The sequence below is a fragment of the Hyperoodon ampullatus genome (genome assembly GCF_949752795.1).
Source record: "Hyperoodon ampullatus genome assembly, chromosome: 18".
Classification (NCBI taxonomy): Eukaryota; Metazoa; Chordata; class Mammalia; order Artiodactyla; family Ziphiidae; genus Hyperoodon; species Hyperoodon ampullatus.
In genome coordinates, this window is record NC_136931.1 from 39056488 (window position 1) to 39200666 (window position 144179).

Consider the following 144179-nt stretch of genomic DNA (forward strand, 5'->3'; position numbering starts at 1 on the left):
GGCGGGTTTGGTTATGGCCATTTAGCGGTTAGGAACTCAGAACTGCCTGGTCCTTGGTTGGGGGCTGAGCCGGAGCCCCATCCTGCCAGGCACTGCCCTCCACTCAGCAGCAGGGTGACCCCTTTCCCCGGTTTGGGAGGCAAGGAGGGAGCAGTGCCCACCTCACTGAGCTGTTATTAACGACAACATGGACAGTAATAATGACGGTAACAACGATAGATGATGTTTCTCACGTGCCAGCCAAGAGCCACGTACTGCTCTGAGCCCTCCACGAGGATTAACTCAGAATCTTTCAAACTACAGGTGTTGTTATTTTTTTTTAATTTTATTTATTTTATTTATTTATTTTTGGCTGCATTGGGTCTTCATTGCTGTGCATGGGCTTTCTCTAGTTGCGGCGAGTGGGGGCTACTCTTCGTTGCAGTGCGCGGGCTTCTCGTGGCAGTGGCTTCTCTTGTTGCAGAGCATGGGCTCTAGGCGTGCGGGCTTCAGTAGTTGTGGCTTGCAGGCGCTAGAGCGCAGGCTCACTAGTGGCGCATGGGCTTAGTTGCTCCGCGGCATGTGGGATCTTCCCGGACCAGGGCTCGAACCCGTGTCCCCTGCATTGGCAGGCAATTCGTAACCACTGTGCCACCACAGAAGCCCCTGAACTACAGGTTTTGATCCATTGCCTGGTCAAGTATCAGTGGGTTTTCCATGCCCTTGGCATAATTATTACTTGTGGAATATTTGCTCTAAAATGCATGTATACATTACACACTCGTGACCTGGATTGCCATCCCGGAAAGCATTTAAGTAAAATCACGTTCCGGACTTCCTTGGTGGTGCAGTGGTTGGGAGTCTGCCTGCCGATGCAGAGCCCTGGTCTGGGAAGATCCCACATGTCGCAGAGCAAATAGGCCCCTGAGCCACAACTACTGAGGCTGCGCATCTGGAGCTTGTGCTCCGCGACGAGAGGCCGTGACGGTGAGAGGCCCGCGCACCGCGATGAAGAGTGGCCCCCGCTCCCCGCAACTAGAGAAAGCAATTGCACAGAAACGAAGAACCAACACAGCAAAACAACAACAACAACAAAAAGTTAAAGGGCATTAAAAACAAACAAACAAACCAGATATATTGGGGGTAGGCGTTTTCCATCTCAGTTACAGAATGCGAAAACTGAGACTCAAAACAGGGAAAATGACTTGCCCAAGGTGGCAAAGAAGGAAGAAGAGCCAGGCTGTAAGTTCTGGTTCATTTGATGCCAGAGTCCTTTCCCCAACCACAGTGCCCGCACCGCTTCCAACTCAACTTCCTCCTCTGCTCCTCCTCCCTCCCCGTCTTTTCAGATGTACTGAGCTGCAACCTGGCCCTTCTGTGAAGCCTCCTGACACCACCGTTTGCCCTGCTCCCCTAGCCAGTCCCTCCGAAGGCAGCACACAGTTACAGACACAATCACGCCTTTAAGCCATCAATCCTCTGATGTGTCCCTCTTCCTCATCTCAGTTAACAGCATCTACTCAGTTGCTCAAACCCCAACCTGCCCTACCAACCTCCATCTGTCCTTTTCCTTACCAGCTCTCCCTGTGACGTGAGACCCATCAGCAAGTCTGAATTTACTTCTAACATGATCTCTAATCCTTGCGCTTCTGGCCTCTTCACTGCTCCTCCAGCCCAGGCCACCATCTCGGCTGAGAGCCTTCCAGCTACTCTCCAGGATTCCCGTCTTGCCGCCCACGGCCCCCACACAGCAGCTAGAGCTTTGCACAGCCTCCCCTGGTTCCCGTGGCAGAGTCTGTGCTTTGCCTCACCGGGGCCTGGAAGTGGGTCTCAGCCTCAGCAGCATCCTCAGTGTGGCTTCCCACCCCCGCGCCATCCACCTGCCAAAGTCTGCCACTCCGTCACTCCCTCGGACTTGGCCCCCTGCTGTACTTTCCTCATGTCACTTTGTGGTGGACACAAGGTCTGACTCCCCAGTGGCCATTTCTGCTTCCTCTTCTTTTCCTGGCAAATGGGATTCCAGTTTGGATCGGGTGACAACAAATTTGAGGGAGCACACGGGTTCTCCCCACTCCTGGAACTGGGGGGAACACAACTTATGCTTTTGTCCTGGAGACAAATCTTGAGGGTCCGGGATAACGGTGGCCACTTCCCTTTCCACTGCCACGATCAGTTTAGAAAGAGCACGAGCTACAGTTCTGGCCGAGGAGACGTGAGGGGCGTTCTGTGGGGCGCTGCTACAAGCTTTCCTCACTTTTAAAAAGGGGAACAAGGAAGGGAGGGAGCTGCTCTCTGCCCTGTACCCTCTGAAGGTTTGGGTGCTCGGCGTACAAGAGTGGATTCTTGCTGCTGCTGCTGCAGCCGACTTGCAGACGCTGGCCACTGCTGGCCGGCCTTGACTTCACCGTGGAGCCACTGGCACCACCACGTGTACTGAGAGCTTAAACCTACGCTGACTCCTCTGTTATTATGGCCAACAGCATATGCACTATAGATATCTAAACTCACCTTTTTGCTGCTTTATCACTGCTACCTTCCCGCTCCTAAAATGTAAGCTCTGTGAGGGGGAGGGGCCTGTCCCTCCATCACTAGGTCCCCATCACGTGGACTGGGCATTGTCTGGCACAGCTACAGCAGGTGCTTGATAAATGCTGGCTGCATTAATGTATGAGGCTCCTCCAGGGCAGGGACTCAGTCACTGTGGCTTCTGGGAGCGGCAGGGGCTCAAAAGCCTTCGCTGGATCAACAGGCAGGGAAGCCAGAAGACAGCTGCTTTAGAAACCAGTTTAATAATATATACAAGGAGAAATGTACAAAAACAACTTAACAAGAGAGATGCAACAGGCCTGGAGGTGCCCGTCCCAACTCGCTGCCCACGCAGAGGGCTGATGCCAGCCCCTAGCTCGCCCTTCTCCTCCTACAGTTGGAAGGGCTCCACGGGCCACCTTGCCCTGACGGTGGGATCCACGTGGTCCTGAAGCCGGTGCCACTTCATGTGGGCATTCCGACCCTTGATCTTGCCAAACACCCTGAGGAGGCACCAGAGGACACAGGGGTCAGAGCAGGGGGAGGCGGGTAGCCCTGAGGGGGGCACCCCAGAGCGCTGAGGGCAGGCGGTGTGGGAACGTCCAGGGAAGGGGCGGTACCTCTCACACTCCCGGCAGGGAAAGAGCCCTGGCCCTTGCTGCTCCCCGGCAGCTCAGGGGTCCACTTCGAGCTGCTGTTTGGGCTGGAGTTGGGGATGGACTCCCTCCTGTAACTCTCAGTAGTCCTTTGTAATTTGGGGGTTGGACGGTGGCTGCGTTTCCTCCGAGGGCTACGAGTGACCTGCAGAGGGGGCAGAGGTGATGAAAGGATGCTGACGGCCCCGCCGCCCTTCTAAGGGAGAAGCAGGTGTCCAGAGCGTCCAGACGTCGCGGGGTGCACCCCCCCACCGCCACCCAGCTTGGATGAGCACCGGGCATCCAGATCCGTGCTGAACTCCTGAAGCCCTACCCCGAGACCCTCTACCTTCGCTTCTGTCCTGTCTGCTTCACCCAGCTCTCTCTTGACCCTCTTTTCCGGCACTGGGGCTCGGCCGCAGTCAAACTCCATCATTTTCTTCTGCATGTAGTAGAACTCGACACACTGGGCTACTGTTTTTGTCTGGACCTAGTGGAGGAAGACAGAAACCGGCTAAGGACAGTGCCTCAGGAGTAGCAGTGAGGATGGCCTTGACGCCCTAAATCCCCTCCCCATGGTGCCAGCCGCCACTTTTTGAAAGCCCTCCTGAAACGTCTCTCCCCTACGGCTTGGTATGCTCCTCTGCTACTGGGGACAGAGAATCACAAAGTCCTCCTGGGGATGAAGGAGTTCAGAGAGAAGCCACCAGAGTCAACACCATCTAATCTCTGCACGCTCTGAGCAACAAGACTGGCCCAGGAAGGCTTCTCTCCAGGAAAACGCACACAAAGGTACACATGAGGACACTCACTGTGACATCATGTGGAGCCACATGTCTACTGATAGGGACTAATTAAAGCAGAGTGTCCTTACATGGTGGATACCTCACAACCTTATGCGACAGCTAGGCAGAGCCCTCCAAAAAACTGAAGAGGAAGGAATACTTCCCAACTCAGTCCATAAGTTCAACATTTCTCTGATACCAAAGCCAGACAAAGATATTACAAGGAAAGAAGGCTACACACCAATGTCCCTCATGAACATAGATGAAAATTTTGAAACAAAACTTTAACGAACAGAATCCAACAATATATATATGTATATATATATATATAAAGGACAATATACCATGACTAAGTGGAGCTCATCCCAGAAACGTGAGGTTGGTTTAACAATCTAAAATCAATGTACTTCATCATATTAAACTTAAAAAAGAAAAATCATATGAGCATCTTGATAGGTGCAGAAAAAGCATTTGATACAATCCAATGTCCATTCCTGATGGAAACTCTCAGCAAAATAGAAATACAAGGAACTTCTCTTCAACATGATAAATGATACCTACAAAATCCCTACAGCTAACGGTGGAGTGGTTTCCCCTCAAATATCATGAACAACACAAAGATTTCCACTCTCACCACTTCTACTCAATACTGTACTGGTGGTTCTAGAGTGCAAAAAGGCAAGAAAAAAAGTAAAGGCATCCAGGTTGGAAAGGAAGAAATAAAGTGTCTTTATTTACAGATGATATGACTGTCTATGTAGAAAATTCAGTGGCATCCACAAAAAAGTTACCAAAACTAGTAAGTTAGTTTGGCAACATTTCAGAAGACAAGATCAATATAAAAATCAATTTTATTTCTATACATACTAGCAACAAACCATTGGAAACTGAAATAAAAAAGAACTCTATAACATCATAAAAAATACAAGTACTGGGCTTCCCTGGTGGCGCAGTGGTTGAGAGTCCGCCTGCCGATGCAAGGGACACGAGTTCGTGCAACGGTCCTGGAGGGATCCCACGTGCCATGGAGCGGCGGGGCCCGTGAGCCATGGCCGCTGGGCCTGCGCGTCCAGAGCCTGTGCTCCGCGGCGGGAGAGGCCACAATTGTGAGAGGCCCGCGCACCGCAAAAAAAAAAAACAAAAACAAAAGAGAAAAAAACCAAGCGCTTAGGAATAAATCTGACAAAAAGTATGCAACAACTGTACACTAAAAACTTCAAAACATTGCTGAAAAATTAAAGATTGAAATAGATATACCCTGTTCACGAGTCAGAAGACTCAATATTGTTAAGGTAACAACTCTCCCCAGTTGACCTATAGAGTCAAAAACAGTACCAATCAAGTTCCTAGCAGGAATTTTTATTTTGAAATTGACAAGTTATTTCTAAAATTCATAGGGAATTAAAAATGATCTAGAATACAAAAAATAACTTTGAAAAAGAATAACAAAGGTGAAGGACTAACATTTTCTAATTTCAAGACTTAGAATAAAGCTACAGTAATAAAGACAGTATGGGAATAGCTTAATAAAAGACAAACAGATCAATGGAACAGAATACAGGGTCCAGAAGTAGATGCATATATATATGGCCAACTGATATTTAACAAAGGTACAAAAGCAACTGAGTGGAGAAAGTATGGTCTTTCCAACAAAAGGTATTGGAATAAATATCCATATGCAAAAATGAACTCACCTCGCACCCCATACAAAAATAAACTGAAAATGGATCATGAATCTAGAAATAAAACCTAAAACTATAAAACCTCCAGAAGAAAACATAGGGGAAAATCTTTGTGAATTTGGGATAGGCAAAGATTTCTTAGATACAACACGAGAAGCACAATCTATAAAAGAGAAACTAGTAAGTTATGCTTAAGCAAAATTTAAAACTTTTCTTCAAAAGACACTGTTAGGAGACTGACAAATGGCATATTGGGAGAAAATATTTCCAAAGCATATATCTGGATAAAGGACTGGTGTTCAGAACAAAATAAGAACTCCTACAGCTCAATAAAAACACAGACACTCCAATAAAAACAGAGGCAAAAGATATGAACAGACAGCTCACCAGAGAAGGTGCACATATAGCAAAAAAATACAAAGATGCTCAGCATCATTAGTCATTAGGAAAATGGAGTCAGATGCTACTGTACACTCAATAGAATGGCTAAAATTAAAGAGACTTAGCATACCAAGTGTCGACGAGGGTGTGGAGCAACTGGACCTTTCATAACCTGCTGGTGGGAATGGGAAGTGGTATAGACACTTTGGAAGACAGTTTGGCAATTTCTTAAAACGTTAAACATATATCTACTATAAGTTACCCTCATTCCCCTCCTAGGTATTTATAATCCCAACCCCGTGTCCGCAAAAAAACACAAAAAACCCACTACATGTCCGTACAAAGACTTGTATGTAAATGTGCAGAGCAGCTTTATCTGTAGTCATCAGTAACTGGAAACCACCAACAGGTGGATGATTAAATGAACAGTGGTCCGTCCACACAGTGGTATACTCCTCAACAGTAAAGGGATGAAGTATGGGTACACACGACAACATAGATGAATCTCAAAATCATTAGGTTGAGTGTAAGAAGCCAGACAAAGCAGATCACATGCTGTACGATTATTCCATTTATATAAACCTCTAGAAAATGCAAACTAATTTAGAGTGACAGAAAGTAGACAAGACTTGACTAGGGACCCGGGTGGAAGGAAGGAAGGGTTGCAAAGGGGCAGGAAGGAACTTTTGGGGGTGACAGATATTTTCATTATCTTGATCATGGTGGTGGTCTTACAAGTGTATAAGTATGTCAAAAACATTAAATCTTACACTTTGATTATGTGCAATTTTGCGTACATCAAGTTAAAAAAACAGCAAAATAATCAGCAGGATATTAAGTATATGATGTCATCCTTTTTTGAGAAAGTGCATATAGGTGTGTAAAATCCGTATGGGCAGTCAATACCTGTCAGGTTATCAATCAGAAGTAGGATTGTGGGGAGGGGCCTGGAGGGCTTTATTTTGAACATGGGATTCATTTCTGTACTGTTTGGGGTTGTTCAAAGCAATGGCATTTCAGTTGTCAACTGTTCACAGCATGAGCAGAGTATCGCCCTTGACAGGCCCTGCAGTTCTAGCGCCTCGGCCGTGTGAAGGAGCCTTGCCTATACCAGCCTGCCATGTTCGCCTTACCATCTTGTGTATCAAGTAGAAGTCCTTCTTGTAGGCACAGAACGCCTTCTTAAAGAGCCTCTTCTCCATGGAGGTCCAGATGTACGAACCTATTGGAGAAACAGCCAAGAGGAGGAAGGCTGTTTCTCCTTCTGGGACCACAGCCACGGCTGAAGTGCAGACTCCCCTCCTTTTTCAGGCCACCGAGTGCCAATTATATGCCAAGATTTCTGCTAAGCCCCTTACTTGCTTTATCTCACACAATCCTCACAAAAACCTTAGCAGGTAGGGGCTCTTACCATCCCCACTTGACAGGTGCAGCAACTTGAGGCTTCCTCTGGTTAAGAGACTTGCCAAGGGCAGGCGTGGGCCGCTGATTGCCTGACTCCAAGGCTGGAGTGCTCAACTGGGAAACCTGAGCCCACCCCAACCTGGCACCCCCTTCCTGGCCAGGAAGAGCCCACGAGGGAACCAGTGGAAAGGGGAAGGTTGGATCCAACTAGAGAACAGCACCCACTGAGTCCCCCAGAGAGGACGAGCCCTTCTGGGAGGGCAGGTGTAGGCCCCAAGAGAACTCCGGGAGGCGCGTGCAGAGCTTGCCATGGAAACTGACTGGCTCGCAGGGGCCTCAGCCAGGCCAAAACCACGCGGGCAGCCACGCTCGTTACCTCTGTAGTGATAGTTGGCGAGAGGGTGAGTCCGTGGCTTCTGGGGTCCTCTCAGTAAGAGGGTCTCCAGGGCAACCTGGAACGAGAGGAGTGGTGGGCAACTCTCTGAGGGAGGGAAGGTGAGGTAGAGGCCCGCCTTCATTCTTTCATTCATTCAGAAAATATGTGCAGCCCTCCCTAAAGCCACCCCTACCCCAGGGCGACTCAAAGTGTGGTCGGTCTGTGGACCGGCCACCAGCTGTGAACCACTTGGGACACATTGCCTACGGCACTAAGCAGACTGTTGAGTGCAGCTGACGTTACCTTTTTCATAGCAAGATTTACTTGATGACGAAACAGTGTGTGGACTTATTCTGGCACAAGCTCCTTATTTCTTCAGGGAGCAGCATTTGGAGTGGCACTGCCCCCGCCCTACCCCATGTTATGTTCCTCATAGGACTAATCATTATCTATCACTTTAAAAAAATGTATTTCATGTGTTCACTCTCCTAAAATGTAAGCCCTGCAAAGAGAGGGCATTTGTCTTGCTCAACAGCGTAACCCTGGTCAGGACTAGCTATGCAGTTTGCAGGACCCAGCGCAAAATGGAAACACGGGGCCCTGTGCTCAGAAACTATTAAGAATTTCAAGATGGTGGCAGCAGAGCATTAAACCAAGAATGGGCCCCTGAGCTGGCCCCAGCCTGATACCATGACATCACCAGGTGTCAGGAGGACCCAGTAAATGTGTGCTGATTACTCTGCTGAGCACCCACCACGTGCCAGCCACTGCCTCTCAGCTTGAGAAAAAGCACCATGTAGCCCTGACTCTAGGGTCTCCAACTCGGGTGACGTGACGTCCTCTCCCACTACACACAGTTGGACTTCTTCATTTGCTAAACTTCAGGATTGTGAGGAGGGTCCTTGGAGAAGGCAGAGGCATTTCTCTTGCATCAGAGGTTTTCATACACCATTTTTAATCAAAAAGTGAATGTTCACTAAGTAAACCAGATAATGCAGGCCCTGAGTTGGTTCTGCTAGGCACCGCCTCCCCAGTGCTGCTCTGAGATGAGGTAACGCTGGAGGAACCCTGGTGCTCTGCTGTCACCCCAGATAAATAACTGATTGAGCCCGTATGTTTGCATTTCTCCTACGTTCAAAAGGACACCACCAGTCCCAAAGCGACCAGGGAGAAGGGTGTGTGGCCAGCCTTTGGTTCTCGTGAGCTGTAAAGCCCCAAGTAGAAGGCACGTGTCTTGCGCCTAGAGCCCCTGGCCCTAAGAGAGCAGAGAGCTTCCCACAGCTCCTCTGAGCCCCCCCTCACCTGCACCTCACCTGGATGTTGCCCTGGGCTTCATGCAGACAGTGCAGAGCGAGCTCCAGGTTGGTGCCCCTGCTCGGCATCACGCTGGAGCAGGCCACGTTGAAGAGCTCGGTCACTGTTTCCAGCAGGCAGCCCGGCAGCGGGAAGGAGAGGAGACACAGAGAGTCAGCAAGTGCCAGAGAGGAAACCTCCCCAACAGCACAGATGGGGCGGGGGGCTCCTGTCACCATCTCCCTCACCTCTCTGTTACAAGCAGGCTGAGGGAAGGGAGTGACAAGGAGGACGGGCAGAAACCCTGCTCCTGGCACCTGCTCTGGATGGCCTGGCCAGCTACTGGGTGAGAGGAGAGGTGGGGCAAGGGACTGCAGCACAGCAAAGCAGTCCTGCACTGAAGGCCAGCTCTGCCCACCCCACACCCGCCTGGGGATCACTGTTTCTTGGTCAAGGTGAGAACTGGGAGGAGAAACCCCTTGGACATGGAGGAGGGCCCTCGGGAACCTGGCCCCAAAGTCTCAGCCACCTCTATCCTGCGTCTTCGGGTTGGTCATCACATCTCTCCATGGCTTCCAGACCAAAATAGCTACATGCTCGTCACTTCCAGACAGGGATCTGTCCTGGAGTTCTGGGATCTCAGCCTGAAACCGGCTTCCTATGTTGATGTGTCTGAAATGAGGCCACACACATGGACATAAAAGACATGTGTGTGACCAAGATGGGAAATACAAGAGAGATGTGCGGTGAGCCCTGCTCTGCAGGGCTGTGGAACCCACCTTTTGGCCATCTCTCAGACACAGGGAGTGCTCATCAGCCCAGTAGACACGCGCAGGTATTCCAGAGACCTCTTGAGGGATACTTCCTTCCTTCCTCCAATTGGCTTTATCGCCAGATTTCTGGCTTCAGGCGTTTGGGGTCTAGGACAGGGGAGGTATGTGCTGATACCTGGCATTCTTCTGTATCCAAGGTAACATCCAAGCTACAAAACAGTATCTCACTGCGCCATCACCAATTCTATCTAGAACCCCAGGGTGCTGGGCATTCTGTCCCCAGAGATCCAACTATGGTATGTCTGGACAGAAGGAATATTGGGGAAACACCTGGAAAAATCCACCACGTCTCTGCTAGACAGGTTCTGCGTCTAGACCTGACTTTCCCGTGATGCAGGCTCCCTTGGGAAAAACCGACACTGGAATGCAAGGAGGGTAAAAGCATCCCCACATTGCAAGGACCCTCAAGTTCTAAGTCTGTTCCAACTCACGGTTCAGTACTGATCTTGCTGTTGTCCTTCACCACATTGATGCCAAAAGAGCCGTCCATGTGATCTGGAAAACACCCAAAGAAGAGCCTCAAGAAGACTGGCTACAACTGACCCATGAGGCCCTTTTTGCCTGCCTTTCCAGAGTAGCTAAAAGCAGGCTCTTCAAGATTGCATGGTATACACACACTACTGTATATAAAATAGATAATCAACAAGGACCTACTGTATAGCACAGGGAACTATACTCAATGCTCTGTAATAACCTATATGGGAAAAGAATCTAAAAAAGAATAGATATGTGAATATGTATAACAAAATCACTTTGCTGTATACCTGAAACTAACACATTGTAAATCAACTCTAATCCAATATAAAATTGAAAATTAGAAAAAAAAGATTGCATGGTATGGAGTTTCCTCAAACATTAAAAGTAGAACTACCATATCATGCAGCAAACCCACTTCTGGGTATTCATCCAAAAGAACTGCAGTCAAGACCTCAAAAAGATATCTGAACTCCCACGTTCACTCCAGCACCATTCATAATAGCCAAGATGTGGAAACAACCTAAATGTCCACTGACAGATGAGCACATAAAGGAAATGTGACATAAACATACAATGAAATACCATTTAGCCTTAAAAGGAAATTCTGCAATATGCAACAACATGGATGACCATTGAGGACATTATACTAAGTGACATAAGCCAGTCACAGAAAGAGAAATACTGCATGACTCCACTTATATAACGTATCTAAAGTAGTTGAATTCATATTGATAGAATCAAAGAGTGGAATAGGGGTTACCAGGGGTTGGGGCAGTGGGAAATGGGAGGTTACTAATCAATGGGCATAAAGTTTCAATTAATCAAGCTCTAGAAATCTGCTGTATAACATTGTGCCTATAGTCAACAATAATGTATTGCACACTTAAATATTTGTTAAAAGGGCAGATCACAGATTAACTGTTCACATCACAATAAAATAAAATAAAAAGATTGCATGGAAGGGGGATAATACTTCTGAAAAAGTAGAGTAAGGAACTCGGCAAAACAACAAATTTACTTACAAAAATCATTAAAAAAAAAAAAAAAAAGAACAGTAAGCTAAAGTCTCTGCAAGTTGTCCTAAAGGCATACAGCATTTTAAGAAATACTCATTCAAGAAAATCTACTAAATCTTGGGAAGAACAGTGAGAGTCTGTGGCACTGGAGCCATGGCCCACTCCCTTACCCACCTAGCCCCCAGCTCTTTGTAACGGAAGCTCTACCCAGGTAGGTGCAGCCAAGGAGATGGGGGCTTCTTCTTCCCCTGGCTCCCATGCTTAAGGAATTAAAGTAAGATAAAATAAAAATTTCTCATCAAAGAGAAAATGCCATCAAGAGATGGAAATTATATTTTAAAAAGAAACAAATGTGGACTTCCCTGGCGGTCCAGTGGTTAAGACTCCACGCTTCCACTGCAGCGAGCACGGGTTTGATCCCTAGTCGAGGAAGTAAGATCCTGCATGCTGTGCGATGCAGCCAAAAAAAAGAAGAATCAAATGGAAATAATTCAGGGGTTAAAAAAGTACAATAACCAAAATAAGGCTCAACAGAAGATCTCAGCTGGCAGAAGAAGTGATCAGCAAACCTGAAGATAGAACAATGGAGACTATGAAATCTGATGAACAGAGAGAAAAAAATATAGGAAAGTGAAGAGAGCCTCAGAGAAATGTGAGATGTCATTAAATGCAACAATATATATGTAGTGGGAGTACCAGAAAGAGGGGAGAAAGGGACAGAATATTTAAAGTATTAATGGCTGAAAATTTCCCAACGTTGATGAAAAACAATATGTATATCCAGCAAACTCTACAAACTCCAAGAAAGATTAAACACAAAGAGCTCTACATCCAGACATAACATAGGCAAAATGTGGAAAGCAAAAATAAAGATAAGATCTTGAAAGCAAAAAGGGAAAAACAATTTGTTACATACAAGGGCACTACAGTAAAATTAACAGCTAACTTCTTAACAGAAACGATGTAGGTTACAAGGCAATGGGATAATATATTCAAATTACTGAAAGTAAAAAAGTGTTAACCAAGTATCTTATATTCAGCAAATTATCTTGCAAAAATGAAGGTAAAATAAAGACACTCCCAGATAAATAAAAACTGAGGATACCTGTTGCTGGCAGACCTGTCTTACAAGAAATATTGAAGGTGAAATATTATTCAGCCCGCAAAATGCAACAAAGTACTGATACATAGTGCAACGTGGATGAAACCTAAAAACATCATGCTAACTAAAAGAAGGCATTCATAAAGGACCACATATTGTATGATTCCACTCATAGGAAATATGCAGAATAGCGTAATCGATAGAGACAAAGTAGATTAGTCGTTACCCATGGCTGGGGATGGGGAGGATGGAAAGGAGGGACTGCTAATAAGTACAGGGCTTCTTTCGGGGATGATGAAAATTTCTGAAAACTGATGGTAGTGATGGTTGCACAGCTCTGTGAATATACTAAAAAACATTGAATTCTATACTTTAAAGGGATGAATTGTATGGTATGTGAATTATATATCCCTAATAAAAATAGATACTAAAGAAAGTCCTTCAGATTGAAAGCAAATGACATCAGATGGTAACTTGAATCCAAACAAAAAAAAAAAAAAAAAAAAGCGAAGCGCTATTAAATATGGGTAACTATAAAAATCAGTATGATTACATATTTCTTTTCTTTTCTTAATGGCCTTAAAAATACCTGCATAAAACAATATGTATTGTGGGCCTGTAACATACAGAAATATAATATATGTGACAGTAACTGCACAAGGAGCACAGCTGCATTGGAGTAAAGGAATATCACCTCAGTAACTCAAATCCACAAGAATAAATGAAGAGATCAGAAATGGTAAATAAGAAGGTTAATATAACAACCTCTATAAATCATGCTTGCTTTCCTTTATCCGCTCAGTGTTTTTACACGAAATAAAATTATATAAAGCAATAAACATGACCAGTAAGGTATTACTGGTTCTCTCACATATAATAGCAAAAGAGTTAGAAGGGTTAGAAGAGTTAGAAGAATTAGATTACAAATCAATAAAAGGCAGCAATTTGGAAAATTCACAAATATGTGAAAATTAAGCAACACACTGTTTAATAGTCAGTGTATTAAACAAGAAGTGGAATGATAAATTAGAAAATACTTTAGCTGAATGAATATAAAAACACAACATATTAAACTTACAAAATGTAGCTAAAGCAATGTTCAGAAGGAAATCTATAGCTGTAAAATGCCTGTATTAAAAAAGAAGAGGGCCTTCCCTGGTGGCGCAGTGGTTAAGTCCGCCTGCTAGTGCAGGGGACATGGGTTCGTGCCCCGGTCCGGGAAGATCCCACATGCCGCAGAGCAGCTGGGTCCATACCGCAAAAAAAAAAAAAGAAGAAGAAAAATCTCAAATCATTTATGGTCAACTGATTTTCCACAAAGGTACCAAGACAGGGCTTCCCTGGTGGCGCAGTGGTTGAGAGTCTGCCTGGCGATGCAGGGGACATGGGTTCGTGCCACGGCCTGGGAAGATCCCACATGCCATGGAGCGGCTGGGTCCGTGAGCCATGGCCACTGAGCCTGCGCGTCCGGAGCCTGTGCCCCGCAACGGGAGAGGCCACAACAGTGAGAGGCCCGTGGACCGCAAAAGAAAACAAAACAAAACAAAGTACCAAGACTATTCAATGAGAAAAGAACAGTATTTTCAAGTGCTGGAAGAACTGATACATACATGCAAAAGAATAAATTTGGACTCCTACCTCATACAGTATATAAAAGTTAACTAAAGATTGATCGCAGGCCTAAGAATAAGTTGGACTTCATCAAAATTAAAAATTGTGTACTGCAAACCATATCATAAATAAAATGAAAGGACAACCCACAAAATGGGAGAGAATTTGCAAATCATATATCTGATAAGGGGCTTGCATCCAGACTATATAAGGAACTGAGACAGCGCAATAATAAAAAGATAAGAATTCAATTTAAAAAATGGGCAAAGGATCTGAACAGACATTTCTCCCGAGAAGATATACAAATGGATAATAAGCACATGGAAAGATTCTCAACATCGTTAGCCATCAGGGAAATGTAAATCAAAACCACATGGGCTTTCCAGGTGGCACAGTGGTTGAGAGTCCGCCTGCCGATGCAGGGGACACGGGTTCGTGCCCCGGTCTGGGAAGATCCCACATGCCGCAGAGCGGCTGGGCCCGTGAGCCATGGCTGCTGAGCCTGCGCGTCCGGAGCCTGCGCTCCGCAACGGGGGAGGCCACAACAGTGAGAGGCCCGCGTAACGCAAAAAAAAAAAAAAAAACCACAATGAGGGGGCTTCCCTGGTGGTGCAGTGGTTGAGAGTCCGCCTGCCGATGCAGGGGACGCAGGTTCGTGCCCCGGTCCAGGAGGATCCCGCTTGTTGCGGTGCGGCTGGGCCCGAGAGCCATGGTCACTGAGCCTGCGCATCCGGAGCCTGTGCTCCACAACGGGCGAGGCCACAAACACTGAGAGGCCCACGTACCGCAAAACAAACAAACACCCCACAATGAGCTACCACTTTACACCCACTAGGATGGTTATAATGAAAAAGACAGATAAGAAGTGTTAGCAAGGATGTGGAGATACTGGAACTTTCATACAATGCTGGTGGAAATTTAAAATGACCCGGCCATTTTGGAAAACAGTCCGGCAGTTCCTTAAACGGTGAGACATGGTTACCCTTTGACCCAGCATTCCACTCTGAGCTGTATACCCAAGAGAAATGAGGACTTATGTCCAAAAACAACTTATACATAAATGTTCTTAACAGCACTATTTGCAATAGCCAAAGGACGAAAACAACCCAAATGCCCCTCAACTGATGAATGGATAAATAAAATGTTGTCTCTCCAGAGAATGGAATATCATTCATCCATAAAAAGAAATGAAGCACTGATGCATAGTACAACATGGATGAACCTTGACAACATTATTCTAAGTGAACAAACTACACACAGAATGTCACATATTGTATGATCCCAATTATATGAAATGTCCAGAATAGGGAGACCCATAGAAAAAGTAGGTTGGTAGACTGGTGGTTGCCCAGGGCAGAGGAGCTGGGGGCTACAGGGCCTGTGTGTAACCGCTCGTGGATATAATCATCTGGGGTGATGAAAATGCTCTAGAATTAGATTGTGGGATGGGTGTACAATCCTAAGAATACACTAAGAAATCACTGTACACTTTAAATGGGTGATTCATATGGCATGTGAATTATATCTCAATAAAGCTATTTAAACAATTACTCGAAAGGGCAGGCAGAATGGTGGTTAGGCTAAATTGAGTCTATTTTCTTTCTGGCTACAAAATTATAAGCACCTAGAAGGCTGCTGGTCCCAGATGGTCCTGGGATAGTTCTGAACAGCAACAGGACCACCAGACCACACCCAAGCTTAGGCCAGAGGGAATGGCTGGACCAAATTCTACAGGGGGCGGGGGTCTGGCCCCCCGCAGGCCTATCATGGGGTGATCAAGCTCACTCACCAAGCATGGCACTGATGTGCCTGTCGGGACGGGCCCGGGCAGATGTGGAACAGAGAGTGTTGAAATACAGCCCAGAGCCCTCCCGGATGGGGCTGAGCATCGGGGGTGGCGTGTAGGCAGGGCACTGGGACAGTCCCTTCAGGAGGGGGTCCACCAGGAACACGGGCGAGCACAGGCAGCTCTGGCGGCATCCTCCCGGGCCCGGCTCCCCAGACATGGAGGGCGGAGGAGGGATGAGCAGTGCCTTGGGCCGTCGGAGCTTCTTCCTCTTCCGCTTCCTGTGTTGGCTGCTCTCCTTGCTGTCTCTCTCTTCCCCGTCCTTCTCCTGTCCCCGGAGAAGAAGAGACTTCAGAAACACAAGGGTCACCTGAGGCCACCGGCCCCACAGCTCAGTCCTCAAGATGGCCTGAGAGTGGGAAAGGGTACTGACCAGCCAGACGCACACCCAGCATGGCCGTGCAAAGAGTCCTCAGCGCAGGAAGCCGGGCAGGGCCACCACGCCTGAGCCAGACTCCAGACCCTAAGCCGGGCGATATTTGAGGCTGGGGCCTTCTCAGGCACACATACCTCCCAAGGAGAGGCCCTCATTCAAACCATTTTGGAAATTCATGTCCATTGTTAAAGTGACTGGCACTTAAAGTGTGGGGGCCAGACGGATGCAACAGCATGACAAAAGGAAAACCTGTTGCCCTCAAAATCACAGCAGCTCCTGGGAGACAAGCAGTGGGCTCCATGCATCCCGTACCCGAGTCCAGCATGAACGTCTCCAGGTGGGGTCTTCCAGCACAGGCTGAAGAGACGACGGCTTGAGCTTGCTACACTCTCTCTTACCTCCACGCAATCTCCCCTCCTCTCTGCCCATCTTACCCCTCCTCATCCTCCAGCTCTCAGCTGCAACACCCCCTTCCTCAGGCAGGGTCTCTGGTGCCCTCGGGGCTCCTACAGCTCCCTCTCTCAGCCCGGCCCGTTCTGGGTGGTCAGTGTCCGGGGATGGGTCTATCTACTCCGCTGGGCTGGGAGCCCCAGGATACGGGGACAAGCCTGCTGTGGTCGCTGCAGTGTCCCCAGCCCTGCCCAGCACAGGGCCAGACACAAAGGAAGTTCACTGGAGGTTGAATGGATGAATGAACACGCAAATCAAGCTCTTCTGGAGTCAGGATTTGGGGGCTTTTCTCACAGCTCCCACTGGCAGCTGGAAAGCAGCTGGAAGGAAGTGCACCCACCTTGCTCCCCGGAGGATGGTTCGCTGGAGCCACAGGCACCGACACAGGGACCACCAAAGGGGATGCGGTCATGTTGTCCAAGGACTTCCTGGCTCTCGGGGAACTCTGCCTGTCCCCCTCCGGCCTCAGCACCTGTCTTGGTGGCTTGCAATACTCCATGCCACACAACTACACACAGAGAAGAGCCAGCCCTTTAAGAGACACAGTACGTAGGGAGCAAGGGGCCCCTCCAGAGCAGCACAGCCCTGACTCCCGGCCCCCAGCCAGGCTCCCCGCAGGAGGGCGGCTCCATCCTGAGATGAATGGCAGCTTCGAGCCCCTTCACCTGCGGCTCCTGCTTCCCTCGAGGTGACGGCCACTGGTCGCTGTGAAAACACATGTGGCTGCTCAGCCCTCTCTCGGTATAAAACATCTGGCTGCAATTCTTGCAGATGTAAGTGCTCCTTGGCTCTGCCCAGTCTGTGGGACCACCATTGTGCTGGTTCCTGTGGGGAAGAAAGGGAGAATGGGACTCCGTCCCCAAACACTGATCCTCTGACAGCTTTGGACGAACCCTAAAGAAATGGAGATGATGCCCCCGATTCTCTGTGGCCTGGTGCTCACCCCTTCAGGAGTGAAGCATTCAGAGCTCGCTCACCCAGGGCCAGCACATCAAAGCCACCAGAGGATTCCCGAGGGGCTTCGGAACTTACCAGCCACACGCCATGTTCTCCTCCTTCATCGGGTGGGGGAGCCGGTAGATATTTCCACCCTGAAGACGAAAATACATCTGAGCCAACATATCAGAAATGAGATGCAAGAGTGAAAACTATAAGACTTGGAAGAAAACACAGGTATAATTCTTGGTGACCCTGGAGTAAGCAGTGGTTTCTTGGATGACTCCAAAACCAAACAAAAGACAGACGTATTGGACTTCATCAAAACTTACAACTTCTGTGCTTCAAAGGACAGCATCAAGAAGTGAAAACACAGAATAAGAGAAAGAAGTGCAAATCATGTATCTGATAAGGGACTATGTAGATTTCTGTATCTGTGATACATAATGAACTCTCACAGCTCAAAAATAAAATCACAACCCAATTTAAAAATGGGCAAAGACTCTGAAGAGACACTTATCCAAAGAGGATATACAAATGGCCAATAAACACATTAAAAGATGCTCAGGATTATTAGCCATCGGGGAAATGCAAATTAAACCATAATAAAATTATCATTTCCCACCCACTAAGGTGGCTGTAATCAAAAGAACCAACTGGACAATAACAAGTGTTGGTGAGGATGCAGAGAAACCGCAGGCCTCATACACTCTGGGTAGGAATATAAAACAGCACAGCTTTTTGGAAAAGTCTGGCACTTCCTCCAATAGAATTACCCTAGAGCCCAGCAATTCCCCTCCTAGGTATTTTACAAGAGAAATGAAAACATATGTCTAAACAATAATCTGTACACAAATGTTCATAGCAGCGTTATCACAATGGCCAAGAAGTGAAAACAACCCAAATATCTATCAGTTGATGAATGGATAAATAAAATATGGTGTATCCATACAATGGACAAGTTACCAGCGATAAAAAGGACTGAAGTTCTGACCTGTGCTACAGCACAGAGGAGCTCTGAGAACATCATGGGAAGTGAAAGAAGCAAAAGACACAAAAGGCCACACAGCGTTATGATTCCAATCACATGAAGTGTTCAGAATAGGCAAATCCATGGAGACAGAAGGTAGATGCATGGTTGCCAGGGGCTGGGAGGGATGGAGAGATTGTGGGTGACAACCAAGGGTGTGGGGTTTCTTTCTGCGGTGATGAAAGTGTTTTGGCAAAGAGTGGCGATGGGTGCATGACTTTGTAAACAGACAAAAAACCACTGCACTTCAAGATGGCGAATTAGATGGCACGTGAATATTAAAGCTATTAAAAAAAATAAGACGTGGAGGTAGCTGTGGTGTGACAGGAAGGATGCTGGACCTCGGAGCATCATGAAGAGACGTGGCCGAGCTCTCTGCACCCAGGACGTCGTGGGCACGATGTGGGAGGACCCAAGCTGCTCCACAAGGGCGGACCGGCGCCAGGCCTGCAGCAGGGGCCAAGTCGGACTTGTGGACCTGTGATTCACAACCAGAATAGACACAGAATTTCACGTACAAATATCAAGGGCAAAGGAGCGCTGCCTTTACATGCTCTGAAGAAGAGAAGGAGGCAAATCCAAAAGGAAGCGAAAGGCAGAAAGAAAGCAAATAGAAAAAGTTTAGTGAAGAAACATGACGCAAAGTGTCTCTGACAACTCTAAAGCCCTGTTCTGTTTTGTGTGTGTGTGTTGCAGGGCGGAGGGTGATGGGAGGAACCATCACCCCTCTGGACCTTCATTCCCCCCTCTGTAAACAAACTGCATCTGACGATTTGCTGAGGTTAAATACAGTGCCTGGACAAGTCAGAAACACGGACACAGGTAAGGACGACACTCTGCCTCCCGCATGGTTAGGTCCCATGAGAGGGCCCTGGTACCTGGATCCTGTTGAATATCGTCAGCTTGGACTTGGAGTCCCAGGGGGCATCCGCTGGAGGCCTGGCTGACGACGAGAAGGAGGCCATGGCTACCTGGCTTGGAGAAGCCGCACAGCACATATCCATTTTTACCTTCTCCTTCTCGAAGTCTGAAAAGGGCTGGGCCCTGGAGTTGCCAGAGAAGAGCCTGTAGCCTCCGCCCCAGGAGCAGGCCGGGCCCTCTCCACCTTTTGTGGCCCCGGAAGCCGTGCCATTCTCAGCCTGGGCCTGCTTCCCTGGGAGGTGGGCTCTGGATGGCTCCTCCCCTCCTAACTGGGTCTGACACAGGCTCCCGGGGGAGATGTCCCCCAGGTCCAAGGTCCCTTTCGAGGATCTCAACTGCTTGGCCAGAGAGGAGATGTCTGGCTTCCCAGGAGGGTCCAGGGACGACGCTGTGAGGGCAGGTGGAGCAGCAGCCACTTTTGGTCTTCCCTTTGTGTCCTGCCTCACGCTGCTGGGGGAGGCCTCTGTGGGGAAAGAGGGTGTGGATTTTCTCCTGCGGGCTAGGGATCCCTCTGGCTCAGGGTTCACGGGGCCAGCATGGAGAGAGTCAACAGTGGGCGCCATAGGTGGGGGCTGCCGTGGCCACGGCCCCTGCAGTGACTTCAGGGCAACTTGCTTGCCGTCGGGTGTGGGAAGCTGGGAGGAGGCGGCAGCCACCTGGGTGTGGGAGAAGATCCGCTGGGACTTGGTGATCATCTGGAACACCTGCATCTGCTCGTGGCTCACCAGAGACTCCTGAAACCTCAGGAACAGCTGCCGGAAGAGCGGCGTGGCATCCGACGGGAGGCCGCTGGACTTTGGGCCGTTCTGGGGTCCAGGCTCACCAGGGTTCTGCCACGAGAAGGAGTCGCAGTCGAACTTGCTCTTCTTGGAAGCCCAGGAGTCCTCTTCCCCGCTGGTGCTGGCATATCTGGGGTCACCCGAGGCTTCCCCCGGTGCCTTCAGGAGCGTGGGAGGGAAGGGCGGCGTGCCCTCCACACCGGTGCCCCAGCTGGGTGAGGGCTCCCCCGCAGGGAAGTCGCTGCTGAGCCCGGGGCAGGCCCGGAGCCCTCCTGGGACGGCACTTCAGAGGGCTTGTGGATGACAAACATACTGTTTCCTTTGCTCTTAGGGCAGCCCGACAGGTTTCGGAGCCACTGGAAACTGTGGTCTGATGGCTGGGAACTGGCGGGGACCGTCTGGCAATGGAACAGAGGCAGGCAGGCGGGCAGGGGAGCGCCCTCGGGCCAGCCCTCCAGGGATGATGGGGGCTGGAGCAGCGGCAGCTCCGGCTCGGCTGGGTCGGGGCCGCTGTTCTCCGCTGCCCCTGAGCGGATGGCTGTGAACACGTCCATGGCAGGCTCCTTCCGTGGGGGCCGGGGCTCCTCGGGAACCTCAGTGCCCAGGGCTCCTGGGGCCGCCGGGGTGCTGGCTGGGCCCCAGAAGGAGGACCCTGACGAGGGCAGGGAGGAACAGGCCGTGATCCTCCCTTCGCCGCTGTCTGAAGGCCCTCCCGGGGCTGGCCTGGGAGAAGGGATCTTCTGGCAGACGATGCTGTTCCCGATACAGCACAGGAGATCTCGGTTGGGCAAGAGGGAGCTGGGGAATGGGGCTTCCGGGGGCACTAGGGACCACAGGCTCGCGGGTGCGGGCTGGTTGGCAAACTCGTGCGCGTGGGGTGAGTTCCCGCAGGGCTCCTCCTCCGGGGGGGCCTCCTTGAGGATGCACAGGCCGTGCTGGACCTCATAGTGCCGACGCATGGAGCGGTAGTCGCAGTACCTCTTGCTGCAGCCCTGCTCAAGGCACACAAAGGGCTTGGTCTTCTGGTTGGTGAGCATGTGCCCGGTCCTGGCATCACATGAGGAGAAAGTTAGTGGGTGTCTCGGGGTGGGTCACCCACTGCAGGAACCCAGGCGTGTCCCCAGGGGGCAGCAGTATCGCAACTCAGAAACTGTGCTCAGACCCTATGAGGAAAGACCCCTGCTACGGCCAAAGACGTCTGGAAGGGGGAGCTCTTGCCCTCACCCCTAAGCAAACCCCTAATCTGAGATTTAAAAAATCAGTGGGAGCCAAGTCAGAGTTCCCCAAAGTGGGTTCCTAAGGAACACCAGTCTCCAGAGTTGCTCCCTGAGGACTTGGGCTCAGCTGGCAAATAAGTTTGGAAAAAACACTCTTTACTTCTTGGAGGTTCCTAGTAGCAAACTGAAAAGCCACAGAGCAGATAAAGAGAGATCTGTTGAACTTTCCATGTCTCTCAAACTTATTTGCCCACAAAACCATTTTTTTAAATAGACCCGTTTAGCATCCCTGAGAACCAGAGAACCAGAGTTCTGAGAACGCACTTGAGGAAATGCTAACTTGGGGATGATCCTTCTTTGAACAAAGGAGTCTTTGCCTTCCCACAGGAGTCCTCTAGACAGCTACCTGGGAGCCCGACAGCAACAACAACAAAAAGCCAAATTTGCCTATAATTTCTGCAAATATAAACGAATGCAAGTATGTATTATATTTACATCATACTTATACCTGCATTAATATGTTATAAATATAAACAAATGGGTAAATCACCCTCTGGGTTCCCAACAATCCTACTCCGGATGGTTCTAATCAATGGAACCCAGTAAATAATGAAACCCTTTCCCAAACGTGGACCCTTGGCCTCCATCTGAGGGAAGCAGCAGAGAGGGCATCCGGAGACCCACTTTCTAGCCCTAACTGTTACCAGCTTGTGACAGGAGTAAATCATTTCCCATCCTTAATGGCGAGAGGGGAGAGGATACAATGAAAGCGGGATCCATCGAAGCCTCAGTAAAGGCTGGGCGAGCTGTAAACATGCAAGGGATCGTCCTCTCCCACTTACGAGTCTCTCAGTTTGAAAGTCTGTCTCTCCTCCCTCGGCAGCAAGAAAACTTATCATTTCTAAGACATGAAGAACAAACGGAATTCTGCTCCTCTTACACTGAGCTTGCTTTTTAAAGTCAAGTTTTGAAAAAAAATCGAGTTAATAAAAGGGAATTTAAACAGGAAAAAAGAGAGTGAACACTCCATTGCCATGTTCTAGAAACAGGCATTTCAGAACCCCTCACGCCCTGGTGTTATCCCAACATATATTCCTCATGGAGTGCATATCTGTTCTGCTCAGACACCTACCAGGGACTCTGAAACTTTCTCTACACAGTTAGCCCAACTCCCTCCATGACAAAATTGCCTCTGGAGTGTGTTTTTAAAGCACATGGGTCCTGTCTGAAAATCGCAGCGGCGCTCTCCTCACTGGAGTGAATCTGGAGGCTGGGGAGGGCGGGCTGTCCGGGGCAGTGTAGGCCCTGCCCCCCCCAAACACTGGCCGTGGTAGGAGCACAGGTCGCACACACCTGGGACACCCGACGGTGGGGGGCGGTGCAGGTGGATGGTACGGGAGGCAAAAGAACCGGGAACACGCCCAGCCCCCAGCAGCCCCCTGAACAGACATCCCGACCAGACTCCTCTCCTGGCTGTGGGTTACGTAGTGCTTGCTGAGAGAACTGGCAATGCTGAACACCTTCCCGCAGAGGCTGCAGTCCAGGAGTGGGTTCTGAGGGGACCTGTGCGGCCGCTTTCCTTTCCTTGTGCTCCCAGACGTGGCCCTGCCCCCTTCGTTAGCCTCTTTGGGCACCTTGACCACGCCTAGCCCCAGGTCTAGACAGAGGGAGAAAGCACAGGTTATGACATCCGGGGACATCGGAGCCCGGGCGGAAGTACTCTACCACCCTCGGACCAACTTCAGCAGCTGAGTCCAACTCAGGGAGTTGGCCGAGAACCCCAACTTCAGCAGCTTCACTCGCAGAGAAGACCAGGCTTAGCACCAGGTGAGGGGGAGAAGGGACCCTGGTCAAGCCACACCTCCAGGGCAGCACCCAATCTTGAAGCCACACTTGGGGGGTAAGGGAGGGGACAGCAACAGTCTGAGTGCTTCCAGGACAGAGTGACTGGACAGGCAGGACTTCATGACGGTAACATCAACAGCACACTTGCAAGTGCAATCCAGAAATGCACAAGGCAAAATCTTAGAAAAGTTTAGGTCCTTTCTCCCAGCCAATTCCACTCTGGTTTTTTAATTAAGGAAATTAAGGCAGATCTGTACAAATTAACGGAGACCTTGCAGTGAACTGCAAGCGAGTTAACTGCAGCATTGTTTTTCCTGGTGAAATGTGAGAAACCACCTAATAACTGACACGAGGGCAGGTGGGTGACTGCATTCTGGTCTCAATGGTCTATGGCGCAGGTATTTAAGATACAACTGTAGGAAAATATCCATTGACGTGAAAGGATGTTCATGCTGTACCACTAAGTGCTGTGCCACTAACAAGAGGATTGTTGAAAAACGGAATGATCTAGTCTTTAAAAGGGAAAAATAAATTTGAATAGAAACAAACAGAATGGGATTGATTGGTAGCATCATGGATCAACTTAATTTTCCTTTTCCTATATATCTGAATTTTCCATGTTTCTCTACTCCTTGGGTAAATGAGTAGTTTTTTTTTATAATTTCATTTTTCATTTTTTTTCTTTGAACCATGAGTTATTTTAGAAGAGTGTTCTTTAGTTTCCAAATACTTGAAGACTTTTTTCTCTTATTTCTTTTACTTATTTATTTATTTGTGGCTGCATTGGGTCTTCATTGCTGCGCGAGCTTTCTCTAGTTGTGGCGAGTGGGGGCTACTCTTTGTTGCGGTGTGTGGGCTTCTCATTGCAGTGGCTTCTCTTATTCCGGAGCATGGGCTCTAGGCTCACGGGCTTCAGTAGTTGTGGCACGCGGGCTCAGTACTTGTGGCTTGCAGGCTCTAGAGCGCAGGCTCAGTAGTTGGGGCGCATGAGCTTAGTTGCTCCACGGCATGTGGGAGCTTCCTGGACCAGGGCTCGAACCTGTGTCCACTTCACTGGCAGGTGGATTCTTAATCACTGCGCCACCAGGGAAGTCTGCAATAAAGTATTCTTAAACTAACATATGTACTTTTGTGTGTGTGTGTGTGTGGTACGCGGGCCTCTCACTGTTGTGGCCTCTCCCGTTGCGAAGCACAGGCTCCGGACGCACAGGCTCAGCGGCCATGGCTCACGGGCCCAGCCGCTCTGCGGCATGTGGGATCTTGCCGGACCAGGGCACGAACCCGTGTCCCCTGCATCAGCATGCAGACTCTCAACTACTTCGCCAACAGGGAAGCCCCACTTTTTTTTTTTTTAACAGAAAATGCTACTCCACACTGAATAGACTATAGTATAGTGTAAACATAACTTATGGGCACTGGGAAAGAAACAAACAAAACTCCTATGATTGGCCTTATTGTGGTGGTCTGGAACCGGAACTGCAGTACCTCTGATGTATGCTGATACTTGAGCGACGGGAGTCAAAACTGAGAGCAGAGGTTCTCTAACTCTGGTTTCATTAAGAAATAGCTGGTGAGACTGTGTTAAAAATTCAGGTTCAAACACACCTAGTGCCCAGATCTTAGTTTTTAATACTGTTCTCCAATAAAAGTAACCAGGGCTCCTTGGATAAACGGTTGGTTCTAGGACTGGGCAGGAAATTATACAGGATGTGCTTAGAGTATCTGGTAGTTCCAGAACAGAAGTCTCTCAGCCTCCATCTCGTTGTCTCTCTCCCTCATAGACACACACACACACATGGGGTATGTCAAAGAGACACAGGAGCCAACTGAATGAGCTCCCAATAGTCAAAGCTGGAACAATCTGAGCAACAAAGTAGCACTGGATAATAACCCAGTCTATAAAATCTCCGTGAGCCCACGCTGACGTAAATGAATGACTGAACAAATAAATAAATGGCCGTGCATGATTCCAAATAATTTGTGTGGCTATTCTGCCCTCAAGAAGTTGAAGCATGACTCTTCACACCTTACGCATGAACTGTGCACAGTGACTTCCTTCCACAGATGACAGTATTGGGGGCGGGGACTAAGTTTACAGCGTAGAAACATGACAAACATTGTCAGCCAGGTGGTGGAGGTTAACGTCAACAGTGACAAGTCACACTGATACTGTGCACCCTGAATACCATGTGAGGACAGTGGCACTTCACTTCTGTGTTCTTCCTCCCCCTCGGATCATAAGAAACATAAGACAAACCCCAGCTGAGGCACATTCTCCAAAATACCTGACCACGACTTCTCATAACTGTCATCAAAAACAAGGAAAGTCTGGGAAACTGTCACAGCCATGAGGAGCCTAAGGAGATGTGACAACTAAATGTAATGTGGTGTCCTGGGAGGATCCTGGCACAGAAGAGGGACATGAGGTAAAAACTAATGAAATCTGAATGAAGCATGGACTTTAGTTAATAATAACATAGCAATATTGGTTCATTAATGGTAACAAAAGTACCATACTCATGTAAGATAAGAATAGGGGAAACTGAGTGTGGGGTATATGGAAATTCTCTATACCATCTTCCCAATTTTTATGCATATCTAAAAACTATTCTTCTAAGAAAGTTTCTTTAAAAAATTTAAGTTCCAGGGCCCTACCTCCAATGATTCAGATTAGGAAAGTCTGTGGTGGGGTACAGGAATTTGCATTTTTCACAGGACCCCTAGATGATTACGATGCAGATAATTTGGGGTTGAGAAAACACTGTTTTCTGGGGGTGGAGTTTGGCTGGGGGGAGGTAATTCATAAGAAACCTTTGCCCAGGGCTTCCCTGGTGGCGCAGTGGTTGAGAGTCTGCCTGCCGATGCAGGGGACACGGGTTCGTGCCCCGGTCTGGGAAGATCCCACATGCCGCGGAGCAACTGGGCCCGTGAGCCAAAATTACTGAGCCTGCGCGTCTGGAGCCTGTGCTCCGCAACAGGAGAGGCCGCGATAGTGAGAGGCCCGCGCACCGCGATGAAGAGTGGCCCCCGCTCTCCACAACTAGAGAAAGCCCTCGCACAGAAACGAAGACCCAACACAGCCAAAAATAAATAAATAGATAAAGCAAACTGTCAACAAGTAAAAATAAACACTATAAAAAAAAAAGAAACCTTTGCCCAACTCTCTTCTTACATTCAGAAATTCTTCTGGACCACCCACTTGTGCTTGCCACTGTATTCTGACAGCAGATAAGATGGGGGTGAGTTTGGATAACCACAAACAGTTTGGGTTCCCTGCCCCTCTAAACAGCACTATTGTAAAAGCTTCCAATAGTTTAAAGCTGTTAAGTTTCAGCTTAATTTCTTACACAGCAATAGATAACTAATATACCACCCGACCATGAAGCCAGAGACTTTCATTTCCAGTGTCATCAGGCTTCACTTGTTATGGAGGGTGGTACCCACACGGTGACAGCAACAGCATGAGTGCTCAGGTCATACGGGGCACCTGCCAATATCCGATTTACATTTTTCTCATCAAGGCTTCCCTGGTGGCGCAGTGGTTGAGAATCTGCCTGCCAATGCAGGGGACATGGGTGCGAGCCCTGGTCTTGGAAGATCCCACATGCCACGGAGAAACTACGCCCATGAGCCACAACTACTGACCCTGCGTGTCTGGAGCTTGTGCTCGGCAATGAGAGGCCGTGATGGTGAGAGGCCCGCGCACCGCGATGAAGAGTGGCCCCCGCTCGCCGCAACTAGAGAAAGCCCTCGCACAGAAACGAAGACCCAACACAGCAAAAAAAAAAAAAAAAAAGTGCCTCAGGAGTAGCAGTGAGGATGGCCTTGACGCCCTAAATCCCCACGGCCCCCACACAGCAGCTAGAGCTTTGCACAGCCTCCCCTGGTTCCCGTGGCAGAGTCTGTGCTTTGCCACACCGTGGCCTGGAAGTGGGTCTCAGCCTCAGCAGCCTCCTCAGTGTGACTTCCCACCCCCGTGCCATCCACCTGCCAGCGTCTGCCACTCCCTGTCACTCCCTCGCACTTGGCCCCCTGCTGTACTTTCCTCATGTCACTTTGTGGTGGACACAAGGTCTGACTCCCCAGTGGCCATTTCTGCTTCCTCTTCTTTTCCTGGCAAATGGGATTCCAGTTTGGATCGGGTGACAACAAATTTGAGGGAGCACACTGGTTCTCCCCACTCCTGGAACTGGGGGGAACACAACTTATGCTTTTGTCCTGGACACAAATCTTGAGGGTCTGGGATAACGGTGGCCACTTCCCTTTCCACTGCCACGGATCAGTTTAGAAAGAGCACGGGCTACAGTTCTGGCCGAGGAGACGTGAGGGGTGTTCTGTTGGGCGCTGCTACAAGCTTTCCTCACTTTTAAAAAGGGGAACAAGGAAGGGAGGGAGCTGCTCTCTGCCCTGCACCCTCCGAAGGTTTGGGTGCTCGGCGTACAAGAGGGGATTCTTGCTGCTGCTGCTGCAGCCGACTTGCAGACGCTGGCCACTGCTGGCAGGCCTTGACTTCACCGTGGAGCCACTGGCACCACCACGTGTCCTGAGAGCTTAAACCTATGCTGACTCCTCTGTTATTACGGCCAACAGCATATGCACTATAGATATCTAAACTCACCTTTTTGCTGCTTTATCACTGCTACCTTCCCGCTCCTAAAATGTAAGCTCTGTGAGGGGAGGGGCCTGTCCCTCCATCACTATGTCCCCATCACGTGGACTGGGCATTGTCTGGCACAGCTACAGCAGGTGCTTGATAAATGCTGGCTGCATTCATGTATGAGGCTCCTCCAGGGCAGGGACTCAGTCACTGTGGCTTCTGGGAGCGGCAGGGGCTCAAAAGCCTTCGCTGGATCAACAGGCAGGGAAGCCAGAAGACAGCTGCTTAACAACACACTTTATTAAGACAAACAACTCAAAACGTACAAAAACAACCTAACAAAGGAGACGCAACAGGGCTGGAGGTGCCCATCCCAACTAGCTGCCCACGCAGAGGGCCGATGCCAGCCCCTAGCTCGCCCTCCTCCTCCTACAGTTGGAAGGGCTCCACGGGCCACCTTGCCCTGACGGTGGGATCCACGTGGTCCTGAAGGCGGTGCCACTTCATGTGGGCATTCCGACCCTTGATGTTGCCAAACACCCTGAGGAGGCACCAGAGGACACAGGGGTCAGAGCAGGGGGAGGCGGGTAGCCCTGAGGGGGGCACCCCAGAGGGCTGAGGGCAGGCGGTGTGGGAGAATCCAGGGAAAGGGCGGTACCTCTCACACTCCCGGCAGGGAAAGAAGCCCTGGCCCTTCCTGCTCCCCGGCAGCTCAGGGTTCCGCTTCGAGCCGGTGTTTGGGCTGGAGTTGGGGATGGACTCCCTCCTATAACTCTCAGTAGTCCTCTGTAATTCGGGGGTTGGACGGTGGCTGGGTTTCCTCCGAGGGCTACGAGTGACCTGCACAGGGGGCAGAGGTGATGAAAGGATGCTGACGGCCCCGCCGCCCTTCTAAGGGAGAAGCAGGTGTCCAGAGCGTCCAGACGTCGCGGGGTGCACCCCCCCACCGCCACCCAGCTTGGATGAGCACCGGGCATCCAGATCCGTGCTGAACTCCTGAAGCCCTACCCCGAGACCCTCTACCTTCGCTTCTGTCCTGTCTGCTTCACCCAGCTCTCTCTTGACCCTCTTTTCCGGCACTGGGGCTCGGCCGCAGTCAAAATCGATCATTAGTTTTTGCGTGTAGTAGTACTCGACACACTGGGCTACTGTTTTTGTCTGGACCTAGTGGAGGAAGACAGAAGCCGGCTAAGGACAGTGCCTCAGGAGTAGCAGTGAGTATGGCCTTGACGCCCTAAATCCCCTCCCTATGGGGCCAGCCGCCACTTTTTGAAAGCCCTCCTGAAACGTCTCTCCCCTACGGCTTGGTATGCTCCTCTGCTACGGGGGACAGAGAATCAGAAAGTCCTCCTGGGGATGAAGGAGTTCAGAGAGAAGCCACCAGAGTCAACACCATCTAAGCTCTGCACGCTCTGAGCAACAAGGCTGGCCCAGGAAGGCTTCTCTCCAGGAAAACGCACACAAAGGTACACACGAGGACGCTCACTGTGACATCATGTGGAGCCACATGTCTAACGACAGGGACTAATTAAAGCAGAGTGTCCTTACGTGGTGGATACCTCATAGCCTTATGCGACAGCTAGGCAGAGCCCTCCAAAAAACTGAAGAGGAAGGAATACTTCCCAACTCAGTCCGTAAGTTCAACATTTCTCTGATACCAAAGCCACACAAAGATATTACAAGGAAAGAAGGCTACAGACCAATGTCCCTCATGAACATAGATGAAAATTTTGAAACAAAACTTTAACGAACAGAATCCAACAATATATATATGTATATATATATATATATATATATATATATATATAAAGGACAATATACCATGACTAAGTGGAGCTCATCCCAGAAACGTGAGGTTGGTTTAACAATCTAAAATCAATGTAATTCATCATATTAAACTTAAAAAAGAGAAATCATATGAGCATCTTGATAGGTGCAGAAAAAGCATTTGATACAATCCAATGTCCATTCCTGATGTAAACTCTCAGCACAATAGGCATAGAAGGAACTTCTCTTCAACCTGATAAATGATACCTACAAAATCCCTACAGCTAACGGTGGAGTGGTTTCCCCTCAAATATCATGAACAACACAAGGATTTCCACTCTCACCACTTCTACTCAATACTGTACTGGTGGTTCTACAGTGCAAAAAGGCAAGAAAAAAAGTAAAGGCATCCAGGTTGGAAAGGAAGAAATAAAAGTGTCTTTATTTACAGATGATAGGCCGGTCTATGTAGAAAATTCAGTGGAATCCACAAAAAAGTTACCAAAACTAGTAAGTCAGTTTGGCAACATTTCAGAAGACAAGATCAATATAAAAATCAATATTATTTCTATACATACTAGCAACAAACCATTGGAAACTGAAATAAAAAAGAACTCTATAACATCATAAAAAACACAAGTACTGGGCTTCCCTGGTGGCGCAGTGGTTCAGAGTCCACCTGCCGATGCAAGGGACACGAGTTCGTGCAACGGTCCTGAAGGGATCCCACGTGCCATGGAGCGGCGGGGCACGTGAGCCATGGCCGCTCGGCCTGCGCGTCCGGAGCCTGTGCTCCGCGGCGGGAGAGGCCACAATGGTGAGAGGCCCGCGCACCGCAAAAAAAAAAAACCCAACAAAAACAGAAAAAAACCAAGCGCTTAGGAATAAATCTGACAAAAAGTATGCAACAACTGTACACTAAAAACTTCAAAACATTGCTGAAAAATTAAAGATTGAAATAGAGAGATATACCCTGTTCACGAGTCAGAAGACTCAATATTGTGAAGGTAACAACTCTCCACAGTTGACCTATAGAGTCAAAAACAGTACCAATCAAGTTCCTAGCAGGAATTTTTATTTTGAAATTGACAAGTTATTTCTAAAATTCATAGGGAAATAAAAAGGATCTAGAATACAAAAAATAACTTTGAAAAAGAATAACAAAGTTGAAGGACTAATATTTTCTGATTTCAAGACTTAGAATAAAGCTACAGTAATAAAGACAGTATGGGAATAGCTTAATAAAAGACAAACAGATCAATGGAACAGAATACAGGGTCCAGAAGTAGATGCATATATATATGGCCAACTGATATTTAACAAAGGTACAAAAGCAACTGAGTGGAGAAAGTATGGTCTTTCCAACAAAAGGTATAGGAACAGTAAATATCCATATGCAAAAAATGAACTCACCTTGCACCCCATACAAAAATAAACTTACAATGGATCATAAATCTAGAAATAAAACCTAAAACTAGAAAACCTCCAGAAGAAAACATAGGGGAAAATCTTTGTGACTTTGGGTTACGCAAAGATTTCTTAGATAGAACACGAGAAGCACAGTCTATAAAAGAGAAACTAGTAAGTTAGGCTTAAGCAAAATTGAAAACTTTATTTCAAAAGACACTGTTAGGAGACTGACAAATTGCATATTGGGAGAAAATATTTCCAAAGCACATATCTGGATAAAGGACTGGTGTTCAGAACAAAATAAGAATTCCTACAGCTCAATAAAAACACAGACACTCCAATAAAAACAGAGGCAAAAGATATGAACAGACAGCTCCCCAGAGAAGGTGCACATATAGAAAAAAAACACAAAGATGCTCAGCATCATTAGTCATTAGGAAAATGGAGTCAGATGCTACAGTACACTCATTAGAATGGCTAACATTAAAGAGACTTAGCATACCAAGTGTCGACGAGGGTGTGGAGCAACTGGACCTTTCATAACCTGCTGGTGGGAATGGGAAGTGGTATAGCCACTTTGGAAAACAGTTTGGCAGTTTCTTAAAACGTTAAACATACATCTACTATAAGTTATCCTCATTCCCCTCCTAGGTATTTATAATCCCACCCCCATCTCTGCAAAAAAAAAAAAGAACCCAGTACATGTCCATACAAAGACTTGTACGTGAATGTTCAGAGCAGCTTTATCTGTAGTCATCAGTAACTGGAAACCGCCAACAGGTGGATGATTAAATGAACGGTGGTCCTTCCACACAGTGGTATACTCCTCAACAATAAAGGGATGAAGTATGGGTACACACGACAACATAGATGAATCTCAAAATCATTAGGTTGAGTGTAAGAAGCCAGACAAAGCAGATCACATGCTGTACGATTATTCCATTTATATAAACCTCTAGAAAATGCAAACTAATTTAGAGTGACAGAAAGTAGACAAGACTTGACTAGGGACCTGGGTGGCAGGAAGGAAGGGTTGCAAAGGGGCAGGAGGGAACTTTTGGGGGTGACAGATATTTTCATTATCTTGATCATGGTGGTGGTCTTACAAGTGTATAAATATGTCAAAAACATTAAATCTTACACTTTGATTATGTGCAATTTTGCGTACATCAAGTTTAAAAAAGAGCAAAATAATCAGCAGGATATTAAGTATATGATGTCATCCTTCTTTGGGAAAGTGCATATAGGTGTGTAAAATCCGTATGGGCAGTAAATACCTGGCAGGTTATCAATCAGAAGTAGGATTGTGGGGAGGGGCCTGGAGGGCTTTATTTTGAACATGGGATTCATTTCTGTACTGTTTGGGGTTGTTCAAAGCAATGGCATTTCAGTTGTCAACTGTTCACAGCATGAGCAGAGTATCGCCCCTGACAGGCCCTGCAGTTCTAGCGCCTCGGCCGTGTGAAGGAGCCTTGTCTACACCAGCCTGCCATGTTCGCCTTACCATCCTGTGTATCAAGTAGAAGTCCTTCTTGTAGGCACAGAACGCCTTCTTAAAGAGCCTCTTCTCCATGGAGGTCCAGATGTCCGAACCTATTGGAGAAACAGCCAAGAGGAGGAAGGCTGTTTCTCCTTCTGGGACCACAGCCACGGCTGAAGTGCAGACTCCCCTCTTTTTCAGGCCATCGAGCGCCCATTATATGCCAAGATTTCTGCTAAGCCCCTTACTTGCTTTATCTCACACAATCCTCACAAAAACCTTAGCAGGTAGGGGCTCTTACCATCCCCACTTGACAGGTGCAGCAACTTGAGGCTTCCTCTGGTTAAGAGACTTACCAAGGGCAGCCGTGGGCCCTTGCTTGCCTGACTCCAAGGCTGGAGTGCTCAACTGGGAAACCTGAGCCCACCCCAACCTGGCACCCCCCTTCTGGCCTGGAAGAGCCCACGAGGGAAACAGTGGAAAGGGGAAGGTTGGATCCAACTAGAGAACAGCACCCACTGAGTCCCCCAGAGAGGCCGGGCCCTTCTGGGAGGGCAGGTGTAGGCCCCAAGAGAACTCCGGGAGGCACGTGCAGAGCTTGCCATGGAAACTGACTGGCTCACAGGGGCCTCAGCCAGGCCAAAACCACGTGGGCAGCCACGCTCGTTACCTGTGTACTGATAGTTGGCGAGAGGGTGAGTCCGTGGCTTCTGGGGTCCTCTCAGTAAGAGGGTCTCCAGGGCAACCTGGAACGAGAGGAGTGGTGGGCAACTCTCTGAGGGAGGGAAGATGAGGTGGAGACCCGCCTTCATTCTTTCATTCATTCAGAAAATATGTGCAGCCCTCCCTAAAGCCACCCCTACCCCAGGGCGACTCAAAGTGTGGTCGGTCTGTGGACTGGCCACCAGCTGTCAACCACTTGGGACACATTGCCTACAGCACTAAGCGGACTGTTGAGTGCAGCTGACGTTACCTTTTTCATAGCAAGATTTACTTGATGACGAAACAGTGTGTGGACTTATTCTGGCACAAGCTCCTTATTTCTTCAGGGAGCAGCATTTGGAGTGGCACTGCCCCCGCCCTACCCCATTTTATGGTCCTCATAGAAGTAATCATTATCTATCACTTTAAAAAAATGTATTTCATGTGTTCACTCTCCTAAAATGTAAGCCCTGCAAAGAGAGGGCATTTGTCTTGCTCAACAGCGTAACCCCGGTCAGGACTAGCTATGCAGTTTGCAGGACCCAGCGCAAAATGGAAACACGGGGCCCTGTGCTCAGAAACTATTAAGAATTTCAAGATGGTGGCAGCAGAGCATTAAACCAAGAATGGGCCCCTGAGCTGGCCCCAGCCTGATACCATGACATCACCAGGTATCAGGAGGACCCAGTAAATGTGTGCTGATTACTCTGCTGAGCACCCACCACGTGCCAGCCACTGCCTCTCAGCTTGAGAGAAAGCACCATGTAGCCCTGACTCTAGGGTCTCCAACTCGGGTGACGTGACTTCCTCTCCCACTACACACAGTTGGACTTCTTCATTTGCTAAACTTCAGGATTGTGAGGAGGGTCCTTGGAGGAGGCAGAGGCATTTCTATTGCATCAGAGGTTTTCATACACCATTTTTAATCAAAAAGTCACTGTTCAGTAAATAAACCAGATTAATGCAGGCCCTGAGTTGGTTCTGCTAGTCACCGCCTCCCCAGTGCCGCGCTGAGATGAGGTAACGCTGGAGGAACCCTGGTGCTCTGCTGTCACCCCAGATAAATAACTGATTGAGCCCGTATGTGTGCATTTCCCCTACGTTCAAAAGGACACCACCAGTCCCAAAGCGACCAGGGAGAAGGGTGGGTGGCCAGCCTTTGGTTCTCGTGAGCTGCAAAGCCCCAAGTAGAAGGTACGTGTCTTGCGCCTAGAGCCCCTGGCCCTAAGAGAGCAGGGAGCTTCCCACAGCTCCTCTGAGCAACCCCTCGCCTGCACCGCACCTGGATGTTGCCCTGGGCTTCATGCAGACAGTGCAGAGCGAGCTCCAGGTTGGTGCCCCCGCCCGGCATCACGCTGGAGCAGGCCACGTTGAAGAGCTCGGTCACTGTTTCCAGCAGGCAGCCCAGCAGGGGAAGGAGAGGAGACACAGAGGGTCAGCAAGTGCCAGAGAGGAAACCTCCCCAACAGCACAGATGGGGCGGGGGGCTCCTGTCACCATCTCCCTCACCTCTCTGTTACAAGCAGGCTGAGGGAAGGGAGGGAAAAGGAGGACGGGCAGAAACCCTGCTCCTGGCACCTGCTCTGGATGGCCTGGCCAGGTACTGGGTGAGAGGAGAGGTGGGGCAAGGGACTGCAGCACAGCAAAGCAGTCCTGCACTGAAGGCCAACTCTGCCCACCCCACCCCCGCCTGGGGATCACTGTTTCTTGGTCAAGGTGAGAACTGGGAGGAGAAACCCCTTGGACATGGAGGAGGGCCCTCGGGAACCTGGCCCCAAAGTCTCAGCCACCTCTATCCTGTGTCTTCGGGTTGGTCATCACATCTCCCCATGGCTTCCAGACCAGAGTAGCTACATGCTCGTCACTTCCAGCCAGTGATCTGTCCTGGAGCTCTGGGATCTCAGCCTGAAACTGGCTTCCTATGTTGATGTGTCTGAAATGAGGCCACACACATGGACATAAAAGACATATGTGTGTGACCAAGATGGGAAATACAAGAGAGATGTGCGGTGAGCCCTGCTCAGCAGGGCTGTGGAACCCACCTTTTGGCCATCTCTCAGACACAGGGAGTGCTCATCAGCCCAGTAGATACGCGCAGGTATTCCAGAGACCTCTTGAGGGATACTTCCTTCCTTCCTCCAATTGGCTTTATCGCCAGATTTCTGGCTTCAGGCGTTTGGGGTCTAGGACAGGGGAGGTATGTGCTGATACCTGGCATTCTTCTGTATCCAAGGTAACATCCAAGCTACAAAACAGTATCTCACTGCGCCATCACCAATTCTATCTAGAACCCCAGGGTGCTGGGCATTCTGTCCCCAGAGATCCAACTATGGTATGTCTGGACAGAAGGAATATTGGGGAAACACCTGGAAAAATCCACCACGTCTCTGCTAGACAGGTTCTGGGTCTAGACCTGACTTTCCCGTGATGCAGGCTCCCTTGGGAAAAACCGACACTGGAATGCAAGGAGGGTAAAAGCATCCCCACATTGCAAGGACCCTCAGGTTCTAAGTCTGTTCCAACTCACGGTTCAGTGCTGATCTTGCTGTTGTCCTTCACCACATTGATGCCAAAAGAGCCGTCCATGTGATCTGGAAAACACCCAAAGAAGAGCCTCAAGAAGACTGGCTACAACTGACCCATGAGGCCCTTTTTGCCTGCCTTTCCAGAGTAGCTAAAAGCAGGCTCTTCAAGATTGCATGGTATACACACACTACTGTATATAAAATAGATAATCAACAAGGACCTACTGTATAGCACAGGGAACTATACTCAATGCTCTGTAATAACCTATATGGGAAAAGAATCTAAAAAAGAATAGATATGTGAATATGTATAACAAAATCACTTTGCTGTATACCTGAAACTAACACATTGTAAATCAACTCTAATCCAATATAAAATTGAAAATTAGAAAAAAAAGATTGCATGGTATGGAGTTTCCTCAAACATTAAAAGTAGAACTACCATATCATGCAGCAAACCCACTTCTGGGTATTCATCCAAAAGAACTGCAGTCAAGACCTCAAAAAGATATCTGAACTCCCACGTTCACTCCAGCACCATTCATAATAGCCAAGATGTGGAAACAACCTAAATGTCCACTGACAGATGAGCACATAAAGGAAATGTGACATAAACATACAATGAAATACCATTTAGCCTTAAAAGGAAATTCTGCAATATGCAACAACATGGATGACCATTGAGGACATTATACTAAGTGACATAAGCCAGTCACAGAAAGAGAAATACTGCATGACTCCACTTATATAACGTATCTAAAGTAGTTGAATTCATATTGATAGAATCAAAGAGTGGAATAGGGGTTACCAGGGGTTGGGGCAGTGGGAAATGGGAGGTTACTAATCAATGGGCATAAAGTTTCAATTAATCAAGCTCTAGAAATCTGCTGTATAACATTGTGCCTATAGTCAACAATAATGTATTGCACACTTAAATATTTGTTAAAAGGGCAGATCACAGATTAACTGTTCACATCACAATAAAATAAAATAAAAAGATTGCATGGAAGGGGGATAATACTTCTGAAAAAGTAGAGTAAGGAACTCGGCAAAACAACAAATTTACTTACAAAAATCATTAAAAAAAAAAAAAAAAAAGAACAGTAAGCTAAAGTCTCTGCAAGTTGTCCTAAAGGCATACAGCATTTTAAGAAATACTCATTCAAGAAAATCTACTAAATCTTGGGAAGAACAGTGAGAGTCTGTGGCACTGGAGCCATGGCCCACTCCCTTACCCACCTAGCCCCCAGCTCTTTGTAACGGAAGCTCTACCCAGGTAGGTGCAGCCAAGGAGATGGGGGCTTCTTCTTCCCCTGGCTCCCATGCTTAAGGAATTAAAGTAAGATAAAATAAAAATTTCTCATCAAAGAGAAAATGCCATCAAGAGATGGAAATTATATTTTAAAAAGAAACAAATGTGGACTTCCCTGGCGGTCCAGTGGTTAAGACTCCACGCTTCCACTGCAGCGAGCACGGGTTTGATCCCTAGTCGAGGAAGTAAGATCCTGCATGCTGTGCGATGCAGCCAAAAAAAAGAAGAATCAAATGGAAATAATTCAGGGGTTAAAAAAGTACAATAACCAAAATAAGGCTCAACAGAAGATCTCAGCTGGCAGAAGAAGTGATCAGCAAACCTGAAGATAGAACAATGGAGACTATGAAATCTGAAGAACAGAGAGAAAAAAATATAGGAAAGTGAAGAGAGCCTCAGAGAAATGTGAGATGTCATTAAATGCAACAATATATATGTAGTGGGAGTACCAGAAAGAGGGGAGAAAGGGACAGAATATTTAAAGTATTAATGGCTGAAAATTTCCCAACGTTGATGAAAAACAATATGTATATCCAGCAAACTCTACAAACTCCAAGAAAGATTAAACACAAAGAGCTCTACATCCAGACATAACATAGGCAAAATGTGGAAAGCAAAAATAAAGATAAGATCTTGAAAGCAAAAAGGGAAAAACAATTTGTTACATACAAGGGCACTACAGTAAAATTAACAGCTAACTTCTTAACAGAAACGATGTAGGTTACAAGGCAATGGGATAATATATTCAAATTACTGAAAGTAAAAAAGTGTTAACCAAGTATCTTATATTCAGCAAATTATCTTGCAAAAATGAAGGTAAAATAAAGACACTCCCAGATAAATAAAAACTGAGGATACCTGTTGCTGGCAGACCTGTCTTACAAGAAATATTGAAGGTGAAATATTATTCAGCCCGCAAAATGCAACAAAGTACTGATACATAGTGCAACGTGGATGAAACCTAAAAACATCATGCTAACTAAAAGAAGGTATTCATAAAGGACCACATACTGTATGATTCCACTCATAGGAAATATGCAGAATAGCGTAATCGATAGAGACAAAGTAGATTAGTCGTTACCCATGGCTGGGGATGGGGAGGATGGAAAGGAGGGACTGCTAATAAGTACAGGGCTTCTTTTGGGGATGATGAAAATTTCTGAAAACTGATGGTAGTGATGGTTGCACAGCTCTGTGAATATACTAAAAAACATTGAATTCTATACTTTAAAGGGATGAATTGTATGGTATGTGAATTATATATCCCTAATAAAAATAGATACTAAAGAAAGTCCTTCAGATTGAAAGCAAATGACATCAGATGGTAACTTGAATCCAAACAAAAAAAAAAAAAAAAAAAAAAAGCGAAGCGCTATTAAATATGGGTAACTATAAAAATCAGTATGATTACATATTTCTTTTCTTTTCTTAATGGCCTTAAAAATACCTGCATAAAACAATATGTATTGTGGGCCTGTAACATACAGAAATATAATATATGTGACAGTAACTGCACAAGGAGCACAGCTGCATTGGAGTAAAGGAATATCACCTCAGACAGTAACTCAAATCCACAAGAATAAATGAAGAGATCAGAAATGGTAAATAAGAAGGTTAATATAACAACCTCTATAAATCATGCTTGCTTTCCTTTATCCGCTCAGTGTTTTTACACGAAATAAAATTATATAAAGCAATAAACATGACCAGTAAGGTATTACTGGTTCTCTCACATATAATAGCAAAAGAGTTAGAAGGGTTAGAAGAGTTAGAAGAATTAGATTACAAATCAATAAAAGGCAGCAATTTGGAAAATTCACAAATATGTGAAAATTAAGCAACACACTGTTTAATAGTCAGTGTATTAAACAAGAAGTGGAATGATAAATTAGAAAATACTTTAGCTGAATGAATATAAAAACACAACATATTAAACTTACAAAATGTAGCTAAAGCAATGTTCAGAAGGAAATCTATAGCTGTAAAATGCCTGTATTAAAAAAGAAGAGGGCCTTCCCTGGTGGCGCAGTGGTTAAGAGTCCGCCTGCTAGTGCAGGGGACATGGGTTCGTGCCCCGGTCCGGGAAGATCCCACATGCCGCAGAGCAGCTGGGTCCATACCGCAAAAAAAAAAAAAGAAGAAGAAAAATCTCAAATCATTTATGGTCAACTGATTTTCCACAAAGGTACCAAGACAGGGCTTCCCTGGTGGCGCAGTGGTTGAGAGTCTGCCTGGCGATGCAGGGGACATGGGTTCGTGCCACGGCCTGGGAAGATCCCACATGCCATGGAGCGGCTGGGTCCGTGAGCCATGGCCACTGAGCCTGCGCGTCCGGAGCCTGTGCCCCGCAACGGGAGAGGCCACAACAGTGAGAGGCCCGTGGACCGCAAAAGAAAACAAAACAAAACAAAGTACCAAGACTATTCAATGAGAAAAGAACAGTATTTTCAAGTGCTGGAAGAACTGATACATACATGCAAAAGAATAAATTTGGACTCCTACCTCATACAGTATATAAAAGTTAACTAAAGATTGATCGCAGGCCTAAGAATAAGTTGGACTTCATCAAAATTAAAAATTGTGTACTGCAAACCATATCATAAATAAAATGAAAGGACAACCCACAAAATGGGAGAGAATTTGCAAATCATATATCTGATAAGGGGCTTGCATCCAGACTATATAAGGAACTGAGACAGCGCAATAATAAAAAGATAAGAATTCAATTTAAAAAATGGGCAAAGGATCTGAACAGACATTTCTCCCGAGAAGATATACAAATGGATAATAAGCACATGGAAAGATTCTCAACATCGTTAGCCATCAGGGAAATGTAAATCAAAACCACATGGGCTTTCCAGGTGGCGCAGTGGTTGAGAGTCCGCCTGCCGATGCAGGGGACACGGGTTCGTGCCCCGGTCTGGGAAGATCCCACATGCCGCAGAGCGGCTGGGCCCGTGAGCCATGGCTGCTGAGCCTGCGCGTCCGGAGCCTGCGCTCCGCAACGGGGGAGGCCACAACAGTGAGAGGCCCGCGTAACGCAAAAAAAAAAAAAAAAAAAAAAAAAAAAACCACAATGAGGGGGCTTCCCTGGTGGTGCAGTGGTTGAGAGTCCGCCTGCCGATGCAGGGGACGCAGGTTCGTGCCCCGGTCCAGGAGGATCCCGCTTGTTGCGGTGCGGCTGGGCCCGAGAGCCATGGTCGCTGAGCCTGCGCATCCGGAGCCTGTGCTCCACAACGGGCGAGGCCACAAACACTGAGAGGCCCACGTACCGCAAAACAAACAAACAAACAAACACCCCACAATGAGCTACCACTTTACACCCACTAGGATGGTTATAATGAAAAAGACAGATAAGAAGTGTTAGCAAGGATGTGGAGATACTGGAACTTTCATACAATGCTGGTGGAAATTTAAAATGACCCGGCCATTTTGGAAAACAGTCCGGCAGTTCCTTAAACGGTGAGACATAGTTACCCTTTGACCCAGCATTCCACTCTGAGCTGTATACCCAAGAGAAATGAGGACTTATGTCCAAAAACAACTTATACATAAATGTTCTTAACAGCACTATTTGCAATAGCCAAAGGACGAAAACAACCCAAATGCCCCTCAACTGATGAATGGATAAATAAAATGTTGTCTCTCCAGAGAATGGAATATCATTCATCCATAAAAAGAAATGAAGCACTGATGCATAGTACAACATGGATGAACCTTGACAACATTATTCTAAGTGAACAAACTACACACAGAATGTCACATATTGTATGATCCCAATTATATGAAATGTCCAGAATAGGGAGACCCATAGAAAAAGTAGGTTGGTAGACTGGTGGTTGCCCAGGGCAGAGGAGCTGGGGGCTACAGGGCCTGTGTGTAACCGCTCGTGGATATAATCATCTGGGGTGATGAAAATGCTCTAGAATTAGATTGTGGGATGGGTGTACAATCCTAAGAATACACTAAGAAATCACTGTACACTTTAAATGGGTGATTCATATGGCATGTGAATTATATCTCAATAAAGCTATTTAAACAATTACTCGAAAGGGCAGGCAGAATGGTGGTTAGGCTAAATTGAGTCTATTTTCTTTCTGGCTACAAAATTATAAGCACCCAGAAGGCTGCTGGTCCCAGGTGGTCCTGGGATAGTTCTGAACAGCAACAGGACCACCAGACCACACCCAAGCTTAGGCCAGAGGGAATGGCTGGACCAAATTCTACAGGGGGCGGGGGTCTGGCCCCCCGCAGGCCTATCATGGGGTGATCAAGCTCACTCACCAAGCATGGCACTGATGTGCCTGTCGGGACGGGCCCGGGCAGATGTGGAACAGAGAGTGTTGAAATACAGCCCAGAGCCCTCCCGGATGGGGCTGAGCATCGGGGGTGGCGTGTAGGCAGGGCACTGGGACAGTCCCTTCAGGAGGAGGTCCACCAGGAACACGGGCGAGCACAGGCAGCTCTGGCGGCATCCTCCCGGGCCCGGCTCCCCAGACATGGAGGGCGGAGGAGGGATGAGCAGTGCCTTGGGCCGTCGGAGCTTCTTCCTCTTCCGCTTCCTGTGTTGGCTGCTCTCCTTGCTGTCTCTCTCTTCCCCGTCCTTCTCCTGTCCCCGGAGAAGAAGAGACTTCAGAAACACAAGGGTCACCTGAGGCCACCGGCCCCACAGCTCAGTCCTCAAGATGGCCTGAGAGTGGGAAAGGGTACTGACCAGCCAGACGCACACCCAGCATGGCCGTGCAAAGAGTCCTCAGCGCAGGAAGCCGGGCAGGGCCACCACGCCTGAGCCAGACTCCAGACCCTAAGCCGGGCGATATTTGAGGCTGGGGCCTTCTCAGGCACACATACCTCCCAAGGAGAGGCCCTCATTCAAACCATTTTGGAAATTCATGTCCATTGTTAAAGTGACTGGCACTTAAAGTGTGGGGGCCAGACGGATGCAACAGCATGACAAAAGGAAAACCTGTTGCCCTCAAAATCACAGCAGCTCCTGGGAGACAAGCAGTGGGCTCCATGCATCCCGTACCCGAGTCCAGCATGAACGTCTCCAGGTGGGGTCTTCCAGCACAGGCTGAAGAGACGACGGCTTGAGCTTGCTACACTCTCTCTTACCTCCACGCAATCTCCCCTCCTCTCTGCCCATCTTACCCCTCCTCATCCTCCAGCTCTCAGCTGCAACACCCCCTTCCTCAGGCAGGGTCTCTGGTGCCCTCGGGGCTCCTACAGCTCCCTCTCTCAGCCCGGCCCGTTCTGGGTGGTCAGCGTCCGGGGATGGGTCTATCTACTCCGCTGGGCTGGGAGCCCCAGGATACGGGGACAAGCCTGCTGTGGTCGCTGCAGTGTCCCCAGCCCTGCCCAGCACAGGGCCAGACACAAAGGAAGTTCACTGGAGGTTGAATGGATGAATGAACACGCAAATCAAGCTCTTCTGGAGTCAGGATTTGGGGGCTTTTCTCACAGCTCCCACTGGCAGCTGGAAAGCAGCTGGAAGGAAGTGCACCCACCTTGCTCCCCGGAGGATGGTTCGCTGGAGCCACAGGCACCGACACAGGGACCACCAAAGGGGATGCGGTCATGTTGTCCAAGGACTTCCTGGCTCTCGGGGAACTCTGCCTGTCCCCCTCCGGCCTCAGCACCTGTCTTGGTGGCTTGCAATACTCCATGCCACACAACTACACACAGAGAAGAGCCAGCCCTTTAAGAGACACAGTACGTAGGGAGCAAGGGGCCCCTCCAGAGCAGCACAGCCCTGACTCCCGGCCCCCAGCCAGGCTCCCCGCAGGAGGGCGGCTCCATCCTGAGATGAATGGCAGCTTCGAGCCCCTTCACCTGCGGCTCCTGCTTCCCTCGAGGCGACGGCCACTGGTCGCTGTGAAAACACATGTGGCTGCTCAGCCCTCTCTCGGTATAAAACATCTGGCTGCAATTCTTGCAGATGTAAGTGCTCCTTGGCTCTGCCCAGTCTGTGGGACCACCATTGTGCTGGTTCCTGTGGGGAAGAAAGGGAGAATGGGACTCCGTCCCCAAACACTGATCCTCTGACAGCTTTGGACGAACCCTAAAGAAATGGAGATGATGCCCCCGATTCTCTGTGGCCTGGTGCTCACCCCTTCAGGAGTGAAGCATTCAGAGCTCGCTCACCCAGGGCCAGCACATCAAAGCCACCAGAGGATTCCCGAGGGGCTTCGGAACTTACCAGCCACACGCCATGTTCTCCTCCTTCATCGGGTGGGGGAGCCGGTAGATATTTCCACCCTGAAGACGAAAATACATCTGAGCCAACATATCAGAAATGAGATGCAAGAGTGAAAACTATAAGACTTGGAAGAAAACACAGGTATAATTCTTGGTGACCCTGGAGTAAGCAGTGGTTTCTTGGATGACTCCAAAACCAAACAAAAGACAGACGTATTGGACTTCATCAAAACTTACAACTTCTGTGCTTCAAAGGACAGCATCAAGAAGTGAAAACACAGAATAAGAGAAAGAAGTGCAAATCATGTATCTGATAAGGGACTATGTAGATTTCTGTATCTGTGATACATAATGAACTCTCACAGCTCAAAAATAAAATCACAACCCAATTTAAAAATGGGCAAAGACTCTGAAGAGACACTTATCCAAAGAGGATATACAAATGGCCAATAAACACATTAAAAGATGCTCAGGATTATTAGCCATCGGGGAAATGCAAATTAAACCATAATAAAATTATCATTTCCCACCCACTAAGGTGGCTGTAATCAAAAGAACCAACTGGACAATAACAAGTGTTGGTGAGGATGCAGAGAAACCGCAGGCCTCATACACTCTGGGTAGGAATATAAAACAGCACAGCTTTTTGGAAAAGTCTGGCACTTCCTCCAATAGAATTACCCTAGAGCCCAGCAATTCCCCTCCTAGGTATTTTACAAGAGAAATGAAAACATATGTCTAAACAATAATCTGTACACAAATGTTCATAGCAGCGTTATCACAATGGCCAAGAAGTGAAAACAACCCAAATATCTATCAGTTGATGAATGGATAAATAAAATATGGTGTATCCATACAATGGACAAGTTACCAGCGATAAAAAGGACTGAAGTTCTGACCTGTGCTACAGCACAGAGGAGCTCTGAGAACATCATGGGAAGTGAAAGAAGCAAAAGACACAAAAGGCCACACAGCGTTATGATTCCAATCACATGAAGTGTTCAGAATAGGCAAATCCATGGAGACAGAAGGTAGATGCATGGTTGCCAGGGGCTGGGAGGGATGGAGAGATTGTGGGTGACAACCAAGGGTGTGGGGTTTCTTTCTGCGGTGATGAAAGTGTTTTGGCAAAGAGTGGCGATGGGTGCATGACTTTGTAAACAGACAAAAAACCACTGGACGGTGCACTTCAAGATGGCGAATTAGATGGCACGTGAATATTAAAGCTATTAAAAAAAATAAGACGTGGAGGTAGCTGTGGTGTGACAGGAAGGATGCTGGACCTCGGAGCATCACGAAGAGACGTGGCCGAGCTCTCTGCACCCAGGACGTCGTGGGCACGATGTGGGAGGACCCAAGCTGCTCCACAAGGGCGGACCGGCGCCAGGCCTGCAGCAGGGGCCAAGTCGGACTTGTGGACCTGTGATTCACAACCAGAATAGACACAGCATTTCACGTACAAATATCAAGGGCAAAGGAGCTCTGCCTTTACATGCTCTGAAGAAGAGAAGGAGGCAAATCCAAAAGGAAGCGAAAGGCAGAAAGAAAGCAAATAGAAAAAGTTTAGTGAAGAAACATGACGCAAAGTGTCTCTGACAACTCTAAAGCCCTGTTCTGTTTTGTGTGTGTGTGTTGCAGGGCGGAGGGTGATGGGAGGAACCATCACCCCTCTGGACCTTCAATCCCCCCTCTGTAAACAAACTGCATCTGACGATTTGCTGAGGTTATATACAGTGCCTGGACAAGTCAGAAACACGGACACAGGTAAGGACGACACTCTGCCTCCCGCATGGTTAGGTCCCGTGAGAGGGCCCTGGTACCTGGATCCTGTTGAATATCGTCAGCTTGGACTTGGAGTCCCAGGGGGCATCCGCTGGAGGCCTGGCTGACGACGAGAAGGAGGCCATGGCTACCTGGCTTGGAGAAGCCGCACAGCACATATCCATTTTTACCTTCTCCTTCTCGAAGTCTGAAAAGGGCTGGGCCCTGGAGTTGCCAGAGAAGAGCCTGTAGCCTCCGCCCCAGGAGCAGGCCGGGCCCTCTCCACCTTTTGTGGCCCCGGAAGCCGTGCCATTCTCAGCCTGGGCCTGCTTCCCTGGGAGGTGGGCTCTGGATGGCTCCTCCCCTCCTAACTGGGTCTGACACAGGCTCCCGGGGGAGATGTCCCCCAGGTCCAAGGTCCCTTTCGAGGATCTCAACTGCTTGGCCAGAGAGGAGATGTCTGGCTTCCCAGGAGGGTCCAGGGACGACGCTGTGAGGGCAGGTGGAGCAGCAGCCACTTTTGGTCTTCCCTTTGTGTCCTGCCTCACGCTGCTGGGGGAGGCCTCTGTGGGGAAAGAGGGTGTGGATTTTCTCCTGCGGGCTAGGGATCCCTCTGGCTCAGGGTTCACGGGGCCAGCATGGAGAGAGTCAACAGTGGGCGCCATAGGTGGGGGCTGCCGTGGCCACGGCCCCTGCAGTGACTTCAGGGCAACTTGCTTGCCGTCGGGTGTGGGAAGCTGGGAGGAGGCGGCAGCCACCTGGGTGTGGGAGAAGATCCGCTGGGACTTGGTGATCATCTGGAACACCTGCATCTGCTCGTGGCTCACCAGAGACTCCTGAAACCTCAGGAACAGCTGCCGGAAGAGCGGCGTGGCATCCGACGGGAGGCCGCTGGACTTTGGGCCGTTCTGGGGTCCAGGCTCACCAGGGTTCTGCCACGAGAAGGAGTCGCAGTCGAACTTGCTCTTCTTGGAAGCCCAGGAGTCCTCTTCCCCGCTGGTGCTGGCATATCTGGGGTCACCCGAGGCTTCCCCCGGTGCCTTCAGGAGCGTGGGAGGGAAGGGCGGCGTGCCCTCCACACCGGTGCCCCAGCTGGGTGAGGGCTCCCCCGCAGGGAAGTCGCTGCTGAGCCCGGGGCAGGCCCGGAGCCCTCCTGGGACGGCACTTCAGAGGGCTTGTGGATGACAAACATACTGTTTCCTTTGCTCTTAGGGCAGCCCGACAGGTTTCGGAGCCACTGGAAACTGTGGTCTGATGGCTGGGAACTGGCGGGGACCGTCTGGCAATGGAACAGAGGCAGGCAGGCGGGCAGGGGAGCGCCCTCGGGCCAGCCCTCCAGGGATGATGGGGGCTGGAGCAGCGGCAGCTCCGGCTCGGCTGGGTCGGGGCCGCTGTTCTCCGCTGCCCCTGAGCGGATGGCTGTGAACACGTCCATGGCAGGCTCCTTCCGTGGGGGCCGGGGCTCCTCGGGAACCTCAGTGCCCAGGGCTCCTGGGGCCGCCGGGGTGCTGGCTGGGCCCCAGAAGGAGGACCCTGACGAGGGCAGGGAGGAACAGGCCGTGATCCTCCCTTCGCCGCTGTCTGAAGGCCCTCCCGGGGCTGGCCTGGGAGAAGGGATCTTCTGGCAGACGATGCTGTTCCCGATACAGCACAGGAGATCTCGGTTGGGCAAGAGGGAGCTGGGGAATGGGGCTTCCGGGGGCACTAGGGACCACAGGCTCGCGGGTGCGGGCTGGTTGGCAAACTCGTGCGCGTGGGGTGAGTTCCCGCAGGGCTCCTCCTCCGGGGGGGCCTCCTTGAGGATGCACAGGCCGTGCTGGACCTCATAGTGCCGACGCATGGAGCGGTAGTCGCAGTACCTCTTGCTGCAGCCCTGCTCAAGGCACACAAAGGGCTTGGTCTTCTGGTTGGTGAGCATGTGCCCGGTCCTGGCATCACATGAGGAGAAAGTTAGTGGGTGTCTCGGGGTGGGTCACCCACTGCAGGAACCCAGGCGTGTCCCCAGGGGGCAGCAGTATCGCAACTCAGAAACTGTGCTCAGACCCTATGAGGAAAGACCCCTGCTACGGCCAAAGACGTCTGGAAGGGGGAGCTCTTGCCCTCACCCCTAAGCAAACCCCTAATCTGAGATTTAAAAAATCAGTGGGAGCCAAGTCAGAGTTCCCCAAAGTGGGTTCCTAAGGAACACCAGTCTCCAGAGTTGCTCCCTGAGGACTTGGGCTCAGCTGGCAAATAAGTTTGGAAAAAACACTCTTTACTTCTTGGAGGTTCCTAGTAGCAAACTGAAAAGCCACAGAGCAGATAAAGAGAGATCTGTTGAACTTTCCATGTCTCTCAAACTTATTTGCCCACAAAACCATTTTTTTAAATAGACCCGTTTAGCATCCCTGAGAACCAGAGAACCAGAGTTCTGAGAACGCACTTGAGGAAATGCTAACTTGGGGATGATCCTTCTTTGAACAAAGGAGTCTTTGCCTTCCCACAGGAGTCCTCTAGACAGCTACCTGGGAGCCCGACAGCAACAACAACAAAAAGCCAAATTTGCCTATAATTTCTGCAAATATAAACGAATGCAAGTATGTATTATATTTACATCATACTTATACCTGCATTAATATGTTATAAATATAAACAAATGGGTAAATCACCCTCTGGGTTCCCAACAATCCTACTCCGGATGGTTCTAATCAATGGAACCCAGTAAATAATGAAACCCTTTCCCAAACGTGGACCCTTGGCCTCCATCTGAGGGAAGCAGCAGAGAGGGCATCCGGAGACCCACTTTCTAGCCCTATTACCAGCTTGTGACAGGAGTAAATCATTTCCCATCCTTAATGGCGAGAGGGGAGAGGATACAATGAAAGCGGGATCCATCGAAGCCTCAGTAAAGGCTGGGCGAGCTGTAAACATGCAAGGGATCGTCCTCTCCCACTTACGAGTCTCTCAGTTTGAAAGTCTGTCTCTCCTCCCTCGGCAGCAAGAAAACTTATCATTTCTAAGACATGAAGAACAAACGGAATTCTGCTCCTCTTACACTGAGCTTGCTTTTTAAAGTCAAGTTTTGAAAAAAAATCGAGTTAATAAAAGGGAATTTAAACAGGAAAAAAGAGAGTGAACACTCCATTGCCATGTTCTAGAAACAGGCATTTCAGAACCCCTCACGCCCTGGTGTTATCCCAACATATATTCCTCATGGAGTGCATATCTGTTCTGCTCAGACACCTACCAGGGACTCTGAAACTTTCTCTACACAGTTAGCCCAACTCCCTCCATGACAAAATTGCCTCTGGAGTGTGTTTTTAAAGCACATGGGTCCTGTCTGAAAATCGCAGCGGCGCTCTCCTCACTGGAGTGAATCTGGAGGCTGGGGAGGGCGGGCTGTCCGGGGCAGTGTAGGCCCTGCCCCCCCCCAAACACTGGCCGTGGTAGGAGCACAGGTCGCACACACCTGGGACACCCGACGGTGGGGGGCGGTGCAGGTGGATGGTACGGGAGGCAAAAGAACCGGGAACACGCCCAGCCCCCAGCAGCCCCCTGAACAGACATCCCGACCAGACTCCTCTCCTGGCTGTGGGTTACGTAGTGCTTGCTGAGAGAACTGGCAATGCTGAACACCTTCCCGCAGAGGCTGCAGTCCAGGAGTGGGTTCTGAGGGGACCTGTGCGGCCGCTTTCCTTTCCTTGTGCTCCCAGACGTGGCCCTGCCTCCTTCGTTAGCCTCTTTGGGCACCTTGACCACGCCTAGCCCCAGGTCTAGACAGAGGGAGCAAGCATAGGTTATGACATCCGGGGACATCGGAGCCCGGGCGGAAGTACTCTACCACCCTCGGACCAACTTCAGCAGCTGAGTCCAACTCAGGGAGTTGGCCGAGAACCCCAACTTCAGCAGCTTCACTCGCAGAGAAGACCAGGCTTAGCACCAGGTGAGGGGGAGAAGGGACCCTGGTCAAGCCACACCTCCAGGGCAGCACCCAATCTTGAAGCCACACTTGGGGGGTAAGGGAGGGGACAGCAACAGTCTGAGTGCTTCCAGGACAGAGTGACTGGACAGGCAGGACTTCATGACGGTAACATCAACAGCACACTTGCAAGTGCAATCCAGAAATGCACAAGGCAAAATCTTAGAAAAGTTTAAGTCCTTTCTCCCAGCCAATTCCACTCTGGTTTTTTAATTAAGGAAATTAAGGCAGATCTGTACAAATTAACGGAGACCTTGCAGTGAACTGCAAGCGAGTTAACTGCAGCATTGTTTTTCCTGGTGAAATGTGAGAAACCACCTAATAACTGACACGAGGGCAGGTGGGTGACTGCATTCTGGTCTCAATGGTCTATGGCGCAGGCATTTAAGATACAACTGTAGGAAAATATCCATTGACGTGAAAGGATGTTCATGCTGTACCACTAAGTGCTGTGCCACTAACAAGAGGATTGTTGAAAAACGGAATGATCTAGTCTTTAAAAGGGAAAAATAAATTTGAATAGAAACAAACAGAATGGGATTGATTGGCAGCATCATGGATCAACTTAATTTTCCTTTTCCTATATATCTGAATTTTCCATGTTTCTCTACTCCTTGGGTAAATGAGTAGTTTTTTTTTATAATTTCATTTTTCATTTTTTTTCTTTGAACCATGAGTTATTTTAGAAGAGTGTTCTTTAGTTTCCAAATACTTGAAGACTTTTTTCTCTTATTTCTTTTACTTATTTATTTATTTGTGGCTGCATTGGGTCTTCATTGCTGCGCGAGCTTTCTCTAGTTGTGGCGAGTGGGGGCTACTCTTTGTTGCGGTGTGTGGGCTTCTCATTGCAGTGGCTTCTCTTATTCCGGAGCATGGGCTCTAGGCTCACGGGCTTCAGTAGTTGTGGCACGCGGGCTCAGTACTTGTGGCTTGCAGGCTCTAGAGCGCAGGCTCAGTAGTTGGGGCGCATGAGCTTAGTTGCTCCGCGGCATGTGGGAGCTTCCTGGACCAGGGCTCGAACCTGTGTCCACTTCACTGGCAGGTGGATTCTTAATCACTGCGCCACCAGGGAAGTCTGCAATAAAGTATTCTTAAACTAACATATGTACTTTTGTGTGTGTGTGTGTGTGGTACGCGGGCCTCTCACTGTTGTGGCCTCTCCCGTTGCGAAGCACAGGCTCTGGACGCACAGGCTCAGCGGCCATGGCTCACGGGCCCAGCCGCTCTGCGGCATGTGGGATCTTGCCGGACCGGGGCACGAACCCGTGTCCCCTGCATCAGCATGCAGACTCTCAACTACTTCGCCAACAGGGAAGCCCCACTTTTTTTTTTTTAACACAAAATGCTACTCCACACTGAATAGACTATAGTATAGTGTAAACATAACTTATGGGCACTGGGAAAGAAACAAACAAAACTCCTATGATTGGCCTTATTGTGGTGGTCTGGAACCGGACCTGCAGTACCTCTGATGTATGCTGATACTTGAGCGACGGGAGTCAAAACTGAGAGCAGAGGTTCTCTAACTCTGGTTTCATTAAGAAATAGCTGGTGAGACTGTGTTAAAAATTCAGGTTCAAACACACCTAGTGCCCAGATCTTAGTTTTTAATACTGTTCTCCAATAAAAGTAACCAGGGCTCCTTGGATAAACGGTTGGTTCTAGGACTGGGCAGGAAATTATACAGGATGTGCTTAGAGTATCTGGTAGTTCCAGAACAGAAGTCTCTCAGCCTCCATCTCGTTGTCTCTCTCCCTCATAGACACACACACACACATGGGGTATGTCAAAGAGACACAGGAGCCAACTGAATGAGCTCCCAATAGTCAAAGCTGGAACAATCTGAGCAACAAAGTAGCACTGGATAATAACCCAGTCTATAAAATCTCCGTGAGCCCACGCTGACGTAAATGAATGACTGAACAAATAAATAAATGGCCGTGCATGATTCCAAATAATTTGTGTGGCTATTCTGCCCTCAAGAAGTTGAAGCATGACTCTTCACACCTTACGCATGAACTGTGCACAGTGACTTCCTTCCACAGATGACAGTATTGGGGGCGGGGACTAAGTTTACAGCGTAGAAACATGACAAACATTGTCAGCCAGGTGGTGGAGGTTAACGTCAACAGTGACAAGTCACACTGATACTGTGCACCCTGAATACCATGTGAGGACAGTGGCACTTCACTTCTGTGTTCTTCCTCCCCCTCGGATCATAAGAAACATAAGACAAACCCCAGCTGAGGCACATTCTCCAAAATACCTGACCACGACTTCTCATAACTGTCATCAAAAACAAGGAAAGTCTGGGAAACTGTCACAGCCATGAGGAGCCTAAGGAGATGTGACAACTAAATGTAATGTGGTGTCCTGGGAGGATCCTGGCACAGAAGAGGGACATGAGGTAAAAACTAATGAAATCTGAATGAAGCATGGACTTTAGTTAATAATAACATAGCAATATTGGTTCATTAATGGTAACAAAAGTACCATACTCATGTAAGATAAGAATAGGGGAAACTGAGTGTGGGGTATATGGAAATTCTCTATACCATCTTCCCAATTTTTATGCATATCTAAAAACTATTCTTCTAAGAAAGTTTCTTTAAAAAATTTAAGTTCCAGGGCCCTACCTCCAATGATTCAGATTAGGAAAGTCTGTGGTGGGGTACAGGAATTTGCATTTTTCACAGGACCCCTAGATGATTACGATGCAGATAATTTGGGGTTGAGAAAACACTGTTTTCTGGGGGTGGAGTTTGGCTGGGGGGAGGTAATTCATAAGAAACCTTTGCCCAGGGCTTCCCTGGTGGCGCAGTGGTTGAGAGTCTGCCTGCCGATGCAGGGGACACGGGTTCGTGCCCCGGTCTGGGAAGATCCCACATGCCGCGGAGCAACTGGGCCCGTGAGCCAAAATTACTGAGCCTGCGCGTCTGGAGCCTGTGCTCCGCAACAGGAGAGGCCGCGATAGTGAGAGGCCCGCGCACCGCGATGAAGAGTGGCCCCCGCTCTCCACAACTAGAGAAAGCCCTCGCACAGAAACGAAGACCCAACACAGCCAAAAATAAATAAATAGATAAAGCAAACTGTCAACAAGTAAAAATAAACACTATAAAAAAAAAAGAAACCTTTGCCCAACTCTCTTCTTACATTCAGAAATTCTTCTGGACCACCCACTTGTGCTTGCCACTGTATTCTGACAGCAGATAAGATGGGGGTGAGTTTGGATAACCACAAACAGTTTGGGTTCCCTGCCCCTCTAAACAGCACTATTGTAAAAGCTTCTAATAGTTTAAAGCTGTTAAGTTTCAGCTTAATTTCTTACACAGCAATAGATAACTAATATACCACCCGACCATGAAGCCAGAGACTTTCATTTCCAGTGTCATCAGGCTTCACTTGTTATGGAGGGTGGTACCCACACGGTGACAGCAACAGCATGAGTGCTCAGGTCATACGGGGCACCTGCCAATATCCGATTTACATTTTTCTCATCAAGGCTTCCCTGGTGGCGCAGTGGTTGAGAATCTGCCTGCCAATGCAGGGGACATGGGTGCGAGCCCTGGTCTTGGAAGATCCCACATGCCACGGAGAAACTACGCCCATGAGCCACAACTACTGACCCTGCGTGTCTGGAGCTTGTGCTCGGCAATGAGAGGCCGTGATGGTGAGAGGCCCGCGCACCGCGATGAAGAGTGGCCCCCGCTCGCCGCAACTAGAGAAAGCCCTCGCACAGAAACGAAGACCCAACACAGCAAAAAAAAAAAAAAAAAAGTGCCTCAGGAGTAGCAGTGAGGATGGCCTTGACGCCCTAAATCCCCACGGCCCCCACACAGCAGCTAGAGCTTTGCACAGCCTCCCCTGGTTCCCGTGGCAGAGTCTGTGCTTTGCCACACCGTGGCCTGGAAGTGGGTCTCAGCCTCAGCAGCCTCCTCAGTGTGACTTCCCACCCCCGTGCCATCCACCTGCCAGCGTCTGCCACTCCCTGTCACTCCCTCGCACTTGGCCCCCTGCTGTACTTTCCTCATGTCACTTTGTGGTGGACACAAGGTCTGACTCCCCAGTGGCCATTTCTGCTTCCTCTTCTTTTCCTGGCAAATGGGATTCCAGTTTGGATCGGGTGACAACAAATTTGAGGGAGCACACTGGTTCTCCCCACTCCTGGAACTGGGGGGAACACAACTTATGCTTTTGTCCTGGACACAAATCTTGAGGGTCTGGGATAACGGTGGCCACTTCCCTTTCCACTGCCACGGATCAGTTTAGAAAGAGCACGGGCTACAGTTCTGGCCGAGGAGACGTGAGGGGTGTTCTGTTGGGCGCTGCTACAAGCTTTCCTCACTTTTAAAAAGGGGAACAAGGAAGGGAGGGAGCTGCTCTCTGCCCTGCACCCTCCGAAGGTTTGGGTGCTCGGCGTACAAGAGGGGATTCTTGCTGCTGCTGCTGCAGCCGACTTGCAGACGCTGGCCACTGCTGGCAGGCCTTGACTTCACCGTGGAGCCACTGGCACCACCACGTGTCCTGAGAGCTTAAACCTATGCTGACTCCTCTGTTATTACGGCCAACAGCATATGCACTATAGATATCTAAACTCACCTTTTTGCTGCTTTATCACTGCTACCTTCCCGCTCCTAAAATGTAAGCTCTGTGAGGGGAGGGGCCTGTCCCTCCATCACTATGTCCCCATCACGTGGACTGGGCATTGTCTGGCACAGCTACAGCAGGTGCTTGATAAATGCTGGCTGCATTCATGTATGAGGCTCCTCCAGGGCAGGGACTCAGTCACTGTGGCTTCTGGGAGCGGCAGGGGCTCAAAAGCCTTCGCTGGATCAACAGGCAGGGAAGCCAGAAGACAGCTGCTTAACAACACACTTTATTAAGACAAACAACTCAAAACGTACAAAAACAACCTAACAAAGGAGACGCAACAGGGCTGGAGGTGCCCATCCCAACTAGCTGCCCACGCAGAGGGCCGATGCCAGCCCCTAGCTCGCCCTCCTCCTCCTACAGTTGGAAGGGCTCCACGGGCCACCTTGCCCTGACGGTGGGATCCACGTGGTCCTGAAGGCGGTGCCACTTCATGTGGGCATTCCGACCCTTGATGTTGCCAAACACCCTGAGGAGGCACCAGAGGACACAGGGGTCAGAGCAGGGGGAGGCGGGTAGCCCTGAGGGGGGCACCCCAGAGGGCTGAGGGCAGGCGGTGTGGGAGAATCCAGGGAAAGGGCGGTACCTCTCACACTCCCGGCAGGGAAAGAAGCCCTGGCCCTTCCTGCTCCCCGGCAGCTCAGGGGTCCGCTTCGAGCCGGTGTTTGGGCTGGAGTTGGGGATGGACTCCCTCCTATAACTCTCAGTAGTCCTCTGTAATTCGGGGGTTGGACGGTGGCTGGGTTTCCTCCGAGGGCTACGAGTGACCTGCACAGGGGGCAGAGGTGATGAAAGGATGCTGACGGCCCCGCCACCCTTCTAAGGGAGAAGCAGGTGTCCAGAGCGTCCAGACGTCGCGGGGTGCACCCCCCCACCGCCACCCAGCTTGGATGAGCACCGGGCATCCAGATCCGTGCTGAACTCCTGAAGCCCTACCCCGAGACCCTCTACCTTCGCTTCTGTCCTGTCTGCTTCACCCAGCTCTCTCTTGACCCTCTTTTCCGGCACTGGGGCTCGGCCGCAGTCAAAATCGATCATTAGTTTTTGCGTGTAGTAGTACTCGACACACTGGGCTACTGTTTTTGTCTGGACCTAGTGGAGGAAGACAGAAGCCGGCTAAGGACAGTGCCTCAGGAGTAGCAGTGAGTATGGCCTTGACGCCCTAAATCCCCTCCCTATGGGGCCAGCCGCCACTTTTTGAAAGCCCTCCTGAAACGTCTCTCCCCTACGGCTTGGTATGCTCCTCTGCTACGGGGGACAGAGAATCAGAAAGTCCTCCTGGGGATGAAGGAGTTCAGAGAGAAGCCACCAGAGTCAACACCATCTAAGCTCTGCACGCTCTGAGCAACAAGGCTGGCCCAGGAAGGCTTCTCTCCAGGAAAACGCACACAAAGGTACACACGAGGACGCTCACTGTGACATCATGTGGAGCCACATGTCTAACGACAGGGACTAATTAAAGCAGAGTGTCCTTACGTGGTGGATACCTCATAGCCTTATGCGACAGCTAGGCAGAGCCCTCCAAAAAACTGAAGAGGAAGGAATACTTCCCAACTCAGTCCGTAAGTTCAACATTTCTCTGATACCAAAGCCACACAAAGATATTACAAGGAAAGAAGGCTACAGACCAATGTCCCTCATGAACATAGATGAAAATTTTGAAACAAAACTTTAACGAACAGAATCCAACAATATATATATGTATATATATATATATATATATATATATATATATATATATAAAGGACAATATACCATGACTAAGTGGAGCTCATCCCAGAAACGTGAGGTTGGTTTAACAATCTAAAATCAATGTAATTCATCATATTAAACTTAAAAAAGAGAAATCATATGAGCATCTTGATAGGTGCAGAAAAAGCATTTGATACAATCCAATGTCCATTCCTGATGTAAACTCTCAGCACAATAGGCATAGAAGGAACTTCTCTTCAACCTGATAAATGATACCTACAAAATCCCTACAGCTAACGGTGGAGTGGTTTCCCCTCAAATATCATGAACAACACAAGGATTTCCACTCTCACCACTTCTACTCAATACTGTACTGGTGGTTCTACAGTGCAAAAAGGCAAGAAAAAAAGTAAAGGCATCCAGGTTGGAAAGGAAGAAATAAAAGTGTCTTTATTTACAGATGATAGGCCGGTCTATGTAGAAAATTCAGTGGAATCCACAAAAAAGTTACCAAAACTAGTAAGTCAGTTTGGCAACATTTCAGAAGACAAGATCAATATAAAAATCAATATTATTTCTATACATACTAGCAACAAACCATTGGAAACTGAAATAAAAAAGAACTCTATAACATCATAAAAAACACAAGTACTGGGCTTCCCTGGTGGCGCAGTGGTTCAGAGTCCACCTGCCGATGCAAGGGACACGAGTTCGTGCAACGGTCCTGAAGGGATCCCACGTGCCATGGAGCGGCGGGGCACGTGAGCCATGGCCGCTCGGCCTGCGCGTCCGGAGCCTGTGCTCCGCGGCGGGAGAGGCCACAATGGTGAGAGGCCCGCGCACCGCAAAAAAAAAAAACCCAACAAAAACAGAAAAAAACCAAGCGCTTAGGAATAAATCTGACAAAAAGTATGCAACAACTGTACACTAAAAACTTCAAAACATTGCTGAAAAATTAAAGATTGAAATAGAGAGATATACCCTGTTCACGAGTCAGAAGACTCAATATTGTGAAGGTAACAACTCTCCACAGTTGACCTATAGAGTCAAAAACAGTACCAATCAAGTTCCTAGCAGGAATTTTTATTTTGAAATTGACAAGTTATTTCTAAAATTCATAGGGAAATAAAAAGGATCTAGAATACAAAAAATAACTTTGAAAAAGAATAACAAAGTTGAAGGACTAATATTTTCTGATTTCAAGACTTAGAATAAAGCTACAGTAATAAAGACAGTATGGGAATAGCTTAATAAAAGACAAACAGATCAATGGAACAGAATACAGGGTCCAGAAGTAGATGCATATATATATGGCCAACTGATATTTAACAAAGGTACAAAAGCAACTGAGTGGAGAAAGTATGGTCTTTCCAACAAAAGGTATAGGAACAGTAAATATCCATATGCAAAAAATGAACTCACCTTGCACCCCATACAAAAATAAACTTACAATGGATCATAAATCTAGAAATAAAACCTAAAACTAGAAAACCTCCAGAAGAAAACATAGGGGAAAATCTTTGTGACTTTGGGTTACGCAAAGATTTCTTAGATAGAACACGAGAAGCACAGTCTATAAAAGAGAAACTAGTAAGTTAGGCTTAAGCAAAATTGAAAACTTTATTTCAAAAGACACTGTTAGGAGACTGACAAATTGCATATTGGGAGAAAATATTTCCAAAGCACATATCTGGATAAAGGACTGGTGTTCAGAACAAAATAAGAATTCCTACAGCTCAATAAAAACACAGACACTCCAATAAAAACAGAGGCAAAAGATATGAACAGACAGCTCCCCAGAGAAGGTGCACATATAGAAAAAAAACACAAAGATGCTCAGCATCATTAGTCATTAGGAAAATGGAGTCAGATGCTACAGTACACTCATTAGAATGGCTAACATTAAAGAGACTTAGCATACCAAGTGTCGACGAGGGTGTGGAGCAACTGGACCTTTCATAACCTGCTGGTGGGAATGGGAAGTGGTATAGCCACTTTGGAAAACAGTTTGGCAGTTTCTTAAAACGTTAAACATACATCTACTATAAGTTATCCTCATTCCCCTCCTAGGTATTTATAATCCCACCCCCATCTCTGCAAAAAAAAAAAGAACCCAGTACATGTCCATACAAAGACTTGTACGTGAATGTTCAGAGCAGCTTTATCTGTAGTCATCAGTAACTGGAAACCGCCAACAGGTGGATGATTAAATGAACGGTGGTCCTTCCACACAGTGGTATACTCCTCAACAATAAAGGGATGAAGTATGGGTACACACGACAACATAGATGAATCTCAAAATCATTAGGTTGAGTGTAAGAAGCCAGACAAAGCAGATCACATGCTGTACGATTATTCCATTTATATAAACCTCTAGAAAATGCAAACTAATTTAGAGTGACAGAAAGTAGACAAGACTTGACTAGGGACCTGGGTGGCAGGAAGGAAGGGTTGCAAAGGGGCAGGAGGGAACTTTTGGGGGTGACAGATATTTTCATTATCTTGATCATGGTGGTGGTCTTACAAGTGTATAAATATGTCAAAAACATTAAATCTTACACTTTGATTATGTGCAATTTTGCGTACATCAAGTTTAAAAAAGAGCAAAATAATCAGCAGGATATTAAGTATATGATGTCATCCTTCTTTGGGAAAGTGCATATAGGTGTGTAAAATCCGTATGGGCAGTAAATACCTGGCAGGTTATCAATCAGAAGTAGGATTGTGGGGAGGGGCCTGGAGGGCTTTATTTTGAACATGGGATTCATTTCTGTACTGTTTGGGGTTGTTCAAAGCAATGGCATTTCAGTTGTCAACTGTTCACAGCATGAGCAGAGTATCGCCCCTGACAGGCCCTGCAGTTCTAGCGCCTCGGCCGTGTGAAGGAGCCTTGTCTACACCAGCCTGCCATGTTCGCCTTACCATCCTGTGTATCAAGTAGAAGTCCTTCTTGTAGGCACAGAACGCCTTCTTAAAGAGCCTCTTCTCCATGGAGGTCCAGATGTCCGAACCTATTGGAGAAACAGCCAAGAGGAGGAAGGCTGTTTCTCCTTCTGGGACCACAGCCACGGCTGAAGTGCAGACTCCCCTCTTTTTCAGGCCATCGAGCGCCCATTATATGCCAAGATTTCTGCTAAGCCCCTTACTTGCTTTATCTCACACAATCCTCACAAAAACCTTAGCAGGTAGGGGCTCTTACCATCCCCACTTGACAGGTGCAGCAACTTGAGGCTTCCTCTGGTTAAGAGACTTACCAAGGGCAGCCGTGGGCCCCTGCTTGCCTGACTCCAAGGCTGGAGTGCTCAACTGGGAAACCTGAGCCCACCCCAACCTGGCACCCCCCTTCTGGCCTGGAAGAGCCCACGAGGGAAACAGTGGAAAGGGGAAGGTTGGATCCAACTAGAGAACAGCACCCACTGAGTCCCCCAGAGAGGCCGGGCCCTTCTGGGAGGGCAGGTGTAGGCCCCAAGAGAACTCCGGGAGGCACGTGCAGAGCTTGCCATGGAAACTGACTGGCTCACAGGGGCCTCAGCCAGGCCAAAACCACGCGGGCAGCCACGCTCGTTACCTGTGTAGTGATAGTTGGCGAGAGGGTGAGTCTGTGGCTTCTGGGGTCCTCTCAGTAAGAGGGTCTCCAGGGCAACCTGGAACGAGAGGAGTGGTGGGCAACTCTCTGAGGGAGGGAAGATGAGGTGGAGACCCGCCTTCATTCTTTCATTCATTCAGAAAATATGTGCAGCCCTCCCTAAAGCCACCCCTACCCCAGGGCGACTCAAAGTGTGGTCGGTCTGTGGACTGGCCACCAGCTGTCAACCACTTGGGACACATTGCCTACAGCACTAAGCGGACTGTTGAGTGCAGCTGACGTTACCTTTTTCATAGCAAGATTTACTTGATGACGAAACAGTGTGTGGACTTATTCTGGCACAAGCTCCTTATTTCTTCAGGGAGCAGCATTTGGAGTGGCACTGCCCCCGCCCTACCCCATTTTATGGTCCTCATAGAACTAATCATTATCTATCACTTTAAAAAAATGTATTTCATGTGTTCACTCTCCTAAAATGTAAGCCCTGCAAAGAGAGGGCATTTGTCTTGCTCAACAGCGTAACCCCGGTCAGGACTAGCTATGCAGTTTGCAGGACCCAGCGCAAAATGGAAACACGGGGCCCTGTGCTCAGAAACTATTAAGAATTTCAAGATGGTGGCAGCAGAGCATTAAACCAAGAATGGGCCCCTGAGCTGGCCCCAGCCTGATACCATGACATCACCAGGTATCAGGAGGACCCAGTAAATGTGTGCTGATTACTCTGCTGAGCACCCACCACGTGCCAGCCACTGCCTCTCAGCTTGAGAAAAAGCACCATGTAGCCCTGACTCTAGGGTCTCCAACTCGGGTGACGTGACTTCCTCTCCCACTACACACAGTTGGACTTCTTCATTTGCTAAACTTCAGGATTGTGAGGAGGGTCCTTGGAGGAGGCAGAGGCATTTCTATTGCATCAGAGGTTTTCATACACCATTTTTAATCAAAAAGTCACTGTTCAGTAAATAAACCAGATTAATGCAGGCCCTGAGTTGGTTCTGCTAGTCACCGCCTCCCCAGTGCCGCGCTGAGATGAGGTAACGCTGGAGGAACCCTGGTGCTCTGCTGTCACCCCAGATAAATAACTGATGGAGCCCGTATGTGTGCATTTCCCCTACGTTCAAAAGGACACCACCAGTCCCAAAGCGACCAGGGAGAAGGGTGGGTGGCCAGCCTTTGGTTCTCGTGAGCTGCAAAGCCCCAAGTAGAAGGTACGTGTCTTGCGCCTAGAGCCCCTGGCCCTAAGAGAGCAGGGAGCTTCCCACAGCTCCTCTGAGCAACCCCTCGCCTGCACCGCACCTGGATGTTGCCCTGGGCTTCATGCAGACAGTGCAGAGCGAGCTCCAGGTTGGTGCCCCCGCCCGGCATCACGCTGGAGCAGGCCACGTTGAAGAGCTCGGTCACTGTTTCCAGCAGGCAGCCCAGCAGGGGAAGGAGAGGAGACACAGAGGGTCAGCAAGTGCCAGAGAGGAAACCTCCCCAACAGCACAGATGGGGCGGGGGGCTCCTGTCACCATCTCCCTCACCTCTCTGTTACAAGCAGGCTGAGGGAAGGGAGGGAAAAGGAGGACGGGCAGAAACCCTGCTCCTGGCACCTGCTCTGGATGGCCTGCCCAGCTACTGGGTGAGAGGAGAGGTGGGGCAAGGGACTGCAGCACAGCAAAGCAGTCCTGCACTGAAGGCCAACTCTGCCCACCCCACCCCCGCCTGGGGATCACTGTTTCTTGGTCAAGGTGAGAACTGGGAGGAGAAACCCCTTGGACATGGAGGAGGGCCCTCGGGAACCTGGCCCCAAAGTCTCAGCCACCTCTATCCTGTGTCTTCGGGTTGGTCATCACATCTCCCCATGGCTTCCAGACCAGAGTAGCTACATGCTCGTCACTTCCAGCCAGTGATCTGTCCTGGAGCTCTGGGATCTCAGCCTGAAACCGGCTTCCTATGTTGATGTGTCTGAAATGAGGCCACACACATGGACATAAAAGACATATGTGTGTGACCAAGATGGGAAATACAAGAGAGATGTGCGGTGAGCCCTGCTCAGCAGGGCTGTGGAACCCACCTTTTGGCCATCTCTCAGACACAGGGAGTGCTCATCAGCCCAGTAGACACGCGCAGGTATTCCAGAGACCTCTTGAGGGATACTTCCTTCCTTCCTCCAATTGGCTTTATCGCCAGATTTCTGGCTTCAGGCGTTTGGGGTCTAGGACAGGGGAGGTATGTGCTGATACCTGGCATTCTTCTGTATCCAAGGTAACATCCAAGCTACAAAACAGTATCTCACTGCGCCATCACCAATTCTATCTAGAACCCCAGGGTGCTGGGCATTCTGTCCCCAGAGATCCAACTATGGTATGTCTGGACAGAAGGAATATTGGGGAAACACCTGGAAAAATCCACCACGTCTCTGCTAGACAGGTTCTGGGTCTAGACCTGACTTTCCCGTGATGCAGGCTCCCTTGGGAAAAACCGACACTGGAATGCAAGGAGGGTAAAAGCATCCCCACATTGCAAGGACCCTCAGGTTCTAAGTCTGTTCCAACTCACGGTTCAGTGCTGATCTTGCTGTTGTCCTTCACCACATTGATGCCAAAAGAGCCGTCCATGTGATCTGGAAAACACCCAAAGAAGAGCCTCAAGAAGACTGGCTACAACTGACCCATGAGGCCCTTTTTGCCTGCCTTTCCAGAGTAGCTAAAAGCAGGCTCTTCAAGATTGCATGGTATACACACACTACTGTATATAAAATAGATAATCAACAAGGACCTACTGTATAGCACAGGGAACTATACTCAATGCTCTGTAATAACCTATATGGGAAAAGAATCTAAAAAAGAATAGATATGTGAATATGTATAACAAAATCACTTTGCTGTATACCTGAAACTAACACATTGTAAATCAACTCTAATCCAATATAAAATTGAAAATTAGAAAAAAAAGATTGCATGGTATGGAGTTTCCTCAAACATTAAAAGTAGAACTACCATATCATGCAGCAAACCCACTTCTGGGTATTCATCCAAAAGAACTGCAGTCAAGACCTCAAAAAGATATCTGAACTCCCACGTTCACTCCAGCACCATTCATAATAGCCAAGATGTGGAAACAACCTAAATGTCCACTGACAGATGAGCACATAAAGGAAATGTGACATAAACATACAATGAAATACCATTTAGCCTTAAAAGGAAATTCTGCAATATGCAACAACATGGATGACCATTGAGGACATTATACTAAGTGACATAAGCCAGTCACAGAAAGAGAAATACTGCATGACTCCACTTATATAACGTATCTAAAGTAGTTGAATTCATATTGATAGAATCAAAGAGTGGAATAGGGGTTACCAGGGGTTGGGGCAGTGGGAAATGGGAGGTTACTAATCAATGGGCATAAAGTTTCAATTAATCAAGCTCTAGAAATCTGCTGTATAACATTGTGCCTATAGTCAACAATAATGTATTGCACACTTAAATATTTGTTAAAAGGGCAGATCACAGATTAACTGTTCACATCACAATAAAATAAAATAAAAAGATTGCATGGAAGGGGGATAATACTTCTGAAAAAGTAGAGTAAGGAACTCGGCAAAACAACAAATTTACTTACAAAAATCATTAAAAAAAAAAAAAAAAAAGAACAGTAAGCTAAAGTCTCTGCAAGTTGTCCTAAAGGCATACAGCATTTTAAGAAATACTCATTCAAGAAAATCTACTAAATCTTGGGAAGAACAGTGAGAGTCTGTGGCACTGGAGCCATGGCCCACTCCCTTACCCACCTAGCCCCCAGCTCTTTGTAACGGAAGCTCTACCCAGGTAGGTGCAGCCAAGGAGATGGGGGCTTCTTCTTCCCCTGGCTCCCATGCTTAAGGAATTAAAGTAAGATAAAATAAAAATTTCTCATCAAAGAGAAAATGCCATCAAGAGATGGAAATTATATTTTAAAAAGAAACAAATGTGGACTTCCCTGGCGGTCCAGTGGTTAAGACTCCACGCTTCCACTGCAGCGAGCACGGGTTTGATCCCTAGTCGAGGAAGTAAGATCCTGCATGCTGTGCGATGCAGCCAAAAAAAAGAAGAATCAAATGGAAATAATTCAGGGGTTAAAAAAGTACAATAACCAAAATAAGGCTCAACAGAAGATCTCAGCTGGCAGAAGAAGTGATCAGCAAACCTGAAGATAGAACAATGGAGACTATGAAATCTGAAGAACAGAGAGAAAAAAATATAGGAAAGTGAAGAGAGCCTCAGAGAAATGTGAGATGTCATTAAATGCAACAATATATATGTAGTGGGAGTACCAGAAAGAGGGGAGAAAGGGACAGAATATTTAAAGTATTAATGGCTGAAAATTTCCCAACGTTGATGAAAAACAATATGTATATCCAGCAAACTCTACAAACTCCAAGAAAGATTAAACACAAAGAGCTCTACATCCAGACATAACATAGGCAAAATGTGGAAAGCAAAAATAAAGATAAGATCTTGAAAGCAAAAAGGGAAAAACAATTTGTTACATACAAGGGCACTACAGTAAAATTAACAGCTAACTTCTTAACAGAAACGATGTAGGTTACAAGGCAATGGGATAATATATTCAAATTACTGAAAGTAAAAAAGTGTTAACCAAGTATCTTATATTCAGCAAATTATCTTGCAAAAATGAAGGTAAAATAAAGACACTCCCAGATAAATAAAAACTGAGGATACCTGTTGCTGGCAGACCTGTCTTACAAGAAATATTGAAGGTGAAATATTATTCAGCCCGCAAAATGCAACAAAGTACTGATACATAGTGCAACGTGGATGAAACCTAAAAACATCATGCTAACTAAAAGAAGGTATTCATAAAGGACCACATACTGTATGATTCCACTCATAGGAAATATGCAGAATAGCGTAATCGATAGAGACAAAGTAGATTAGTCGTTACCCATGGCTGGGGATGGGGAGGATGGAAAGGAGGGACTGCTAATAAGTACAGGGCTTCTTTTGGGGATGATGAAAATTTCTGAAAACTGATGGTAGTGATGGTTGCACAGCTCTGTGAATATACTAAAAAACATTGAATTCTATACTTTAAAGGGATGAATTGTATGGTATGTGAATTATATATCCCTAATAAAAATAGATACTAAAGAAAGTCCTTCAGATTGAAAGCAAATGACATCAGATGGTAACTTGAATCCAAACAAAAAAAAAAAAAAAAAAAAAAAGCGAAGCGCTATTAAATATGGGTAACTATAAAAATCAGTATGATTACATATTTCTTTTCTTTTCTTAATGGCCTTAAAAATACCTGCATAAAACAATATGTATTGTGGGCCTGTAACATACAGAAATATAATATATGTGACAGTAACTGCACAAGGAGCACAGCTGCATTGGAGTAAAGGAATATCACCTCAGACAGTAACTCAAATCCACAAGAATAAATGAAGAGATCAGAAATGGTAAATAAGAAGGTTAATATAACAACCTCTATAAATCATGCTTGCTTTCCTTTATCCGCTCAGTGTTTTTACACGAAATAAAATTATATAAAGCAATAAACATGACCAGTAAGGTATTACTGGTTCTCTCACATATAATAGCAAAAGAGTTAGAAGGGTTAGAAGAGTTAGAAGAATTAGATTACAAATCAATAAAAGGCAGCAATTTGGAAAATTCACAAATATGTGAAAATTAAGCAACACACTGTTTAATAGTCAGTGTATTAAACAAGAAGTGGAATGATAAATTAGAAAATACTTTAGCTGAATGAATATAAAAACACAACATATTAAACTTACAAAATGTAGCTAAAGCAATGTTCAGAAGGAAATCTATAGCTGTAAAATGCCTGTATTAAAAAAGAAGAGGGCCTTCCCTGGTGGCGCAGTGGTTAAGAGTCCGCCTGCTAGTGCAGGGGACATGGGTTCGTGCCCCGGTCCGGGAAGATCCCACATGCCGCAGAGCAGCTGGGTCCATACCGCAAAAAAAAAAAAAGAAGAAGAAAAATCTCAAATCATTTATGGTCAACTGATTTTCCACAAAGGTACCAAGACAGGGCTTCCCTGGTGGCGCAGTGGTTGAGAGTCTGCCTGGCGATGCAGGGGACATGGGTTCGTGCCACGGCCTGGGAAGATCCCACATGCCATGGAGCGGCTGGGTCCGTGAGCCATGGCCACTGAGCCTGCGCGTCCGGAGCCTGTGCCCCGCAACGGGAGAGGCCACAACAGTGAGAGGCCCGTGGACCGCAAAAGAAAACAAAACAAAACAAAGTACCAAGACTATTCAATGAGAAAAGAACAGTATTTTCAAGTGCTGGAAGAACTGATACATACATGCAAAAGAATAAATTTGGACTCCTACCTCATACAGTATATAAAAGTTAACTAAAGATTGATCGCAGGCCTAAGAATAAGTTGGACTTCATCAAAATTAAAAATTGTGTACTGCAAACCATATCATAAATAAAATGAAAGGACAACCCACAAAATGGGAGAGAATTTGCAAATCATATATCTGATAAGGGGCTTGCATCCAGACTATATAAGGAACTGAGACAGCGCAATAATAAAAAGATAAGAATTCAATTTAAAAAATGGGCAAAGGATCTGAACAGACATTTCTCCCGAGAAGATATACAAATGGATAATAAGCACATGGAAAGATTCTCAACATCGTTAGCCATCAGGGAAATGTAAATCAAAACCACATGGGCTTTCCAGGTGGCGCAGTGGTTGAGAGTCCGCCTGCCGATGCAGGGGACACGGGTTCGTGCCCCGGTCTGGGAAGATCCCACATGCCGCAGAGCGGCTGGGCCCGTGAGCCATGGCTGCTGAGCCTGCGCGTCCGGAGCCTGCGCTCCGCAACGGGGGAGGCCACAACAGTGAGAGGCCCGCGTAACGCAAAAAAAAAAAAAAAAAAAAAAAAAAAAACCACAATGAGGGGGCTTCCCTGGTGGTGCAGTGGTTGAGAGTCCGCCTGCCGATGCAGGGGACGCAGGTTCGTGCCCCGGTCCAGGAGGATCCCGCTTGTTGCGGTGCGGCTGGGCCCGAGAGCCATGGTCGCTGAGCCTGCGCATCCGGAGCCTGTGCTCCACAACGGGCGAGGCCACAAACACTGAGAGGCCCACGTACCGCAAAACAAACAAACAAACAAACACCCCACAATGAGCTACCACTTTACACCCACTAGGATGGTTATAATGAAAAAGACAGATAAGAAGTGTTAGCAAGGATGTGGAGATACTGGAACTTTCATACAATGCTGGTGGAAATTTAAAATGACCCGGCCATTTTGGAAAACAGTCCGGCAGTTCCTTAAACGGTGAGACATAGTTACCCTTTGACCCAGCATTCCACTCTGAGCTGTATACCCAAGAGAAATGAGGACTTATGTCCAAAAACAACTTATACATAAATGTTCTTAACAGCACTATTTGCAATAGCCAAAGGACGAAAACAACCCAAATGCCCCTCAACTGATGAATGGATAAATAAAATGTTGTCTCTCCAGAGAATGGAATATCATTCATCCATAAAAAGAAATGAAGCACTGATGCATAGTACAACATGGATGAACCTTGACAACATTATTCTAAGTGAACAAACTACACACAGAATGTCACATATTGTATGATCCCAATTATATGAAATGTCCAGAATAGGGAGACCCATAGAAAAAGTAGGTTGGTAGACTGGTGGTTGCCCAGGGCAGAGGAGCTGGGGGCTACAGGGCCTGTGTGTAACCGCTCGTGGATATAATCATCTGGGGTGATGAAAATGCTCTAGAATTAGATTGTGGGATGGGTGTACAATCCTAAGAATACACTAAGAAATCACTGTACACTTTAAATGGGTGATTCATATGGCATGTGAATTATATCTCAATAAAGCTATTTAAACAATTACTCGAAAGGGCAGGCAGAATGGTGGTTAGGCTAAATTGAGTCTATTTTCTTTCTGGCTACAAAATTATAAGCACCCAGAAGGCTGCTGGTCCCAGGTGGTCCTGGGATAGTTCTGAACAGCAACAGGACCACCAGACCACACCCAAGCTTAGGCCAGAGGGAATGGCTGGACCAAATTCTACAGGGGGCGGGGGTCTGGCCCCCCGCAGGCCTATCATGGGGTGATCAAGCTCACTCACCAAGCATGGCACTGATGTGCCTGTCGGGACGGGCCCGGGCAGATGTGGAACAGAGAGTGTTGAAATACAGCCCAGAGCCCTCCCGGATGGGGCTGAGCATCGGGGGTGGCGTGTAGGCAGGGCACTGGGACAGTCCCTTCAGGAGGAGGTCCACCAGGAACACGGGCGAGCACAGGCAGCTCTGGCGGCATCCTCCCGGGCCCGGCTCCCCAGACATGGAGGGCGGAGGAGGGATGAGCAGTGCCTTGGGCCGTCGGAGCTTCTTCCTCTTCCGCTTCCTGTGTTGGCTGCTCTCCTTGCTGTCTCTCTCTTCCCCGTCCTTCTCCTGTCCCCGGAGAAGAAGAGACTTCAGAAACACAAGGGTCACCTGAGGCCACCGGCCCCACAGCTCAGTCCTCAAGATGGCCTGAGAGTGGGAAAGGGTACTGACCAGCCAGACGCACACCCAGCATGGCCGTGCAAAGAGTCCTCAGCGCAGGAAGCCGGGCAGGGCCACCACGCCTGAGCCAGACTCCAGACCCTAAGCCGGGCGATATTTGAGGCTGGGGCCTTCTCAGGCACACATACCTCCCAAGGAGAGGCCCTCATTCAAACCATTTTGGAAATTTATGTCCATTGTTAAAGTGACTGGCACTTAAAGTGTGGGGGCCAGACGGATGCAACAGCATGACAAAAGGAAAACCTGTTGCCCTCAAAATCACAGCAGCTCCTGGGAGACAAGCAGTGGGCTCCATGCATCCCGTACCCGAGTCCAGCATGAACGTCTCCAGGTGGGGTCTTCCAGCACAGGCTGAAGAGACGACGGCTTGAGCTTGCTACACTCTCTCTTACCTCCACGCAATCTCCCCTCCTCTCTGCCCATCTTACCCCTCCTCATCCTCCAGCTCTCAGCTGCAACACCCCCTTCCTCAGGCAGGGTCTCTGGTGCCCTCGGGGCTCCTACAGCTCCCTCTCTCAGCCCGGCCCGTTCTGGGTGGTCAGCGTCCGGGGATGGGTCTATCTACTCCGCTGGGCTGGGAGCCCCAGGATACGGGGACAAGCCTGCTGTGGTCGCTGCAGTGTCCCCAGCCCTGCCCAGCACAGGGCCAGACACAAAGGAAGTTCACTGGAGGTTGAATGGATGAATGAACACGCAAATCAAGCTCTTCTGGAGTCAGGATTTGGGGGCTTTTCTCACAGCTCCCACTGGCAGCTGGAAAGCAGCTGGAAGGAAGTGCACCCACCTTGCTCCCCGGAGGATGGTTCGCTGGAGCCACAGGCACCGACACAGGGACCACCAAAGGGGATGCGGTCATGTTGTCCAAGGACTTCCTGGCTCTCGGGGAACTCTGCCTGTCCCCCTCCGGCCTCAGCACCTGTCTTGGTGGCTTGCAATACTCCATGCCACACAACTACACACAGAGAAGAGCCAGCCCTTTAAGAGACACAGTACGTAGGGAGCAAGGGGCCCCTCCAGAGCAGCACAGCCCTGACTCCCGGCCCCCAGCCAGGCTCCCCGCAGGAGGGCGGCTCCATCCTGAGATGAATGGCAGCTTCGAGCCCCTTCACCTGCGGCTCCTGCTTCCCTCGAGGCGACGGCCACTGGTCGCTGTGAAAACACATGTGGCTGCTCAGCCCTCTCTCGGTATAAAACATCTGGCTGCAATTCTTGCAGATGTAAGTGCTCCTTGGCTCTGCCCAGTCTGTGGGACCACCATTGTGCTGGTTCCTGTGGGGAAGAAAGGGAGAATGGGACTCCGTCCCCAAACACTGATCCTCTGACAGCTTTGGACGAACCCTAAAGAAATGGAGATGATGCCCCCGATTCTCTGTGGCCTGGTGCTCACCCCTTCAGGAGTGAAGCATTCAGAGCTCGCTCACCCAGGGCCAGCACATCAAAGCCACCAGAGGATTCCCGAGGGGCTTCGGAACTTACCAGCCACACGCCATGTTCTCCTCCTTCATCGGGTGGGGGAGCCGGTAGATATTTCCACCCTGAAGACGAAAATACATCTGAGCCAACATATCAGAAATGAGATGCAAGAGTGAAAACTATAAGACTTGGAAGAAAACACAGGTATAATTCTTGGTGACCCTGGAGTAAGCAGTGGTTTCTTGGATGACTCCAAAACCAAACAAAAGACAGACGTATTGGACTTCATCAAAACTTACAACTTCTGTGCTTCAAAGGACAGCATCAAGAAGTGAAAACACAGAATAAGAGAAAGAAGTGCAAATCATGTATCTGATAAGGGACTATGTAGATTTCTGTATCTGTGATACATAATGAACTCTCACAGCTCAAAAATAAAATCACAACCCAATTTAAAAATGGGCAAAGACTCTGAAGAGACACTTATCCAAAGAGGATATACAAATGGCCAATAAACACATTAAAAGATGCTCAGGATTATTAGCCATCGGGGAAATGCAAATTAAACCATAATAAAATTATCATTTCCCACCCACTAAGGTGGCTGTAATCAAAAGAACCAACTGGACAATAACAAGTGTTGGTGAGGATGCAGAGAAACCGCAGGCCTCATACACTCTGGGTAGGAATATAAAACAGCACAGCTTTTTGGAAAAGTCTGGCACTTCCTCCAATAGAATTACCCTAGAGCCCAGCAATTCCCCTCCTAGGTATTTTACAAGAGAAATGAAAACATATGTCTAAACAATAATCTGTACACAAATGTTCATAGCAGCGTTATCACAATGGCCAAGAAGTGAAAACAACCCAAATATCTATCAGTTGATGAATGGATAAATAAAATATGGTGTATCCATACAATGGACAAGTTACCAGCGATAAAAAGGACTGAAGTTCTGACCTGTGCTACAGCACAGAGGAGCTCTGAGAACATCATGGGAAGTGAAAGAAGCAAAAGACACAAAAGGCCACACAGCGTTATGATTCCAATCACATGAAGTGTTCAGAATAGGCAAATCCATGGAGACAGAAGGTAGATGCATGGTTGCCAGGGGCTGGGAGGGATGGAGAGATTGTGGGTGACAACCAAGGGTGTGGGGTTTCTTTCTGCGGTGATGAAAGTGTTTTGGCAAAGAGTGGCGATGGGTGCATGACTTTGTAAACAGACAAAAAACCACTGGACGGTGCACTTCAAGATGGCGAATTAGATGGCACGTGAATATTAAAGCTATTAAAAAAAATAAGACGTGGAGGTAGCTGTGGTGTGACAGGAAGGATGCTGGACCTCGGAGCATCACGAAGAGACGTGGCCGAGCTCTCTGCACCCAGGACGTCGTGGGCACGATGTGGGAGGACCCAAGCTGCTCCACAAGGGCGGACCGGCGCCAGGCCTGCAGCAGGGGCCAAGTCGGACTTGTGGACCTGTGATTCACAACCAGAATAGACACAGCATTTCACGTACAAATATCAAGGGCAAAGGAGCTCTGCCTTTACATGCTCTGAAGAAGAGAAGGAGGCAAATCCAAAAGGAAGCGAAAGGCAGAAAGAAAGCAAATAGAAAAAGTTTAGTGAAGAAACATGACGCAAAGTGTCTCTGACAACTCTAAAGCCCTGTTCTGTCTTGTGTGTGTGTGTTGCAGGGCGGAGGGTGATGGGAGGAACCATCACCCCTCTGGACCTTCAATCCCCCCTCTGTAAACAAACTGCATCTGACGATTTGCTGAGGTTATATACAGTGCCTGGACAAGTCAGAAACACGGACACAGGTAAGGACGACACTCTGCCTCCCGCATGGTTAGGTCCCGTGAGAGGGCCCTGGTACCTGGATCCTGTTGAATATCGTCAGCTTGGACTTGGAGTCCCAGGGGGCATCCGCTGGAGGCCTGGCTGACGACGAGAAGGAGGCCATGGCTACCTGGCTTGGAGAAGCCGCACAGCACATATCCATTTTTACCTTCTCCTTCTCGAAGTCTGAAAAGGGCTGGGCCCTGGAGTTGCCAGAGAAGAGCCTGTAGCCTCCGCCCCAGGAGCAGGCCGGGCCCTCTCCACCTTTTGTGGCCCCGGAAGCCGTGCCATTCTCAGCCTGGGCCTGCTTCCCTGGGAGGTGGGCTCTGGATGGCTCCTCCCCTCCTAACTGGGTCTGACACAGGCTCCCGGGGGAGATGTCCCCCAGGTCCAAGGTCCCTTTCGAGGATCTCAACTGCTTGGCCAGAGAGGAGATGTCTGGCTTCCCAGGAGGGTCCAGGGACGACGCTGTGAGGGCAGGTGGAGCAGCAGCCACTTTTGGTCTTCCCTTTGTGTCCTGCCTCACGCTGCTGGGGGAGGCCTCTGTGGGGAAAGAGGGTGTGGATTTTCTCCTGCGGGCTAGGGATCCCTCTGGCTCAGGGTTCACGGGGCCAGCATGGAGAGAGTCAACAGTGGGCGCCATAGGTGGGGGCTGCCGTGGCCACGGCCCCTGCAGTGACTTCAGGGCAACTTGCTTGCCGTCGGGTGTGGGAAGCTGGGAGGAGGCGGCAGCCACCTGGGTGTGGGAGAAGATCCGCTGGGACTTGGTGATCATCTGGAACACCTGCATCTGCTCGTGGCTCACCAGAGACTCCTGAAACCTCAGGAACAGCTGCCGGAAGAGCGGCGTGGCATCCGACGGGAGGCCGCTGGACTTTGGGCCGTTCTGGGGTCCAGGCTCACCAGGGTTCTGCCACGAGAAGGAGTCGCAGTCGAACTTGCTCTTCTTGGAAGCCCAGGAGTCCTCTTCCCCGCTGGTGCTGGCATATCTGGGGTCACCCGAGGCTTCCCCCGGTGCCTTCAGGAGCGTGGGAGGGAAGGGCGGCGTGCCCTCCACACCGGTGCCCCAGCTGGGTGAGGGCTCCCCCGCAGGGAAGTCGCTGCTGAGCCCGGGGCAGGCCCGGAGCCCTCCTGGGACGGCACTTCAGAGGGCTTGTGGATGACAAACATACTGTTTCCTTTGCTCTTAGGGCAGCCCGACAGGTTTCGGAGCCACTGGAAACTGTGGTCTGATGGCTGGGAACTGGCGGGGACCGTCTGGCAATGGAACAGAGGCAGGCAGGCGGGCAGGGGAGCGCCCTCGGGCCAGCCCTCCAGGGATGATGGGGGCTGGAGCAGCGGCAGCTCCGGCTCGGCTGGGTCGGGGCCGCTGTTCTCCGCTGCCCCTGAGCGGATGGCTGTGAACACGTCCATGGCAGGCTCCTTCCGTGGGGGCCGGGGCTCCTCGGGAACCTCAGTGCCCAGGGCTCCTGGGGCCGCCGGGGTGCTGGCTGGGCCCCAGAAGGAGGACCCTGACGAGGGCAGGGAGGAACAGGCCGTGATCCTCCCTTCGCCGCTGTCTGAAGGCCCTCCCGGGGCTGGCCTGGGAGAAGGGATCTTCTGGCAGACGATGCTGTTCCCGATACAGCACAGGAGATCTCGGTTGGGCAAGAGGGAGCTGGGGAATGGGGCTTCCGGGGGCACTAGGGACCACAGGCTCGCGGGTGCGGGCTGGTTGGCAAACTCGTGCGCGTGGGGTGAGTTCCCGCAGGGCTCCTCCTCCGGGGGGGCCTCCTTGAGGATGCACAGGCCGTGCTGGACCTCATAGTGCCGACGCATGGAGCGGTAGTCGCAGTACCTCTTGCTGCAGCCCTGCTCAAGGCACACAAAGGGCTTGGTCTTCTGGTTGGTGAGCATGTGCCCGGTCCTGGCATCACATGAGGAGAAAGTTAGTGGGTGTCTCGGGGTGGGTCACCCACTGCAGGAACCCAGGCGTGTCCCCAGGGGGCAGCAGTATCGCAACTCAGAAACTGTGCTCAGACCCTAAGAGGAAAGACCCCTGCTACGGCCAAAGACGTCTGGAAGGGGGAGCTCTTGCCCTCACCCCTAAGCAAACCCCTAATCTGAGATTTAAAAAATCAGTGGGAGCCAAGTCAGAGTTCCCCAAAGTGGGTTCCTAAGGAACACCAGTCTCCAGAGTTGCTCCCTGAGGACTTGGGCTCAGCTGGCAAATAAGTTTGGAAAAAACACTCTTTACTTCTTGGAGGTTCCTAGTAGCAAACTGAAAAGCCACAGAGCAGATAAAGAGAGATCTGTTGAACTTTCCATGTCTCTCAAACTTATTTGCCCACAAAACCATTTTTTTAAATAGACCCGTTTAGCATCCCTGAGAACCAGAGAACCAGAGTTCTGAGAACGCACTTGAGGAAATGCTAACTTGGGGATGATCCTTCTTTGAACAAAGGAGTCTTTGCCTTCCCACAGGAGTCCTCTAGACAGCTACCTGGGAGCCCGACAGCAACAACAACAAAAAGCCAAATTTGCCTATAATTTCTGCAAATATCAACGAATGCAAGTATGTATTATATTTACATCATACTTATACCTGCATTAATATGTTATAAATATAAACAAATGGGTAAATCACCCTCTGGGTTCCCAACAATCCTACTCCGGATGGTTCTAATCAATGGAACCCAGTAAATAATGAAACCCTTTCCCAAACGTGGACCCTTGGCCTCCATCTGAGGGAAGCAGCAGAGAGGGCATCCGGAGACCCACTTTCTAGCCCTATTACCAGCTTGTGACAGGAGTAAATCATTTCCCATCCTTAATGGCGAGAGGGGAGAGGATACAATGAAAGCGGGATCCATCGAAGCCTCAGTAAAGGCTGGGCGAGCTGTAAACATGCAAGGGATCGTCCTCTCCCACTTACGAGTCTCTCAGTTTGAAAGTCTGTCTCTCCTCCCTCGGCAGCAAGAAAACTTATCATTTCTAAGACATGAAGAACAAACGGAATTCTGCTCCTCTTACACTGAGCTTGCTTTTTAAAGTCAAGTTTTGAAAAAAAATCGAGTTAATAAAAGGGAATTTAAACAGGAAAAAAGAGAGTGAACACTCCATTGCCATGTTCTAGAAACAGGCATTTCAGAACCCCTCACGCCCTGGTGTTATCCCAACATATATTCCTCATGGAGTGCATATCTGTTCTGCTCAGACACCTACCAGGGACTCTGAAACTTTCTCTACACAGTTAGCCCAACTCCCTCCATGACAAAATTGCCTCTGGAGTGTGTTTTTAAAGCACATGGGTCCTGTCTGAAAATCGCAGCGGCGCTCTCCTCACTGGAGTGAATCTGGAGGCTGGGGAGGGCGGGCTGTCCGGGGCAGTGTAGGCCCTGCCCCCCCCAAACACTGGCCGTGGTAGGAGCACAGGTCGCACACACCTGGGACACCCGACGGTGGGGGGCGGTGCAGGTGGATGGTACGGGAGGCAAAAGAACCGGGAACACGCCCAGCCCCCAGCAGCCCCCTGAACAGACATCCCGACCAGACTCCTCTCCTGGCTGTGGGTTACGTAGTGCTTGCTGAGAGAACTGGCAATGCTGAACACCTTCCCGCAGAGGCTGCAGTCCAGGAGTGGGTTCTGAGGGGACCTGTGCGGCCGCTTTCCTTTCCTTGTGCTCCCAGACGTGGCCCTGCCTCCTTCGTTAGCCTCTTTGGGCACCTTGACCACGCCTAGCCCCAGGTCTAGACAGAGGGAGCAAGCATAGGTTATGACATCCGGGGACATCGGAGCCCGGGCGGAAGTACTCTACCACCCTCGGACCAACTTCAGCAGCTGAGTCCAACTCAGGGAGTTGGCCGAGAACCCCAACTTCAGCAGCTTCACTCGCAGAGAAGACCAGGCTTAGCACCAGGTGAGGGGGAGAAGGGACCCTGGTCAAGCCACACCTCCAGGGCAGCACCCAATCTTGAAGCCACACTTGGGGGGTAAGGGAGGGGACAGCAACAGTCTGAGTGCTTCCAGGACAGAGTGACTGGACAGGCAGGACTTCATGACGGTAACATCAACAGCACACTTGCAAGTGCAATCCAGAAATGCACAAGGCAAAATCTTAGAAAAGTTTAAGTCCTTTCTCCCAGCCAATTCCACTCTGGTTTTTTAATTAAGGAAATTAAGGCAGATCTGTACAAATTAACGGAGACCTTGCAGTGAACTGCAAGCGAGTTAACTGCAGCATTGTTTTTCCTGGTGAAATGTGAGAAACCACCTAATAACTGACACGAGGGCAGGTGGGTGACTGCATTCTGGTCTCAATGGTCTATGGCGCAGGCATTTAAGATACAACTGTAGGAAAATATCCATTGACGTGAAAGGATGTTCATGCTGTACCACTAAGTGCTGTGCCACTAACAAGAGGATTGTTGAAAAACGGAATGATCTAGTCTTTAAAAGGGAAAAATAAATTTGAATAGAAACAAACAGAATGGGATTGATTGGCAGCATCATGGATCAACTTAATTTTCCTTTTCCTATATATCTGAATTTTCCATGTTTCTCTACTCCTTGGGTAAATGAGTAGTTTTTTTTTATAATTTCATTTTTCATTTTTTTTCTTTGAACCATGAGTTATTTTAGAAGAGTGTTCTTTAGTTTCCAAATACTTGAAGACTTTTTTCTCTTATTTCTTTTACTTATTTATTTATTTGTGGCTGCATTGGGTCTTCATTGCTGCGCGAGCTTTCTCTAGTTGTGGCGAGTGGGGGCTACTCTTTGTTGCGGTGTGTGGGCTTCTCATTGCAGTGGCTTCTCTTATTCCGGAGCATGGGCTCTAGGCTCACGGGCTTCAGTAGTTGTGGCACGCGGGCTCAGTACTTGTGGCTTGCAGGCTCTAGAGCGCAGGCTCAGTAGTTGGGGCGCATGAGCTTAGTTGCTCCGCGGCATGTGGGAGCTTCCTGGACCAGGGCTCGAACCTGTGTCCACTTCACTGGCAGGTGGATTCTTAATCACTGCGCCACCAGGGAAGTCTGCAATAAAGTATTCTTAAACTAACATATGTACTTTTGTGTGTGTGTGTGTGTGGTACGCGGGCCTCTCACTGTTGTGGCCTCTCCCGTTGCGAAGCACAGGCTCCGGACGCACAGGCTCAGCGGCCATGGCTCACGGGCCCAGCCGCTCTGCGGCATGTGGGATCTTGCCGGACCGGGGCACGAACCCGTGTCCCCTGCATCAGCATGCAGACTCTCAACTACTTCGCCAACAGGGAAGCCCCACTTTTTTTTTTTTAACACAAAATGCTACTCCACACTGAATAGACTATAGTATAGTGTAAACATAACTTATGGGCACTGGGAAAGAAACAAACAAAACTCCTATGATTGGCCTTATTGTGGTGGTCTGGAACCGGACCTGCAGTACCTCTGATGTATGCTGATACTTGAGCGACGGGAGTCAAAACTGAGAGCAGAGGTTCTCTAACTCTGGTTTCATTAAGAAATAGCTGGTGAGACTGTGTTAAAAATTCAGGTTCAAACACACCTAGTGCCCAGATCTTAGTTTTTAATACTGTTCTCCAATAAAAGTAACCAGGGCTCCTTGGATAAACGGTTGGTTCTAGGACTGGGCAGGAAATTATACAGGATGTGCTTAGAGTATCTGGTAGTTCCAGAACAGAAGTCTCTCAGCCTCCATCTCGTTGTCTCTCTCCCTCATAGACACACACACACACATGGGGTATGTCAAAGAGACACAGGAGCCAACTGAATGAGCTCCCAATAGTCAAAGCTGGAACAATCTGAGCAACAAAGTAGCACTGGATAATAACCCAGTCTATAAAATCTCCGTGAGCCCACGCTGACGTAAATGAATGACTGAACAAATAAATAAATGGCCGTGCATGATTCCAAATAATTTGTGTGGCTATTCTGCCCTCAAGAAGTTGAAGCATGACTCTTCACACCTTACGCATGAACTGTGCACAGTGACTTCCTTCCACAGATGACAGTATTGGGGGCGGGGACTAAGTTTACAGCGTAGAAACATGACAAACATTGTCAGCCAGGTGGTGGAGGTTAACGTCAACAGTGACAAGTCACACTGATACTGTGCACCCTGAATACCATGTGAGGACAGTGGCACTTCACTTCTGTGTTCTTCCTCCCCCTCGGATCATAAGAAACATAAGACAAACCCCAGCTGAGGCACATTCTCCAAAATACCTGACCACGACTTCTCATAACTGTCATCAAAAACAAGGAAAGTCTGGGAAACTGTCACAGCCATGAGGAGCCTAAGGAGATGTGACAACTAAATGTAATGTGGTGTCCTGGGAGGATCCTGGCACAGAAGAGGGACATGAGGTAAAAACTAATGAAATCTGAATGAAGCATGGACTTTAGTTAATAATAACATAGCAATATTGGTTCATTAATGGTAACAAAAGTACCATACTCATGTAAGATAAGAATAGGGGAAACTGAGTGTGGGGTATATGGAAATTCTCTATACCATCTTCCCAATTTTTATGCATATCTAAAAACTATTCTTCTAAGAAAGTTTCTTTAAAAAATTTAAGTTCCAGGGCCCTACCTCCAATGATTCAGATTAGGAAAGTCTGTGGTGGGGTACAGGAATTTGCATTTTTCACAGGACCCCTAGATGATTACGATGCAGATAATTTGGGGTTGAGAAAACACTGTTTTCTGGGGGTGGAGTTTGGCTGGGGGGAGGTAATTCATAAGAAACCTTTGCCCAGGGCTTCCCTGGTGGCGCAGTGGTTGAGAGTCTGCCTGCCGATGCAGGGGACACGGGTTCGTGCCCCGGTCTGGGAAGATCCCACATGCCGCGGAGCAACTGGGCCCGTGAGCCAAAATTACTGAGCCTGCGCGTCTGGAGCCTGTGCTCCGCAACAGGAGAGGCCGCGATAGTGAGAGGCCCGCGCACCGCGATGAAGAGTGGCCCCCGCTCTCCACAACTAGAGAAAGCCCTCGCACAGAAACGAAGACCCAACACAGCCAAAAATAAATAAATAGATAAAGCAAACTGTCAACAAGTAAAAATAAACACTATAAAAAAAAAAGAAACCTTTGCCCAACTCTCTTCTTACATTCAGAAATTCTTCTGGACCACCCACTTGTGCTTGCCACTGTATTCTGACAGCAGATAAGATGGGGGTGAGTTTGGATAACCACAAACAGTTTGGGTTCCCTGCCCCTCTAAACAGCACTATTGTAAAAGCTTCCAATAGTTTAAAGCTGTTAAGTTTCAGCTTAATTTCTTACACAGCAATAGATAACTAATATACCACCCGACCATGAAGCCAGAGACTTTCATTTCCAGTGTCATCAGGCTTCACTTGTTATGGAGGGTGGTACCCACACGGTGACAGCAACAGCATGAGTGCTCAGGTCATACGGGGCACCTGCCAATATCCGATTTACATTTTTCTCATCAAGGCTTCCCTGGTGGCGCAGTGGTTGAGAATCTGCCTGCCAATGCAGGGGACATGGGTGCGAGCCCTGGTCTTGGAAGATCCCACATGCCACGGAGAAACTACGCCCATGAGCCACAACTACTGACCCTGCGTGTCTGGAGCTTGTGCTCGGCAATGAGAGGCCGTGATGGTGAGAGGCCCGCGCACCGCGATGAAGAGTGGCCCCCGCTCGCCGCAACTAGAGAAAGCCCTCGCACAGAAACGAAGACCCAACACAGCAAAAAAAAAAAAAAAAAAGTGCCTCAGGAGTAGCAGTGAGGATGGCCTTGACGCCCTAAATCCCCACGGCCCCCACACAGCAGCTAGAGCTTTGCACAGCCTCCCCTGGTTCCCGTGGCAGAGTCTGTGCTTTGCCACACCGTGGCCTGGAAGTGGGTCTCAGCCTCAGCAGCCTCCTCAGTGTGACTTCCCACCCCCGTGCCATCCACCTGCCAGCGTCTGCCACTCCCTGTCACTCCCTCGCACTTGGCCCCCTGCTGTACTTTCCTCATGTCACTTTGTGGTGGACACAAGGTCTGACTCCCCAGTGGCCATTTCTGCTTCCTCTTCTTTTCCTGGCAAATGGGATTCCAGTTTGGATCGGGTGACAACAAATTTGAGGGAGCACACTGGTTCTCCCCACTCCTGGAACTGGGGGGAACACAACTTATGCTTTTGTCCTGGACACAAATCTTGAGGGTCTGGGATAACGGTGGCCACTTCCCTTTCCACTGCCACGGATCAGTTTAGAAAGAGCACGGGCTACAGTTCTGGCCGAGGAGACGTGAGGGGTGTTCTGTTGGGCGCTGCTACAAGCTTTCCTCACTTTTAAAAAGGGGAACAAGGAAGGGAGGGAGCTGCTCTCTGCCCTGCACCCTCCGAAGGTTTGGGTGCTCGGCGTACAAGAGGGGATTCTTGCTGCTGCTGCTGCAGCCGACTTGCAGACGCTGGCCACTGCTGGCAGGCCTTGACTTCACCGTGGAGCCACTGGCACCACCACGTGTCCTGAGAGCTTAAACCTATGCTGACTCCTCTGTTATTACGGCCAACAGCATATGCACTATAGATATCTAAACTCACCTTTTTGCTGCTTTATCACTGCTACCTTCCCGCTCCTAAAATGTAAGCTCTGTGAGGGGAGGGGCCTGTCCCTCCATCACTATGTCCCCATCACGTGGACTGGGCATTGTCTGGCACAGCTACAGCAGGTGCTTGATAAATGCTGGCTGCATTCATGTATGAGGCTCCTCCAGGGCAGGGACTCAGTCACTGTGGCTTCTGGGAGCGGCAGGGGCTCAAAAGCCTTCGCTGGATCAACAGGCAGGGAAGCCAGAAGACAGCTGCTTAACAACACACTTTATTAAGACAAAACGTACAAAAAGAACCTAACAAAGGAGACGCAACAGGGCTGGAGGTGCCCATCCCAACTAGCTGCCCACGCAGAGGGCCGATGCCAGCCCCTAGCTCGCCCTCCTCCTCCTACAGTTGGAAGGGCTCCACGGGCCACCTTGCCCTGACGGTGGGATCCACGTGGTCCTGAAGGCGGTGCCACTTCATGTGGGCATTCCGACCCTTGATGTTGCCAAACACCCTGAGGAGGCACCAGAGGACACAGGGGTCAGAGCAGGGGGAGGCGGGTAGCCCTGAGGGGGGCACCCCAGAGAGCTGAGGGCAGGCGGTGTGGGAGAATCCAGGGAAAGGGCGGTACCTCTCACACTCCCGGCAGGGAAAGAAGCCCTGGCCCTTCCTGCTCCCCGGCAGCTCAGGGGTCCGCTTCGAGCCGGTGTTTGGGCTGGAGTTGGGGATGGACTCCCTCCTATAACTCTCAGTAGTCCTCTGTAATTCGGGGGTTGGACGGTGGCTGGGTTTCCTCCGAGGGCTACGAGTGACCTGCACAGGGGGCAGAGGTGATGAAAGGATGCTGACGGCCCCGCCGCCCTTCTAAGGGAGAAGCAGGTGTCCAGAGCGTCCAGACGTCGCGGGGTGCACCCCCCCACCGCCACCCAGCTTGGATGAGCACCGGGCATCCAGATCCGTGCTGAACTCCTGAAGCCCTACCCCGAGACCCTCTACCTTCGCTTCTGTCCTGTCTGCTTCACCCAGCTCTCTCTTGACCCTCTTTTCCGGCACTGGGGCTCGGCCGCAGTCAAAATCGATCATTAGTTTTTGCGTGTAGTAGTACTCGACACACTGGGCTACTGTTTTTGTCTGGACCTAGTGGAGGAAGACAGAAGCCGGCTAAGGACAGTGCCTCAGGAGTAGCAGTGAGTATGGCCTTGACGCCCTAAATCCCCTCCCTATGGGGCCAGCCGCCACTTTTTGAAAGCCCTCCTGAAACGTCTCTCCCCTACGGCTTGGTATGCTCCTCTGCTACGGGGGACAGAGAATCAGAAAGTCCTCCTGGGGATGAAGGAGTTCAGAGAGAAGCCACCAGAGTCAACACCATCTAAGCTCTGCACGCTCTGAGCAACAAGGCTGGCCCAGGAAGGCTTCTCTCCAGGAAAACGCACACAAAGGTACACACGAGGACGCTCACTGTGACATCATGTGGAGCCACATGTCTAACGACAGGGACTAATTAAAGCAGAGTGTCCTTACGTGGTGGATACCTCATAGCCTTATGCGACAGCTAGGCAGAGCCCTCCAAAAAACTGAAGAGGAAGGAATACTTCCCAACTCAGTCCGTAAGTTCAACATTTCTCTGATACCAAAGCCACACAAAGATATTACAAGGAAAGAAGGCTACAGACCAATGTCCCTCATGAACATAGATGAAAATTTTGAAACAAAACTTTAACGAACAGAATCCAACAATATATATATGTATATATATATATATATATATATATATATATATATAAAGGACAATATACCATGACTAAGTGGAGCTCATCCCAGAAACGTGAGGTTGGTTTAACAATCTAAAATCAATGTAATTCATCATATTAAACTTAAAAAAGAGAAATCATATGAGCATCTTGATAGGTGCAGAAAAAGCATTTGATACAATCCAATGTCCATTCCTGATGTAAACTCTCAGCACAATAGGCATAGAAGGAACTTCTCTTCAACCTGATAAATGATACCTACAAAATCCCTACAGCTAACGGTGGAGTGGTTTCCCCTCAAATATCATGAACAACACAAGGATTTCCACTCTCACCACTTCTACTCAATACTGTACTGGTGGTTCTACAGTGCAAAAAGGCAAGAAAAAAAGTAAAGGCATCCAGGTTGGAAAGGAAGAAATAAAAGTGTCTTTATTTACAGATGATAGGCCGGTCTATGTAGAAAATTCAGTGGAATCCACAAAAAAGTTACCAAAACTAGTAAGTCAGTTTGGCAACATTTCAGAAGACAAGATCAATATAAAAATCAATATTATTTCTATACATACTAGCAACAAACCATTGGAAACTGAAATAAAAAAGAACTCTATAACATCATAAAAAACACAAGTACTGGGCTTCCCTGGTGGCGCAGTGGTTCAGAGTCCACCTGCCGATGCAAGGGACACGAGTTCGTGCAACGGTCCTGAAGGGATCCCACGTGCCATGGAGCGGCGGGGCACGTGAGCCATGGCCGCTCGGCCTGCGCGTCCGGAGCCTGTGCTCCGCGGCGGGAGAGGCCACAATGGTGAGAGGCCCGCGCACCGCAAAAAAAAAAAACCCAACAAAAACAGAAAAAAACCAAGCGCTTAGGAATAAATCTGACAAAAAGTATGCAACAACTGTACACTAAAAACTTCAAAACATTGCTGAAAAATTAAAGATTGAAATAGAGAGATATACCCTGTTCACGAGTCAGAAGACTCAATATTGTGAAGGTAACAACTCTCCACAGTTGACCTATAGAGTCAAAAACAGTACCAATCAAGTTCCTAGCAGGAATTTTTATTTTGAAATTGACAAGTTATTTCTAAAATTCATAGGGAAATAAAAAGAATCTAGAATACAAAAAATAACTTTGAAAAAGAATAACAAAGTTGAAGGACTAATATTTTCTGATTTCAAGACTTAGAATAAAGCTACAGTAATAAAGACAGTATGGGAATAGCTTAATAAAAGACAAACAGATCAATGGAACAGAATACAGGGTCCAGAAGTAGATGCATATATATATGGCCAACTGATATTTAACAAAGGTACAAAAGCAACTGAGTGGAGAAAGTATGGTCTTTCCAACAAAAGGTATAGGAACAGTAAATATCCATATGCAAAAAATGAACTCACCTTGCACCCCATACAAAAATAAACTTACAATGGATCATAAATCTAGAAATAAAACCTAAAACTAGAAAACCTCCAGAAGAAAACATAGGGGAAAATCTTTGTGACTTTGGGTTACGCAAAGATTTCTTAGATAGAACACGAGAAGCACAGTCTATAAAAGAGAAACTAGTAAGTTAGGCTTAAGCAAAATTGAAAACTTTATTTCAAAAGACACTGTTAGGAGACTGACAAATTGCATATTGGGAGAAAATATTTCCAAAGCACATATCTGGATAAAGGACTGGTGTTCAGAACAAAATAAGAATTCCTACAGCTCAATAAAAACACAGACACTCCAATAAAAACAGAGGCAAAAGATATGAACAGACAGCTCCCCAGAGAAGGTGCACATATAGAAAAAAAACACAAAGATGCTCAGCATCATTAGTCATTAGGAAAATGGAGTCAGATGCTACAGTACACTCATTAGAATGGCTAACATTAAAGAGACTTAGCATACCAAGTGTCGACGAGGGTGTGGAGCAACTGGACCTTTCATAACCTGCTGGTGGGAATGGGAAGTGGTATAGCCACTTTGGAAAACAGTTTGGCAGTTTCTTAAAACGTTAAACATACATCTACTATAAGTTATCCTCATTCCCCTCCTAGGTATTTATAATCCCACCCCCATCTCTGCAAAAAAAAAAAGAACCCAGTACATGTCCATACAAAGACTTGTACGTGAATGTTCAGAGCAGCTTTATCTGTAGTCATCAGTAACTGGAAACCGCCAACAGGTGGATGATTAAATGAACGGTGGTCCTTCCACACAGTGGTATACTCCTCAACAATAAAGGGATGAAGTATGGGTACACACGACAACATAGATGAATCTCAAAATCATTAGGTTGAGTGTAAGAAGCCAGACAAAGCAGATCACATGCTGTACGATTATTCCATTTATATAAACCTCTAGAAAATGCAAACTAATTTAGAGTGACAGAAAGTAGACAAGACTTGACTAGGGACCTGGGTGGCAGGAAGGAAGGGTTGCAAAGGGGCAGGAGGGAACTTTTGGGGGTGACAGATATTTTCATTATCTTGATCATGGTGGTGGTCTTACAAGTGTATAAATATGTCAAAAACATTAAATCTTACACTTTGATTATGTGCAATTTTGCGTACATCAAGTTTAAAAAAGAGCAAAATAATCAGCAGGATATTAAGTATATGATGTCATCCTTCTTTGGGAAAGTGCATATAGGTGTGTAAAATCCGTATGGGCAGTAAATACCTGGCAGGTTATCAATCAGAAGTAGGATTGTGGGGAGGGGCCTGGAGGGCTTTATTTTGAACATGGGATTCATTTCTGTACTGTTTGGGGTTGTTCAAAGCAATGGCATTTCAGTTGTCAACTGTTCACAGCATGAGCAGAGTATCGCCCCTGACAGGCCCTGCAGTTCTAGCGCCTCGGCCGTGTGAAGGAGCCTTGTCTACACCAGCCTGCCATGTTCGCCTTACCATCCTGTGTATCAAGTAGAAGTCCTTCTTGTAGGCACAGAACGCCTTCTTAAAGAGCCTCTTCTCCATGGAGGTCCAGATGTCCGAACCTATTGGAGAAACAGCCAAGAGGAGGAAGGCTGTTTCTCCTTCTGGGACCACAGCCACGGCTGAAGTGCAGACTCCCCTCTTTTTCAGGCCATCGAGCGCCCATTATATGCCAAGATTTCTGCTAAGCCCCTTACTTGCTTTATCTCACACAATCCTCACAAAAACCTTAGCAGGTAGGGGCTCTTACCATCCCCACTTGACAGGTGCAGCAACTTGAGGCTTCCTCTGGTTAAGAGACTTACCAAGGGCAGCCGTGGGCCCCTGCTTGCCTGACTCCAAGGCTGGAGTGCTCAACTGGGAAACCTGAGCCCACCCCAACCTGGCACCCCCCTTCTGGCCTGGAAGAGCCCACGAGGGAAACAGTGGAAAGGGGAAGGTTGGATCCAACTAGAGAACAGCACCCACTGAGTCCCCCAGAGAGGCCGGGCCCTTCTGGGAGGGCAGGTGTAGGCCCCAAGAGAACTCCGGGAGGCACGTGCAGAGCTTGCCATGGAAACTGACTGGCTCACAGGGGCCTCAGCCAGGCCAAAACCACGCGGGCAGCCACGCTCGTTACCTGTGTAGTGATAGTTGGCGAGAGGGTGAGTCTGTGGCTTCTGGGGTCCTCTCAGTAAGAGGGTCTCCAGGGCAACCTGGAACGAGAGGAGTGGTGGGCAACTCTCTGAGGGAGGGAAGATGAGGTGGAGACCCGCCTTCATTCTTTCATTCATTCAGAAAATATGTGCAGCCCTCCCTAAAGCCACCCCTACCCCAGGGCGACTCAAAGTGTGGTCGGTCTGTGGACTGGCCACCAGCTGTCAACCACTTGGGACACATTGCCTACAGCACTAAGCGGACTGTTGAGTGCAGCTGACGTTACCTTTTTCATAGCAAGATTTACTTGATGACGAAACAGTGTGTGGACTTATTCTGGCACAAGCTCCTTATTTCTTCAGGGAGCAGCATTTGGAGTGGCACTGCCCCCGCCCTACCCCATTTTATGGTCCTCATAGAACTAATCATTATCTATCACTTTAAAAAAATGTATTTCATGTGTTCACTCTCCTAAAATGTAAGCCCTGCAAAGAGAGGGCATTTGTCTTGCTCAACAGCGTAACCCCGGTCAGGACTAGCTATGCAGTTTGCAGGACCCAGCGCAAAATGGAAACACGGGGCCCTGTGCTCAGAAACTATTAAGAATTTCAAGATGGTGGCAGCAGAGCATTAAACCAAGAATGGGCCCCTGAGCTGGCCCCAGCCTGATACCATGACATCACCAGGTATCAGGAGGACCCAGTAAATGTGTGCTGATTACTCTGCTGAGCACCCACCACGTGCCAGCCACTGCCTCTCAGCTTGAGAGAAAGCACCATGTAGCCCTGACTCTAGGGTCTCCAACTCGGGTGACGTGACTTCCTCTCCCACTACACACAGTTGGACTTCTTCATTTGCTAAACTTCAGGATTGTGAGGAGGGTCCTTGGAGGAGGCAGAGGCATTTCTATTGCATCAGAGGTTTTCATACACCATTTTTAATCAAAAAGTCACTGTTCAGTAAATAAACCAGATTAATGCAGGCCCTGAGTTGGTTCTGCTAGTCACCGCCTCCCCAGTGCCGCGCTGAGATGAGGTAACGCTGGAGGAACCCTGGTGCTCTGCTGTCACCCCAGATAAATAACTGATTGAGCCCGTATGTGTGCATTTCCCCTACGTTCAAAAGGACACCACCAGTCCCAAAGCGACCAGGGAGAAGGGTGGGTGGCCAGCCTTTGGTTCTCGTGAGCTGCAAAGCCCCAAGTAGAAGGTACGTGTCTTGCGCCTAGAGCCCCTGGCCCTAAGAGAGCAGGGAGCTTCCCACAGCTCCTCTGAGCAACCCCTCGCCTGCACCGCACCTGGATGTTGCCCTGGGCTTCATGCAGACAGTGCAGAGCGAGCTCCAGGTTGGTGCCCCCGCCCGGCATCACGCTGGAGCAGGCCACGTTGAAGAGCTCGGTCACTGTTTCCAGCAGGCAGCCCAGCAGGGGAAGGAGAGGAGACACAGAGGGTCAGCAAGTGCCAGAGAGGAAACCTCCCCAACAGCACAGATGGGGCGGGGGGCTCCTGTCACCATCTCCCTCACCTCTCTGTTACAAGCAGGCTGAGGGAAGGGAGGGAAAAGGAGGACGGGCAGAAACCCTGCTCCTGGCACCTGCTCTGGATGGCCTGCCCAGCTACTGGGTGAGAGGAGAGGTGGGGCAAGGGACTGCAGCACAGCAAAGCAGTCCTGCACTGAAGGCCAACTCTGCCCACCCCACCCCCGCCTGGGGATCACTGTTTCTTGGTCAAGGTGAGAACTGGGAGGAGAAACCCCTTGGACATGGAGGAGGGCCCTCGGGAACCTGGCCCCAAAGTCTCAGCCACCTCTATCCTGTGTCTTCGGGTTGGTCATCACATCTCCCCATGGCTTCCAGACCAGAGTAGCTACATGCTCGTCACTTCCAGCCAGTGATCTGTCCTGGAGCTCTGGGATCTCAGCCTGAAACTGGCTTCCTATGTTGATGTGTCTGAAATGAGGCCACACACATGGACATAAAAGACATATGTGTGTGACCAAGATGGGAAATACAAGAGAGATGTGCGGTGAGCCCTGCTCAGCAGGGCTGTGGAACCCACCTTTTGGCCATCTCTCAGACACAGGGAGTGCTCATCAGCCCAGTAGATACGCGCAGGTATTCCAGAGACCTCTTGAGGGATACTTCCTTCCTTCCTCCAATTGGCTTTATCGCCAGATTTCTGGCTTCAGGCGTTTGGGGTCTAGGACAGGGGAGGTATGTGCTGATACCTGGCATTCTTCTGTATCCAAGGTAACATCCAAGCTACAAAACAGTATCTCACTGCGCCATCACCAATTCTATCTAGAACCCCAGGGTGCTGGGCATTCTGTCCCCAGAGATCCAACTATGGTATGTCTGGACAGAAGGAATATTGGGGAAACACCTGGAAAAATCCACCACGTCTCTGCTAGACAGGTTCTGGGTCTAGACCTGACTTTCCCGTGATGCAGGCTCCCTTGGGAAAAACCGACACTGGAATGCAAGGAGGGTAAAAGCATCCCCACATTGCAAGGACCCTCAGGTTCTAAGTCTGTTCCAACTCACGGTTCAGTGCTGATCTTGCTGTTGTCCTTCACCACATTGATGCCAAAAGAGCCGTCCATGTGATCTGGAAAACACCCAAAGAAGAGCCTCAAGAAGACTGGCTACAACTGACCCATGAGGCCCTTTTTGCCTGCCTTTCCAGAGTAGCTAAAAGCAGGCTCTTCAAGATTGCATGGTATACACACACTACTGTATATAAAATAGATAATCAACAAGGACCTACTGTATAGCACAGGGAACTATACTCAATGCTCTGTAATAACCTATATGGGAAAAGAATCTAAAAAAGAATAGATATGTGAATATGTATAACAAAATCACTTTGCTGTATACCTGAAACTAACACATTGTAAATCAACTCTAATCCAATATAAAATTGAAAATTAGAAAAAAAAGATTGCATGGTATGGAGTTTCCTCAAACATTAAAAGTAGAACTACCATATCATGCAGCAAACCCACTTCTGGGTATTCATCCAAAAGAACTGCAGTCAAGACCTCAAAAAGATATCTGAACTCCCACGTTCACTCCAGCACCATTCATAATAGCCAAGATGTGGAAACAACCTAAATGTCCACTGACAGATGAGCACATAAAGGAAATGTGACATAAACATACAATGAAATACCATTTAGCCTTAAAAGGAAATTCTGCAATATGCAACAACATGGATGACCATTGAGGACATTATACTAAGTGACATAAGCCAGTCACAGAAAGAGAAATACTGCATGACTCCACTTATATAACGTATCTAAAGTAGTTGAATTCATATTGATAGAATCAAAGAGTGGAATAGGGGTTACCAGGGGTTGGGGCAGTGGGAAATGGGAGGTTACTAATCAATGGGCATAAAGTTTCAATTAATCAAGCTCTAGAAATCTGCTGTATAACATTGTGCCTATAGTCAACAATAATGTATTGCACACTTAAATATTTGTTAAAAGGGCAGATCACAGATTAACTGTTCACATCACAATAAAATAAAATAAAAAGATTGCATGGAAGGGGGATAATACTTCTGAAAAAGTAGAGTAAGGAACTCGGCAAAACAACAAATTTACTTACAAAAATCATTAAAAAAAAAAAAAAAAAAGAACAGTAAGCTAAAGTCTCTGCAAGTTGTCCTAAAGGCATACAGCATTTTAAGAAATACTCATTCAAGAAAATCTACTAAATCTTGGGAAGAACAGTGAGAGTCTGTGGCACTGGAGCCATGGCCCACTCCCTTACCCACCTAGCCCCCAGCTCTTTGTAACGGAAGCTCTACCCAGGTAGGTGCAGCCAAGGAGATGGGGGCTTCTTCTTCCCCTGGCTCCCATGCTTAAGGAATTAAAGTAAGATAAAATAAAAATTTCTCATCAAAGAGAAAATGCCATCAAGAGATGGAAATTATATTTTAAAAAGAAACAAATGTGGACTTCCCTGGCGGTCCAGTGGTTAAGACTCCACGCTTCCACTGCAGCGAGCACGGGTTTGATCCCTAGTCGAGGAAGTAAGATCCTGCATGCTGTGCGATGCAGCCAAAAAAAAGAAGAATCAAATGGAAATAATTCAGGGGTTAAAAAAGTACAATAACCAAAATAAGGCTCAACAGAAGATCTCAGCTGGCAGAAGAAGTGATCAGCAAACCTGAAGATAGAACAATGGAGACTATGAAATCTGAAGAACAGAGAGAAAAAAATATAGGAAAGTGAAGAGAGCCTCAGAGAAATGTGAGATGTCATTAAATGCAACAATATATATGTAGTGGGAGTACCAGAAAGAGGGGAGAAAGGGACAGAATATTTAAAGTATTAATGGCTGAAAATTTCCCAACGTTGATGAAAAACAATATGTATATCCAGCAAACTCTACAAACTCCAAGAAAGATTAAACACAAAGAGCTCTACATCCAGACATAACATAGGCAAAATGTGGAAAGCAAAAATAAAGATAAGATCTTGAAAGCAAAAAGGGAAAAACAATTTGTTACATACAAGGGCACTACAGTAAAATTAACAGCTAACTTCTTAACAGAAACGATGTAGGTTACAAGGCAATGGGATAATATATTCAAATTACTGAAAGTAAAAAAGTGTTAACCAAGTATCTTATATTCAGCAAATTATCTTGCAAAAATGAAGGTAAAATAAAGACACTCCCAGATAAATAAAAACTGAGGATACCTGTTGCTGGCAGACCTGTCTTACAAGAAATATTGAAGGTGAAATATTATTCAGCCCGCAAAATGCAACAAAGTACTGATACATAGTGCAACGTGGATGAAACCTAAAAACATCATGCTAACTAAAAGAAGGTATTCATAAAGGACCACATACTGTATGATTCCACTCATAGGAAATATGCAGAATAGCGTAATCGATAGAGACAAAGTAGATTAGTCGTTACCCATGGCTGGGGATGGGGAGGATGGAAAGGAGGGACTGCTAATAAGTACAGGGCTTCTTTTGGGGATGATGAAAATTTCTGAAAACTGATGGTAGTGATGGTTGCACAGCTCTGTGAATATACTAAAAAACATTGAATTCTATACTTTAAAGGGATGAATTGTATGGTATGTGAATTATATATCCCTAATAAAAATAGATACTAAAGAAAGTCCTTCAGATTGAAAGCAAATGACATCAGATGGTAACTTGAATCCAAACAAAAAAAAAAAAAAAAAAAAAAAGCGAAGCGCTATTAAATATGGGTAACTATAAAAATCAGTATGATTACATATTTCTTTTCTTTTCTTAATGGCCTTAAAAATACCTGCATAAAACAATATGTATTGTGGGCCTGTAACATACAGAAATATAATATATGTGACAGTAACTGCACAAGGAGCACAGCTGCATTGGAGTAAAGGAATATCACCTCAGACAGTAACTCAAATCCACAAGAATAAATGAAGAGATCAGAAATGGTAAATAAGAAGGTTAATATAACAACCTCTATAAATCATGCTTGCTTTCCTTTATCCGCTCAGTGTTTTTACACGAAATAAAATTATATAAAGCAATAAACATGACCAGTAAGGTATTACTGGTTCTCTCACATATAATAGCAAAAGAGTTAGAAGGGTTAGAAGAGTTAGAAGAATTAGATTACAAATCAATAAAAGGCAGCAATTTGGAAAATTCACAAATATGTGAAAATTAAGCAACACACTGTTTAATAGTCAGTGTATTAAACAAGAAGTGGAATGATAAATTAGAAAATACTTTAGCTGAATGAATATAAAAACACAACATATTAAACTTACAAAATGTAGCTAAAGCAATGTTCAGAAGGAAATCTATAGCTGTAAAATGCCTGTATTAAAAAAGAAGAGGGCCTTCCCTGGTGGCGCAGTGGTTAAGAGTCCGCCTGCTAGTGCAGGGGACATGGGTTCGTGCCCCGGTCCGGGAAGATCCCACATGCCGCAGAGCAGCTGGGTCCATACCGCAAAAAAAAAAAAAGAAGAAGAAAAATCTCAAATCATTTATGGTCAACTGATTTTCCACAAAGGTACCAAGACAGGGCTTCCCTGGTGGCGCAGTGGTTGAGAGTCTGCCTGGCGATGCAGGGGACATGGGTTCGTGCCACGGCCTGGGAAGATCCCACATGCCATGGAGCGGCTGGGTCCGTGAGCCATGGCCACTGAGCCTGCGCGTCCGGAGCCTGTGCCCCGCAACGGGAGAGGCCACAACAGTGAGAGGCCCGTGGACCGCAAAAGAAAACAAAACAAAACAAAGTACCAAGACTATTCAATGAGAAAAGAACAGTATTTTCAAGTGCTGGAAGAACTGATACATACATGCAAAAGAATAAATTTGGACTCCTACCTCATACAGTATATAAAAGTTAACTAAAGATTGATCGCAGGCCTAAGAATAAGTTGGACTTCATCAAAATTAAAAATTGTGTACTGCAAACCATATCATAAATAAAATGAAAGGACAACCCACAAAATGGGAGAGAATTTGCAAATCATATATCTGATAAGGGGCTTGCATCCAGACTATATAAGGAACTGAGACAGCGCAATAATAAAAAGATAAGAATTCAATTTAAAAAATGGGCAAAGGATCTGAACAGACATTTCTCCCGAGAAGATATACAAATGGATAATAAGCACATGGAAAGATTCTCAACATCGTTAGCCATCAGGGAAATGTAAATCAAAACCACATGGGCTTTCCAGGTGGCGCAGTGGTTGAGAGTCCGCCTGCCGATGCAGGGGACACGGGTTCGTGCCCCGGTCTGGGAAGATCCCACATGCCGCAGAGCGGCTGGGCCCGTGAGCCATGGCTGCTGAGCCTGCGCGTCCGGAGCCTGCGCTCCGCAACGGGGGAGGCCACAACAGTGAGAGGCCCGCGTAACGCAAAAAAAAAAAAAAAAAAAAAAAAAAAAACCACAATGAGGGGGCTTCCCTGGTGGTGCAGTGGTTGAGAGTCCGCCTGCCGATGCAGGGGACGCAGGTTCGTGCCCCGGTCCAGGAGGATCCCGCTTGTTGCGGTGCGGCTGGGCCCGAGAGCCATGGTCGCTGAGCCTGCGCATCCGGAGCCTGTGCTCCACAACGGGCGAGGCCACAAACACTGAGAGGCCCACGTACCGCAAAACAAACAAACAAACAAACACCCCACAATGAGCTACCACTTTACACCCACTAGGATGGTTATAATGAAAAAGACAGATAAGAAGTGTTAGCAAGGATGTGGAGATACTGGAACTTTCATACAATGCTGGTGGAAATTTAAAATGACCCGGCCATTTTGGAAAACAGTCCGGCAGTTCCTTAAACGGTGAGACATAGTTACCCTTTGACCCAGCATTCCACTCTGAGCTGTATACCCAAGAGAAATGAGGACTTATGTCCAAAAACAACTTATACATAAATGTTCTTAACAGCACTATTTGCAATAGCCAAAGGACGAAAACAACCCAAATGCCCCTCAACTGATGAATGGATAAATAAAATGTTGTCTCTCCAGAGAATGGAATATCATTCATCCATAAAAAGAAATGAAGCACTGATGCATAGTACAACATGGATGAACCTTGACAACATTATTCTAAGTGAACAAACTACACACAGAATGTCACATATTGTATGATCCCAATTATATGAAATGTCCAGAATAGGGAGACCCATAGAAAAAGTAGGTTGGTAGACTGGTGGTTGCCCAGGGCAGAGGAGCTGGGGGCTACAGGGCCTGTGTGTAACCGCTCGTGGATATAATCATCTGGGGTGATGAAAATGCTCTAGAATTAGATTGTGGGATGGGTGTACAATCCTAAGAATACACTAAGAAATCACTGTACACTTTAAATGGGTGATTCATATGGCATGTGAATTATATCTCAATAAAGCTATTTAAACAATTACTCGAAAGGGCAGGCAGAATGGTGGTTAGGCTAAATTGAGTCTATTTTCTTTCTGGCTACAAAATTATAAGCACCCAGAAGGCTGCTGGTCCCAGGTGGTCCTGGGATAGTTCTGAACAGCAACAGGACCACCAGACCACACCCAAGCTTAGGCCAGAGGGAATGGCTGGACCAAATTCTACAGGGGGCGGGGGTCTGGCCCCCCGCAGGCCTATCATGGGGTGATCAAGCTCACTCACCAAGCATGGCACTGATGTGCCTGTCGGGACGGGCCCGGGCAGATGTGGAACAGAGAGTGTTGAAATACAGCCCAGAGCCCTCCCGGATGGGGCTGAGCATCGGGGGTGGCGTGTAGGCAGGGCACTGGGACAGTCCCTTCAGGAGGAGGTCCACCAGGAACACGGGCGAGCACAGGCAGCTCTGGCGGCATCCTCCCGGGCCCGGCTCCCCAGACATGGAGGGCGGAGGAGGGATGAGCAGTGCCTTGGGCCGTCGGAGCTTCTTCCTCTTCCGCTTCCTGTGTTGGCTGCTCTCCTTGCTGTCTCTCTCTTCCCCGTCCTTCTCCTGTCCCCGGAGAAGAAGAGACTTCAGAAACACAAGGGTCACCTGAGGCCACCGGCCCCACAGCTCAGTCCTCAAGATGGCCTGAGAGTGGGAAAGGGTACTGACCAGCCAGACGCACACCCAGCATGGCCGTGCAAAGAGTCCTCAGCGCAGGAAGCCGGGCAGGGCCACCACGCCTGAGCCAGACTCCAGACCCTAAGCCGGGCGATATTTGAGGCTGGGGCCTTCTCAGGCACACATACCTCCCAAGGAGAGGCCCTCATTCAAACCATTTTGGAAATTCATGTCCATTGTTAAAGTGACTGGCACTTAAAGTGTGGGGGCCAGACGGATGCAACAGCATGACAAAAGGAAAACCTGTTGCCCTCAAAATCACAGCAGCTCCTGGGAGACAAGCAGTGGGCTCCATGCATCCCGTACCCGAGTCCAGCATGAACGTCTCCAGGTGGGGTCTTCCAGCACAGGCTGAAGAGACGACGGCTTGAGCTTGCTACACTCTCTCTTACCTCCACGCAATCTCCCCTCCTCTCTGCCCATCTTACCCCTCCTCATCCTCCAGCTCTCAGCTGCAACACCCCCTTCCTCAGGCAGGGTCTCTGGTGCCCTCGGGGCTCCTACAGCTCCCTCTCTCAGCCCGGCCCGTTCTGGGTGGTCAGCGTCCGGGGATGGGTCTATCTACTCCGCTGGGCTGGGAGCCCCAGGATACGGGGACAAGCCTGCTGTGGTCGCTGCAGTGTCCCCAGCCCTGCCCAGCACAGGGCCAGACACAAAGGAAGTTCACTGGAGGTTGAATGGATGAATGAACACGCAAATCAAGCTCTTCTGGAGTCAGGATTTGGGGGCTTTTCTCACAGCTCCCACTGGCAGCTGGAAAGCAGCTGGAAGGAAGTGCACCCACCTTGCTCCCCGGAGGATGGTTCGCTGGAGCCACAGGCACCGACACAGGGACCACCAAAGGGGATGCGGTCATGTTGTCCAAGGACTTCCTGGCTCTCGGGGAACTCTGCCTGTCCCCCTCCGGCCTCAGCACCTGTCTTGGTGGCTTGCAATACTCCATGCCACACAACTACACACAGAGAAGAGCCAGCCCTTTAAGAGACACAGTACGTAGGGAGCAAGGGGCCCCTCCAGAGCAGCACAGCCCTGACTCCCGGCCCCCAGCCAGGCTCCCCGCAGGAGGGCGGCTCCATCCTGAGATGAATGGCAGCTTCGAGCCCCTTCACCTGCGGCTCCTGCTTCCCTCGAGGCGACGGCCACTGGTCGCTGTGAAAACACATGTGGCTGCTCAGCCCTCTCTCGGTATAAAACATCTGGCTGCAATTCTTGCAGATGTAAGTGCTCCTTGGCTCTGCCCAGTCTGTGGGACCACCATTGTGCTGGTTCCTGTGGGGAAGAAAGGGAGAATGGGACTCCGTCCCCAAACACTGATCCTCTGACAGCTTTGGACGAACCCTAAAGAAATGGAGATGATGCCCCCGATTCTCTGTGGCCTGGTGCTCACCCCTTCAGGAGTGAAGCATTCAGAGCTCGCTCACCCAGGGCCAGCACATCAAAGCCACCAGAGGATTCCCGAGGGGCTTCGGAACTTACCAGCCACACGCCATGTTCTCCTCCTTCATCGGGTGGGGGAGCCGGTAGATATTTCCACCCTGAAGACGAAAATACATCTGAGCCAACATATCAGAAATGAGATGCAAGAGTGAAAACTATAAGACTTGGAAGAAAACACAGGTATAATTCTTGGTGACCCTGGAGTAAGCAGTGGTTTCTTGGATGACTCCAAAACCAAACAAAAGACAGACGTATTGGACTTCATCAAAACTTACAACTTCTGTGCTTCAAAGGACAGCATCAAGAAGTGAAAACACAGAATAAGAGAAAGAAGTGCAAATCATGTATCTGATAAGGGACTATGTAGATTTCTGTATCTGTGATACATAATGAACTCTCACAGCTCAAAAATAAAATCACAACCCAATTTAAAAATGGGCAAAGACTCTGAAGAGACACTTATCCAAAGAGGATATACAAATGGCCAATAAACACATTAAAAGATGCTCAGGATTATTAGCCATCGGGGAAATGCAAATTAAACCATAATAAAATTATCATTTCCCACCCACTAAGGTGGCTGTAATCAAAAGAACCAACTGGACAATAACAAGTGTTGGTGAGGATGCAGAGAAACCGCAGGCCTCATACACTCTGGGTAGGAATATAAAACAGCACAGCTTTTTGGAAAAGTCTGGCACTTCCTCCAATAGAATTACCCTAGAGCCCAGCAATTCCCCTCCTAGGTATTTTACAAGAGAAATGAAAACATATGTCTAAACAATAATCTGTACACAAATGTTCATAGCAGCGTTATCACAATGGCCAAGAAGTGAAAACAACCCAAATATCTATCAGTTGATGAATGGATAAATAAAATATGGTGTATCCATACAATGGACAAGTTACCAGCGATAAAAAGGACTGAAGTTCTGACCTGTGCTACAGCACAGAGGAGCTCTGAGAACATCATGGGAAGTGAAAGAAGCAAAAGACACAAAAGGCCACACAGCGTTATGATTCCAATCACATGAAGTGTTCAGAATAGGCAAATCCATGGAGACAGAAGGTAGATGCATGGTTGCCAGGGGCTGGGAGGGATGGAGAGATTGTGGGTGACAACCAAGGGTGTGGGGTTTCTTTCTGCGGTGATGAAAGTGTTTTGGCAAAGAGTGGCGATGGGTGCATGACTTTGTAAACAGACAAAAAACCACTGGACGGTGCACTTCAAGATGGCGAATTAGATGGCACGTGAATATTAAAGCTATTAAAAAAAATAAGACGTGGAGGTAGCTGTGGTGTGACAGGAAGGATGCTGGACCTCGGAGCATCACGAAGAGACGTGGCCGAGCTCTCTGCACCCAGGACGTCGTGGGCACGATGTGGGAGGACCCAAGCTGCTCCACAAGGGCGGACCGGCGCCAGGCCTGCAGCAGGGGCCAAGTCGGACTTGTGGACCTGTGATTCACAACCAGAATAGACACAGCATTTCACGTACAAATATCAAGGGCAAAGGAGCTCTGCCTTTACATGCTCTGAAGAAGAGAAGGAGGCAAATCCAAAAGGAAGCGAAAGGCAGAAAGAAAGCAAATAGAAAAAGTTTAGTGAAGAAACATGACGCAAAGTGTCTCTGACAACTCTAAAGCCCTGTTCTGTTTTGTGTGTGTGTGTTGCAGGGCGGAGGGTGATGGGAGGAACCATCACCCCTCTGGACCTTCAATCCCCCCTCTGTAAACAAACTGCATCTGACGATTTGCTGAGGTTATATACAGTGCCTGGACAAGTCAGAAACACGGACACAGGTAAGGACGACACTCTGCCTCCCGCATGGTTAGGTCCCGTGAGAGGGCCCTGGTACCTGGATCCTGTTGAATATCGTCAGCTTGGACTTGGAGTCCCAGGGGGCATCCGCTGGAGGCCTGGCTGACGACGAGAAGGAGGCCATGGCTACCTGGCTTGGAGAAGCCGCACAGCACATATCCATTTTTACCTTCTCCTTCTCGAAGTCTGAAAAGGGCTGGGCCCTGGAGTTGCCAGAGAAGAGCCTGTAGCCTCCGCCCCAGGAGCAGGCCGGGCCCTCTCCACCTTTTGTGGCCCCGGAAGCCGTGCCATTCTCAGCCTGGGCCTGCTTCCCTGGGAGGTGGGCTCTGGATGGCTCCTCCCCTCCTAACTGGGTCTGACACAGGCTCCCGGGGGAGATGTCCCCCAGGTCCAAGGTCCCTTTCGAGGATCTCAACTGCTTGGCCAGAGAGGAGATGTCTGGCTTCCCAGGAGGGTCCAGGGACGACGCTGTGAGGGCAGGTGGAGCAGCAGCCACTTTTGGTCTTCCCTTTGTGTCCTGCCTCACGCTGCTGGGGGAGGCCTCTGTGGGGAAAGAGGGTGTGGATTTTCTCCTGCGGGCTAGGGATCCCTCTGGCTCAGGGTTCACGGGGCCAGCATGGAGAGAGTCAACAGTGGGCGCCATAGGTGGGGGCTGCCGTGGCCACGGCCCCTGCAGTGACTTCAGGGCAACTTGCTTGCCGTCGGGTGTGGGAAGCTGGGAGGAGGCGGCAGCCACCTGGGTGTGGGAGAAGATCCGCTGGGACTTGGTGATCATCTGGAACACCTGCATCTGCTCGTGGCTCACCAGAGACTCCTGAAACCTCAGGAACAGCTGCCGGAAGAGCGGCGTGGCATCCGACGGGAGGCCGCTGGACTTTGGGCCGTTCTGGGGTCCAGGCTCACCAGGGTTCTGCCACGAGAAGGAGTCGCAGTCGAACTTGCTCTTCTTGGAAGCCCAGGAGTCCTCTTCCCCGCTGGTGCTGGCATATCTGGGGTCACCCGAGGCTTCCCCCGGTGCCTTCAGGAGCGTGGGAGGGAAGGGCGGCGTGCCCTCCACACCGGTGCCCCAGCTGGGTGAGGGCTCCCCCGCAGGGAAGTCGCTGCTGAGCCCGGGGCAGGCCCGGAGCCCTCCTGGGACGGCACTTCAGAGGGCTTGTGGATGACAAACATACTGTTTCCTTTGCTCTTAGGGCAGCCCGACAGGTTTCGGAGCCACTGGAAACTGTGGTCTGATGGCTGGGAACTGGCGGGGACCGTCTGGCAATGGAACAGAGGCAGGCAGGCGGGCAGGGGAGCGCCCTCGGGCCAGCCCTCCAGGGATGATGGGGGCTGGAGCAGCGGCAGCTCCGGCTCGGCTGGGTCGGGGCCGCTGTTCTCCGCTGCCCCTGAGCGGATGGCTGTGAACACGTCCATGGCAGGCTCCTTCCGTGGGGGCCGGGGCTCCTCGGGAACCTCAGTGCCCAGGGCTCCTGGGGCCGCCGGGGTGCTGGCTGGGCCCCAGAAGGAGGACCCTGACGAGGGCAGGGAGGAACAGGCCGTGATCCTCCCTTCGCCGCTGTCTGAAGGCCCTCCCGGGGCTGGCCTGGGAGAAGGGATCTTCTGGCAGACGATGCTGTTCCCGATACAGCACAGGAGATCTCGGTTGGGCAAGAGGGAGCTGGGGAATGGGGCTTCCGGGGGCACTAGGGACCACAGGCTCGCGGGTGCGGGCTGGTTGGCAAACTCGTGCGCGTGGGGTGAGTTCCCGCAGGGCTCCTCCTCCGGGGGGGCCTCCTTGAGGATGCACAGGCCGTGCTGGACCTCATAGTGCCGACGCATGGAGCGGTAGTCGCAGTACCTCTTGCTGCAGCCCTGCTCAAGGCACACAAAGGGCTTGGTCTTCTGGTTGGTGAGCATGTGCCCGGTCCTGGCATCACATGAGGAGAAAGTTAGTGGGTGTCTCGGGGTGGGTCACCCACTGCAGGAACCCAGGCGTGTCCCCAGGGGGCAGCAGTATCGCAACTCAGAAACTGTGCTCAGACCCTAAGAGGAAAGACCCCTGCTACGGCCAAAGACGTCTGGAAGGGGGAGCTCTTGCCCTCACCCCTAAGCAAACCCCTAATCTGAGATTTAAAAAATCAGTGGGAGCCAAGTCAGAGTTCCCCAAAGTGGGTTCCTAAGGAACACCAGTCTCCAGAGTTGCTCCCTGAGGACTTGGGCTCAGCTGGCAAATAAGTTTGGAAAAAACACTCTTTACTTCTTGGAGGTTCCTAGTAGCAAACTGAAAAGCCACAGAGCAGATAAAGAGAGATCTGTTGAACTTTCCATGTCTCTCAAACTTATTTGCCCACAAAACCATTTTTTTAAATAGACCCGTTTAGCATCCCTGAGAACCAGAGAACCAGAGTTCTGAGAACGCACTTGAGGAAATGCTAACTTGGGGATGATCCTTCTTTGAACAAAGGAGTCTTTGCCTTCCCACAGGAGTCCTCTAGACAGCTACCTGGGAGCCCGACAGCAACAACAACAAAAAGCCAAATTTGCCTATAATTTCTGCAAATATCAACGAATGCAAGTATGTATTATATTTACATCATACTTATACCTGCATTAATATGTTATAAATATAAACAAATGGGTAAATCACCCTCTGGGTTCCCAACAATCCTACTCCGGATGGTTCTAATCAATGGAACCCAGTAAATAATGAAACCCTTTCCCAAACGTGGACCCTTGGCCTCCATCTGAGGGAAGCAGCAGAGAGGGCATCCGGAGACCCACTTTCTAGCCCTATTACCAGCTTGTGACAGGAGTAAATCATTTCCCATCCTTAATGGCGAGAGGGGAGAGGATACAATGAAAGCGGGATCCATCGAAGCCTCAGTAAAGGCTGGGCGAGCTGTAAACATGCAAGGGATCGTCCTCTCCCACTTACGAGTCTCTCAGTTTGAAAGTCTGTCTCTCCTCCCTCGGCAGCAAGAAAACTTATCATTTCTAAGACATGAAGAACAAACGGAATTCTGCTCCTCTTACACTGAGCTTGCTTTTTAAAGTCAAGTTTTGAAAAAAAATCGAGTTAATAAAAGGGAATTTAGGAGCGAAGAACAGACGCCCTCCGGCGACCTACACGCAGAGGCGGGGCCAAATCCAAAGCTGAGACCCGGGAGCTGTGAGAACAAAGAAGAGAAAGGGAAACCTCTCCCAGCAGCCTCAGAAGCAGCGGATTAAAGCTCCACAATCAACTTCATGTACCCTGCATCTGTGGAATACATGAATAGACAACAAATCATCCCAAATTGAGGAGCCAGGAGTCAGTACTGTGCCTCTGAGGTGGGAGAGCCAACTTCAGGACACTGGTCCACAAGAGACCTCCCAGCTCCACATAATATCAAACGGCGAAAATCTTCCAGAGATCTCCATCTCAACACCAGCACCCAGCTTCACTCAACGACCAGCAAGCTACAGTGCTGGACACCCTATGCCAAACAACTAGCAAGACAGGAACACAACGCCACCCATTAGCAGAGAGGTGGCCTAAAATCATAAAAAGTCTGCAGACACCCCAAAACACACCACCAGACGTGGACCTGCCCACCAGAAAGACAAGATCCAGCCTCATCCACCAGAACACAGGCACTAGTCCCCTCGACCAGGAAACCTACACAACCCACTAAACCAACCTTAGCCACTGGGGACAGACACCAAAAACAACAGGAACTACGAACCTGCAGCCGGCAAAAAGGAGACCCCAAACACAGTAACATAAGCAAAATGAGAAGACAGAAAAACACACAGCAGGAGAAGGAGCAAGATAAAAACCCACCAGACCTAACAAATGAAGAGGTAATAGGCAGTCTATCTGGAAAAGAATTCAGAATAATGATAGTAAAGATGATCCAAAATCTTGGAAATAGAATAGACAAAATGCAAGAAACAGTTAACAAGGACCTAGTAGAACTAAAGATGAATCAAGCATCGATTAAAAACACAATAAATGAAATGAAAAATACTCTAGATGGGATCAATAGCAGAATAACTGAGGCAGAAGAACGGATAAGTGAGGTGGAAGATAAAATAGTGGAAATAACTAATGCAGAGCAAAATAAAGAGAAAAGAATGAAAAGAACAGAGGACAATATCAGAGACCTCTGGGACAACATTAAACGCACCAACATTCGAATTATAGGGGTTCCAGAAGAAGAAGAGAAAAAGAAAGGGACTGAGAAAATATTTGAAGAGATTATAGTTGAAAACTTCCCTAATATGGGAAAGGAAATAGTTAATCAAGTCCAAGAAGCACAGAGAGTCCCATACAGAATAAATCCAAGGAGAAATACGCCAAGACACATATTAATCAAACTGTCAAAAATTAAACACAAAGAAATCATATTAAAAGCAGCAAGGCAAAAACAACAAATAACACACAAGGGAATCCCCATCAGGATAACAGCTGATCTCTCAGCAGAAACTCTACAAGCCAGAAGGGAGTGGCAGGACATAATTAAAGTGATGAAGGAGAGAAACCTGCAACCAAGATTACTCTACCCAGCAAGGATCTCATTCAGATTTGATGGAGAAATTAAAACCTTTACAGACAAGCAAAAGCTGAGAGAGTTCAGCACCACCAAACCAGCTTTACAACAAATGCTAAAGGAACTTCTCTAGGCAAGAAACACAACAGAAGGAAAAGACCTACAATAACGAACCCAAAACAATTAAGAAAATGGGAATAGGAACATACATATCGATAATTACCTTAAATGTAAATGGACTAAACGCTCCCACCAAAAGACACAGATTGGCTGAATGGATACAAAAACAAGACCCATATATATGCTGTCTACAAGAGACCCACTTCAGACCTAGAGACACATACAGACTGAAAGTAAGGGGATGGAAAAAGATATTCCATGCAAATGGAAACCAAAAGAAAGCTGGAGTAGCAATTCTCATATCAGACAAAATAGACTTTAAAATAAAGACTACTAGAAGAGACAAAGAAGGACACTACATAATGATCAAGGGATCGATCCAAGAAGAAGATATAACAATTGTAAATATTTATGCACCCAACATAGGAGCACCTCAATACATAAGGCAAACACTAACAGCCATAAAAGGAGAAATCGACAGTAACACAATCATAGTAGGGGACTTTAACACCCCACTTTCACCAATGGACAGATCATCCAAAATGAAAATAAATAAGGAAACACAAGCTTTAAATGATACATTAAACAAGATGGACTTAATTGATATTTATAGGACATTCCATCCAAAAACAACAGAATACACATTTTTCTCAAGTGCTCATGGAACATTCTCCAGGATAGATCATATCTTGGGTCACAAATCAAGCCTTGGTAAATTTAAGAAAATTGAAATTGTATCAAGTATCTTTTCCGACCACAATGCTATGAGACTAGATATCAATTACAGGAAAAGAGCTATAAAAAATACAAACACATGGAGGCTAAACAATACATTACTTAATAACGAAGTGATCACTGAAGAAATCAAAGAGGAAATAAAAAAATACCTAGAAACAAATGACAATGGAGACACGACGACCCAAAACCTATGGGATGCAGCAAAAGCAGTTCTAAGAGGGAAGTTTATAGCAATACAATCCCACCTTAAGAAACAGGAAATATCTCGACTAAACAACCTAACCTTGCACCTAAAGCAATTAGAGAAAGAAGAACAAAAACATCCCAAAGTTAGCAGAAGGAAAGAAATCATAAAAATCAGATCAGAAATAAATGAAAAAGAAATGAAGGAAACAATAGCAAAGATCAATAAAACTAAAAGCTGGTTCTTTGAGAAGATAAACAAAATTGATAAACCATTAGCCAGACTCATCAAGAAAAAAAGGGAGAAGACTCAAATCAATAGAATTAGAAATGAAAAAGGAGAAGTAACAACTGACACTGCAGAAATACAAAAGATCGTGAGAGATTACTATAAGCAACTCTATGCCAATAAAATGGACAACCTGGAAGAAATGGACAAATTCTTAGAAATGCACAACCTGCCAAGACTGAATCAGGAAGAAATAGAACATATGAACAGACCAATCACAAGCACTGAAATTGAAACTGTGATAAAAAATCTTCCAACAAACAAAAGCAAAGGACCAGATGGCTTCACAGGCGAATTCTATCAAGCATTTAGAGAAGAGCTAACGCCTATCCTTCTCAAACTCTTCCAAAATATAGCAGAGGGAGGAACACTCCCAAACTCATTCTACGAGGCCACCATCACCTTGATACCAAAACCAGACAAGGATGTCACAAAGAAAGAAAACTACAGGCCAATATCACTGATGAACATAGATGCAAAAATCCTCAACAAAATACTAGCAAACAGAATCCAACAGCACATTAAAAGGATCATACACCATGATCAAGTGGGGTTTATCCCAGGAATGCAAGGATTCTTCAATATACGCAAATCAATCAACGTGATACACCATATTAACAAATTGAAGGAGAAAAACCATATGATCATCTCAATAGATGCAGAGAAAGCTTTCGACAAAATTCAACACCCATTCATGATAAAAACCCTGCAGAAAGTAGGCATAGAGGGAACTTTCCTCAACATAATAAAGGCCATATATGACAAACCCACAGCCAGCATCGTCCTCAATGGTGAAAAACTGAAACCATTTCCACTAAGATCAGGAACAAGACAAGGTTGCCCACTCTCACCACTCTTATTCAACATAGTTTTGGAAGTTTTAGCCACAGCAATCAGAGAAGAAAAGCAAATAAAAGGAATCCAAATTGGAAAAGAAGAAGTAAAGCTGTCACTGTTTGCAGATGACATGATACTATATATAGAGAATCCTAAAGATGCTACCAGAAAACTACTAGAGCTAATCAATGAATTTGGTAAAGTTGCAGGATACAAAATTAATGCACAGAAATCTCTGGCATTCCTATATACTAATGATGAAAAATCTGAAAGTGAAATCAAGGAAACACTCCCATTTACCATTGCAACAAAAAGAATAAAATATCTAGGAATAAACCTACCTAAGGAGACAAAAGACCTGTATGCAGAAAATTATAAGACACTGATGAAAGAAATTAAAGATGATACAAATAGATGGAGAGATGTACCATGTTCTTGGATTGGAAGAATCAACATTGTGAAAATGACTCTACTACCCAAAGCAATCTACAGATTCAATGCAATCCCTATCAAAATACCACTGGCATTTTTCACAGAACTAGAACAAAAAATTTCACAATTTGTATGGAAACACAAAAGACCCCGAATAGCCAAAGCAATCTTGAGAACGAAAAATGGAGCTGGAGGAATCAGGCTCCCTGACTTCAGACTATACTACAAAGCTGCAGTAATCAAGACAGTATGGTACTGGCACAGAAACAGAAAGATAGATCAATGGAACAGGATAGAAAGCCCAGAGATAAACCCACGGACATATGGTCACCTTATCTTTGATAAAGGAGGCAGGAATGTACAGTGGAGAAAGGACAGTCTCTTCAATAAGTGGTGTTGGGAAAACTGGACAGGGACATGTAAAAGTATGAGATTCGATCACTCCCTAACACCATACACAAAAATAAGCTCAAAATGGATTAAAGACCTAAATGTAAGGCCAGACACTATCAAACTCTTAGAGGACAACATAGGCAGAACACTCTATGACATAAATCACAGCAAGATCCTTTTTGACCCACCTCCTAGAGAAATGGAAATAAAGACAAAAATAAACACATGGGACCTAATGAAACTTAAAAGCTTTTGCACAGCAAAGGAAACCATAAACAAGACCAAAAGACAACCCTCAGAATGGGAGAAAATATTTGCAAATGAAGCAACTGACAAAGGATTAATCTCCAAAATTTATAAGCAGCTCATGCAGCTCAATAACAAAAAAACAAACAACCCAATCCAAAAATGGGCAGAAGACCTAAATAGACATTTCTCCACAGAAGATATACAGACTGCCAACAAACACATGAAAGGATGCTCAACATCTTTACTCATTAGAGAAATGCAAATCAAAACTACAATGAGATATCATCTCACACCAGTCAGAATGGCCATCATCAAAAAATCTAGAAACAATAAATGCTGGAGAGGGTGTGGAAAAAAGGGAACACTCTTGCACTGCTGGTGGGAATGTGAATTGGTACAGCCACTATGGAGAACGGTATGGAGGTTCCTTAAAAAACTACAAATAGAACTGCCATATGACCCTGCAATCCCACTACTGGGCATATACCCTGAGAAAACCATAATTCAAAAAGAGACATGTACCAAAATGTTCATAGCAGCCCTATTTACAATAGCCCGGAGATGGAAACAACCTAAGTGTCCATCATTGGATGAATGGGTAAAGAAGATGTGGCACATACATACAATGGAATATTACTCAGCCATAAAAAGAAATGAAATTGAACTATTTGTAATGAGGTGGATGGACCTAGAGTCTGTCATACAGAGTGAAGTAAGTCAGAAAGAGAAAGACAAATACTGTATGCTGACACATATATATGGAATTTAAGAAAAAAAAAGGTCATGAAGAACATAGGGGTAAGACAGGAATAAAGACACAGACCTACTAGAGAATGGACTTGAGGATATGGGGAGGGGGAAGGGTAAGCTGTGACAAAGTGAAAGAGCGGCATGGACATATATACACTACCAAACGTAAGGTAGATAGCTAGTGGGAAGCAGCCGCATAGCACAGGGAGATCAGCTCGGTGCTTTGTGACCGCCTGGAGGGGTGGGATAGGGAGGGTGGGAGGGAGACGCAAAAGGGAGGGGATATGGGAACATATGTATACATATAACTGATTAAATTTGTGATAAAGCAAAAAATAAAAAATAAAAAATAAAAAAAAAAAAAAAATAAAAAATAAAAGGGAATTTAAACAGGAAAAAAGAGAGTGAACACTCCATTGCCATGTTCTAGAAACAGGCATTTCAGAACCCCTCACGCCCTGGTGTTATCCCAACATATATTCCTCATGGAGTGCATATCTGTTCTGCTCAGACACCTACCAGGGACTCTGAAACTTTCTCTACACAGTTAGCCCAACTCCCTCCATGACAAAATTGCCTCTGGAGTGTGTTTTTAAAGCACATGGGTCCTGTCTGAAAATCGCAGCGGCGCTCTCCTCACTGGAGTGAATCTGGAGGCTGGGGAGGGCGGGCTGTCCGGGGCAGTGTAGGCCCTGCCCCCCCCAAACACTGGCCGTGGTAGGAGCACAGGTCGCACACACCTGGGACACCCGACGGTGGGGGGCGGTGCAGGTGGATGGTACGGGAGGCAAAAGAACCGGGAACACGCCCAGCCCCCAGCAGCCCCCTGAACAGACATCCCGACCAGACTCCTCTCCTGGCTGTGGGTTACGTAGTGCTTGCTGAGAGAACTGGCAATGCTGAACACCTTCCCGCAGAGGCTGCAGTCCAGGAGTGGGTTCTGAGGGGACCTGTGCGGCCGCTTTCCTTTCCTTGTGCTCCCAGACGTGGCCCTGCCTCCTTCGTTAGCCTCTTTGGGCACCTTGACCACGCCTAGCCCCAGGTCTAGACAGAGGGAGAAAGCACAGGTTATGACATCCAGGGACATCGGAGCCCGGGCGGAAGCGCTCTACCACCCTCGGAACAACTTCAGCAGCTGAGTCCAACTCAGGGAGATGGCCGAGAACCCCAACTTCAGCAGCTTCACTCGCAGAGAAGACCAGGCTTAGCACCAGGTGAGGGGGAGAAGGGACCCTGGTCAGGCCACACCTCCAGGGCGGCACCCAATCTTGAAGCCACACTTGGGGGGTAAGGGAGGGGACAGCAACAGTCTGAGTGCTTCCAGGACAGAGTGACTGGACAGGCAGGACTTCATGACGGTAACATCAACAGCACACTTGCAAGTGCAATCCAGAAATGCACAAGGCAAAATCTTAGAAAAGTTTAAGTCCTTTCTCCCAGCCAATTCCACTCTGGTTTTTTAATTAAGGAAATTAAGGCAGATCTGTACAAATTAACGGAGATCTTGCAGTGAACTGCAAGTGAGTTAACTGTAGCATTGTTTTTCCTGGTGAAATGTGAGAAACCACCTAATAACTGACACGAGGGCAGGTGGGTGACTGCATTCTAGTCTCAGTGGTCTATGGCGCAGGCATTTAAGATACAACTGTAGGAAAATATCCGATGACGTGAAAGGATGTTCATGCCGTACCACTAAGTGCTGTACCACTAACAAGATGATTGCTGAAAAACGGAATGATCTAGTCTTTAGAAGGGACAAATAAATTTGAATACAAACAAACAGAATGGGATTGACTGGTAGGATCATGGATCATCTTAATTTTCCTTTTCCTGCCTATCTGAATTTTCCATGTTTATGTACTTTTTGGGTAAATGATAAAAGGTATTTCCACGAATCACCTCATCAGAGGAACAGGTGAAGAGGCTGGGAATGTCCATGTGGGAGAGGGAGATGTCTTCAAGTAGCTGAAGGGCCAGGATGTGGAGGAGGGAGCACACTGCTTCTGTCTTGCTACAAGGGGCAGAGCTAGATTTGATGAATAAAAGGTAAAGAGAGGGACTTCCCTGGTGGCGCAGTGATTAAGAATCCGCCTGCCAACGCAAGGGACATGGGGTCGAGCCCTGGTCCAGGAAGATCCCACATGCTGCGGAGCAGCAAAGCCCGTGCGCCACAACTACTGAGCCTGCGCTCTAGAGCCCACGAGCCACAACTACTGAAGCCCACGCACCCAGAGCACGTGCTCCGCAACAAGAGAAGCCACCTCAATGAGAAGCCCGTGAACCGCAACGAAAAGTAGCCCCCGCTTGCTGCAACTAGAGAAAGCCCACATGCAGCAACGAAGACCCAATGCAGCCAAAAATAAATAAATAAATTTATATTAAAAAGATGTGTAAAAAAAAGTATAGGGAAGCTGATTTTAAATCACTAGAAACGTAAGGACAGTGGATACAAGACCTAAGAACTCTGCAGGCTTGCTGCTGTGTTCCTAGCTCCTGGGATTCCCATTCCTGTACTCGTAGGCACACAGTAACTGTTGGATGGATGAATCATGGAAGATTTTTCTACCCCTTAAGATGGATTAGACTGCCTCACGTGATAGCAAGTTTAAACACTGCCCTTCATCTAGGATGCAGCAGAGGCTGGACCCAAGAATCCAACAGGTCAGGGCGTGCATACTGCACTAAAGGACCCCAAAGGCTAATTCTCTGTGGCTGAGATGTAGCTTGAGAGACACAGCAGAAAGGAACCTCGACTCTCATCCCAACTCTGTCTCTGGCCATTTGTCACTTAACCTGTCTGGTCTACATCTTCTTCATAGGAAAAGCTGCTGTGTTGAGTGGTCGAATGATTCTAACAGTTTAAATGACGGAAAATAGGACTCCCATGTGGGAAAGTCCTTGCCTTGAGAACTTACTTTTAAAATGTTCATTAGAGGGCTTCCCTGGTGGCACAGTGGATAAGACTCCGCGCTCCCAATGCAGGGGGCCCGGGTTCGATCCCTGGTCAGGGAACTAGATCCCATATGCATGTGGCAACTAAGAGTTCGCATACCACAGCTAGGGAGCCCACCTGCCACAACTAACACCTGGTGCAACCAAATAAATAAATAATAATATTTTTTTTTAAAAAGATGAGTATTTAAAATAAATAAATAAAAATAAAATAAAATGCTCATTAGGACCTCCCTGGTGGCACAGTGGTTAAGAATCCGCCTGCCAAAGCAGGGGACACGGGTTCGAGCCCTGGTCCGGGAAGATCCCACATGCCGCGGAGCAACTAAGCCCGTGCGCCACAACTACTGAGCCTGCACTCTACAGCCCGCGAGCCACAACTACTGAGCCCACGTGCCACAATTACTGAAGCCCGTGCACCTAGAGCCCGTGCTCTGCAACGAGAAGCCACCGCGATGAAGAGCCCGTACACAGCAAAGAGGAGTAGCCCCCGCTCGCCACAAATAGAGAAAGCCCGCGTGCAGCAACGAAGACCCAACGCAGCAAATAAACAAACAGAAGTTTTTCTCTAAAAATAAATAAATAAATAAAATGCTTATTAAAGCAACTGTTAAACTAGAGAACAAAATGTGGTTTCAAAAAAATTGGCAGGGACACTGAAAAACAGGCACATTGAGTCACTGGCCCGGGAAGCCACTTGCTCTTCCCAGAAAGCATGTGCACAAGCTCTAAAACTGTGTGTGTTCTCCAACCAGCAAGCCTACACGGAGGAATATGTGCGAAGAACTCATCCAAGAGAAAAGTCAATGGAAAAGTTATTCACAGATCCACTGTAACAGTCTATCAGGCAAGAATATGGTCCGACAATACAATGGAATAACCATTACAATGACAACCGAATAGTCTACCTTCATATAAGAAAGCAGACTCACTAAGTTTTAGAAACTTCAAATGAATTAGACACTTAATACATCTCTGCAAAACCATGTGTACCCTAGTGGCCTCACCTACGTTTTTTAAAAATCCACGTGTGGGAGCCATGGTGGGGATTTTAATTGTTATTACTTTTCTTTATTTTCTAACTTTTCTATATAAATCTATATCACTTTCTAATTAAAATATATAAGCATATCCATTTGTATGAATCTGAATTTAAGTTAGAGAAGTGTAAAGAGTTAAAATTTAACGTTCAGTGGATTTTTTTTAATAAGGTAACCAAAAAAAAAATCCTCAACTTTAAAACAAATTAGGAAAAATTGAACTAGATTAATGCTTTGTAACATTCACTGGGGGGCACAGACCCATATGAAAATCTGGTGAAATATCACAGTTTCTCTGCCCAGCAAAACGCACACGTACTCACCCTAGCAGCATTTTTAGGTAATTTCTGTGGTTCAGGTTGAGAACCTTAATTACTGTAACCAGGCCTGGCCCAGCACCTGCAATACCAAGGATGGCCTTGGTTTCTAGGATTTCACATTTAGCCATGGTTCCAACACGGGGACAAGGCTAACGGCTTGTCTACATTGTGTGGAGTGCGGGCCTCGGCAGTCTTTCATTCTAGCGAGTACGCAGGACAGTTCTTGAGCTGCTGATCCCAATTAACATTGACATTTGTTCTGCAGGGCTGTTCCAGATGTGGCCTTCCACGCGTGTGGTGTGATTATAAATACGAAGGAGCTCTAAGTCAACTCGTCTAAGCAACTTACCCAAGAACCCATGAAGTGGGTTAAAAACAAAAATCAAATTTATCCTATGGCGGAAGTCTGAAGGTAAACCAAAAGGTGATGTAACCAACGTCTCTGACTGTTCCACTAGTTCTCCCTTTGCTCCTCCGCTGCGGAAGAGAAAGACTTAGAACTGCATCAATGGACTGTGGGAAGGTATTCTAACAGTATTGGTAAAAATCACTACCATCTGTCCAGTGCTTCCCAGCCTGCAAAGTGCTTTTACTTTCATTTCTTCTTTTGCTTCTTACTGCTGGCACTCTGGGGGGAAAGCAGAGTGGGTATTATTGTAAGGCAGTCTGAGATTCTGGATCTGCATACTCCACCAGTGGCTTCATGGAGTCACTGTCCTTCCCTGAATACACGGACAGGGCATCCAAGTTGTCCTCCAGCATCTCGCTGGGCACGTCAGGCATCAGGAGGCTGGGGTCCAGGTCCAAGTGGCTCAGGCCGTCGTACAGCAGGTCTCGTGAGCCAGGCCCCAGATCCCGGTTGAGGGTGTCACTGCATTTGAGCGCCTGGCTCTCGGGAAACGAAGGGAGGTGCATCTCGGATGGAAGGGTGCCCTTGTCCCCCAGGCTGCACTGGTCCATGGCTCTCCACTACCAGGTCTCAGCCAACAGCTACTCTCTAGACAAGCAAGGCTGTGTAAGGAGTCAGGGAGGAGAGAGCTCTTGGTGGTGTTTATTTCCTGAGAATGAACGAGGACGAATCACAATTATGAGATGGCAACACACATGGTGGATAGAGCGTGGACTTGGAATTCAAACAGACCTGTATGGGGGTTTGTTCTCGGCCACTTAACAGCCACATGACCTTGGGCAAGTCACTTAAGGTCCATGAGCCCTAGTTTCCTCATCTGTAAACTGAGCGTAAGAGTACCTCCATCATAAGATGGTTGTAAGGAAAAAGCAACCGAAATGTCCATCAACAGAGGAATGGATAAAGAAGATGTGGTACATATATACAATGCAATATTACTCAGCAATAAAAGAGAACAAACTAATGCCATTTGCAGCAACATGGATGGACCTAGAGATTGTCATACTGAGTGAAGTCAGTCAGACACAGAAAGACAAATATCATAGGATATCACTTATATGTGGAATCTAAAAAAAGGGGGATATAAATGAACTTATTTATAAAACAGAAGTAGAGACATGGATGTAGAAAACAAATTTATGTTTACCAGGGGATGGTGGGGGGAAGGGATAAATTGTGAGATTGGGATTGACATACACACTACTATATATAAAACAGATAACTAATAAGAACCTACTGTATAGTACAGGTAACTCTACTCAATACTCTGTAATGGCCTATATGGGAAACGAATCTCAAAAAAGAGTTGATATATGTATATGTATAACTGATTCACTTTGCTGTACACCTGAAACTAACACAACATTGTAAATCAACTATACCCCTATAAAAATTAAAAAAAGAAGAAGAAGAAGAAAAAAAAAGATTGTTGTAAGGAATAAATGAAAGGATTTTGGCAACATGGTAGACTAAACTGACCTCTTTCTCCAACTATAAACACATAGAGATAGGAGAAAAGACCATTTTTAATACAGAGTCAAGCTCAAGAGACAGGTAAGACCCCAAGTGCCAGCAACAATGAGGAAACTCAAAGCCACAGGTGCGAGCACAAGTTGGCCCAAGGGGAAAGTCAGACTCCAATACAGGGCCTGGAACTGTCATCCAATATGGTGGCCACCAGTCACATGTGGTGATGACACACTGGAAATGTGGCCCCGAATTGAGACCTGCTGTGAGTGTCAAATACACTGGATTTGGAAGACTTAGTGCCCCAAATAATTCATTTTCATATTGATTACATGTTGAAATGATAATATTTCGGATCTACTGGCTTAAATGTAATATGTTATTAAAATTAATTTCATCTACCTCTTTATTTTTTAATGTGGCTATTTGCAAATTTTAAATTATATACATGGCTCATATTATATTTCTCTTAAAGAGCACTACCCTGGAGGCTGGGACCTGAGGTTGTAACAAACACATGGAAAAGGAAACAGGGACTTGAGTTCACAGGCAAGGGAGACCTGGGACCCTGGAAGAGCCAAGCCATCCACAGGAAAACTAAATAAATGAAAGAAAAACACCGCACACAAGCCTTGAAAAGCATCACAAGAACTAGTTAAAAACAGGACGAGAGACAACAAAACCTAGCAGAGAAAAGAAGAAGACACAAGGGGCAAGGACATTTTTTAAAAGAAACAAATGAAACTTCTAGAAATGAAAGACTTGTAAATTTAAAACTCACTGGGAGGGTTAAACAGCAGATAAACAGTGCTGAAGAGACAAATAATGAACGGGCAGAGCAATCTGAAGATAATTCTCCCCCAGAATTCAGTGCAGACAGAGAAACAAATGGAAAATACAAATGAAGAAGCAAATGCAAAAGTCCAACATATGCCTAAAAGGGGTCCTGAAAGGGAAGAGGAGAGGATGGAGAAGACATGGTACCTCAGGATGGCGGAGGGATTTCCAGAACTGCGGAAACACAGGGCTCCAGACTTAAAGATATGATTCTTGAAGGTATATGGTTAATCATGAACAAGCACTGCAAGGCCAGAGCAGGACAAAAAAAAAAATGAATTCACTCCTCGACACACAAGCAGAACTGCAGAACCCTAAAGACCAAGAGAAAACCCTAAAGACTACCAGGAAGACCAGGCAGATCATTTACAACTTCTCAACAGAAACGAGGCTAGAAGACAAGGACTACCACCACCTGCAGACTGAGGAAAGGCAGGAGTCAGCGCAGAACTCAATGCACAGGAAAACCAGGATTCAAGAGTCTACACAGACTTTTCCAGACAAGGCATAAGGCTGTACCTTGTACACTTTGGCTCAAACACTACCACAGGTTTTGAATCATTTAGTAAAAACAAAAAGAAAGATGAAGATTCACTTCATACTTTAAGTATTCACACTCAAAGAATCTAACCGTAACCGCCAGAGAAAAGGAATAAACTATGTAACATGTAAACTAGTAGAATTGATCCTAAAAAGAAAAAGAGAGAAAAGAGTCAAAATATTAAAATCAGAAATTAAAGAAGGGACATCACTCATGATCTTACAAAATTCAAAGGATTGTAAAGGAATACTATGAACAACTGCATGCCAACAAATTAGGCAACTCGGAGAAAAACGGACAGATTTCTAGAAAGATATAAATTACCAAAACTGACTCGAGGAGACAGACTATCTGAAAAGACCTATAAGGGTAAAAAGCTTGAATTACTCATTTAAAAACTTCCACCCATGCCAGCATAGAAACAGTGAAAACAATCTACCTTGTCTGAACTGTGGAAAATAGTAAGGTTCACAGCAACCAAGCAAACACTTATCAAGAGAAAAGGGAATGAACCACCCCCCGCTTTCCCCACTCTCCAGCTCAGCAGTGATTCTGAAGACAGCACCCCCCTTCTCTTGTGGGTTCCTGGTGTGGGAGGGAGCAGACAGGACCTTGTTCTCAAAGAACTGAGGCTGTCTGTCCTGACCTGTCAAATAGCTTCTGAAGGTCTAATGAAAAGGTGTTGCCTTTGGGAGTTGCCTTCTGAGTTGTGTCTAACTCAGAATTTGCTCAGAGCAGAGAGTGGCCATGGGGAAGGCATTTGTCAAAAACATTCAAGGCAGTCAACCAGTCACTGCAGCCTGGGGCAAAGGATATTAACTGAGGCCGACAACAGACAGCACTGAAAGCCAGGGAGAAAAGCTGGAGATGAGATGCTTTGGGGAACAAGGGCTCTGAAAGGGCTCCACACTGGCAGTTTCTTACAAAGCTAAACATAAACAGGGCCTTACCATACCATCCAGCCATCACACTTCTAGGTATCCACCCCAATAAGCTGAAAACTTATGTCCATACAAATGTTTACAGCAGCTTTATTCATAACTGCCAAAAACTGGAAGCAACCAAGATGTCTCTCAACAGAAGAATGGATAAACGAACTGCGGTACATCATATAATGGGATATTATCCAGCAATAAAAAGCAAAGAGCTATTGGACTTCCCTGGTGGTGCAGTGGTTAGGAGTCCGCCTGCCGATGCAGGGGACACGGGTTCGATCCCTGGTCCGGGAAGATCTCACATGTCACGGAGCAACTAAGCCCGTGCGCCACAACTACTGAGCCCACGTGCCACAACTACTGAAGCCCGCGTGCCTGGAGCCCACGCTCTGCAACAAGAGAAGCCACCGCAATGAGAAGCCCGTGCACCGCAATGAAGAGTAGCCCCCGCTCGCCGCAACTAGAGAAAGCCTGCGCACAGCAATGAAGACCCGATGTAAGCTGTAAGCTGCCTGCTGAATGTTGAAGGCCTGTCCCAACACTCACCCAGATGTCAACTGCAGAGACTGTGAGTTGTTTGATGTGGGGTTTGTTTGTTTTGCTTTGAACATTTAAGGAAATCTCTGTCAAATGTCTCTTTGGACACTTAAGGAAATCTCTGCCAAATCTCAGAAGAGAGACTTCACTGACCACGCGTGACAAAAAATACAGTCTTTCTAAAATTAGCCTAAAGTCACTAACGAACAAACAATTAGAACCCACACTGGACAACAGCAAAGCCTGGTGGTGGAGGTGCGGGGGAGAATCTGATTCCCAGAGGTACCATGTTATAATATTCAAAATGTCCAGTTTTTCAACAAAAAGTTATGACGTATGCAAAGTATTTCACATAAATGGCATCAAACAATATGCAGCCTTTTCTGTCTGGCTGCTTTCACTAAGCATAGCATTTTCGAGTTTGATCCCCCCCTTGGGGCACATATCATCACTTTATTCCCTTTTATGGATGAACACTATTCCACTGTGTGGATAGAACACATTTTCTTCATCCATTCATCTGCTGATGAGTATTCGGGTTGTTTCCATTCTGGGCTATCACGCGTAATTCTGTCCATAGCGAGACATTTAATAAACGCTTGACGACTCACTGATAAATCGAGTGGATCCTAGAATAACTGGAGTTTGGGCTAGTTTCCTAGGCCATAGGCTTCGACTGTTTTTAAAGCTTTCATGTTGCAATGGAATAGACTAGCTGCAAGTGTAACGTCTGAGTGTCACATTATGTGTCCGCCTGTGTGTCTGTGTTAAGTAGCCTACTGAGGGGGCTCAAATTAAAGTTCACTGCAGGTCTGAAATCCTGTACCACAACTCCGGGACCCAAGTGAGTTTCAGAATTCACAATCTGAGGGATTCAGAAAGGTAAATCAATGCATACACCACACTGTAAGTAACCACCAGTGGGTCCAGGGCAGCACCTGGTGACCAAATCATTCTTTCTGCATTGAAACCCTGACAGCTCAGAGTAAACAGAATCAATAAAGACAGGAAAGAGCAATATGTGAGTTCAGGTGTGGCCACAAAGAGGTCTGAGCCACCTCAGCATTTTCAGACCTTCTGGGAATTCTAAATTGCAGACAAGGGAATGTGGATGACAGAAGTTTATATTTTAAGGCAAAGTGAATTTCTCTGCCAATTCCAAAGTTTCTTCTACAGTGCTGCTCTAAAGTGTTCCCAGCACTCCAAGGGGAAAAGAACCCATCTCCTTCACCTCCCGACTATAAAAACAAGCAAATAATATACAACATAAAGCATTACTTAAAAGTAACATAAAGCAACATCTTATAAAGTAAAACTGTAAGCGTTTTCTCCTTGTCAGGTAGCACATCAAGTGCTCTTCGGGCCTTAATTCACTCACCCCTCACAACGACCCCGAGGTCGGTTCTATCATTACTCCCACTTTGCAGAGAAGAAAAGGGACTCTGGGAGGGTAAATCATTTGTCCACACTCACACAACTAACAGGTAGTTGAACCAGATCTTAAACCCAGATTATTATTTTTTTTTGTATATATTTATTTTTGCGGTACGTGGGCCTCTCACTGTTGTGGCCTCTCCCGTTGCGGAGCACAGGCTCTGGACGCACAGGCTCAGCGGCCATGGCTCACGGGCCCAGCCACTCCACGGCATGTGGGATCTTCCCGGACCGGGGCACGTACCCGTGTCCCCTGCATCGGCAGGCGGACGCTCAACCACTGCGCCACCAGGGAAGCCCAAACCCAGATATCTTGACTTTAGAGCTTGTGTTCTTACCCGTTGCACAATACTGATTCCCTATAAATTAATCTGTAGACTGCACTGCACCAATTATACTAGAAAACACAAAAGGTGCCAATGGGGGCGGGGTGGAAGACAGGATTATGTCTCGGGATTTCCCCAATGCCGAAAGTGCCTTCCTTCCAACATACTCCTATAGTCCATAGAACAAACTGGTCCGGTTACAACCTCAGGCAGGCACGCCAGAAGTCCAAAGGCTGGGCTTTGACATTTACATCCTTTTCCAGATAGTAAAGCAACACCCCCCCCACCCCGCTCAACCAGTACTGAACTTGCTCTTGTTCTGTCAACAGATAAATTCAATTCAACAAGTTTTAGCACCTTCTATGCACAGAGCTCCCCGCTAGTCCCTGTAGGGCAGGGTTTCTGGTCCCCTGGAGACATTCCCAAGCTTCCAACTACTCTTTACAAGACTTTTGTAATTTTGTGCTTTCGTTTTGAGAACAATCTAAACAAGAAAATCTGTATATCTGGATTATTGGATTACCACTTTATAACCCAGTAATACTACCATTTGGTTTCAATGCCCGGGCTTGGTTTAGGATTGCACTAATGCCACTAACGCTGACTAGGACTACTTTAATTGCTGCAGGCTAATGAGAAGAGGACAGAGGTGGATTGAGCTCATGATAATGCTTTTGGCCTCAACTAAAGCCAGTGGACATCATGGTACAAGTGGAGGTTTTGCTGCAGTTCAAACTGAAAAAGGGATGGGAGATCTGAGATACCACAGGGCCTGTTAAACCCAAAAGGGCCCGGTGTGGCAGTCTGCAAAGTATTTGTTTCAAGGAAGCCGTTAAATTCCAGCAAAATAGCAGCCCTCTCATTAAATTAATGTTTGTAATTTGAGTTACATTAGTTTGGTTGCTTTGTTTCTATTTGATTGGCAAATTGACTTTGGCTTTATGGTGGCACGAGAGCTGTAAGCTTTAGGAACTTGTGCCTCATTTTAGCATCATTTAGGCCTTGTTTAATAGTTTAAAAAACAGTTTAAGTCAACACTGGGGATCCAAAGCAATTTTTTTTTTTTTTCTTTTGAAAAAGGCCTATTGGGGCTTCCCTGGTGGCACAGTGGTTGACAGTCCGCCTGCCGATGCAGGGGACACGGGTTCGTGCCCCAGTCCGGGAGGATCCCACATGCCACGGAGCGGCTGGGCACATGAGCCATGGCCGCTGAGCCTGTGCGTCCCGAGCCTGTGCTCCGCAATGGAAGAGGCCACAGCAGTGAGAGGCCTGCGTACTGCAAAGAAATAAAATAAAATAAATAAAAATAAAAATAATAAAAAGGCCTATCATTCCACGACTGGTGGGGTAGGAGGAGAAAGAGATTCTCCTGTGAAATGCTACAACCTCTTGGGAAAGTAACCCACCATAGATTCTAGAGCGCAGCCATAAATCCACAATTAGGTAAATAATATTTACTGAGGCCTTGTTTGGAGGGAAGGGAGAGAACAATTTCAATATCTACCTGTTCTATAAAAATGTTTTACTCAGCCTGCAGTAAATTTCAATATTTTTCAATTAGTTACCAAGTTGAAAAATTTGTCAGACTTTTTTTGGACAGAGTATCACTGTCCAAAAGAACTTTCTGAGCTGCTGGAAATGTTCTAAATCTGCATTGTCCAATGACAGCCACTCAGCACATGCAGTTAATGAGCAGCTAGAAATGCAGCTAGTGCAACTGACAAACTAAGTTCTTTATTTTATTTAATTTTAATTAAGTTAGCTACAAATGGCTTGTGGCTACCACCTGGGACACTGCATTGAAAATAAGCTTATCCAAATTCTATTTAAAAACCTGGGGAAAAATATCTGATGCTCTGTCAACACTGAGTCCACAAAGCAACAACTGGCTGGAGCTGAGAAGCCACAGCTGCCTTTAGACACAGCATGCACTCTCCAGTTTGCCACAGTCCTCACCACTCCCTAACCTCTCACACCTGGCCATACCGCTCATCTATATGCCCTGCCCAGCCCCTCGAGACATCTGAATTTATGACACTGATTTGTGCCGTTGCCCTTGACCACCTTCTCTTCACTCGGCTTTACCAAATGAAACGCTTCCAAAGAAGACCGAAACGCCCCCTCTACTGCAGAGAATACTCCCAACATAACTAAGTCTGAGATTATTTCCCCCTCCTCTCAACTCTGATAAGCACTTGTCTGAAAATCCATGTAACACTCATCCTGAATGGCTTCAAAATTTAATTATCTTTCAGGTTCTTCTATTTTCCCCCGGACTATAAGCTCTAGGATGACTTTGACTCTACCTTATGTGTCTCTACTTCTGATAGCATCTTGCTGGTCACAGAACTCTGATCAAAGAAGGCTCTCAGCATCCCTTTCCTTATGAGTGACAGGATTCCATTGGGCCACCTCTCTTCCTCTTTGAGCAGCCCTAACCTGTTGCTGTGTCAGCTTTGCCACCTCCCACTCCCCACCAAGAGCCACCTTCTCTTCCTCTCTGTGCATCAGTGTTACCAGGGACACAGTGATCATGTCTCAGTAACATCAGGTGGTTGGGAGCTGGGAGGTAGGAGAGACTTGCAGCTTTTACCCCGCCGATGCCAATTCTTTCCTTATTTTCCCACTCCAAACATTGTTGTAAACTACAGGCTTCTTTTGTTTAACCTACACAGTGTTTTTAAAAATTGGATCAAAAAAAAAAAAAAAAGAAAAGAAAAAAAAATTGGATCAGATTGCCTGAATACCCCAAAAATAAAAAATAAATAAAAATTGGATCAGCCAGCAACATTTTTTTTAATGGGGAGATTACACCTAGAGATATGACTTTCTGCCTTCTTTTTAAAATGATTAGATTTGATATTCCCGGATAGGTAATAATAGGATAGAGTGAGGGACAACGGCCATCTCTGGATGGGGCAATGGCCTCCAGGTCCCACAGTCCCCACTTACCTTCCGGCCTGGCCCCCATAATAACCACCATCATAATACTAAGAATAGCAGCAAACATTTACTAAAGCGTTATCATGTTTCAAGCATCACTGCAATCACTTATATATCACTTCATTTAATTCCCACAACATCCCTTTGAGGCATAAACTATATTATTGACCCTATTTTATGGATGAGGTGAATAAAGTCCACACAAGTTAAGTAACTTGTCCCAAATCAAGGTTAGCATTCAACCCTGGGAAGTCTGACTTCAAAGCCCTCACCCTTAACCACTCACTGTGCTGTGATTCCACGCTTGACGCTGGGATTCCTGCCCTATACTCTGCACTTACATTCTTCACTTGAACAACCAAGGAAAACTCCTCCTCTAGCCATGGAACCAATATAGAATTTTCACCGTAAGTTTCACTCATTTCCTCTGATCGCTCATTTAAAAAGCAGATATAAAGCTTATGCTGGAAAACAGAACGACACAGAGGAATCAGAAGGCTATGATTGCACTTGCCAGAGAGACTTCTTACATAGAATTAACTAAACGAGGAAAAGAGACATCAAAGTTTCTCACTCCACAAGCTCTTCCTACCAGAAAATGCAGACAATCGTTAAAACCTAGAATAGACATTTTCGTAGTGAGGACAATGAGAGGACCCCCGGGGTCCTCGAGAGTCTTTCACGGAGTCTCTGAGGTCAAAATTATTTTCATAACAATATTTACATGTTATCTGCCCTTCCTATTCAGTGAAACTTTCCAGGGGCTACAGGACTTATCTCAAAAGGCTGAATGCAGAAGCAGATATAAGACTCCAGATGACTCTAAAAATGTAAAACGGGACTTCCCTGCTGGCACAGTGGTTAAGAATCCGCCTAACAATGCAGGGGACACGGGTTCCAGCCCTGGTACGGGAAGATCTCACATGCCGCAGAGCAACTAAACCCGTGAACCACAACTACTGAAGCCCATGTGCCTAGAGCCCGTGCTCTGCAACAAGAGAAGCCACTGCAATGAGAAGCCTGTTCACTGCAATGAAGAGCAGCCCCCGCTCACCAGAACTAGAGAAAAGCCTGCGCACAGCAACAAAGACCGAACGCAGCACCCCCCAAAACGATGCCACTATTCTTGCTAAAGTTTTTATCTTCTGAAATATAGTTTTTTAATTAAAATGTCAATTATGTTAATACATAATGGGTTTACTATTGATATTTTTAAATGAATTAATTTTTTACAATTTATGTTTTAACTTTTAATACAGCAAATATCAGCAGATACAGTTCACATGCACAAAAATACCCTGAGGTCTTCAATAATTTTTAAGTGTAAAGGGGTCCTAAGATAAAGAAGTCTGAGAACTGCTGCTCTCGAGAGAAAAAGTCCAGCATGGACGCATGGGCCCAAATAGGTGTGTGTATGTGTCTAACCTAAACCCAAAATTCCAAACTGGTGGCCAGTAACGTGTTTTGCAAGCTCCCACACCTTGGTGTGGTCTTTAATAAGGTCTTTAAATACTTATATTTAAATACTTTAATAATTTAAAATTTAATAATTTTAATAAATGTATTAAATATTTAAATAAAGGTCTTTAAATACTTATTAAATTGGTTGTCAACATTTAAAGATCAAAAAGCTTCACATAAAGACAGTGTTCTGGTTTCTTCTGGAAAAAAAAAAAAAGAAAGTAAAAGTTCTGGCAACACTGCCCCAACATTTCCACTTGGCCATTTCCACTGGCTGGCATCGCTTAGATGGGGAACACAATCTTAGGTTTGCCAGTCTGGGCCTTTACCTGCCCATCCCCTGCAGGTATCTAAGTTGCTGAGCTAGAGGGAAAAAAAAGGGTTTCTTTGCAATAAATGATAAAACATACACCAATCTAATAAATGTCTGCATTCCTACAGAGCAGTCAACATGTACAATAAATAACCCTTTTCCTCATCTGACCTCCCAAAGCAGCAACTTCTAATGGTTTCACCATTGGTACAGAGACCCTTGCATTGATGAGAAACCCTTCTGCGAAAGAAAGGAATCCATCTGACAAAGTGGATGTCCTCAGACAAATGCAAAGGGAGGAAACTCACCAGGAGAAGTGCGAGTGAATGAAAGAACCTCGAGGGAACAGGAGGGCCCAGTTTAGGTCGCACAGTGAAGGGGGTTCAGGTGACAGACCATTAGATATTTCCTCCTGGAATGCTGGATAATAAATTCGGGACACTCATCCAACTTCTTTTGCCCTGAAAGCAGGTGGTGGAAAGGCAGGGGCAATCAGAACTTGGGTCGCCAAAGCAAGGGCACAGGTGTAAAACTGGGGGAGATTGGCAATTTTTGCAAGAAAGAAGAAAGCAACACTGAACTGGGGAGATCTAGGTAGGAAAAGGGATTTTGTTGTTAGAGGAGTTATCTTCTTTCTTTCCGTATTTTTCCTCCCTTGGGAAGGAACCTGGAGAGCTTTGCTGGGAGAAGCCTAATAGGGGTGGAACTGGTGAGGAAAAGGGGTTTTCGAGGGAGAGTTGGGGAAGGCGGTTGGAACAATAAATATTAGATGAGAGAGAAAATGGAAGGACTGAGCTGGTTTGTTATCAGTGGAAAGATCTTCCAAACAGGGGGACTCTTGGTGGGAAGAAAGAATTTTTGCTGGAAAGTGATCCTCAATGGAGGAGAAATCCGGGAAAGAAAAAATAATTTCTTTGCTAGAGGAAGCTCCTAAAAGGAGCGGGAGGGGCGTAATCAAGGAGTCTGGGAGGGCTTTTTGGTTTTGCTGGAAGATCCTAAAAGGAAACAAATCTGGGTCCCCTCAAGGGAGGGGGTCTCTTCAGAAGGAAAGGAGATTTTAGCACCAGGGGCCTAGAAAGCAGAGGGCGAATGCAAGGCCGACATGCAGAAACTGCGGAGGTCGGGTAGGCCCGCGGCGCGAGCTGGGGAGCTGTGAGGGGGCAGTTAGGGCCTCGGGGGGGCGGGATAGGAAAGAAAAGTCGGCCCGGGCCTCTAAGGAGAGTCTTCTCCAAGGGGGAAGGGGCTGCGGGGATGCAGAAGGTGCGTGACGCGGTGCGAGGGGCACCCGCCGCGCCTGCTGCGCCCCTCGAAAGGGAGATTGGGCCGCCCTGAAGAAGAAATATAAACGAATTCGATTTGAACAGGGGGGAGGGGTTGAAGAATGAGGAAGGGGCGGGAAAGGACGGGGTAGGGAGGAAGGGGAGGGGGGCAGGGGCAGCAGCAACCGGGTTTTACCCGACCCTGGGGTCTCGCGCGCCGGGCCTCGTGCCTTGCGGGCCTGCCGGCAGCCGCCGCCTCCCCTTCGCCGCCCGGCCGGGCGCGCACGCGCAGCCGGGCCCGCTCCTGGGGCTGCCCGCTCACCTGCAGCGCAGGCGCGCGTGCGTGGCCGCTGGCCGCCTCGCTCCGCCAGAGAGGCCTCGGGCACGCGCCACGCACCGCCCGGTCTTCCGGCGCCCCGCACCGCCCGGGCTTCCGGCGCGTGCCGCCCGGCCGCGCATGCTCTGAGGCTCTTAGGCCGCCGCCGAGGGGCGGGGCCACTCGGGGGGCGGGTCTTGGCGTGGTCAGGTGACCAGTGGCGGGCGGAAAGGAGGCGGTTGGTCGCCATTTGGGAAGGAGGGCGGTTGAAGGCGGGAAAGTGTGAAGGGGCAGCGGGAAAGGAGCTTTGGGGGGAGGGGCCGGCCCCCCACGACCCACACACCGAGGCCGAGAGTCGGGCAGCTCCGGCCATTGTTCCTTGAGAGCGTCGTTCAGACGCAGCATGGGGAGCTGCGGCTCCCCGCGGGCCGCTGTGAGCTGCAGCCTCCTGCAATGCAGGGGAGGGGGTTGAGAGTAGGGGCCGCCGTCGCATTGTCGTGGGGCCTAGCGAGGCAGTCCCCCGTGCTCCCGAGGGGCCACCGAGGCCTTCCTGGCAGTGGGTTGGGAAGATGTGGGGCTGCAGAAGCACAAAGCGGGACGCGATCTGCTCCGCCTTTCTTTAAGCAAACCCTGAACCACGTGTGGGTCAGGCTATGCCCTGAGCTGTGCTGCCGGACAGAAGGAAACCGGGAAGAGCAATGGGCCGGGGTGGAAGGTGGGGGCGTGCTGATCGGCCAAGAAGGCTGAACCGTGGAACGACTTCGAAGGGGAATTCATTCCTTAGAAATTGCGCACTGAAAACCTATGGAGACAGCAGATTTGTGGCTGCCTGGGGGCGGGAATGGGTAACGACTAGTAAACAAACTCGAGGGGATCTGATTGGGGTGATGGCAATATTCTGAAAGTGGGTTGTAGCAATGGCCGCACAACGTGGTGACTTTACTAAAAATCCTTGTATTTTACACTTCAAATGGGTGACTTTCATGTAACTTCTATCCCAATAAAGTTTTGATGTTTTAAAAAATTGATCCCTGGGGTAGGTAGAGCAGAGAGGAGAGGAAAAGGACTGGCATTCCACTTTTGGATTCCTTCATTCAACAAATATTGTTTATGGAGTTTCCGTTTTGTTCTGCAATACCGCAGTATATGAGTCAAACATCCCTGCTCTGGTTTATGTTCTAGAGCAACGCTGTCTGGTAGAAATAGAATACAAGCCCCAAGTGCCAGTCACAAAGTTTTACATTTCCTGGTAGGCATATTTTTTAAAGGTTAAAAAAAAGTGAAATTAACTTTAATAATACAATTTAACCCTAAATGTTATTTCAACAGGTAATCAATACAAAAAATTTTAATGAGATAATTTACTTTGGGGGAGACTTTAAAATCTGGTGTATATTTTACATTTACAGGACATGTCAGTTCAGACCAGCCACATTTCAAAGGCTCCATAGCCCAATGCAGCTAACGGCTTTGGTACTGAACAGCAAGCATACCTTTAGTGGGGGACAGGCAAATACATTTAGAATGCAATGTGGTTATCCTTTTTGAAAAATGTAAGGAAAGAAGGTAGAGACTGTCCGAGGATTCTATTTTCTATAGGTCAATAAAAGCCTCTCTGGCAAAGTTACACTGAGCAGAGACTGGAAAGCCATGAGGAAGGGAGCTATAAAAATATCTGGGGGAGGGCTTCCCTGGTGGCACAGTGGTTGAGAGTCCGCCTTCCGATGCAGGGGACACGGGTTCGTGCCGCGGTCCGGGAAGATCCCACATGCCATGGAGCGGCTGGGCCCGTGAGCCATAGCTGCTGAGCCTGCGCGTCCGGAGCCTGTACTCCGCAACGGGAGAGGCCACAACAGTGAGAGGCCCGCGTATCGCAAAAAAAAAAAAAAAAAAAAAAAAAAAAAAAAAATCTGGGGGAGGAGCAAGTGCAAAGGCCCTGAGGCAGGAAGAGGTGGGATCCATTTGAACAGTAGTGACCAGTGTGGTTAGAACGATGTGAGTAAAGGAAAGCGTAAACTAGGGGCATATTATGTAGGGCCTTGTAGGTTATGCAAAGACAGGGATTAAAAACCTGCCTTCGTTTTAGGAGGGATTCTTCATTTATATAGCAAACACTAAAAACTACTGAGTTTCAGCAGTGTGATCTCTTGGTGGAAGAAATGAGGACCCTGGCCAATGGGTAGATGAGAGTTTAAAGAACAGGACTTAAGCTCCTGAAGGAAACTGACATTTTCCTGTCCTTTGACAAACATTGATCACTTTATGGACAGAGACAAGATCCTTGCAACACATAACACAAAGAAGTAGCATTCAGAAATTATTTTAGAAGACTACAAGTTAATGCGACAGCCCAATGAACAAATAAAAGATATGAAGAGGCACTTCATACAAGAGGAAACATAGGAAAAGGGGCCTAATTGTAGCAAGATTTTAATGCAAATTAAAACCACAGATATTAGGTCACACCCACCAGTTTGGCAAATTGTTACATTTTTTCTATCACGCAGAGCAAGGGGAACTCACAGTACTGGTCATGGGTAAACTTGGTACAATCACAGTGGAGTACAAATTGAAGATATTGAATAAAATAAAAGATGTGATGTGTCCCATGCCCCAGCAATCCAGGGATTGACGGTAGAGAAACTTGCTCATATGCACTAGGAGATGTGCACAAGAATAATCATAAGCAGAAAGGTTTGTAATAAACAAAAACAAACAAACCAACTTGGATTGGATGATTCTGGAACAGAAAAAGGACATTAGTGGAAAAACTAGTGAAATCTTCAAGACTGAAATTCAATGCAGGGGACACGGGTTTGAGCCCTGGTCTGGGAGGATCCCACATGCCGCGGAGCAACTAAGCCCGTGTGCCACAACTACTGAGCCTGCGCTCTAGAGCCCACGAGCCACAACTACTGAGCCCACGTGCCACAACTACTGAAGCCCACGCACCTAGAGACTGTGCTCTGCAACAAGAGAAGCCACCGCAATGAGAAGCCTGCACGCCGCAACCAAGAGTAGCCCCCGCTCGCTACAGCTAGAGAAAAGTCCGCGTGCAGCGACGAAGACTCAACGCAGGCAAAAAAGAAAAAAAAAATTAAATTATGGATGAAAGTTAAACTAAAATTCGGTAGTCACATTAAACTTAAATGTTAGTGATTAGATTATACTTTTTTACTAAATTTTGATTAAAATGGAGTCAATAAAAGTAAACAGTGAATTAAAATTAAATTTTCAATTATAAAATTACATTTTCTGCAGATGATGTTTTACAATTTTAATTCTACAATGAAAGGAATTCATGCAACATGTGTGTGAAGGTAGCAAACGCAGGGCCTGGTGCATGGGAGATGCTCTGATGGGTGAGTTTCGAGGTAGGACGTGAGCTCAGGCTTAGAAGCTGGGGGTGCTAACCTCTTGCCAGAGACCACACGCCATGGTGGAAGGAGCATGAGCTCTGAATCAAATATTTACCAGAAGCAGCAGCATCCCTGCCATGTGCCAGGCACTGTTTGAAGCCCTTTACATATATTAACTCACTTGAATCCTTATAAGCACCCTATGAGGCAGATAGTATTCTTATCCCCGTTTTCCAGATGAGTAAACTGAGGCACAGAGACACTCTTGGAATCAATGGAGGAGTCAGGATCCAAAGACCTGGATTTGAACCCAGCCTAACCCACAAGCTATATGGCCTCAGTCGAACCTCAGTTTCTGCCCCGCAGATTGAGGACAGCGACCCACTGTGTTGGAGGTCACAAAGAGAAAATAGGAATACTTGGAAGAAAGCCCTCACTGAATCCTAACATATGCTGAACATATGTGAATGATTAAAGAGCCAGGAGGGAGGCTGGCAGTCCTGGCAGGGAAAAAGGCAGGAGCAAAGGTACTGAGGCCTCACCTTGAAGGCCGGGCCAGTATGGCTGTGTGGAAGTTGCTACAGGAGATGGGGAGTGAGGTGTGTTTGTGCCTGAATCCTGGATGCCTCCTGGAGCAGCCTTTTTCCTTCTGGTGCTTAGTGAATGTGCCACTTGGTGGCCACAGGGCAGGGCCCTCTTCTGGTAATGCTGGTTCCCATGGGTGGGGGCAGTGTGACTCTGAGGGGGTCAGCTCCTTGGGTCAAGGCCTCCCACCCTGAACACCTGTCCCATTATCTCCGGTGGAGTCTCAGAATTCCCCCCAAACCCCCAGAGAAAACTCACCTCAATTTAGGAAAGCGAAATAGGTTGTAGAACTGGAAAGGACCAGAGATGTCATCTGGTCCAACCCTTTCAATATACGCAGATCAGGAGATTGAGGCCCAGAGAGGGCAAGGGACTTGCCTAAAGTTACACAGCAAGTCAGTGGCAGAAACAGGGCCAGGTGCAGCTATCTTGACTCCTGGACCTGTGCTTTTTCCTCTCCCCCAGGTTTGTGTATGGGAGTATCTGGGTATTCACATGAATTGAACAGATGGGAGCAGGGGAGGGGAGCTGCCAGCCATATTGCACTAAAGGAGAATTGGGTGGTGCTTGCCTTGACAGTAAACAACAACCGCCATGCTATTAAATTTTTCTTAAGTTTGACATTCAGCCATTTTACTGAATAAATGATTCAACCAAGTATTTCCTAAGTCTCTACTATATCTCCAGTAAGCTAAGCACCAAAGGAGATTATAGGCAAAGACCCAAGAAATTGTCCCACCTTGTTAGGTCTTAATGTTTTTGTCCCCCCCTAAATTCATATGCTGAAACCTAACTCCCAATGTGATGGTATTAGGAGGTGGGCCTTTGAGATATGATTAGATCATGGGGGTAGAGCCCTCATGAATGGGATTAGTGCCCTTTTAATTGATTTTTTATTAAAATTTTTTTATTGAAGTATAGTTGATTTACAATGTTGTGTTAGTTTCAGGTGTACAACAAAATGATTCATATATATATATATATAATGTTCTTCTTCAGATTCTCTTCCCTTGTAGGTTACTACAAAATATTGAGTATAGCTCCCTGTGCTATACAGTAGGTCCTTGTTCATTATCTATTTTATATATAGTAGTGTGTACATGTTAATCCCAAACTCCTGATTTATCCCTCTCCTTTCCCCTTTGGTAACCATAAGTTTGTTTTCTATGTCTGTGGGTCTCTTTCTGTTTTGTATGTAAGTTCATTTGTATCTTTTTATTGACTCCACATATAAGCAGTATCGTATATTTGTCTTTCTCTGTCTGGCTTACTTCACTTAGTATGATAATCTCTAGGCTCATCCATGTTTGGACGCGATTAGATCATGGGGGTGGAGCCCTCATGAATGGGATTAGTACCCTTTTAAAAGAGACCCTAGAGAGCTCCCTCACCCCTTCCGCCATGCGATGTTATAGCAAAAAAAAACCCCAGCTGTCTATGAGGAAGCAATATCACCAGACATTGAATCTGCCGGCACCATGATCTTGGACTTCCCAGCCTCTAGAACTATGAGAAATACATGTTTATTGTTTATAAGCCACCAGTTTGTAGCATATTTGCTATAGCAGCCTGAATGGACTAAGACACACCCTTTCCAACTTCACAATTGTTGTCAGATAAGTTTGGAGAAGTAAAAAGAGACACATACAATAATAAAGAACAATTATCAAGGTTAGGATTGGCCATCATTAAAAATAACACGGGCTTCCCTGGTGGCGCAGTGGTTGAGAATCTGCCTGCCAATGCAGGGGACACAGGTTCGAGCCCTGGTCTGGGAAGATCCCGTATGCCGTGGAGCAGCTGGGCCCGTGATCCACATCTACTGAGCCTGCACGTCTGGAGCCTGTGCTCTGCAACAAGAGAGGCCGCGACAGTGAGAGGCCTGTGCACCGCGATGAGGAGTGATCCCCACTTGCCACAACTAGAGAAAGCCCTCGCACAGAAAGGAAGACCCAACACAGCTAAAAATAAATAAAAAATAAAAATTAAAAAAAAAAATAACACTAGGCAAGTCTTTGCTGTACTCTGCCACACCTCCATCATCTTATAAGTGCATTTGCCCTTCAGTATCTTCTAGATGGACACCATCTCTTTTTATCTTTGAGTCTCCTGCAGTCAAACATTTAACAATTATTGAACACCTGCTCTGTGCCAGAATACCACAGTAAACAATCAGACAATCTCCCTGGTCTCATGGAATTTATGTTCTTGTGCAGAAGACAAGCAATAAACAAGGAAAGAGATAACAAGTTAACTCCAAAATGAGATGAGAGCTATGAAAGAAATGAACACGACGGTGTGATAGAGAGGGTCTGGGTGCTTTAGAACCTGGCTGTTCAAAGCACGGTACCCAGACCAGCCGCATCAACAGCTTGTTAGAAATGCAGAAGCTCAGGCCCTATCCCAGACCTCCTAAGGCAGGAATTGTTGCATTTTAGCAACATTCCCATGGGATTCATATGTACCTGGAATTTTGAAAAGAACTGCCTTAGACGCATGATCCACGAAGACTTTTCAGAGGAGGTGGCATTTGAATGGATACCTGAAGGTTAAGAGTCAGGCTGTCAAGCAGAGGTCTGGAGCAAGAATTCCAGGCAAAGGGAACTTCAAGTACAAAGGTCATTATACCAAGTAGAGGTCTGAGGAGCTCAGGGAGGACCCGTGTGGCTATGGCAAGGAAGTTGAGGATACTGATGTGGTTAAAGAAGTGGCTGAGGGCCAACCAGAGCCTGGTGGGCCCTGGGAAGGAGTCTGGATAGCATGTGAAATCAACAGAATCCACTGAAGAGCTATATGCGAAGAGAGGCACAATCTGATGGGCATTTACAAAAATGTCCCTCTGGGCCTGAGGGACTTCATACTGTGGCAACTTAGCTAAGCTGGAACCACATTTCTCAGAATTCCCTTCCATATATGGCCTGGGTTAGGCTTGGCCAGAGGAGAAATCCACACAACATTAAGATTCATTCAGTGATTTTTTATTTTTATTTTTTTTCGGTACGCGGGCCTCTCACTGTTGTGGCCTCTCCCGTTGCAGAGCACAGGCTCCGGACGCGCAGGCTCAACAGCCATGGCTCACGGGCCCAGCTGCTCCGCGGCATGTGGGATCTTCCCGGACCGGGGCACGAACCCGTGTCCCCTGCATCGGCAGGTGGACTCTCAACCACTGCGCCACCAGGGAAGCCCCTCATTCAGTGACTTTTATCTAATGTTAATACATGTTCAGATTTCCCAATCATCGTCCAAATATCTCACCTTAATAATATTAATATGAATAATATTCCACGTGACAATTAGAGCTGTCCTAAGGTTGATCATACATAATTGCAAAAACAAAAAAAATTTTGTTAGGGGTGGCAAACAGCATATTCCAATGGTTTCTCCCCTTGGAGTGACTAAATTTTACACAACCAGCCCTAAACGGAATGGTGTGATGGGAAATGCACATCTCATGCCTGGAGATTGTGAATGAATTGACAAGCCCATGACAAGGGCATTGTTTGGTTTGAAAGCTTCCCCAGGTGGTCCCAGCGTGCATCCTGGTTTGGGAATCACTGCTGTGGCTGCAGGAAAACCTGCCTGTCTCAGAAGTCAAATCCTCACCATGCTCTCCCTGGCATGTTGGTGGATAAAGCTGCCCCTGGGGTCCTCTCCGCCTCCCACCACTGCCTGACCTGCATGCAGACCACCTGCTTTTTTCAACAGGTCATGACAGTGCTTCTGATACTGGGATCAGGAAGGTTATCTGGTCACCGAAACTTTGGAAGGCGTGAGAATGCTTAGGAAGCCCAGGCAGAAAAGGAGAGTCAAGGGGTGGGGGGGGGATGAGGGTGGGGTGCCCGGATTTGCACTCGGAAAAGTGCAGGCGTTTGAGGAGAAGTCAATCAGTGAGGACACTGAAAAAGAAGAACCAGAGAAGTGGAAGGAAAACCATGAAAAGTTAAGCCCTGGTGAAGCGAAGGAAAAAGATGCTCTCCAGAAGGAATGAGGGGTCCACCCTGGCCACCGGTTTCTGCTCTCCACCCTGCTTTCCTTTCCTCACATTCATCCCTTGAGTCACTTCCTTCAAGCATCCTCAAAGCCCATGCCCCTCACAATCTGCAGGAGGCACGTTGCCAAACTCTGCCATCTGCCCCCCAAGCCAGCTGAACACAGCGAAAGGAAACCACCCAGCCAGCCTGGCATGTTTTACCTGAATCACAGAAATCACAGACCTCAAGGGGGCACAGGGCACTCTCTCTGTGTCTCTGGGGAGCTTGCTTTCGCTCCATCACAATAGGACTGTTTCCTTCCAGGCCTCCCACCCACCCACCCCTGCCATCCATCTGATGGCCATGTCCCGTGCTTCTCTGTGCAAACTGAAACCGACAGTAGGGAACCCCCTCATTGCCTAGCCCGAGAGCCCAAGCCCCCTCATTTTCCCGTTGGTTACCAGTCCCGCAACCCTTGGGTTCCATCCTGTTTCTCAAGGACTGAGGTTATTTCCTTTCTTCTTTCCCTTCTTTCCTTCCTTCCCCATTTCCTCTTCTGCTGCTGCTTCTACTTCTCCTCCTTCTAACTCTCCTCCTCCTCCCCGCTTCCTGTACAATCTGGCCCCATGCCAGCTGCTGCAATCTTTTCTAAAAGGCAGATGGGGACCCTCCACCTCTTGGCGGGAAGAAGGGTCACAGTACTGCGGACAGATTTAGCTGCTACTGTCCTGTCTAAATGTGTTTAGGTGGTGACTGTTAGCTCCCTCCGTAGTAAAGGAATCTCTTCTCCTTGGCGAACAGCAATCTGAGACGTGATGCTTTGAGACCATGTGAGCATCCTGCACCCCACCAACCTTTCCCCAGGGATGTTGGCATCTCATTCTGCCTTTCGCCTGGAACAACGTTTCCCAGCAGTTGACCACGTCAGAGATGATAGCAGCCTGAAGTCAAGTAGTCAGAATGGAGATGGACAAAGATGATGACTCTCGGTTTAATTGCAATGAAATCAATCCCTCACTGTGTAACTAATGACTAAGTATGCATCTCTTTTGCTCATTCCATGAGGATGGGGGCCATGCAGGTCTTGGTCACTGTGTCTCCAGTACCTAAGAGGACCTTCCAGTAACAATAATATAAAAGCACCAGGCAGTGTTCTAGCAGTTCACATCAACTCCCTCATTGAGCAAGGAGGGTTGCTGCTATGCCCATTGACAGGTGAGGAAACTGAGGCACAGAGAGGAGACTAACTTGCTCAAGGCACAGAGCCAGTAGGTGGCAGAGCTGGGATATGAACCTGGAAGCCTCATTCCAGAGCCTGCACTCTTCGATATCATACTCTCTGGCTTCAGAATGAAGCTGCAGGGCTTCCCTGGTGGCGCAGTGGTTAAGAATCTGCCTGCCAATGCAGAGGACACGGGTTCGAGCCCTGGTCTGGGAAGATCCCACATACCACAGGGCAACTAAGCCCGTGCGCCACAAGTGCGGGGCCTGCGCTCTAGAGCCCACGAGCCACAACTACTGAAGACCACGTGGTTAGAGCCCGTGCTCTGCAACAAGAGAAGCCACCACAGGGAGAAGCCTGTTCACCACAACGAGGAGTAGCCCCTGCTCGCTGCAACTAGAGAAAGCCCGCGCACAGCAACAAAGACCCAATGCAACCAAAAAAATATAAATAAAATAAATAAATTCAAAAAGAAAGAAAGAAAGAAGCTGCAGTGCCACTATGGAAAACAGTATGGAGGTTCCTCAGAAAACTAAAAATAGAATTGCCATATGTTCCTGCAATCTCTTTCCTGGGCATATATTTGGAGAAAACCATAATCGAGAAGATACATGCACCCCAATGTTCATAGCAGCACTATTTATAATAGCCAAGACATGGAAGCAACCTAAATGTCCATCGACAGGTGAATGGATAAAGAAGAGGTGGTATCAATACATATACACGATGGAATACTACTCAGCCATAAAAAGAATGAAATAATGCCATTTGCAGCAACATGGATGGACCTAAAAGTGATCATACCAAATGAAGTCAGACAGAGAAAGGCAAATACCATAAGATATCACTTATATGTGGAATCTAAAATATGACACAAATGAACCTATCAACAAAACAGAAACAGATGCACAGACATAGAGAACAGACTTGTGGTCACCAAAGGGGAGGGGGAGTGGGGGACGGAAGGATTGGGAGTTTGGAATTAGCAGATGCAAACTATTATATAGGGGATGGATAAACAACAAGGCCCTACTGTAGAGCACAGGGAGCTATAGTCAATACCCTGTGATAAACCATGAGAGTTTATCACAAAAGAATGTGCAAAAGAATGTATATATGACTGAATCACTTTGCTGTACAGCAGAAATTAACACAACATTGTAAATCAACTACACTTCAATAAAAAAAAGAAATCCTTTGAGACTATAATAATAAAGATATTCTCCTTAAACAAAACAAAGCAAATAACAGAAGAAACTGCAGTAAAAATTTATTGAATGAGTTAACGCTGCAGGGTGTGGAGAGGATGGGGGTTGGGGAGTTTGGGAAATGTGTTCCAGGTCATTTCAGCTCCCTCTACTTCAAATCCTTTAAAGGGGGACTTTTGTCTCCTTTGCTGGGTTTTTTCAATGATGGGAAACGTCCAGCCTTCACAGAATGCGTTTTCTGAGCACGAGTAGCACTAGGCCAGCCTGGCAGATGGGTCCCTGCTCTGCCATGCCAGGTCCTTTAGGGCACAAGGCTCCAAGATTCCAAAGTTCAGCTCCTTCTATGAAGAAAAAAATTCAAGTGTGTCCTATGTCTGAGGCCACCCAGGATATTCATTTTCCTAACAGAAAACTCCAGATTCACAGATACTGTCCCTTCCTTACCAAAGTCGTTGAAGTTTCCCTGTGTGGGGTCCAGAAAAGAGGAAAGGGTGTAACAAAGGCAATTTGGCCAAAGCCATCTTTGCGCAGGTGACGTGGGTGGCTGAGGAGGAACTGTGCTTCTCTCCCTTCCACTAGTACCTCTCACCTTATTTCCTGAGATTCAGCAAGATCATCAACTGCTCTGAAATCAAGACCATTGTTCCTTGATTTCAATGATAATAATAGCTCTCACCAAAACATGGTCCAAGTTTCAAAGCTGTTATTCTTTGGCCATGCCATTCTCTCTTGAAATGTTAATCCAGCATCCCTGGAAGGGACATATTTTGTATTATTAGCAGCAAGCTACAAGCTGAATATCAGAATAAGAGTTTCAAGAGGAAGTTGTTGAGGGAAAGGTGAGAGATAATTTTGGATTTCTTTTGTCATTCAATAAATACTAAAATACTGGGTGTTGGGGATGCCCACACGTTCATCCTAGTGCTTAGCCTCTCCTTTGTATCAGTTAGCTACAGCTGTGTAAGAAACCATCTTGAAATTTAGTAGCTTAAAACAACAACTTTTTCTTTTTCTCTCACGTGTATTTGGGTCGTCTAGACAGTTCTGCTAATCTGGGCCAGGCTTGGCTGACCTTGGCTGGTTTCACTCGTGAATCTGCCATCATCCTGTGGCAGGTTAACTAGAGGCTGGCTGGTTTCGAATTACTTCAGCTGGGATGACTCAGTTCTTCTTTACCTCTCCCCCACATCCCTCCAGCAAGCTAGCCCAGGCATGTTCTCATGGCAAAGGTGGAGAAGAAGAGAGAGAAGAGAAATACTCTGAGCCTCTTAAGGCTTAGCCTTGGAATTTGTGCACTCCTGCTGTTTTCTACCGGCTAAAGCAAGTTGTAAATTTCAGTTCAGGGGATGGAGAAAGAGACTCCATCTCTCTTTTTTTTAATTTTTAAAAAATATTTATTTATTTGTTTTGGCCCTGCTGGGTCTTAATTGCGGCAAGCAGGACCTTCGCTGCAGCATGCGGGATCTTTAGTTGCGGCAGGCATTTGGGATCTAGTTCCCCCATCAGGGATCAGACCTGGGCTCCCTGCATTGGGAGCGCGAAGTCCTGCCCACTGGACCACAAGGGGAGTCCCAAGAGACTCCATGTCTTGATGGGAGGAGCTGCGAAAGCACACCGCAAAGCGCCCGGATAAAGGGAGGGGTGGAGAAGGGCAGCCTCAAGGCAGGGAAGAGTGGTCCTTCTTATTTCTGCTTCTCCCATGAGCCAATGACAGTCTGATTCCCATTGTCCACAGTTGCCTCATCTGCCCCACAGTCCTGTTATCTGACTTTAACCTTCACTTCTTTCTGTGAGTCCCTTAGGTCTCTTTTGGGGCAGCTCTATCCCATTCCTTACTCTCCAAGCCCCCAACCCCACCTCCACCCATCATTGGAGGCTGATGAATCCCTCTCCTACTTCAGGATAAGGCCGATTCCAGCTTCCCTGCCTTTTGTTTATTTCTTCCATCTCCTGTGGGAGGTGTTTGTTCTTGAATGCTCATGAGGGAGGGGTTCAAACTGGACTCCTCCCACTTTCTCAGATGCACCTGCCCACAGCCCCAAGTTAGTCACCCTTCTACCTCCCTGTGGGTCAGTCCTCTTGTTTCCATCCCCACGTATCCATCCCGGTCCAGGCCCCACCATTATCTCTTGCCCTAGACTAACATCACTGTTGCGGCTTCTCCCGTTGCGGAGCACAGGCTCCGGATGCGCAGGCTCAGCGGCCATGGCTCAAGGGCCCAGCCGCTCTGCGGCATGTGGGATCTTCCCGGACCCGGGCACGAACCCGTGTCCCCTGCATCGGCAGGCGGACTCGCAACCACTGCACCACCAGGGAAGCCCGGTGTCTGGTTTTTAATCCTGGTTCTGCTGTTGATCTGCTGGGTGACCTCAGGGACCTGACTTTGCCTCTCTGTGCTTCAGTTTCCTCCTGCTGGAGACTGAATGTTTATTTCCCCCCCAGCCCTCAAACTCTATATGTTGAAACCTAATCCCCAATGTGATGGTATTTGTAGATGGGGCCTTTAGGAGGTGATTAGGTCATGAGGGTGGCATTCTCATGTATGAGATTAGTTCCCTTAGAAAAGAGACCCCAGAGAGCTCCCTCACCCTTTCTGCCACACGAGGACGTGCAAGAAGATGGCTGTCTGTGAACCAGGAAGCACCTTGATCTTGGACTTCCCAGCCTCTAGAACAGTAAGAAATAAATTTCTGTTGTTTACAAGCCACCCAGTCTATGGTATTGTGTTCCAGCAGCCTGAACAGACTAAAATACCTCTTCTATAAGACACCTCACTTCTACAGATTAGTGATGATAATAGTATCTGCTTATAAGGTTGTTTGCTGTAAGGATCCGAAAAGCAACCTCATCTGAAGATCTGAAGCACTTGGGACTGTTCTGGTCCTGGAAATTGACAGGGATAAATGGCGATGATAGGATGGGGGTGGGGGGATTAATTCCATACGATGTACTAGGTCTGTGCTCAGTATGTCACTGGTCCTCCCAGTGAGCCTAGGGGTCAGTTCCATTTTCCCGATGAGACAACTGAGGCGCAGAGAGGCTCAAGGTCACGGTTGCCCAAGGTCACGGTTACTGAATAACTGGGCCACGATTTGAACTGAGATCCATCTGATTCCTAAGTTTCTCTTTCTGACTGTGAGCACCGGCTTCTCCCTTGTCTCCCCGCTTCCCCTCTGACCCCCCAGTCTCTGCTCCCCAGTCCGCCAAAGGGAGGCAAAGAAGGGGTCAAGCTAATCAAGTCTCCCCCTTCCTAAGATTTTTCAGCAACATGACTCAGTCCAATGCATGATCCAAGATTGGATCCTATACTGGCGAAAACATGGCTATAAAGGACATTACTGAAGGGAAGCGAGAGATTTGAATGTGTGGATTAAACAACAGTATTACTGTATCAGTGTTACAGTTCCTGATTTTGATATCTGTCCTGGGGTTTTTGAAGAGAATGTCTTTGTTCTGTAGCTCCATGCTGAAGTATTTATAGGGATCAAGGGACAGGATGTCTGCTGCTGCCTCTCAAATGTTCCGAAAAGAGTGAGATAACACATGTGGTTAAGTATTATTGACTGATGAACCTAGGAGGATGGGGTTCTTTTTACTCTTCTTGTTTGAGAAGAGTAAACTGTAAAAGAGTTCTGTAGTTTGATCTTATTTCAGGTGAAAAACAAATCAGCAAAAACACACTCTTCATTCTGCTCCTCAGTAGGTACCCATGAGAAAGGAAACTCTATGTCCACACAGACACTTGTACCCGAAGGTTCAAAGCAGCATTATTCACAGCAACCAAAAAGCAGAAACAACCCAAATGTCTATCAACTGATGACTGGATAAACCAAATGTGGTGTATCCCAACAGTAGAAATATTGTTTTATTGAAGTATAGTTGATTTACAATGTTGTGTCAGTTCCAGGTGCACAGCAAAGTGATTCAGTTTTATATATATATATATATATATATTTTTTTTTTTATATATATATATATCCTTTTCCATCATAGGTTATTACAAGATATTGACTATAGTTCCCTGTGCTATACAGTAGGACCTTGTTGTTTATCTATTTTATGTTTAAAAATTTTTATTGCCGTCTAGTTGATTTACAATGTTATGTTACTTTCTGCTGTACAGCAAAGTGAACCAGTTATACATATACATATACCACTCTTTTTAAGATTCTTTTCCCATATAGGTCATTAAAGAGTACTGAGTAGAGTTCCCTGTGCTATACAGTAGGCCTTTATTAGTTATCTATTTTATATATAGTAGTGTGTATATATCAATCCCAATCTCCCGTTTTATACCTCCCCCCTTGTAACCATAAGACTGTTTTCTACATCTGCGACCCTATTTGTGTTTTGTGAATAAGTTCATTTGTACCATATTTTTAGATTCCACGTATAAGCAATATCATACGATATTTGTCCTTCTCTGTCTGACTTACTTCACTCAGTATGACAATCTCTAGGTCCATCCACGTTGCTGCAAATGGCATTATTTCATTCTTTTTTATGGCTGAGTAATATTCCATTGTATATATGTACCATATCTTCTTTATTCATTCCTCTGTCAATGGACATTTAGGTTGCTTCCATGTCCTGGCTATTGTAAACAGCACTGCAATGAACATTGGGGTGTATGTATCTTTTGGAATTACAGTTTTCTCTGGATATATGCCCAGGAGTGGGATTGCTGGATCATATGGTAGCTCTATGTTTAGTTTTTTATGGAACTGCCATACTGTTCTCCATAGTGCTTGTACCAATTTACATTCCCACCAAGAGTGTAGAAGGATTCCCGTTTCTCCACACCCTCTCCAACACTTATTATTTGTAGACTTTTTAATGTCGGCCATTCTGACCAGTGTGAAGTGATAACTCATCGTAGTTGTTCTTTTTTTTTTTTTTTTTTTTTTTGGCTGCACCATGTGGCATGTGGGATCTTAGTTCCCCAACCAGGGATCGAACCTACGCCCCCTGCATTGGAAGTGTGGAGTCTTAACTACTGGACTGCCAGGAAAGTCCCCTACCTCACTGTAGTTTTGATTTGTATTTCACTAATAATGAGCAATGTTGAGCATCATTTCATGTGCCTATTGGCCATATGTATGTCTTCTTTGGAGAAATGTCTATTTAGGCCTTCTGTCCATTTTTTGATTGGGTTGTTTGTTTTTTTGTTATCAGGTTGTATGAGCTATTTGTATATTTTGGAAATTAAGCCCTTGTCAGTTGCATCATTTACAAATATTTTCTCCCAATCCATAGGTTGTCTTTTAGTTTTGTTTATGGTTTCCTTTGCTGTGCAAAAGCTCATAAGTTTGATTAGGTTCCATTTGTTTATTTTTGCTTTTATCTCTATTGCCTTGGGAGACCCAACAGGGGAATATTATTCAGCCATAAAAAGGAATGAAGTTCTGATTCATGCTACAGCATGGGTGAACTTTGAAAACATTGTGCTGGGAATTCCCTGGCAGTCCAATAGTTAGGACTCTGCGCTTTCACTGCCAAGGGCCTGGGATCAATCCCTGGTTGGGGAACTAAGATCCCACAAGCCATGAGGGCTGGCCAAAAGGAAAACATCATGCTAAGTGAAAGAAGCCAGACACAGAGGCCATATATTGTAGGATTCCATTTATATGAAACGTCTGGAATAGGCAAATCCATAGAGATAGAATGCAGATTCGTGGTTGCCTAGGGTTGGTGGGGAGGGGGACATAGGAAGGACTGCTAATGTTACAGGATTTCTTCTTGGGGTGATGAAAATGTTCTGGAACTAGATAGTGGTGATGGTTGCACAGCCTTGTGAATATACAATAAACCATGGAATGGTCCACTTTACATGAAGAAGTTTTATGGTATGTGAATTGCATAGCAGTTAAAAGTAATAACGACAGTGAAAACAAACCCTTCAATGACTGTGTATGGCTTTCGGGATCAAACCCCAAATCCCCGGTGTAAGGTCACCCAGTCCCTAAGCCTCTCTCAGCCAAGCTCTCAAGACTCCAGCAGCCCAACCTGCCTTCTTTCCCTGCCGCTGCCGCCTCTGGGGCTTTGCACCTGCCCTTCCCCTCCAACCTTGTCTGACTAACTCTATTTATCTTGCAAGTCTTAGCTTACAACTGACTTACTTCACGATGTTGTCCCTTAATCCCCAGAGTCTAAGTCACCGGATTCCCAAGGTAGCATTTGGGATGATTTCCAGGTGACTTTTTTTTTTTTTTTTTTTTTTTTTTGCTGTACACGGGCCTCTCACTGTTGTGGCCTCTCCCGCTGCGGAGCACAGGCTCCGGACGTGCAGGCTTAGCGGCCATGGCTCATGGGCCCAGCCGCTCCGTGGCATGTGGGATCTTCCCAGACCGGGGCACGAACCCATGTCCCCTGCATCGGCAGGCGGACTCTCAACCACTGTGCCACCAGGGAAGCCCTCCAGGTGACATTTTAATCGTTATGCATTTATTTTAAAGCACGTTGGGGAAAAAAGGAACTGGCCCTTCACACCTGTGACTTCATGACTATTGTTCCCTGGGATCAGCCTAAGGTAGCCCCAGGGGAACCCATCAAAGGAAGAAAAAAAGTTGGTTGAAGGAACAAATTTTATTTGATTTTATTGAAGTATAGTTGATTTACAATATTGTGTTGCTTTCTAATGTACAGCAAAGTGATTTGGTGATACATATATATTTTTTCATATTCTTTTCCATTATGGTTTATCACAGGATACTGAATATAGTTCCCTGTGCTATACAGGAGGACCTTGTTGTTTATGAGAGAACACATTTTCAAGGTACAGACAGTAGAGGCAGTACTCCGCAAAAGTTGTGAAATAGACCTTTAGGAATAATAGAAGTGGGGAAACCCCGGGGGGCTGAGTTAACTCCACCTGACCTCCCATAGCAGCCGTCAGGCTAATATCTGTCACACCGCGAAATGATTTGTTTTATGTCTGTCTCCCGCACTGGGGTGGGAGTCCCATGAAGGCAGGGCTGGGCCTGGCTCTTCCCCGCTGTTTCCCTAGCACTGCCCGCGCAGGGCGGGGCATGGAGCAGGTGCTCAGACAGGGTGTGCTGAATAAACTGAGGCCAAGCTGTTCCAGACTGTGGACTACCCCCAAGGGCACTAGGGAGCCTTAGGAGGGTTTCAATCAGGGGAGTGTCAAGGTTGATCTGTGCTTTACAAATTCCAGGCCCCCTTTCTACTTTGCACCCGGAAAATCCACATTCCTCCCCGTCTGACCTTTCCTATCAGACTCCTCTTTACCCTTCTCCTCCTCCAGGATGCCTTCCTGAACTGCAGGCTGGGTCAGGTGCCTGCTCTGGGCTTCCACAATCCCCCACCTTCCCCCATCACAGCCCTGTCTACGCTGGGGGTGGGTCTGTATCCTCCAGAGACTTGTGAGATCTCCACAAGTTCTGCCCTAGGCTCTCAGGAACCACTCCAGAGCAGGTGCATTGACTGGACCCCTCTCCACTGCCATGTCCCCAGATCTCCCTCCATTATTTTCCTCCACCAGTCCCTCCTTAGCTGTATTTGGATCCTCTCCTCGTATACACTGCCATGTGTATTATTTTTAAAATCGTGTGCTTAACACCACTGCTTTCTCACCATTTAAAATTTAAAAACAATTTTTGTGTCCTGAAATTGACTGTTGTCACCATTTAAAATGTACAATTCAGTGGCATTAAGCACATTCACAGTGTTGTACCACCATCACCACTATCTAATTCTCGAAATTTCCCATCACCCCCAAAGGAAACCCTATGCCCATGTAGCAGTTACTAGCCACTCCCCCTCCCCCCAGGCCCTGGCCACCTCTGCTTTCTGTCTCTATGGATTTGCCTCTTCTGGACAGTTCATATAATGGACTCACCCAATATGTGGCCTTTTGGATCTAGTTTCTTACACTTAGCATCATGTTATCGAGGTTCCATGTCATAGCATGGATCCGTTCCTTTTTGTGGCTGAATAATATTCCATTGTGTGGATAGACCACATTTTGTTGATTCATTCATCTGCTGGTGGACATCTGGGTTGTTTCCACCTTCTGGTTATTGTGAATAATGCTGCTGGGAACATTCATGTACAAGTTATTGTTTGAACACCTGTTTTCAACTATTCTGGGTATACACATAGGTGTGGCCATGTAGTAATTCCAGGTGCAACTTATGGAGGAAACAGCAAACTGTTGTCCATATTGGTGGCCCCTTTACCCACCAGCAGTGTGTGAGGATTCTGATTTCCCCACATCCTTCCTAACACTTGGTATTGTCCCTTTTTTGGATTATGTCCATTCTAGCAAGGGCGAAGTGGCCTCTCATGGTTTTGACTTGCATTTCCCTAATAACTAATAACCTTGAACATCTTTTTATGTGCTTCTTGGTCATTTTCTCACTACCTTTTGCCAACTGACCTCAGCTCCTACCACCTTGCTAAAGCCATTTTCCCCATATTCACCAGTCCACTGGCTTCCCTTTTTAAAAAATTTTTTTTAAATTTATTTTATTGAAGAATAGTTGATTTACAATGTTGTATTAATTTCTGCTGTACAGCAAAGTGATAAAGTGATTCATATATATATATATATATATATATATATATATATATATATATACTCTTTTTCATACTTCTTTCCGTTATGGCTTAATACACAATATTGAATATAGTTCCTTCGGCTATACAGTAGGACCTTGTTGTTTATCCACTGGCTTATCTTAATTCCCATTTTTTCCTATCTCTCAGCAACTCTGGAGGCCTTCCTCTCTCTCCCACCATGACCTACCCATTCTTGGTCTTCCTCTTCTTTTTCTGGAGAGAGATGTGGGACCTTGGGCCAGTTATTTAACTTCTCTGTGCCTCGGTTTTTTCATCTGTGAAATGAGACCGCTAACTATTTCGACTTCTTGGTTGCTGTAACAATTCAATGAGCTTAGAAGTGTGCCTGATGATTACATAGTAACGATCAGGGAATTATTTAGTGGTGAGAGGAGTAGGAGGGCTGAGGGCAGAACATTTCCTCGTGAAAGGTACTGAAAAAAATGAAAAAGCTGGAGGGTGAAAAAATAAAATAAAATTTAAAAGCTTGCCCTGATACAGAATTTTAGGAAACACCATCAGAAATTCTTTTATTTATGTATGACTGATTCACTTTGTTATAAAGCAGAAACTAATAAAAAAAAAAAAAAAAAGAAATTCTTTTATTAAAAAAAAACCCCACAAGAATATTACTCAGCCATAAAAAAGAATGAAATAATGCCATTTGCAGCAACATGGATGGACCAGGAGATTATCATACTAAGTGAAGTAAGTCAGACAAAGACAAATATCATATGATATCGCTTATATGTGGAATCTAAAAAGAAAAAAAGAAATACAAATGAACTTATTTACAAAACAGAAAGAGATTCACGGACATAGAGAACAAACTTATGGTTACCAAAGGAGAAAGGGGAGGGGCGTAGGGATGAATTAGTGGTCTGGGATGAACACATACACACCACGATATATAAAGTAGAGAACTAACAAGAACCTGCTGTATACAAAAATAAAGAAAATTCAAAGATTCAAAAAAAATCTGCATTAAGCTTCTTATAGCTTTTAAAACAATGCATCAAAAGACAAAAAAGTTTTTAGGGGCAAGTGTCATATGGTGGTTAAAAGTATGAACTTTGGGGCTTCCCTGGTGGCGCAGTGGTTGAGAGTCTGCCTGCCGTTGCAGGGGACACGGGTTCGTGCCCGGTCTCGGAAGATCCCACATGCCTCGGAGCGGTTAGGCCCGTGAGCCATGGCAGCTGAGCCTGCGCGTCCGGAGCCTGTGATCCGCGGCGGGAGAGGCCACAACAGTGAGAGGCCCGCGTACCGCAAAAAAAAAAAAAAAGTATGAACTTTGGAGAAGGGCTGCCTGGGTCCGAATCCCTGTGACGCCTGATGTGGGCAATTCTATAACTCTCTGTGCCTCCGTTTCCACAGGCGTAAAACGGGAGGCTGGTAGAAGCTGCCAGGATCTTTCTGGGCATTCACCGAGTTTATCTATGTACCTGGGCCGGCAGCTCCAGCTCTGGTAGGCGTTAACTTAGAACATCTCGTAGCCGGTCAAGTTTTCACTCCAGGCCTGGGGGACTTTCCCAGCCATCTAAAAACAATGTTTCACAAACCCTGTAGCGAACTTATACACAGGAAGTCTTAACAAGTAAGATCCATAACAGGTCAAATCTCAGCTGCAGGAAGTCGTTCTCATTCTCTGCTCCAGATCTCCCGGAACAGAGAGGAATAATAAAAGTCAAAACCCGGACAACTCTCCCTTCTGCACGTCAATTCCGCCAGCGTCGTTGTCCGGAGGAGGCAGGCTTCCCTTCTTAAAGGGGCCTCTCCTAGTTTTGACTTTCTCTTCTCTCTCCTAAGAGGGCCTGGCTGGTTTTTCCTTCTCATCCCCCACTTAGCATCTCTCAGGAAGCGGCGCCTCCCTCTCCGTTGGGATGTGAAATCCTGCAGTGATTACTAATAAATAAAGCCACTCTTCATTGAATCTGGATTTCTGTTGGTCCTGAGTACGTGAAGCAGCTCAATTCCCCAAATACCATTGTGGGTTTTAGGGGGCGCAGGTCGGGGGTCCATGGCCTCTATAGCCAAGTCAAGAAGTTTCCTAGGGGCCGTTGCTTCGAGGTACGTGGATGAAAAGGGAGAGTTCTCAGAATTTAGTATTTGTTTACAAGTTTCTAACTTTACAAAGGTCCAAATAGATCCACCCTCCACGCACCCCGGTCTCCCTCCCCACAGACGCTGCAGTTACCAGTTTGTTTCTGCTTTCGAAGATATTCTGTGCATTTAACAAGCAGCAGCTTAGATTTTCTCACCTCCCCCTTAAATTATTATACACTCTTCTTCCTTCATTGCCTTTTCCCCTTAACTGAATTCATAGCTTATTCCGCGTCGGTTCATGTATTACTTCCTCATTTTACGGTTAGTTCATGTCCCCCTGTGAGCCAGACCACAGCTTATATAATGAGTCCCCTATCCATGGACAGCTAGGTTGTTTTCGGCTTTGTTTATCCTTACCACTTTTTTATGAAAACAGAAACAATGTTCCCTACCCCCTTGGTTAGCATTTATCAAGAAACCTGCGGGGGCTTCCCTGGTGGCGCAGTGGTTGAGAGTCTGCCTGCCGATGCAGGAGACACGGGTTCGTGCCCCGGTCTGGGAAGATCCCACATGCCGCGGAGCGGCTGGGCCCGTGAGCCATGGCCACTGAGCCTGTGCGTCCGGAGCCTGTGCTCCGCAAAGGGAGAGGCCACAACAGTGAGAGGCCCGCATACCGAAAAAAAAAAAAAAAAAAAAAGAAACCTGCGGAAGCCTCAACCTGCCCGCCCCCACTGCCAGCCTCCACTTAGAGTATCCCCATCTCCAGGGTTCCAGTGCTTTGGCGGCGCGTCTTATGTGGGTTGCCTAGCTGAAGCTGTCAGGCGCAGGCCGGGGCCCTCTGGCGCCCCGCCCCGCGGCCGGCCCGCAGTCGGGCCGATTCAAATCCAGCCAATGGCAGCGTGGAAACAAACCCAGGCCCGCCCCACGAGGAATAATTCCCCGGGCAGGCGCGAAGCCTATTTAACTA

General features: G+C 47.4%; 3 pseudogenes across 3 annotated transcripts; all 3 read right to left on the minus strand.

Annotated features, from left to right (window-relative positions):
* Positions 1 to 2896: 2896 nt before the first annotated feature.
* Positions 2897 to 27550, minus strand: LOC307066829 (zinc finger protein 541-like; annotated as a pseudogene). Its single transcript has 16 exons — positions 27419 to 27550; positions 23517 to 23547; positions 23075 to 23312; positions 19617 to 21485; positions 17805 to 17863; positions 17438 to 17597; positions 17113 to 17280; positions 15890 to 16235; positions 10326 to 10389; positions 9591 to 9733; positions 9082 to 9185; positions 7769 to 7844; positions 7122 to 7210; positions 3490 to 3630; positions 3126 to 3306; positions 2897 to 3008 (listed from the first exon to the last, which is right to left on the minus strand). The product of its transcript is annotated as a zinc finger protein 541-like (transcript).
* Positions 27551 to 28379: 829 nt separating this feature from the next.
* LOC307066830 (zinc finger protein 541-like) lies at positions 28380 to 49314 on the minus strand (annotated as a pseudogene). Its single transcript has 15 exons — positions 49209 to 49314; positions 48767 to 49004; positions 45312 to 47180; positions 43493 to 43551; positions 43126 to 43285; positions 42801 to 42968; positions 41578 to 41923; positions 35984 to 36047; positions 35247 to 35389; positions 34739 to 34842; positions 33425 to 33500; positions 32779 to 32867; positions 29121 to 29261; positions 28756 to 28937; positions 28380 to 28638 (listed from the first exon to the last, which is right to left on the minus strand). The product of its transcript is annotated as a zinc finger protein 541-like (transcript).
* Positions 49315 to 54070: 4756 nt separating this feature from the next.
* On the minus strand, positions 54071 to 110426 carry LOC307067114 (zinc finger protein 541-like; annotated as a pseudogene). The gene is made up of 14 exons: positions 110120 to 110426; positions 74438 to 74699; positions 71008 to 72876; positions 69189 to 69247; positions 68822 to 68981; positions 67274 to 67604; positions 61680 to 61743; positions 60943 to 61085; positions 60435 to 60538; positions 59121 to 59196; positions 58475 to 58563; positions 54812 to 54952; positions 54447 to 54628; positions 54071 to 54329 (listed from the first exon to the last, which is right to left on the minus strand). The product of its transcript is annotated as a zinc finger protein 541-like (transcript).
* Positions 110427 to 144179: the final 33753 nt, after the last annotated feature.